Source organism: Notamacropus eugenii, chromosome X (assembly GCF_028372415.1).
Source record: "Notamacropus eugenii isolate mMacEug1 chromosome X, mMacEug1.pri_v2, whole genome shotgun sequence".
NCBI classification, from domain to species: Eukaryota; Metazoa; Chordata; class Mammalia; order Diprotodontia; family Macropodidae; genus Notamacropus; species Notamacropus eugenii.
Genome location: NC_092879.1, coordinates 24,357,324 through 24,501,502, shown reverse-complemented (window position 1 = coordinate 24,501,502; position 144,179 = coordinate 24,357,324). Strand labels below are relative to the sequence as shown.

The 144,179-nt window shown below is 42.7% G+C and overlaps 1 protein-coding gene, 1 long non-coding RNA gene and 1 pseudogene across 8 annotated transcripts; all 3 read left to right on the top strand.

Annotated features, from left to right (window-relative positions):
* Window positions 1-20,380: 20,380 nt before the first annotated feature.
* Window positions 20,381-22,262, top strand: LOC140515369 (fizzy-related protein homolog pseudogene; annotated as a pseudogene).
* Window positions 22,263-41,897: 19,635 nt separating this feature from the next.
* On the top strand, window positions 41,898-112,765 carry MTMR8 (myotubularin related protein 8). 7 transcript variants are annotated; one of them, XM_072626723.1, is made up of 15 exons: window positions 41,902-42,030; window positions 49,829-49,951; window positions 53,381-53,543; window positions 56,651-56,808; window positions 58,085-58,213; window positions 65,576-65,710; window positions 67,751-67,883; window positions 71,277-71,386; window positions 73,880-74,005; window positions 75,659-75,708; window positions 76,679-76,879; window positions 82,808-82,936; window positions 86,986-87,112; window positions 89,904-90,175; window positions 92,461-92,741. In XM_072626723.1, exons 1-14 carry the CDS (start codon window positions 42,007-42,009, stop codon window positions 90,171-90,173), a joined length of 1,878 nt encoding a protein of 625 aa, XP_072482824.1. In that variant the 5' UTR covers window positions 41,902-42,006; the 3' UTR covers window positions 90,174-90,175; window positions 92,461-92,741. The 7 variants fall into 7 exon arrangements, with proteins under 7 accessions (XP_072482830.1, XP_072482824.1, XP_072482829.1 ...); XM_072626729.1 differs by lacking the exon at window positions 92,461-92,741 and having other exon boundaries at window positions 41,898-42,030; window positions 89,904-90,588; XM_072626728.1 differs by lacking the exons at window positions 89,904-90,175; window positions 92,461-92,741 and adding an exon at window positions 112,658-112,765.
* Window positions 112,766-115,835: 3,070 nt separating this feature from the next.
* On the top strand, window positions 115,836-116,605 carry LOC140515902 (uncharacterized). The gene is made up of 2 exons (XR_011971184.1): window positions 115,836-116,070; window positions 116,331-116,605. It is a non-coding gene; the product is annotated as an uncharacterized lncRNA (long non-coding RNA).
* Window positions 116,606-144,179: the final 27,574 nt, after the last annotated feature.

The window sequence follows — 144,179 nt, the reverse complement described above, 5'->3', positions numbered from 1 at the left end:
GGGGGGAGGGGGCAGGAGCAGATAAACCCTTTATGTTAGGGACTGGAATACAGGTTTGAATGGGATCAGTCCATCAGAGGAGTGAAATAGAAAATGCTGAGGCAGCCCAGGGGGGAAGGGTCTCTTCAGGCAGAGGGGCAGCCAGGAGGGCTTCCTGGAGGAGCTGGCCCCTCAGGGACATCTTGAGAGAAGGCAGGCATTCCCCCAGATAAGTACGGGAGAAGCCCCTTCCAGGCAGGGGCTGAGGAGCAGAGGTCAAGACCAAGGTCTTTACTTCTCTTCCTTACTCCCTTTCTTCTTCTCCTCCCCCAGCTATGTCCTCTTGCACTCTCTTCACCTGCTCAGTCCTTAGCCTCACCATGGGGCCTCAGGGGCTTCAGGACTCAGAGAAGGACACAAAAGTTAGACCCCAAAGACCCTTCTAGAGCCCCTGGCTGTCCCCAGGCGGCATTGTCTAGATGAGGCCCAGAGAGGGAAGGGCCTTGTCACATGCCACTCCACTCCCAGGCCAAGTTGGGCTTCCAGCTGCTTCCTCTCTGACTCCACATAAAGCCCACCCCCTTTCCCCAGCCCCAGGGAGCCCCCTGAAGGGCCTGGGGAGCCTCGGAGGGGCTGGAGCCTGGACTGGGGGCCCCAGTTCTCCCTGGCTCTAGGGAGGAATCAGTGTGCAGGGTCCTGCCCTCACAGGCTTTGATCCATCCTGGGCACCTGCTGCTTGTCTCCTAGCAACAGAAACAAGTGCCCGAACAAGAGGGGGTGTAAAAATAGCTGCCTTGCTCTGTGGTCTGGCCTTCCCTCTGCCTCCTCCCCATGTGGCTGCATCTGCTCAGTCTTGGGGCTCAGCCAAGCCTGTGCCCAGCCCTGCCCCCTCCTGCTCCATGACAGGAGACAAGGGGGCCTTTCCAATGCTTGATAGGTTGGTCACTGTTTTGATGTCATTGTTAAGCATTTATTTAAGTCCTCAGTCAATGCTAACTGACCCTCAGTCAGTCAGGAAGCCTTTCTTCAACTCCTACTGTGTGTCAGGCTCTGTGCTAAGCACCCAGGAGACAAGGGAAGGGAAAAGCAGTCCCTGTCCTCAGGGAGGTCACAGTGCAGTGGGGGAGACAACATGGAAAGATCTTGTGCTCTAGCCAAGCTATAAAGGGAAAGGCTGGCCTTGAGGGGGATGGGGAATGGCTCCCCATGAAGGGAGGCCTGAGCTGGAGGTGAGGAAGAGGAGAACCTTGCAGGCCTCAGGGACAGCCTGGAGCTGGGAGCTGTCCTGCTGTCCCTCCTCTTTACCCTCTGACTCTGAATCCCCCTAGGGTACACTAGGGGAGGGTCCATGGTGGCTGTGGGACTCAGAGGCCCCTCCTGCCAAGCTTACAGCCATTTTGTAGCTTCCCAGTGGGCTGGCCAAGCCCCCCCGCCCCCTCCGCCCAGGTCTTTTTCAGAGGAATCTCTCTACCTTACTCTCTGGCCTTTGGGACAGTCATCCATTTGGCCACCCCAAGTCCAGCCAAGCCTTGGGATCCTGACTGTCAGCTGGCATGTTACAGGCCACCTTGGAGAACTGGGGACATCTGGAGCAGCTGACAGTGCTGGTGGTTACCCCTGGGGTGCCTGCCTTGTGCAGGGTTCCATATGTTCATGTTGCATGCATTCATTCCTTTGCGTGTTCTTGTTCACAATGATTTGCTCTTGAGGAGGTTTTCCTCAGCTGGCAGTGAGCGGCCCCTACCAATGAAAGGACCAGTACAGTGCCCATCCCCCTCCTCCCATGCAGCTGCCTGAGTCTCCTCTGTGTTTTGTTGCTGCTTCTTTGCTGTTTCCAGTGCTGGGTTTGCCTCTTTTGTCCTTCTGGAGGTCTGCTCATCTGACGATTGCTTGTCTTCTTGGTCCCTGTCATGTCTGTTTGCTCAAGATGTTTGGAGAGTAGGTCTTGCCATGTCAGGTGGATGTGCCCTGCAAGGATTCAGGTCTGGCATCACAGGTGTAGCTCAAGGAGTGAAGCTGTCCATTCATTGTATGGATCTATTTTATGGAAATGCCTCATTGGTACTTTGCTTCCCTGGGACACTGGATTCATGATCCAGGTGCTGTTAGTACTACTTATTTTGATGTAGTATTAGTGATATTGAACCCTCTAATGTATAACTCCAGATGTCAAGTGTACTGGGCTTGATTTTTCAAAAGACTGTACATTTGCTGACCCTAAGGAGAAATGTAGTGGGTCAATGGAGACACTATCTACTAGCCAACAGAGGATTCACCAGTCTTGGGAAATGTGAGGTTGTGACCATGTTTGCAAAGGCAGTTCAGAGAAAACTGAGATTTCTTAGAGGTGGAAAAGTAGATAAAACAGTGGGCCAGGGACCTAGAAGACCTGAGTTCAGTCTGTCCTCAGACACTTACTAACTTGGTAACTCAGAGCAAATCACTTAACCTCCATTTGTCCTCAGTTTCCTCACCTCTAAAATGGGGGTAATAATAGCGCTCACCTTCCAGAGTTGTTAGGAGGAGCAAATGAGACCACATTTGTAAAAAACAGTTCTTGGCACATAGTAGGCACTATGTATAAATGCTGATTCCCTTCCTTCTCTCATAAGAGGTCAGCAGTTTTCTTAGATTAGTATGTGACTCCACAAAATTGGCCAGGAACCAGATCAGTCAATCAGTATGCATTGAGCACTTACCTCAGCAGGCACCAGAAGGCTAAAGATTTGTGACCACCTCCCAGCACCACCTTAAGCACTGATGTTGCCTTGGTCATTTGTGAAGTGAACTTCCAGGGAGAGAATACCCCAGTGAAATGGAGAGAATCTGTAGCTGCTTTCTCCTTCCAGACAACACCAGTGGAAAAGCTCCCACCACCTCATCTCCCCCTTTCTCATTTGTTTTTTTCTCTATTCCTTATTTCTTTAAAAGCATTTACTTTCTGAGTTGACCAAGTATTCACAAACAGAAACTAGTTTTGTTATAATATTATTCAGGCAAAGAATATTCAGTTAAGTGGTGGTGTTAGGAGGATGGAAAAGAGAAAGAGTACTTCTTTCTGAAGCAGTTGACTACAGCTAACTCTCCTTCCCATTAGCTGACTCTCCCAGGGGCACGTTGACTAGCTGTGTGATGCTGGACAAGTCACTTCACCCTGTTTGCCTCAGTTTCCTCATCTGTAAAATGAACTGGAAAATAAAATGACAAGCCTTTCTTGTATCTTTGTCAAGAAAACCCAAAATGGGGTCTTGAAAAGTCAGACATGACCAAAATGACTGAACAAAAACAAACTATCCTCTCTATTGGTATTCCTTCTTACCCTCTTCCCTTCCCATGCAATAGGTTCAAAGAGCTTCCTCTCTCCCAGAAGCACCAGAATGAAGGCATTAACTAAGGGAAAATCCTAGCTATGGGGGACTGGACAGAAACATGAAGGGAGAAGCTAGAAAGGAATGGGTCTTCCCACACAATGGTGGGGACCATCCAACTGGGCAGAATGAGCTTTTCTGTAGCTAGACCAAAGGACACCAACGCTAAGCCACTCTTCTACTTTTAAAGACTTCAAGTGAAGGAGAGCCCACCACCAACTGAGGGAACCTATCCCACATTTTATTACTCCAATTCTTTGGAAGCTCTCCTTCCCAGATGGTCGACATTTGTCTCTTTGCCACACGTATCTGTTGCTCATGGTGCTGCCTGAGAAAGTGAACCGTTCTTCCCTTTGCCAGACCCTCAAACACTTAAAGACAGCTGACTTCTATTTCCTACCCCAGCCTTCTCTCCTGAAGGATCGAATCCCTTCAGTTGTTCCAAACATGGCATCTCAAAGACCTAACGTGTGCTGCTTCTACTCCACTGGACACTGCAGCTTGTCCAAGCTCTTCCTAAGTCCTGGCACCCAGAACTGAACACAGTATTCCAAAAGGGAACTCAAGATTCTCATCCTTAGTTTGGTGTTATCTGCAGATTTAGATTGTAGGTCATCTTGGCTTTTATCTAAGTTGGTGACAGAAATGTTGAGCTGGCACAGGAACAAATAGAGATTGCTGGGATACTCCACTGGAGACCTGCTTCCAAGTTGAAATCATGAAGTAATGGCTACTTGGGGGGTTAGTCTTCCCATCATCTCTGAATCTAATGCCAAATCCACATCCCTTTCTCTGTTTCTGTCCCTCTCTGTGTGTCTTCTCTCTCTCTCTCTCTCTCTCTCTCTCTCTTTCTCTCTCTCTCTCTCTCTCCCTCTCTCTCTCTCTCTCTCTCTCCTGCTCTATCTCTGTCTGTCTCTGTTTCATCTCTCCCTCCCACAAGAATACCATGAGAGACTTTTATTTTTTTTTATTTTTTTATTTTTATTTTTTAATGTTTAACAATCACCGCCATACAATTGAGATTTTATCCCCACCCACCTACCCCCCATTACCCCCCTCCCTCCCCACGACTGCATACAATTCTGTATAGATTCTACATATACTTTCCTATTGAGTATATTTTCACTATAGTCATGCTATGTAGTCAGACTAAGATAAATGAAAGAAATCGTATAACAAATCAGAACATGATACACAAACACATACACATACACAAACATGATCTGCTACATTATGTGAGTGACTTCCATATTTCTCTCTCTGAGTGTGGAAGGCATTTTGCCTTGAGATCCACCATTGGGATTTTTTTTTTTTGTAAGAAGTTCTTGTGTTATTACAAAAATCTAAGTCTACCAGAAAAAACTCATGAGAGACTTTTATGACAGGATTCTATAAAACTGAGAGAAGAAAAGTATCTCTGACATTGTCTTAATCTACCAGTCTAGTACCCCTGCCAAAAAGGAAATGAAGTTGGCTTACCAGGCTCTCAGGTAATCACCGCTTCCCTTCCTGGATGTTCACCAACCATCTCTTTAATAATACACTCTAGAATTCTGCCAGGAATTGAAATCAGAGCTATTGACTTATAGTTTGCAGACTATATCCTCTTCCATCATGTAAAAATCAGGGCAGAATTTACTCTTCTCCACCTTGAGCACCTTACCTTTTCTCCTTGATCTCTCAAAGAACATGGATGATAGCTCAGTAATTGTATCTGCCAGTGCTGAGTCCAAAGATTTGCACTCCTAAAGACAGCTAGGGTTTGCTTACTAGTTCCTAACTTAACTTGGATGTCAACTCCCTCTTAGCCATTTTTGTTCTGTCCTTTCATGTCCAGGGATCCCCCTCATTGATAGGGGGAAAAAGAAGCCAAATAATAATGGAGTGGCTCACTGTTTTCTCTCTGTTATCAACCATCATTGTACTTTCCACCCTAAGTAAACTGGCCCTGAGAGGGCAGGACCAGGAACGGTAGGTGGAGGCTATAGAGGCCAATAGTGGAACTTCCAGGAGCCAAGATGGTGGAATAAGCAGTAAGTCACTCTCACTCTCCCTTACTGACCTTGAAAAACCCAGAAAATACAGCCCCAGGAAAAATATTGAAAGAGTGGAGCCAGCAGAAAGATGGGGTGAAGCAATTTTTTTTAGCTCATGAGGCTAGGGGGATTAACGGGAAAGGTCCCTCCTGCTATAGCTGATGGGGACCAGTACAGGATGGGAGGTGTTCCAGCAAACTAGCAGCAAGCCCCATCTCAGCAAACCAGCAGGAGATCTTGAGCCCCAGGGTGGTGGAGTGGGCAAGTGCCAACACTAGGATCCCCACATGCCTTTGCACGGACAGGGGAACCTGCAGATACCAGCAGAGAGCCACCACTTGCTCAGTGGATGAGTGTCCACTTGAGGCTACCCATGCTCTAGCACAGCCTATGGCAAGGAGATGACCTACAGTGGCCAGACCACCCCCATCCCCACACCTCACCCCAAGAGCTTCAGTGTAACCCAGGGAAAATGCAGTAAAACTCCACCTGGCCTTGGCACACACCAGCCACTAACTCCAGCTCAGCACTAGGTAAGATACAGCCTTTACAGCCTCCAGCTGCCAGAACCTGAGGCCCCAGAACACAAAGCCAGTAACCAGACCCTAAATGGAAAAGGAGGCACAAAAGCTAATTGAACAAAACAATTCATTAAAAAATAGAATTGGGCAAGTGGAAGCTAATGACTCTACGAGATATCTAGAATCAGTCAAATAAAATTAAAAGAATGAAAAAATAGAAATGTAAAATACCTTATTGGAAAAACAACTGACCTGGAAAATAGATTCAGGAGAGATAATTTAAGAATTATTGGTCTACCTGAAAACCATGATGAGAAAAGGAGCCTGGACAGCATTTTCTAAGAAATCATCAAGAAAAACTGCCCCAAAGTCCTAGAACCAGAGGGTAAAATAGTCATCGAAAGAATTTACTGATCACCTCCTGAAAGAGATTCCAAATTGAATTATATATCATTATAATTATTGAATTATATTATTGTTATTATAGCCAAATTCCAGAATTATTAGGTCAAAGAGAAAATACTGCAAGCAGCCAGAAAGAAACAAATATCATAGAACTACAGTCAGGATCACACAGGGCTTTGCAGCTTCTACATTAAAAGATCAAAGGACTTGGAATGTGATGTTCTGTAAGGCAAAGGAGTTTGGACTACAACCAAGGATCATTTATGCAGCAAAATTGAGCATAATCTTTTAGGAGAAGAGATGGACATTCAATGAAATAGGGAACTTCCAGACCTTCCTAATGAAAAGACCAGAGCTCAATGGAAAATTTGATCTTCAAATACAAGACTCAAGAGAGGCATAAAAAGGTAAACAGGAAAGGAAAATAAAGAGGCCAATGTTGGCTTGCTATCAGAAAAACTTTCTATAAAGGAAAGATGTCTCCAAGAAGACCAGACTGCCTCCAGAGAGGGCATGTTGTCCCAAACAGGAATGGACTGCCTTCAGAGAAGGTGGATTCCCGCTCACTGGAGGTCTGTAAGCAAAGGCTGGATGCCCACTTGCCATGTATGTTGTAGAGGGGATACTTTTTCAGATACAAGTTGAACCATATGGCCCTTAAGGCTCCTTCTGGTTCTGAGGTTCTATGATTTGCCATTGCAAAACCCTTCAGGAGCTCCCTCTTTTTCAGGATAAAATAGAAGCTCTTTGGCCTGGCATTCAAGGCTTTCCAGAGCCTAGATCCCAGCTCAATTTCCAGCCTTAGTTCACATTTTCCCTCCTCACATACTCTTCTTTCAGCCAAATTGACCCATTAGTTCTTCCTTTATCCCACTTTTCCCTCTATGAGACAGAATAAAGACTCTTTGGCCTGGCATTCAGTGCTCTCCACAATCTAAACATGACTTAAACTTTCAACCTAGCTTACATTTTCCCCCCTCATATACCATATGTTCCAGCCCAAGTGGCCTAGTGGCTCTTTCTTGAACTTGTGCTTCCCTCTCTCATCTCTGTAAGCATTAATTGAGGCCTAAAATACTCCCTCTTCATCTCTGTCCCCTCCCTCCAGCCCCACAGCATGTCCCACCTCCTCCCCTGAGCCCACTAGCCAAAAGTGGTAGTACTCTTCTCTGATTTTCTCAGAGCACCCTGTATGACTCTCTCCTTTGTCCTTCTCACACTATACTCGATGCATTTTGTATACATGCTGAATTGCCCCAGTAAATTTTGAGTTCTTTGATTATAACCTCATAGGTCTGGAGCAAGAAGAGATTGCAGAGGCCATTGACTCCAACCCCCTTATTTGATAGAGGAGGAAACTGAGGTTCAGGGGGTGTGAAGTGACTTGTGCAAGGTCACTCATCAGATCATAGATCTAGACCTGAAAGGATCTTCAGAGACCATCTAATCCAACTCTTTCATTTTATAGATGGGGAAACTGAAACCCTATAAGAGTAAGAGACTTGCCCAAAGTTACATATAGGGTCCTAGCTCTAGAGTAGAAAGGAAAATCATAAGTCTAACCCTCTCAATTTATAGGGGAGAATACTCAGGCCCCAGAAATAAAGGGACCTGTCCAAGGTCACACAGGTAGTAAGAATCCAAAATAGGGTTCATACCCTGGATTTAGTGTTCATTTTATTGCTACATTCTGCCTTATGTTGCATTGTGGATCACATGAAATAGTGAATTTCTTGAGACCCATGATTCCCAGCTCCATATGTAGCATCATCAGGGGAATAGTGGTGTTAACATATGATGACTTTGGTGGCAAAGCATATAATCCATCATGATCTCCTCCTTGAAGGCAAGGGCTATCTCATTTTGTCTTAGTATATCCAGTGTTCAGCATAGCACCTGACACATAGTAGGTAACTTATAAATGCTTATTGAATCATGGGCCCACCTCATTATCCATATGTAAAACTTGTCAACACATCCACTTACTCAATAGGCTAATCATTCGGTGGCACAGAATCAGCATTTTCCAACTGTGGTGCTGGAGAGGACTTTAAAGAGTTCCTTGGACAGCAAGGAGGTCAAATCAGTCAATACTTAAAGAAATTAATTCAGACTATTTACTGGAAGGTCAAATACTAAAACTGAAGCTCAAGTACTTTGGCCACATAATGAGAAAATGGGGTTCATCTTATAAGACTGTGATGTTGGGAAAGATTGAAGGCAAAAGCAAAAGGGAATGGCAGAAGATGAGATGGTGGATAGTGTCATGGAAGCAATGGATGTGAGCTTGGATATACTTTGAGAGGTAGTAGAGGACAGAAGGGCCTGGTGTGCTATGGTCCATGGGTCACAAAGAGTTGGACACAACTGAATGACTGAACTACAGCAAGTGAGACTCGATGTTGTAATGTAAATAATAGCCATGGGAATGAGGAGACTGAATAAATGGCATGACCATCACCAGGCTTCCTTTGAAAATGAAAGGGCACCAAGGGGAAAGAACACTCGATGTACTCAATAGTCATGATCCTACCATTTCCCAGATTTTCTGCTATGAATAAACCACCTAACCTCTCTCTGGGCCTCTATGAAATAGATATGAAAGTACTTCAGCCACCCATCTTAAAGGACTCTTGAGAGCCAAGTACTTTATAACATTCAGGCCCTCCAGCAATGTGAGTTGACCTAAATGTTATTTTCCTAAAGCGTTAGCTCCCATCACCTAAACCTCCTCTCCCTCCATCTTTATAGTTTCTAAAATTTCTAAAACATTTTACAATTTCTAAAAAATTTCTACAATTTCTAAAATTATAATTTCTAAAAAAAGATACAGTCCTTTTTGCTAAAGCCAACCTCACTGTTTTTTTCTTGATTCCATTACCTCTCAAATCTAGAATCTTGTCCCCCCCAATCTTTCTCTTTCTTCATTCTCTCTTTTTCTCTTCAGTCTCCCCTTTCTTGCCTCCTACAAATATATCCTATCTGCAATAAACCTTCACTTCACAATTCTATCTCCTCAAGACAGCATCTTCTGTCTTTTCTTCATAACCAAACTGCTATACTCAGTATCTACATTTCCTTAACTCCTTATCACACAGTCCCCATAATTGCTGTCCCAAACCTTCCTCTCTCTCCTCAAGTACAGATATCACCAACTCCCACCCTCAACTGAAGACTTTGCCTCCTACCCTACTGAAGAAATGGAGGCAATTGTCAAAGCTCCCTCATCTCCCCTCCTCCATATCTTAAGATGCTTTGACATATGTTAGCTATGTGACCCTGGATAGGTCATATAACTTCTTAGTGCTCTATGCAGCCGTCAAAGCCTCTAAGTTACAAGGTACTTCCTCACCCAAGAAGTCCTTATATTAATGAAATAATTTGCAACTTTCACAAGAAGGGAGAGCTCATATTGAGAGAGGGGGAGTCACAAACCAAAAGGATCCTGATAGACCAGGCCAGGGGTGGGAAACCAATTAGCCCTTTGACTGGATCCAAACTTCACAGAACAATTTATTCACTGCCCTCTGCACTTATCAGGCCTCATCCAGAGGATGGTATTCATCTGTTCTGGGCACCATGGTTTAAAGACACTGCTCATCTGGAGAATGTTCAGAGGAGAACACGCAGGATGAATGTTGGGTCCATGTCACATGAGGATCAGGTAAAGGAATTAGATGTAGTCTGAAGAAGAGGAGATTTAGGGGCTTACATGAGAGCTATCTTGAAGTTTTTGACGAGCTGTCTAGCATATGTGTGAGGGCCTAGGTTTGTTCCATTGGGTCCTAGAAGACTGAACCATGAGTCATAAGTAGAAGTTGCAAAGAGGCAGACTTAGGTTGGATATCAGGAAAAGCTTGCTAACAACTGCATCCATCCAGAAGTAGAACGTGGTGAGTTCCCCCTTCTTGGAGGTCTAGGAGTTGAGACTGGATGACTATTTTGGGGGATGTCAGGGTAGGAATTGCTTTCATTTATGGGTTGGACTCAATGACTGCTGAGGTCCCTTCCAATTCTCAAGGTAGGGTGTATGGGGTGTTCAGGGAGGACTAGAACCTCCCGTGTGAGGGCTTGCCGAGCACTTTTCTGGGCCACCCATCCACCTTTGATGTCCACCTCTCACTCAACTCTCACCTGTGGCTCCAAGAAGCTCAGTGGTCACACCCCAATAAAACCATCTGGTCACTGGATTCAGATGGCTGTGGAGGAGAAGTGAGGCTGGTGACCTTGCACAGCCCTCAGTCACTCAGAACAAAGTCAAGCACAAGTCATATCATCATTTCTCTGATGGCCGAGTCTTCTTCGGCAATGAAGGACGAACACAACAACCACAATCTAGGCTTCTCTAGGTTCCTTATAAGTACATCCAACTGAGATTATAGCTACCCAAGTGAAGTCTCCTATCTCTCACCAAATACCCTCTACTCAAATTGGAGAAAGCTAGCTCTAGCAGTTGAAGACTTAGAGGCCCACCCGTGACCTCAAGGCTGCAAGTTCCCCACCCCTGTTCCATGAAGGTTCAAATGTCAGGGTGGGAAGGAAGGACCATCTCTCTGGCCCAACCCCTTCACTGTACAGAGGAGGAAACTGAGGCAGCCAAGAAGGGAGAGGCAGCATTGTAGGGTGTGGGGTAAACTAGATTTGGAGTCAGAGAACCTGGGTTCACATCATATCTCTTGTCATCATTTAATGCCTGTATAACCTGGGATCAGACATTTCTTCAGTTTCCTCCTCTGTACAGTGGGGTGGGGGGTAGGGGATGTGGGGGGTGGGGAGGTGGAGTGAGATTCTAGGGCCTCTAAGGGCCCTTTAGACTCCAGTCATAGAACCTTTTGATTGTGAAAGTGATTCGTTTAAAGTGACTCAGGGATAGAGCTGGGACTAGGTCGCCAAACCCAGTGGCCTTTTCTCCATCCAAGTTCTCCATGACCTCTCTGCAGTCTTTGAGACCACCGATCACTCCTTTGCTGGATCTTTATTCAGATCACAGGTGGCCCCCAGGGCCCTGTGCTGTGCCCGCTTCTCTTCTCCCTCTATCCTACTTCACTTGCTGATCTCATTGGCTCCCATGGTTTCACTTACCATCTCTATACTGATGTTTCTAAGATCTACCTAACCTGTCCCAACCTCTCTGTTGACCTACAATGTCCTATATTCAACAGACATCTCTAACTGGATGTAAGTAGACCTCTTAAACTCGGCAAATCTGAGATAGAACTCATTATCTTTCCCCGTAAATCTTTCCTGTTCTCCCCACCCTGTGCTGCCACCTTCCCTATTAATATAAAAGGCCACACCTTCCTCCTTGTCCTTCAGGCTCACAACCTAGTAATCATCCTCAATGCTTTCTCACTTTCCACCCCCAGATCCAATCTGTCACCAAGGACTGTTGATTCTTCTTTGCTATATTTCTTGAATGTTCCCCCTTTTCTCCTGACACTGCCAACCACCTTGGTTCGGGCCCTCATCACCTCCCATCTGGACTATTGCAACAGCTGCTGGTGGGTCTGCCTGCCACAAGACTCTCCCCACTCCAAAGCATCCTCCATTCAGCCCCCAGAGTGTTTGTCCTAAAGCTCATATATGACCACGTCATTCCCCTACTCAGTAAACTCCAGTGACTCCCTGTTGCCCCCAGGATCAAATACAAAATGCCCTATTTGACATTCTAAGTCTTTCCTCACTAGCCCCCTCCTACCCATCCAGTCTTCTGACACCTTTTTCCTGAACAGTTACTCTTTGGACACTGACCTCCTTGCTATTCCACAAACAAGACCCTCCGTCTCTCTGTCCGGGCATTTTCTCTGTTTTTCCTTGCTCCCTTCCCCATGCTCTCCCTTCTTAATTTGATCTACTGATTTCCCTGGCTTCCTTTAAGTTCCAACTAAAATTCCACCTTCTCCAGAAAGCCTTTCCCAATAACCTCTTAATTCTAGTTCCTTCCCTCTGTTAATTATTTCTTACTTATTCTATATATAGCTTGTTTCGTACATACTCGTTTGCATACTCTCTCCTTAGATTGTAAGCTCCTTCAGGGGTGGGGAAACCTGAGGCCACATGAGGCCTTCTAGGTCCTTGGGTGTGGCTTTTTGACTGAGTCCAAGTTTGACAGAACCAGTCTTTTTGTTAAGGGGATTTGTTCTGTGAAGTTTGGATTCCATCCAAAGGCTGCACTTGAGGACCTAGAGGGCCACATATGGCCTCAAGGTCAAAGGCTCCACATCCCTGTAACAGGGAAGGGACTAGTTTTTTGCCTCTTTTTGTATCCCTAGTACATGATACCAATTTAATAAAAGCTTATTGATTGGTTGTCCTGTCTATAACCTGCTGTGTCTATTTTATTATGTGTTTTATCACTTGCAAAGAACGATTTAAAGAGAGAGAATCTATAGCCCCATGTGTAACTGGGGGTACCTCATTTCACCACTGTGTGGAAGCTGTTTCCCTGATAGTACAATAAGAAGATGGGATGGAACCCCAACTCCAGCCCCTGCCCCGCCCGGTCCCTCCCCCTGCTCGGACACTTCCTTGCCTTTCCCCAATCATTCCCAGGGTCCCAGTTCCCCATCTGTAAAAAGTGGGAGGGTAGCCCCGATCTGAACTCCTTCCTCCAACCTGGCCTTCTCTTACCCCTCCCCCACCCTGAACCCCTTCAGTTTCCTCTCTTGCCACACAGGGCCCATTCCTCTCAGCAAAAGGCCATATGATTGGGCTTGTGCTGGGAAAGGAGGTGTAGGAAGGGGAAGAGGGAGGTGGAGAGGGGATGAAAGCCAACCCTGGTCTGCCCAGAGGAGCTGGCCTTGGCCTTTTGTCCTTCTATTGGTCTGGCGCAGCCTACCAACTGCCTGCCTCCCAGCGCCTCTGCAGTGTCTCGTTACCCAGGCAACCACTTGTTACCCAGGCAACCACTGGAAGTGTCTAGGTGCTGGCTGGCATAGAGGCACAGAGGGTGGGGCATCCAAGATGGGAAGCGGGGGTGGTCTGAGGATGGGGGTTGTGGGCCCCTCACTGTTTCTATCCCCAATATTGTCACTCACTCAGTTTTTCCTCCCTCCCTCCATTGTTCCTCCTTGCTCTCTATCCCTCCAAATCCCTCTTTATCCTCCCTCCCACTTTTTTCTTCCATTCTCCCATTGATTCCCTTCCCCCTCCATTCATCCCTTTTCCCCATTGCCCTTCCCCCCCTTCCCATCCTTCCACCCTCTTTTTGTAATCTGTCCCCTCGCTCTGAGCCCCTCCCTTTCCTATGTGTCCCCTTCTCTCCCCTCCCCCTGTCTTTTCTATTCCTTCCTTCATCTCACCATCTTTTTTTTCCATCCCTCTCCCCCCTCCCTTTTCCATCCCTCCTGCTTTCTCCTTCTCATTTTTCTTTTCTCTACTTTTCATGGACTGTCACAGTTGGAAGGAAGCTCAGAAAATAACCAGTTCAAAAACAAACAAAAATCCAGAACAAATATACCAGAAAAATATCAACTTACATTCTATAAGGGTAGACAACAGGTACACACTTGAGTGTATTAGAGTGGTGGACAGCCTGATCGTACACAGGTACTTACAAAGCAAATACAGGGCCCTCTGGGGCCAACCAGAACTAGTCAAATTCTTCCCTCTTCCATGTGCCATTCTGCTAACTTGCCCCCTCCCCAAGTCTTCTCTTCCTTATGCTAAACATCCCCTGCTCTTTCAACTGAGCTCCCTATGGCATGGTCTCTGGTCTCACTATTCTGGTTGCCCTCCTTTGAAGCTCTTCCATCTTTGTCTGTTGTCTATTTACACAGTGCCAGGTGATGCCCCAAACTAAACACAATATTTCAGATGGCATTATATCAGGAAAGACACCATCTTCTCTTCATATAGCCCATGATTGATCAAGTCAGCTTTCCCACATGCCATCTCATGCCATTGATCTACATTAAGTTCACCCAAAACTCCCAAATCTTTCTTCAAAGAACTCTCATATGGTCATGTCTCATACCGCCCCCATCCCAGACCTCAAGAGTTGAGGACCATGCTGATTAGGGCAAAGGTACCCATAGTAACTGTTGCTGTTTTCTTTCCAGCCTGATTTACTTATTTTTCTTTGCCTCATTAAAGGGGCCATCCCTGACTACCTCTTAAATAGACCTATTCACTGAATGGGCATCACCTCACCCTAAGAGAGTACTGAAAAGGCCTTGGCCTAAAGGGGCCAAGGTCTCTCATTACATCCTAGGCCATCTCCAGTCATCCTGATGAACATCTGGCCACTAGATCCAGATGACTCTGGGGGAGAAAGTGAGGCTGGTGACCTTGGCCTTCCGTCACTCAAAACAAAGTCAAATGCAAGTCATGTCATCATTTCTCTGATGGCATGGTCTTCTTCAGCAACGAAGGATGAACACAACTATGTACCAAGATCTGGGATAGGCATTGGAGATACAAGTAAAAAGAAGGAAATAATCCCTATTTGCAAGGCACCCACATTTTAATGGGAGAGACTAGAGTAGTCTTGGAAGGGGGTGCCCCAAATCCCTTGGAGGAAAACTTCGGATGAGGAGAGTTATTTAGAGAAAAATCCCTGGATGAGTCAAAAAGCAGTCTGCCTCCCATCCACTAAAATCTTATTGATGAAAACCTTCCTAAATTGGTTTTTGCAAACTGAGGCCCAGACAGGTACACTAAATCCTGGTGAGTCTGGGGTTCCAGCTGCTGCCCACACAAACAGGCATTGAAAAAACTGTTGAATGACAAAGTAGGCCCGCTGGCTGGTTTCTCCCTTGGAATCGGCCCCACCCCCAGTTTTGTAGAGGATTATTTCTCATTAAAGAGCTCCAAAATCCTGGAGCAAGATGAGCAAAGGGATGAGCCGGGCCCAGATCGATTGTTTGACGTTGATCGATTACTTCATCACCTGTATTTTCATTCAGTTTCATGTGATTAATGACTGTCTCATCAGCCAGACCTCTATCTTGTCGTGCTCAGCTACAGCGATGAGGCGTTGGTGATGGAGTTTGGTGGGGGGTGAGGGCGATGGTCCATGCAAAGGCACACCAGGCTTCCATTAAGACATAAACCCAGAGGGCAGTAATTTACGGTCAAATAGATCCCACTGATGGGGAGGGGGAGAAGAAAATCTCCAGGACCTTCCGCACAGGGACCTGTTTTGTTTTTCAAGGACTAATTTATTTAATAAAGTGAACATGAAAAAGCAAGCTGATGAGAACCATGGAGGCCTTCTGCCTGCTGCCTATTTACCCTGTTTTTCAATGAGACAGAAATTTGATTTACCACAGCCTTCACCAGCACCTTTAATGTGACAGTTTAGGCTGAGGAGATTTACTAGAGTCAACTGAAAATGGCTCCCAAGAGACTCAATTTTTCAGCTCGAGCATTTACACCTTGGAAATCAACATGTCTTACAAACCAGGAGTTGATTTATTGTTTAGTTGATTGTTAAGACTTAAATTAATGGATAGAATGTCAGTAATGCAGCTTAAAGTGAAAAGTATGCAATGTACATATTTTTTGGAGAGAGGTGGTTTTTAAAAATTTGCCAGACACCCTCAGTAGAGAGTATGTATGATGGTTTCACCGAGATCAGCCAGGTTTCGAGAAGCCATACAACTAGTAAGTGACTTCTGTTTGTCTCAATTACACAATGGGGATATGTTATCCAATAAAATATTACGATGCATATATCTTATAACATTTGCATTATTATATTATAATAGTACTTCCCTCACAGGGTTGTTATGAGGATCAAATGAGATAATATTTGCAAAAGTACTTAGCACAATCTGGTGCGTAGTAGGCTCTATATAAATTCTTATTCATTCCCTTCCCTGCCCGTCTCTCCACAGGGTGCCTGGCTACTTCAGCTAGGCTGTCTAGCTGGCTAGCCTTCCAGTTCAAATAAAATTTAGATCTAATTCTCTAGGTTTTTAACTGAAACTCCTCTTCTCACCCTCTTCTGTGACTCTCTCTCCCACCCTGAAACCAGATTTTCCCTCCCAAGCACATATTGTGTTCGTTCTTCATTGCCGAAGAAGACCATGCCATCAGAGAAATGTTGATATGACTTGCACTTGACTTTCCCCTACTCCATGACCCTACCAACCCTCAATTCATCAGTTTCTCAACATAGTCTCCAACTTCCAATAAAACAAATAAATGTAACATGAGCCATAGGTAAAGAAAAGGAAATAAAGCTTCATTTACAATGTGATCCAAGCTTTGCTTTGGAGATTTTTTTCTTAAGGTTGCCTAGGTCCTTGGGGCTGGTCAGCAGTCCTGCTTCAGAGATGCTGTGAGGGATACTGGATTGCTGAAATTTATCACTGATGTTGCTCAGAGATGACTATGGTCTTGGAAGTTTGGAAGTGAATGCAGTTCCTAATGAAAAGATGCACCACGCAGCTATCATAAAAACACACCAGCCTAGGCAGGCTCTTAGCCTTTCTAGGTCAAATGCGCCAGATCAATTATACTAGAACCCCAAGCGGTACCCCTCATGTACAACAAAGATCCCTGTCTATAGCACAGTGCCTCCTAACTTATTCAGTGGGAGCTTTTCCTTTACCTGAGGTCACAGGTGGCCCTCTAGGTCCTCAGTGGTAGCCCTTTGACTGAATCCCAACTTTACAGAGCAAATCTCCTTAATAAAAGGATTTGTTCTGTCAAACTTGGACTCAAGTCAAAAGACCGCACCCACAGACCTAGAAGGCCACATGTGACCTCAAGGTAAGACTGCTTGGGCAACACTGTCCCACCTGAAAAGTTCTTTGTTGGGGCTGGGAGATGGTTCCCTGGAGTAGAACAAGTGTTATAACATCCTTTTCTTTACCCTCACAGCCATGGGTGTGCAGTTCACATCTACAAAGTCCTACTGCAGTGTTCTTCACCTCCAAATCTCATAAGGTTAATCCTCCATCACAGAGCAATGAAAGGACTTGTCACTAGTATGAAGCCGAAAATCCTGGTGGCCTTTGGTCCTCTCCAGCCTTGTTACTGTGGCAGGGAGTCAAAATGTTGTCTCAATTAAAAGGGGAGATGACTTTTTGCTGGCTTTCATTTGTTTCCTTCAATGTGGCAAGTAACACCTTCTGTCACTAGACTTCCCTGTGATGAGGAATGACTGACTACTCCCACAGTAGTGTGGACTCAGCTAGGACAACCAGCACCTTGTCCCCTGGCTGCCTTCTCTGATTTGTGTTCCCTTTCCTAAGTGACTGAGCAATCATTCTCAAAATGGATGTGTCCCTGCTTAGAGGTGACTGTGTCTTTGAGAGGTCTGAGAGTTCTAGAATCAATTGAATGAAGCAGTTAGAGGTGGATCTGGTTAAGACTGGTAACTTATTTGTTCAGGCTTGGTGTTGTGATGAAGTGAGGCACCTTTGATAATTGAAAGAAAAACAGAATTTCTGGGTAAATTTTAATCAATTTTATTAACTATGTCTAGAAAGCAATCAACAAAATAGGCCCATTATTCCCCTGGACAACAAAAAAGAGGCCAAGCCTGTGGAGGTGGGCTTATTCCCATGAGGGTCTTGGGGTAGGTGACACTGAACACCCAGTCTTGGTCAAAGAAAGTTATCAATATCCATGTAACTTGTGTGACAAAAGAGAGAACCCATATTTTTCCAGACCTGTAGGAATAAACACAGTGAGCAAGAGTCCCATTCACCTAAACTTAGAATTTCTTTACTGTCTCTGATTAGATCTTAGCCTTCCTGGCTAGATAAATCTTTGCCCAAGATTTCTGACACTGGTTGATTTCTGGATGAGGAAATGTAAAAGGAGAAAAACCTTGGTCCTAATTCAATAATTAGTTATGAAATATAAGAGAGAAATAATCATTTCTCTTTCACACATAGGTCATTCAATAGCTACCAATTAGTCATAGCATGGAAAAGAGATACAAAGATACATCGGCACTTAGCTCAGTATACCAAGTCCCCCCTATCTCAATATGGAAACGAGTCTGATCAGCAGAAGAAGACTTAGTTTTGGAAGTTCCACCAAATCTGAAGGGCCTACTACAGTAAGTGGATCATTTGATACCCTGGGGTGACCAGGAATTCGTCTGTATGACCAGAGAATTCCAGGAAGCTGCATCGAAGTAGCTTGGGTCTCAACAATACTTCTCCTCTAGTTAATCAAGTCTCCGGGACAGCTTTGTTGCCTTTTAGAAGGAAATGAGTCTTATCCATGCTGTGGACTCTGGTAGATTGGTCCTATTCCAGAAACTAACTGGTGGGAAGGGGAATTTCTTTTTTGGATATGACCATTGATATTCAGCAGTGGAGAAGCCCAACGCTTGCCTTGGCCAGAAGACATGGACTTTGAGGGAGGTAGTTGAAACCTGAGGTAAAATACAAAATGCCTCACTAATTAGCAGTCTCATTAAGTGCTTCCTGTTTAGATCATTTGAAATCTCAACTTCCTGACCAGACAGAATAGTGGTTAGCATCATCACTTCTTTGATTTAAGTCTTACTGGCAATATGTATTTGTGAGAGTCTTTTGAGGCAGGTGATGAATGAAGGCAATGCAGAAAGGACTGGACCTGGAGTCAGGAAATTTATTGTTGTGGTTGCATCCGACTCTTGGTGACCCCATTTGGGATTTTCTTGGCAAAGATACTGGAGTGGTTTGTCATTTCCTTCTCCATTTCATTTTACAGATGAGGAAACTAAGGCAAACAGGGTAAAGTGACTTGCCCAGGGTCACACAGCCAGTAAGTGTCTGAGGCCAGATTTGAACTCAAAAAAATGAGCCTGGCCTGTATCCATTGTACCACCTAGTTGCCCTGGAGTCAGGAAGACCTGAGTTTGCCTCAGTTTTACTGAATTTGCACAGTGCCCCACAAGTAGATGCTTATCCCATTCCTGCTCTAGAAAGTACCTTTCTACTGATCCCTTTTGGGAAAGCCCAAGACATGAGCCAGAACCTAACCTTTAAAGAATTTATTCCTGGGGTCCCAGGGTAGAGGTTTAATAAGTCCAAGAACAGGAGGAAAGGAAGCCTCTGTCTTTTCTTAGAACCCAGGCTCTCCTAGGACTGACTCCAGTATGATCTCATCAGTAGGTCCAGTAGAGGGTCCTCTTAATGAAGAAGGGAGTCTATGTAGTGCTCCAACGCCCTGAATCCACCTTTAACTTTAGACAAGCTTGTGCTTTCTTCTTTAAAAAAAAAGAAACAAAACTTGAGTCTTTTGTTTTTATACCTTCATCTCTTAATGTCCCTCCCTCCTCATCTATCCAGAGAAGTATTCCTTGTAATAAAGAATAAAAAGGAATGAAGAAAAACCAATTTAGCAAAACCAAGGCATTAAATGAAGTCTGGCTAGCCTTCTCAGTGGGGGGAGGGGGGGTGGAGGGAGGGTGGAGGGAGGGAGGGAGGAAAGGAGAGAATTTTGAACTCAAAGTTTTTAAAACGAATGTTAATTTTTTTCATGAATTTGGGGAAAAATAAAACAAAAAATGGAGTCCAGCAGTAAATGTAACGTTTCACGCCCCTAGTCCAGGCATTTGCAAAGAAAGAAGAGCGCTTCATTTTCTCCCATCTTCTTCAGGTCCAAACTGGATTAAGATGATTTATTCCGAATTTAGTATCACTTTTTTTGTTTTCGCTTCCACCGCTGCGGTCCTCGGGTCTAGTGTTCTAACACCAGAGCGTACCTCATTTCTCCGGATTCTTTCCACTCTGGTATCAATCCACCGATCTGTCACCATCAGGATCGCAGTGGTGACAGTGGGGGGCAGTGGGAGAGGGGTGACAGAGGATGAGCAGCCAAGGCCCCTACGTATGGCTGTCTGTGAGGTGTGACTGCCACACTAAGGGGGGGCCTTTCATGACCGAGCCCCACCCTGCCCCACCCTGTCCCCTCTCCTCCCTAGAGAGTGTTCCCCGGGAGGGAGGGAGCCAGAGGGGGCCGGCTGCTCAAGGAGCCGGACTGACCTTGGCCTTCTAGGCCTCGTGGATGCCGGTTCCACTCCGCCTTCAATCCAGTGACGTCAACATTTCGAAGCCCAGGCGGAACAAAGCGTGTGAGTGTCAGTTTGTCCCTGATCCCTTCCCTAAAGGAGGGCCCTCCCCCACAGTGGCCATCGGCCCTTTCTGTTACAGACCCTGGTTTGGATCCTTTTCTCCCCCTTCCCCATCTCCACCCCCAGCCCAAAAGACAACTTTTCTACAGGAGTCAAACTGACCTTGGCCATTGGGCCCCCTTCAATCCAGACCCCTGGCACCCCGCTCTGCCTTCTCCTCATCGAAGTATCCTCCACAGGAGCCAGACCCACCTGTGGCGCTTGATCCTTGTGAGTAGGAGCCGGGAGACTAAGGCTGCCTTCTACCTCCCTCTACTGAGATCCGGCAAGACATCTCCTTTATGGACGTTGACAGCTGAATGTGTTCCCACTCCCCAAATTGGCTCAAGGTGAGACCCCGAGAGAAAACAAAACTTGGAAGAGAGTTGACTGTCATCGTGGAGGCCAAGACCAGCTGGAGGCTGACACCGTCGGGTTCTTCTGATGTCTTCTAGCAAATACGGAGACCGGTTCATTCCCATCCGAGAGGGAGCCAAATGGAGTCTGAGATTCCATAGACCAGACAACTCTGAGAAATGGTGGGGACAGAAAGAGAATACAAAAGGAAAGGCTGGAGGCAGCAGGGGTGAACTAGTGTACTCTGCCTTGCTGGAGAATGAGATGCTGGAAGGTTCAATCCAGAGAATCCAGGCCCAAACATCAGGCCCACAGGAAGAGAATCTCTTTACTTATGGGCATTGCACAAAACACCAGAAACCTGGCGGCACCAGTGAAGTACCTCAATTTCCCTTATCTTCCATCAGCACCAAAAGCCAGATATTACTAACTTCTACAGGAAAATTCTCCCCAAAAATCTCTAGTACTCCCTACAAAGTCCTTGAAGCCCCAGAACTAAGTGATGACTTTTATCTAAATCTCCTAGACTGGTCTTGCCTCAATGTAGTCACTGTGGGCCTAGGTCCTTATGTTTATCTGTGGAATGCCCGTACAGGCCAGGTGACCAGACTCTGTGACTTATCTGCAGAAGAAGATATTGTGACCTCTGTAAGCTGTTCTGAACGGGGGAAATTGGTAGGGGTTGGCACAGATAAAGGCTTCATACAGATCTGGGATGTGACTGTGGGGAAGAGAGTGTCCACAATGGAGGGTCACTTAGGCAGAGTTGGTGTACTGGCCTGGTATGCAGACCAGATTTCTTCTGGGAGCAGAGATGCAAAGATCCTCCAGAGAGATATTCGGGCAACATCACTACAATCTCAAAGGTGGCTGCAAGGTCACAGTCAGGAAGTGTGTGGGTTAAAGTGGTCCATAAATCACCAGCTTCTAGCCTCGGGTGGAAATGACAAGAAGCTTCTGATCTGGAGTCACTCCAGCAAAAGGCCTGTCCAGCAGTACACCACTCATAAGGCAGCTGTGAAAGCCATCGCATGGTCTCCTCACCAGCATGGTCTGTTAGCATCAGGTGGTGGGACAAATGACCGCTGCATCAGATTCTGGAATACGCTGACAGGCCAGTCTCTCCGTTACGTTGATACTGGTTCTCAAGTGTGCAACCTGGCCTGGTCTAAAAATGTTGATCAGCTGGTGAGCACCCATGGATATGCAGAAAACCAGATTGTCATCTGGAAACACCCCTCCCTGACAAAAGTAATCGAACTTCTGGGGCATTCCTGCCGAGCTTTGTACCTGGCAGTGTCTCCTAGTGGAGAAACAATAGTTACAGGGGCTGGAGATAATACTCTAAGATTTTGGAAGGTTTTCCCCAAAACCTGTGCTACAAAGAAATGTACATCTGTCCTTGATCTCTTCACTAGAATCCGGTAACTTCCCAACCCCACACATCAGGACCACCATCATGCATCAGAAAAGAACAAAACATTGACTTTTATCATCATGCATGGAACCTCAATGCAAGTAGGGAAGGAAGGGTGGGGTGGGCAGGCTGACTTGGAGAAATCTGTGAGATTCTTATTAAATTGTTCATTGTGAGCATTGTTGAGTGGTATTTGGGCAGGGGATGTGGTTGGGGGGAAGCAACTGGAACTTAGAAGCCCATTACTCACAAAAGGCAGAACCAAGCTGAGAGGTGCATGGCCATTTTATATACTGTTCAGGTCCAATGCAACTCAAGAACAGTTATCTCTTCTGCTCTATCACTTCTGGAAAGTCATATAAATGTACTTCCTCTTTTGTCATTGTTAGGGGGTGGGGCAAGGAATGGAAATGAAGAGCCTGCATGTAACCTAGAGTCAGAGCAGCTCCCTTCTCCAAATGGGGTACCCTGCCCTTGAGGCTGTAGGCCTTTGGAGCTGGAATTTTCTACACAAAGGAAGATGGGAGCTATAAAACAAGGACCTTTCCAGGGGCTTGTAGGTGGGATCCAGGGATTTCTAGTCCCTAATGGGTGACAAAACTAGGTGTTCCCATCCAGAAGGAGAGGAAAATTCTATTGTATGCTCTCTGGTGCCTGCAACTTAAATCAATCTAAAAGCATTTCTTAAATGATCATCATGTGCCAGGAACAATGCTAAGCACTGGGGATTCAAAGAAAGGCCATCTAGTCAGTCTGCCCTCAGGGAGCCCACAGTTTAAGGAGGGAGATAGCCATACTTCTGTACATAAGAGGTATAAACCTCAAAGATCAAAAACTGGGTGACCTTTCCTGAGGGACATAAATGCTCTCTCTCTGTGTCTCTCCTCTTCTCTGTCTCTCCTCCTCCCTTCTTACCCTTTTCTCTCCCTCTCTCTCTTCTCCCCCCCATCTCTGTCTCTCTCTCCTCCTCTGTCTCTCTCTTTCAGTCTCTCTCTCCTCCCCTCTCCCCCTTTCTCTCCCTCTTTTTCTCCCCCCTCTCTTTGTCTCTCCCTCTCTCTGTCTCTCTCTTTCATTCTCTCTCTGTCTCTTTCTCCTCCTTTGTCTCTCTCTTTCAGTCTCGCTCTGTCTCTCCTCTCCTCTCCCCCTGTTCTCTCCCTCTCTCTCTCCCTCTCTTTGTCTTTCCCTCTCCCTCTCTCTGTCTCTGCCTCTTTCCCCTTCTCTGTCTCTCCTCCCTTCTTCCCCCTTTCTCTCCCTTTCTCTTCCCCCTCTATCTCTCTCTGCCTCTGTTTCTTTCAGTCTCTGTCTCTCCTCCCCTCTCCTTCTCTTCTCTCCCCCCTCTCTGTCTCTGTCTCTATCTGTCTCTGTCTCTCTGTCTCTTCTCCCCCCTTCTCTCCTGTCTCTCTGTCTCTGTCTCTTTCTTCTCCTCTGTCTCTCTCTTTCAGTCTCTCTCTCTCCTCCCCTCTCTCCCTCTTCTCTCCTCCTCTGTCTGTCTCTGTCTTGCTCTCCTCCTCTGTCTCTCCTCCCCTCTCCTCCTTTCTCTCTCCCCTCTCTCCCCTCTCTCTGTCTCTGTCTCTCTCCTCCTTGGTCTTTCAGTCCCTCTCTGTCTCTTCTCCCCTCTCCCCCCCTTTCTCTCACTCTCTCTCCCCCCTCTCTGTCTCTCAGTCTCTGTCTGTCTTTCCTCCCCTCTCCCCCTCTTCTCTCCCCCCTCTCTGGCTGTGTTGCTATGTCTCTGGCTCTCTCTGTCTATGCTTCTCTCTATCTCTGTCGCATTCACACATACACACATACACACACACACACACACACACACACACACGCTGGCTCCCTTTTACTTTTGGGATCAAATAGGAAATCCTGGTTGATTTTTAAAACCCTCACGACCTGATCTCTTCCTGCATTTCCAGTCTTCTTGCACTCTTCTCTCCTCTGGGATCCAGTGACGTTGGCCTCCTGGTTGTTCCTCACACAAGACACTCCATCTCTGGTCTCTGTGCCTGGTATATTGGAAGTGCTTAATAAAGAGTTATTGACTGACTGACTTACTTGTGTGACTTTGAACAAGTCCAATCCACTTGGGCCTCAGTTTCCACCTCTGCAAAATAGAGTTGGATTAGATGACCCCTGAGGGCCCTGTCAGCTCTATGTCAATCCCATGTGTGTACATGTGAGTACAAGAAGTGAGCAGAAAAGAAGGTGGATCACAGGTGGACAATGTGAGTCTTATCTTTGGGAGGCACAAGAAATCAGAAGATGCAGAGACATGGTGGGTAGAGCCTCCAGAAAAAAAGCCTGAACAAGAATCAAAGAGAACAAGGAAATATATGGCATGAGTATCCAGACATCATGAATCCTGTAGGATGTCCCATTTCCCTTTTGGAAGCTAGTTCTAGAGGCAGGCTCTTACATACATCCACCTAGTCTACATGTCTAGCCCCTCTTTAGGGAGGCTGAAGTTCCCAGAATGCACGGCCACAGATGTTTTTGGAAAAACTCCAGAGGCTGTGTGTGTGCACGCACATGTGTATGTATGTGCATGAGTGCGTACATGCATGTGCGTAAGTGTGTGTGTGTGTGTGTGTGTGTGTGTGTGTGTATAGGAAGGTGACTGGTTTGTGGAGATCGCTGGGAGGGAAAAAATATAGAGTTGAGAGAAGTGCAAAATTTGAATGGTAGACAGATATTTGTTGGGAGAAGGGGACATGTGGGTCACTCCAGGAACTCTGACATGTGTCCCCAGTGCCTGCATTCATAGGAAGTATGGGAACTGAGGACCCCAGAGACACAATTAATATGGCATCATGGACTATATCCTATTGGATGGGAGAGTCTTTCACAAAAAGATGCTATCCTGAACCTCCTCTCTCCCCACCTCCACCCCCACCCCTGCTGCCTATGGTCAGAAAACTCTGATTCATGTTTCCATGTATGGGCTAACAGAGTTCTGGACTTGGAGTTAAGAAGCCCTGAATTTGAATCTTGCTTCACTTAATTGTGTGACCCTAGGCAATTCACTAACTTCTCTGAGTCTCAGTTTCCTTGTCTGTGGAAAGGGTACCTATCTCATAGGCTTGTGGTGAGGATCATATGAGAAAATATATATAAAAGGTTTTGCAAACCTCATTTAACTAGTATTAAATTAGTAATGCTTTCCCTCCCTCCCAGTGATTATTCTCACTAATGTAGTTACCAATATAACAAGAGTCTGGTATGTGGTACAGAGGGCCTCCCATAGGGTCTCTCCACATGGACAGTCTGAGGAGCTTGCTTCTGGTGGAGAGTTGTGAAAACATGGAATGGAGAGATGGTGGAGCATGTGTAGCTATCCTGTAATTGGGTTTAGTCTGCTAACTAGGTACTTAGAAGAAACCTTTTGATTGGCTGCTCAGGGTTTTCAAGTGGGCTAAGTCAGCCTTGACCTAGCCAGATGTGGGAAACTTGTGGCCCTCTAGGTCCTCAAGTGTAGCACTTGGACTGAATCCAAACTTCAAAGAACAAATCCCTTTAATAAAAGGATTTGTTCTATAAAACCTGGACTCAGTCAAAGGGCCATACCTGAGGACCTAGAAGGCCACATGTGGCCTTGAGGCTGCACATTCCTCACCCCTGACCTAGACCATATAACTATTTTCTCTTTGGCTGCCTTCTTGGTGGATCTTTTTGACTCCTTCACTCACAGTGTCAGGTGAGAGAAAATGCTCTAAGGTCGCGGTATCCCCTTTGAGGCCTTGTAAAACTGAGCCTTGGTCTCGGAGCTCTAAATTTGTTCTTTATCACTCTACTGGAAGGGGTTAGAACCTCTGGTCTTGTGAATTTCAAAAGGTCATGAGGGTACTCTGTTGTCCCAGCATTCCAGAGTCTTAGTTTTACAGCCAACTCAGGATCTAACTCTGTGATAATAATAATAAAAATGTTTATAATTACAACAAATAGCAACTATACTGTTTATTATAGTATAATAACAATTATGATATTATAATAACAATAATTAACATTTATATGGCACTTTAAGGCTTGCACAACACTTTACATATACTCATTCATTTGAACTTCACATTAAGCACCCTTTGAGGTAGGTGTCATTATTATCTCCAACTTACAGTTGTTGTTCCTCCACACTCAAAGAGGACCAGTGACATACCATGTTGAAGTCAAACTCCAGTATATTCAACTGTGGATGATCAAGAGAGATGGGCTGAACACATTCATAGTGCCGAAGCCATTGACCATATACCTCTGGTGGAAGGCAGTCCCTCTCTAGTTGAACTTCCAACTGAAGAAGGGATATTGAATACCATTCAACTCCTCACATGTGGTAAAGTACCTGATACTGATTCCATCTCAGCAGAGATTTACAAGGTGGGGATGGGGGGGTGGTTCCTCTGCTCATACAGAAGTTGTCTAGGAGATCAAGGATGCCTCCATTGTCCATCTCTATAAAGTAAAGTACATAATCACGGGGGAAAGGGGAGCTGTCTCTCTTGTAGTCACTGCTAGTAAAATACTTACCAGAGTGCTCCTTAATAGGTTGATCTCTCACCTAGAATATGGTCACCTACCTGAGAGCCGGTGTGGCCTCAGAAAGGATCGAGGAATGATCAATGTGGTGCTTGCTGCTGGACAACTCCAGGAGAAATTCCAGGAGCAGAACACAGATCTGTCCATACACAAGGTGCGTCAATATGACCATGGCCTTTGATACTGATAGTCATGAGGGCTTGTGGATGATCATGGAGAAATTTGGTTTCCTGGAGAAGTTCATCAGTATTACATGTCAGTTCCATGACAGCATGTTTGCATGGGTTCTAGAAAAAGGACAATGCTCTCGCATTTTCCCAGTCACCAATGGAGTGAAGCAGGGCTGTGTGCTTGCTTCTGTGTTTTTCGGTAAGATGTTTTCAGTGATATTATCTGATGCCTTCAATGAGGATGAAAATAGCATCAAGGACAGTCACCAAACTGATAGTAAACTATTTAACTTGAAGAGGCTACAAGCCCAGATCCAAGTGGAGGGAGTGTTGGTGCATGACTTTGTGTTCACAGATGATTGTGCACTCTATGCAGCCTCTGAGGCTGAGAGGCAACAGAGTATGGATCAATTCTCTGCTGCTTGTGCTAATTTTGGCCTAACACCACCAAGAAAACAGGTTCTCCACCAACCAGCACCACCACATACATACATGGAATTCTAGTTTTCAAGGAGTTATTTTCTTCCTTAAGATTTTGAACCTCTTTTTCCAGTTGGTTAACTTTATTTTCATAATTATCTTGGATTGCTTTTTCCTATCTTTTCCTCAATCTCCCTTATTTGACTTTTGAATTTCTTTTTTAGTTTTTCCAATAACTCTTTTTGGGCTTCTGACCATTTGATGTTACTCTTTGGGGTAAGACTGGCTTTTTTACTTCACTATCTTTCTCTGAATACGAACCCAAATCTTCTTTTACATCAAAATTGTTCTCTATGGTTGGGTTCTTTTTGCTTTGCTTGTTCATTTTTATTTTGTTTTATTTTATTTTAGCAGCTTATTATTATGATCATGTTTTAATCCTGAGTGATAATGTTGCCCTAAGTCTCAAGTCCTCCTTACTGTTGTTTTCTGAATTCTGGAGGGGAGGGGACTCAATCTCAGGGACTCCTTTTTTCCTCTCCTAAGCCACAGTTAGGGCCCCCAACCACACTGTCCCAAAAATGTTCTTGCTCTCTGTGGTACTTCATTTACTCCACTTATGATCACTCCTCCTCACCCATCGCCACAGTCTGGGATCACTTCTGGTCAGTATCACTAGGCTGGACTTCTAGAAACAGCAGGAGGTCCTTCGATTGTCCACTCAGAGGAAGGATATTGAAACAGTCTTAAAACTGCACAAAGAAATACAAAAGGAAGTTCCAAAGGAAGGACAGAAAAGCAGGAGAGCTTTGAAAATAACAGGCTGGATTAATTATATACTTAAAAAGCCTGGGCTGGATTAAAGAGATTTATGGTGTCATATGTAATTCTCTTTTTTTTTGGTTTTAACTGGTATAGGGAAATTCTCATTTTTTGTTGTTTTGTTAAATTCAGAAGTTAAAGAAATAAAATAAAGGGGACTAGAAAACAATGAGGGTAGAGTCCAAGGCCAGCTCTCAATTGTACCTCTCTAGACAGAATATGAGCCCAGAAGCAAGAACAACAGAAAAGATACAGGAGAGAAATTGGACTTCATGGGTTTTCCATGGTTCCTCTCCCCTATGGCACTTTATCCCATTTGTTACAAATGAGTCCTTAAAGTCTCATTGCATGGACCAATGATCCCTGTGTAAGAATTAGCAGGATGAGTTCTGTTTCCACAAAGGTTATCTGAACAAGGAATGCTGTCAACACAGTTTGTTAGGCTAACAGCTAATGGAGGTGGGACTGTAAGAGTTAGCAGGGTGAGTTCTGCTTCCATATTAGAAGATTGGGGCCATAAAAGGAAGATGTCTCATGGGGAGAGAGTTCTGCGGAACAACTTGGGAGTTCCCAGGGGTCAAAAGTAGGACAAAGCTTAAGGGCCATCTTCACCTCTTCTGCTTCATAAGGTTCATGCATATTAGCTTACACTCCGCTACAGAGGGCTTAGCACCATTTTGTGAACATTCGTCACCTGAGAAGGGAGGGGGAACATATTAAGGTAAACATGTAATAGGTGTTCCAGAAAGTCTGTAAACTATGCTGACTCTCACCAGAGTCAACTAGGAGGGATGGGCGGCTAGACATGGACGAAAGGCTTACTCTTGCTTCTGCAGGGTGTGGAGGATCTCATCCTGGGTCCCACACCTTCCCTGCAGGAAGTATTAAAGTTCCAATTGCTTCATTCATCCTGAGTCTAGTTTACCATGGGTCTATTTGGCATGAGAGGTTATTTCTCACACCTGGAAGACCTGAGGACCAGGTCACCTAGTGGCCACAGAAGCTTCCCTCCCCTCCTTGATTCTGCTGCTTAGAGAGGAAGTGTCATATAATGAAAATGACATTCTAATTCAATAAACATTAAATTAGAATGGACTATGTACAACACCCTAAGTTTGGCACTTGGCATACAGTGATGAAAAATTATGCTGTCTTTCCCTTCAGCTATGGTAAAGGACATTGGATTGGGGATCAGAGGACTTGGGCTAGGATATGAACTTTTGAAAACCTTTTTTTAGCTATTATTAAGCTTGTATGACCTTGGCTAAATCATACAACCACTGGGGCTCCTTTGTATCCGATGAACTACGAAAGTCTTGGAGGACTTTTTCCAGCTAGAGATCTATGATCAAATGAATGACCTTCAGCAGGTCAGGTCAGTCAACTGGGCCTCAGTTTCTTCCTCTGTCAAACAAGAAGGTGTTCAGAATAAATGAACTTTGAAGTCCCTTGTGGCTCCTGGCATGTGAGTGATAGAGAAAAGGACCAATGGGAGAGAGATGGGGTGGAAAAGTTTCAGTACTAGTGTTATCTACAAACAGAAAGCAGCCACAGGTCCTTTCCATTTCCCTGATTCACACAATGGATGGAGATGGACAGAAAGCTTCACTCCTTGGGCTACACCTGTGATGCCAGACCTGAATCCTTGCAGGGCACATCCACCTGACATGGCAAGACCTACTCTCCAAACATCCTGAGCAAACAGACATGACAGGGACCAAGAAGGCAAGCAATTGTCAGATGGGCAGACCTCCAGAAGGACAAAAGAGGCAAACCCAGCACTGGAAACAGCAAAGAAGCAGCAACAAAACACAGAGGAGACTCAGGCAGCTGCATGGGAGGAGGGGGATGGGCACTGTACTGGTCCTTTCATTGGTAGGGGCCGCTCACTGCCAGCTGAGGAAAACCTCCTCAAGAGCAAATCATTGTGAACAAGAACACGCAAAGGAATGAATGCATGCAACATGAACATATGGAACCCTGCACAAGGCAGGCACCCCAGGGGTAACCACCAGCACTGTCAGCTGCTCCAGATGTCCCCAGTTCTCCAAGGTGGCCTGTAACATGCCAGCTGACAGTCAGGATCCCAAGGCTTGGCTGGACTTGGGGTGGCCAAATGGATGACTGTCCCAAAGGCCAGAGAGTAAGGTAGAGAGATTCCTCTGAAAAAGACCTGGGTGGAGGGGGCGGGGGGGCTTGGCCAGCCCACTGGGAAGCTACAAAATGGCTGTAAGCTTGGCAGGAGGGGCCTCTGAGTCCCACAGCCACCATGGACCCCCCCCTAGTGTACCCCAGGGGGATTCAGAGTCAGAGGGTAAAGAGGAGGGACAGCAGGACAGCTCCCAGCTCCAGGCTGTCCCTGAGGCCTGCAAGGTTCTCCTCTTCCTCACCTCCAGCTCAGGCCTCCCTTCATGGGGAGCCATTCCCCATCCCCCTCAAGGCCAGCCTTTCCCTCTATAGCTTGGCTAGAGCACAAGATCTTTCCATGTTGTCTCCCCCACTGCACTGTGACCTCCCTGAGGACAGGGACTGCTTTTCCCTTCCCTTGTCTCCTGGGTGCTTAGCACAGAGCCTGACACACAGTAGGAGCTGAAGAAAGGCTTCCTGACTGACTGAGGGTCAGTTAGCATTGACTGAGGACTTAAATAAATGCTTAACAATGACATCAAAACAGTGACCAACCTATCAAGCATTGGAAAGGCCCCCTTGTCTCCTGTCATGGAGCAGGAAGGGGCAGGGCTGGGCACAGGCTTGGCTGAGCCCCAAGACTGAGCAGATGCAGCCACATGGGGAGGAGGCAGAGGGAAGGCCAGACCACAGAGCAAGGCAGCTATTTTTACACCCCCTCTTGTTCGGGCACTTGTTTCTGTTGCTAGGAGACAAGCAGCAGGTGCCCAGGATGGATCAAAGCCTGTGAGGGCAGGACCCTGCAGACTGATTCATCCCTGGAGCCAGGGAGAACTGGGGCCCCCAGTCCAGGCTCCAGCCCCTCCGAGGCTCCCCAGGCCCTTTAGGGGGCTCCCTGGGGCTGGGGAAAGGGGGTGAGCTTTATGTGGAGTCAGAGAGGAAGCAGCTGGAAGCCCAACTTGGCCTGGGAGTGGAGTGGCATGTGACAAGGCCCTTCCCTCTCTGGGCCTCATCTAGACAATGCCGCCTGGGGACAGCCAGGGGCTCTAGAAGGGTCTTTGGGGTCTAACTTTTGTGTCCTTCTCTGAGTCCTGAAACCCCTGAGGCCCCATGGTGAGGCTAAGGACTGAGCAGGTGAAGAGAGTGCAAGAGGACATAGCTGGGGGAGGAAAAGAAGAAAGGGAGTAAGGAAGAGAAGTAAAGACCTTGGTCTTGACCTCTGCTCCTCAGCCCCTGCCTGGAAGGGGCTTCTCCCCTACTCATCTGGGGGAATGCCTGCCTTCTCTCAAGATGTCCCTGAGGGGCCAGCTCCTCCAGGAAGCCCTCCTGGCTGCCCCTCTGCCTGAAGAGACCCTTCCCCCCTGGGCTGCCTCAGCATTTTCTATTTCACTCCTCTGATGGACTGATCCCATTCAAACCTGTATTCCAGTCCCTAACATAAAGGGTTTATCTGCTCCTGCCCCCTCCCCCCAAGAAGACTGGGAGCTCTGGGTGTTCTGAAAGTCTCTCATTTTCTTCCTCCCTAAATCCCCAGATTTGAATCCCCAGAAGCATTTGAGGAATGTTTGTTGAATTGAATTGACTGGTTGAAAATTGCCCTGAAAGGACTCCGTGAATTGAGGGGGGGTCGGCCAAGTCTCCCTCTCCAATAAACCAGCCTGAACGGGAGGCTCCCTCCAGAAATCTGGCTCCTGGGTTCAGGAATTAGAGCCCCCTCCCCAGCTGCTCCTCTGCTCTTCCTAAGCTGGACCAGCTGGGGCCAGTTCCTTCTTTTTTCATTTCCTCCTCCCTAACCCCTAATTCCTCAGAATCCCTTCCTCAAAAGACCCAGTCATTTTGCTCTGGATCACATGACCCCACATGGAAGCCTTGAAAATGAACTGAGATAGAGAAGTGACCAGGGACTGAACCTGCAATATCATTAAGACTGGAATCTGCCTCAGCTCTACAGGCCTGCCATTTCTCTGAGTTTCTCTTCCAGCCAGTGTGGCCTAGACCACTTAGGGCCAAGGACTTTGCCCAGGGCCAGACCTCCAGGAGCTGTCAGACACTTGAAACCAGGACTTCTGACTCTGAGGCCAGCTCTTTCTCTTTCTCTTTCTCTCTCTCTCTGTCTCTCTCTGTCTCTCTGTCTCTCTGTCTCTCTCTCTCTCTGTCTCTCTCTGTCTCTGTCTCTCTCTCTCTCTCTCTCTCTCTCTCTCTCTCTCTCTCTCTCTCTCTCTCTGTCTCTATTTCTCTGTCTTTGTCTCTGTTTATCTCTCTCTCTGTCTCACTCTGTCTCTGTCTGTTTCACTGTCTCTTTGTCTCTGTTTCTTTCAGTCTCTCTCTTTCTCCTATCTCTGTCTCCCTTTTTCTGCCTCTGTTTCTTTCCAGCTGTGTCTCTCTGTCTCCCTCTCTCTGTCTGTCTCTCTCTCTCTGTGTTTCTGTCTCTCTCTGTTTCTGTCTGTCTCAGTCTCTGTCTGTCTCTCACTCACTCCAGTCTGCCTCTCAAAGGTAGGCAAATGTTTACAAATTAATTTTACAAATGCCTTGACAAATACATAAAGCCCATTCCCTAAAGTTCCATTTGCCAAAGCAATCTCTCCCCTGCCTCCCCTCACCCCCAATACCTCTCCTGCTCCCCAGCAAAGGTCCAGAGAAAGAAATTGGAAAGTCTAGCCTAGTCTAAGCTTTATGGCCTGACTCTACTCTGGACATTGTTCTAGGGATGCCCATTTCCATAAGTGTAAAAATCCCAGAACCATATTGATTAGAGAGATGCAAATTAAAACAACTTTGACTCACATCTATCAGACTGGCTCACATGACAAAACAGGAAAATGATAAATGCTGGAGAAGATGTGGGGAAGTTGGAACACTAATGCATTGTTGGTAGAGTTGTAGACTGATCCAACCATTCTGGAGAGCAATTTGGAACCATGCCCAAAGGGCCATAAAACTCTGCATACCCTTTGTTCCAACAATGCTGGATCTATGTCTAGGTCTACATCCCAAAGAGATCATGCTAAAGGAAAAAGGACCCACATGTACAAAAATATAGCAGTTCTTTTGGTGGTAGTCAAGAACTGGAAATTGAGGGGACATCCATCAATGGAGGAAAGGCTGAACAAGTGGTGGCCTATGAATGGAATGGAATACTGTTATTCTGTAAGACATGATGAGCAGGCAGATTTCAGAAAAACCTGAAAAGACTTGCATGAACTGATGCTGAGTGAACTGGGTAGAACCAGGAGAACATTGTACACAGTAACAGCAACACTGTAAGATGACCTACTTTGAGAGACTGAGCTCCTCTCGGCACTGCAAGGATCTAAGACAATTCCAAAAGACTCTTGATGGAAAATGCTGTCCACATCCAGAGAAAGAATGACCTACTGAGTCTGAATGCAGATGGAAGCAGACTATTTGCTCTTCTTTTTTGGTTTTGGTTCTTTCTTTCTCCTGGTTTTGCTCTTTTGTTCTGATTCTTCTTTCCCAACTTGACAAATGTGGAAATATGTTCAGGACAATTGTACCTTTACAGCCTCTGTCAGATGGCGTGCTGTCTTACAGAGGGTGTGCAGAGGGAGTGGGACAATTTAGAAGTCAAAATCTTAATAAACTGAACGTTGAAAACTAAGATCAAATAAATAAACAAACAGATTATTAAAAAAAAGACGAAATCCTCCTTGAGTCAGTGCCAGGTCCCTATGGCACTCCTCTAGGACAGAGTCTCTGATCCACGCCCCCAGTACACTTTCACAAAAGATACAAGGAGGCACAGGCCAATAATCTCCACTAGCCACTAGATCTGTCAGCTCTCTGTTCTGGCACAGCAGAGACAAAGCAGCCCCACCCCCACATTGGAACTCCAGGAAAAAACAGTCCTGGAGAGTAGAGAATCTTGGTCTTTGTCCAACTGGCACCCGTAGTTGAGCATCCTACTGCACAAGAAACTCAGGTGGACCAAAGTACCCAGTGTGGGCCAAGCCCAGGGGAACATGCTGAGCACAGCAGTCTGGAGGAAGCTGGTCAGGGTGCCTGCAAGGGCTGCTCAATGCCCCCTCCACCTGAATGTCCTCCTCTCTCCTGGGGGAGGGGTCCCACTTGGGCCAGAGTGCAATGGAATGGAATTCTGCCTTCCCAGAAAGCCCTGGCCAATGACCGAGAATCCCTTGTCCTGGACACTATCATGAGTTGCTGGGCTAGCATATTCCCTCAGGGTCCTGTTCTCTGCAGAGCAGAGGGCTGGTCCAATTCCTGCACATTCCTTAGTAAGTGCCAGCAAGGGTCCTGTGTGACCCCTTGGGGAAGATATTTACATTTTCCCAGGGCTCTTCAGGGGGTCATGTCTTTCTGCAGAGGAGAAGCATGGGCTTCCCAAGTGTCAGTCCCTCAAGGAATCATGACTTAGGTGTCTGTCAGGGCTTCTGCATGAATTTCTCTCTGTCTCTGACTCTGTGCCATTCTTTCTCTCTCTCTCTCTCACTCACTCACTCTGTCCCTTTGTCTCTCTGTCTTTATTTCTCTGTCTCTGTCTTTGTCTATGTCTCTGTCTATTTCTGTCTCTCTGTTCTCTCTCACTTTCTCTCTCTGTTTCTCTGTCTGTCTGTTCCACTGCCTGTCTCTCTGTCTCTGTTTCTCTCTGTCTCTATTTCTCTGCTTCTGTCTTTGTCTCTGTTTATCTCTTTGTCTCTCTGTTTCTTTCTCTCTCTCCATCTGTCTCACTTTGTGTCTTTCTGTTTGTCCGTCTCTCTCTGTTTCACTCTGTCTGTCTGTCTCTGTCCATCTCTCTCACTGTCTCTCTGTATCTCTTTGACTGTCTCTGTGTGTGTTTGTCTCTCTCTCTGTCTCTTTTTTCTCTGTCTTTGTTTCACTGTGTCTATCTGTTTCTGTTTCCCTGTCTTTGTTTCAATGTGTCTGCCTCTCTGTCTATCCATATCTCTCTCTCTCTCTCTGTTTCACAGTGTCTGTTTCTCTGCCTGTCTCTGTCTCTTTCTCCCTGTCTTTGTCTCTGTTTATCTCTCTCTGGCTCTCTTTTTCTGTCTTGCTATGTCTTACTTTTTTGCTGTTTCTCTCTCTCTGTTTCACTGTGTCTTTCTCTCCCTCTGTCTATCTCTGTCCACCTCTGTTGTGTGTGTTTTTGTCTCTCTCCGTCTTTGTTTCACTGTGTCTGTCTGTTTCTGTTTCTCTGTGTCACTGTGTCTGTCTCTGTCTCTATTTCCCTGTCTGTATCTTTGTCTCTGTCTCTATTTATCTCTCTCTGTCTTTGTCTCACTTTCGTTCTCTTTCCCTCTCTGTTTCACTGTGTCTGTCTCTCTGATCTTCAGCATCTTTGTATGGCAATTCAAATGGAAGCAATTCAGTTACCTGGTAGCTTTTGAGGGAGGATGAAAAAGAGATGTTTAACGTGGAGGTGAGAGGTAATGCACAGTGGCTTCCTTCTGTCAGCTCCCTGTTCTCCTCACCTAGCTGCCATTTGGCCATGAATACATAGTCTGTCTCTTTTGTGTCTTGACCCTATGTGAGTGAGTATCAGAGATGAATTTGACCAGGAGATGACCTAGTGAGGTTTGAAAAGTTAGAAAAGCACACACAGAGTCAGATACTGGAGTCTATAGTAGAGTCTGGAAACAGATACAGAAATGGAGCTCAGGAAGCAACCAGCTTTGGAGAGCTATCTTTTTGATGCAATTCATCAGTGAATTAACATTGGCAGCTGAGACCCTGTGTCATGGAAGCAAGGTAGCCTCGGTCAGCTAAGACACACCCAGAAGTTAATTTGGTGAAATGAATATTGCCACCTCTTCATTTTGAGTACACTCTGCCCAGGGCCTGATTGGGTATGTACGTAGTGGGAAAAGTATTCCCCAATTCAGAGTCTTCTTTTTATAATCCCTTCCTTGCTATTCTTTTTTTTAAAATACATATTGCTTTGTAAAAGCTAATTGATGTTAATTGATGTTGAGGAAATGTACAGTAGATGATATTACAGAGCTTATTAATTGATGCATTTATACTTGGGGTAGGATGAAAATACACCAGATGGGAGCTCATGATTAATAGCACTAGAGAAACTATCCCCCAACTCCTCTCCTAGAACCCAGAAGGGATAAGTAGGGAGACCAAAGCCACTCATTCTATTATGGGTTGGAAGAGCAAATGCAGAACATATGTGCTACATTAATGTTATATGGGTATGGCAGTGCTTTATGGGTCTTGAATGGGATTGTAAAAATGAATGACATATGAAGAAAATCTTAAGTGGGAGAATTTTTTTATGTGTTCATTGTTTTGTAAAAATACAGTTTTTCTAATTACTATTTGGTGTGTTATTTCCCAATAGTTTCAGGATGCCCTTCTGTGGGGAAAGAAAGATGAACAAAAGAAGGAAAGAAAAAAAGAATGGAAGAAAGGAAAGAAGAAATGGAGGAAAAAAGGAAGAAAGAAAGAGAGGGAGGGAGGATGGAAGAGAAAGAAAGAAAAAGAAAGGAAGAGAAAGAAAGAACAGCTCACACAAATATTTACTCTACTTAAATTCCCCCTCCCCTTTTTTTTGAGACATAGTCTTCCTATCTCACACAGGCTGAAAGTACAGGAGGGCACTCACAGGCCTGATCCCACTACCAACTGGCAGTGGAACTTAAACCTGCTCTGTTTCTGACCTGGCCCTGTTCACCCCTCCTTAGGCAGATTGGTGGTCCCTTAATCCTGGGCACCCACTCAAACTCAGTGGAGACACTGGATGGACTTTAGTCTCAACATAGCTGGGACCTCAAGCCAAATGACTCCTTGTAAAGGCTAGCATACCCAGAATGGCTGCTAGCACAGGTCCTTAGATCTGCTTTGCTAGAAAAGATAGCTGTTTCAGGGGTCAACAATCTTTTTAAATTACATCCACTAGTTCAGGAGAAAAGTCAGCATTCTGAACTTCAGAGAAAGCACAAACAGAGAAACTATAAGCAGAGAAATAAAGACAACAGACAGGGCTCTACTGTGTGAATCAAAGCAGTATTGCTATACACTTTACATACATCACTGGATCAAGAGAGTCTTCACATCTGAGCAGTCAGGGGTCTACAGACTCAGTCTCAACCAGCAAATCACAAAGTCCTTCTCATAAGTGAACCCCCAAAGCAAAAGACCCACTCTGAATGTGTATATATGTATATGCTTTTCAGAACAAAAAGGCAAAACAACCCTCCTAACTCAGTGCCTAATTAGAAATTAGCAAAAGGTGTGAAAGCCTTCCTACAAGCAAGCCTCCTCTAAGCAAGCTTCCCTTAATGGGTTCCAGGTGAGACTGAATTAATAGTTGGGGAAGATCTTCAATCCCATTAACATTACACTCATGAGGCTCAGTCTCCTCAGTAGCAGGGATTACAGGCATGTGACACCACCTTTGACTACTCTATCATTCTCTCCAAAGTTACCACTGATCTCTTAATTGTCAAATTTAGTGACTTTTTCTCAGTCTTCATCAGCTTTTAACACTGTTGACCACCCTCTTCTCTTTGACAGTCTCTCTTCTCTAGGTCTCTAGGCCCTGCTCTCTCCTGGTTCTCCTCCTTCCTATCTGGTGGCTCCTTCTCAGTCTCTTTTACTGGATCCTCCTCCAGGTCAGACCCACTAACTGAGGGTGATCCACAAAGCTCTGTCCCAGGCCCTCTTCTCTTCTCCCTCTATACTACTTTGATGATCAAAGCAGGTCCTATGGATTCCTATGCTCTTTATGCAGATGATCCACAGTTTGATTTGTTCAGTCCTAACCTCTCTCTTGACCTCCAATCTTGCATCTCCTACTGCCTATTGGACACCTATTGCCCATGGATCTCTTCATTTCAGCATGTCCCAAACTGAACCGATCTTTCCCCTCAAATGTTCCCCTCTTTCTAACTTTCCAGTTATTATTGAGAGTACCACCATCCTCCAAGTTGTCCTGATTTGCAATCTATGTGTCATTCTAAACTCCTCACTCTCCCTCACCAGTCACTTGCCAAGTCCTGCTCAGGATACCTTTGTAACATCTCTTGTATATGCCCTCTTCTCTCCTTTGGACACTACCACTACCCTGGTCTAGGCCATCATCACTCATCTGAAAATTATTGAAATAGTCTGTTGCTGGCCCTCTGTGTCTCCAGTTCCTTCCCACCTCATCCCTCCTCCACTCAGATCTCCAATTGGTCTTCCTAAAGTCAGGTCTCACCGTGTCACCTTCCTTTTCAATAAACTCCAGTACTTCCCTGTCACCTCCAGGATCAAACAGAAACTCCTCTGTTTACCTTTTAAAACCCTTAATAAGCTGTCTCCTTTCTTTTCAGTCTTTTTCACACCTTCCTCACCTCTTCTGATATCCTGCCACCCAACCCACCCAAGTACTCTGCAATCCAATGACACTGGATTTCCACTACTGCCTCTCTTACCTGGAAAACTCTGTCTTTCTGTCTCTCTCTCCCACAAGAATAGCATGAGAGACTTTTAAGACAGGATTTTATAAAACTGAAGGAAGAAAAGTATCTATGACAGGGGAGGGGAAACTGTGGCCTCGAGGTAGCCCTCTAGGTTCTTGAGTGTGGCCTTTTGACTGAGTCCACACTTTACAGAAGAAATCCTTTTATGAAGGGGATTTGTTCTGTGAAGTTTGGATTCAGTCAAAGGGCTGCGCTTGAGGACCTAGAGGGCCACATGTGGCCTTGAGGCCCACCCTGTACTTCAATCTTAGTCCCTTTCCTCTGTTCATTATTTCCAATTTATCCTGGATCTACTTTGTTTGCACATGGCTGTGTGCATGTTGTCTCCCTCATTAGATCAGGAGCTCCCTGAGGACAAGGGCCATCTTTTACTTTTCTTTCTATTTCCAGTGCTTAGTCTAGTGCCTGGCATATCATAACAGATGCTTGTTAATTGGCTACTTGATTCTAATTGAAGCATTGCTACTCTAGTTATCTAATGAAACCCAAAGACATTTTATCTCTCATTACCTGTACCAGGATGAGCTAAGTTGTTTTACACACACACACACACACACACACACACACACACACACACACATGCATGTGTGATATATACCTATGTGTGTATGTATATTTGTAAAATCATACAAGGCATACTTCTCCTTATCAGTTCTTTCTCTGGAGGTGACTAGCATCTTCCTTCATGAGTCCTTTGTAGTCGATTTGAGTATTTATAACAGAATAACTTGGTCATTCACAGTTGTTCTTTGAACAATATTGCTGTTACTGTATACAGTGTTCTCTTGGTTTTGCTTGTTTTGTTCTTCATTATTTTGTGCAAGTTTTCCATGTTTTTTCTAAGTTCATTGAGCTCATCATTTCTTATAACACAGTCATATTCCGTCATAATCATATACTACAACTTGTTCAGCCATTCCGCAGTTGATGGGCATCCCCTCAATTTCCAGTTCTTTGCTACTGCAAAGAGAGCTGCTATAAATATTTTTTGCCACATAGATTCTTTTCCTTTCTCCCCCATCATCTGGGGAAACAGACCTGATAGTGGTATTGCTAGGTCTGAGCGTATACACAGTTTTATAACTCTTTGGGTATAATTCCAGCTTGCTCTCAATAAACATGTATTAAGCAGCTACTAAATACAAAACACTGGGCTAGGCACTGAGAACAAAACCAAAACAATCCCTGCTGCCCTCAAGAATTTCATTAACTGCTGGGGAATACCACTTGTAAACAGCTGAGTAAATGGCAAGTCATTTCTGGGGGTGGGTGAGGAGAGCACTAATCCTTTAGGGCACAGGTTAGACCTTGTATGACAGGGGGCACCTCAGCAGAGCCTTGAAGGAAGCTAAAGACTGAAAGAGGCAGAAGTTGGAGTTGGGAGAAAAGTCGGGGCACATAGGAGAACCTGTGTAAAGGTCTGGGGGCAGGAACATTCTGGAAGCCAGTCTAGCTGGAGTTTAGATGCATGAGGAGTAAGGTGAGCCATATCTGGAAAAGTAGGAAAGGCCTTCACCTTGTATTTCATTCTAGAGGGAATGGGGAACCATTCCAGTTTCATAACAGAAGAGTGATTTGGTCACAATAAAAAAGAAAATGAAACAAAAGAAGCTCCATGAAACTAACCTCCCTGTCAACAGTCTGACAGCCAGGGGAGTGGAATCTGCAGCCTCAAGGCAGAACAAATTTGGATTTGAAGTTTGAATTCAGTCAAAGGACCATACTTAAAGACCTAGGGGGGATTTGTTCTGTGAAGTTTGGAGTCAAAGGACTGTGCTTGAGGGCCACATGTGGCCTTCAGGCACAGGTTCCCCACCCCTGGTCTAGACAATGTACCACCCCACCCCCAGATCTTCATCGCTCCAAAAAGGTAGGGAGGTCCAGTTTTCCATATGTAGTATGAGGCAATTGTGGCACAGTGGCTAGAGACCAGACCTCCAAAGTGGAGTAGAGTCCTGAGTTCAGGTCCTGCTTCTGATACATACCAGCTGTGTGACTCTGAGCAAGTCGTTTTCATCCTTTCAGTGTTCTAGGCCACCCTCTTTCACTGAACATGTTGTGGGAAGGAGCTTCCTCACCTGAAAATTCCTAATACTGATGAAATCATGAGTGTAGTCTCTCACCGTGTCCTATGGGACCAATTGGGCATCACAATTATGTATGGTTGTTTCATTTTTTGTTGTTGTTTTTTCCATTTACAGTGTTCTTCTAATCACTGTCAGTCAGGCAATAAACATTTATTAAGCCCCTACTATATGTACTAGCTGTGTGACCCTGGGCAAGTCATTTGACCCTGTTTGCCTCAATTTCTCATCTCTAAAATTGGGATACACTGGAGAAGGAAACGGCAAACCACTCCAGAATCTTTGCCAAGAAACTCCCCTCCCCACTGGGTCATGTAGAGCCTGACACCACCGAACAACTATATGCTGGGCACTGTGCTAAACTCTGAGGACACAAAGAAAAGAGAAAAAAGTTAGTTTCTACTAGAGAGTTCACAATGTAATGATGTAATAAGGGACAGAGACAGGATTTGAAGCCTCTTGGTTTCTCAGGATTCCTTCAAGATTCAGCTCAAAACACATCATCTGTAAGAGTCAGGCTGCTTACAGCCTTCTGCTTATTAGCTCCAACTGATTCAGTCTATTTCTGGTTTTAAAAATGTTGACTTGCTCACTGACCTAATGGAGCTTACATTCTAATTGGGGAGATAATATATGTAAGTATAAACAAAATAATGTTATTTTTGGAGGGGGTGAGAAGGACTAGGAGTTGGGGGGAATCCGGTAGAGCATCTTATGGAGGTGATTATGGAGAAGTTTTGAAGGTGAATGGTGGTTCTAAGAGAAGGAGAGAGGGCATTCCAGGCACTGGGCACAGCAATTGCAAAAGTGTGGAGTTGGGAGATGGAGGAACACTTTGAGAAACAGAGCCCTGTTGTTTTGCTGAACTTTGAGGTCCTTTCCATTTCTCAAATCCAGTGGTTTTCAACCGTCGAGGGTCTGGTGAGCGCCCGATGGGAGCAATATCTTTGGGTCAGGACGGACCAGGGATTGGAGGAGGGTGGCACAAGGTACCAGTGCAGAACCGAGCCCGAGGAAGCTTGCAAAGTGCCGGAGTTCAGAGAGGAAGGGAAGGTGAGACTGAGGGGGCGGAGCCTGAGGCTAAGGGGCGGGGCCACGGGCCGAGGCAGGATGCGCGCCCCTGGAAGCAGCTGCGGAGCGGGGAGGGAGGGGGAGGAAGGGGAGGAGCAGGAGGAGGTTGGGGGGAGGTGGCCGAGGCTGCCAGTCCTGGCCCCCGACGCCCCCGGGCCAAGCCCACCACCTGGGCGGAGGAGTGCGGGAGACTGAGGTCATGGAGCACATCACGCTGCCCAAGGTAAGGTGCTACCCCCCAACTCGGGCCAGGGGAGGCTCGGGGCCACTTCCGGGCTCGGGGGTGCCCCCATCCCGGCCTCCGAGGAGCCTTCCCCCAGGTCCCCTGTTTCCCACTTAGGGCCCCTCCCCCAAACAAGCCTCGGGGCTCCTCTTTGGATCGTGTGTGGGTCTCCCGGCCTCGCCTTGGGACTCCTGTGAACTTCCTCCACTCGGTCACGTCCTGTTCAGTTCTCCTCCCTGAGCTCACCTAGGCAGTGTGGTGGAGTGGCTGGGGTGCCCGCGGGCTTTTGGCCTCTTAAAGGATGAATGGTCGCTGGACTCTGCCCTTCCCATTTCTGGGCCTAAGCTCCCCCCTCTGTAAAATGAGGGCTTTAGATTTGATCCCCCAAAGCCCCTGGTCCGCTGACTCGGGGCTTGTAATTTCTGTGTAGGGAGAAAACTCCATCCAATGAAGAAACTCCCTCTGCCAAAGTAGAAATACAACTAACTCTCCTGCAACTTTTATGTAGTCTTAGAGAGTTTTGTTAAAATGAAAAAAACTGACAAGACCTGTGATTTCATTGGCAGAAGGAACTCCCAGTGAGGGAAATTTGTGTAACAGTGCAGATCTGCACCCGCTTTGCAACAATGAGTCTTAGAGGGCCCACAGTTATGGGAGATGCAGAGCTGAGTGATTTGATGATTATAGGGGTACTATACATTTTGCTACTAACTTCTCACTCTGATACTCTGGGAAAAAATCACCGCTACTGACCCATCCCACCCCCAGTGTAAGGGATACAACTCGTTGAGGACACCTTGCAGTAGCCAACAGCCAGCTATAGTTAATAATGGCTGACAATTTTTATCAAAGGATCATAGACTCAGTTTCCTTTTCTGTAAAGTGAGGAAGTTGGACTACATGACTTCCAAGCCTCTCAGCTTTAAATAGGCAATATTACCTAATAAAAGGAGACACGTATAGGCATCACTGTGACTTGCTTAAATGACTGTAAAAGACTTTGAGAGGGTTTACCTAATTTGACAAAAAAAGGGTAAGTAAAAGGGAATGGTTTTGTGTATGAAAAACACATGCTCATCAGGAAATCCTGGCACTAGAGGAGTAGAAACATGGTGAAACATTGGAATGAACAGTAGCAGACAGAAATATAAAAGCAAAGTCATCACAAAATTACTAAATCCAAAAGAACACATGGGCAGAATGAGAAAGGACTTTGGGAGGAAGATCAAAAACCCAGCATGGAGGCATGAAGGAGTGATGGTTAAAAGCCTGCTGGAACTCTCTGGAAAAGGAAAGCAGCTACTTCATTCTGGGCTTGCTTTATTGATAATTTGATCCTTGAGAAGGTGGAGGAATCATAGAGAGGGGTGTGATTTAATGAAATAGAAATGAGGAGAAACTTAGGGCAAAGGAACCAATCTTAGAATTTGTGAAGGAGAAAGAAAAAAACTGGGCATAGTCTGACATGCACCCTAATCTTGGGAAAAGCACATTTCAGAAGGTTCATAAATAAGCTAAACCACGAGTGGGGAACCTGCAGCCTCAAGACCACATGTGGCCTTCCAGGTCCTCAGGTGCAGAATTTTGACTGAATCTAAGTTTTACAGAACAAATCCTTTTATTAGGGGAATGTGTTTTGTGAAGTTTGGATTTGGTCAAAAAGACCATACTTGAGGACCAAGAGGGAGTTTGTTCTGTGAAGTTTAGATTAAACCAAAGGGTAGCACTTGAGAACAGAGAGGGAATTTGTTCTGTGAAGTTTAAATTCAGTCAAAGGGCCAGACTTAAGGAGCTAAAGGGCCACATGTGGCCTCAAGGCTGCAGATTCCCCACCTCTGGGCTAGGCAACAGTATTGAGGCATTGATGTGACCCATTAGCTAGAACTCTCAGCCTGGAGTGAGGAAGACCTGAGTTCAAATTCAATCTCAAGTATTAACTGCATGTCCGTGGGCAGGTCAGTTAACCTCTGTTTGCCTCAGTTTTCTCATCTGTAAAATGAGGATAATAATAGCACTCACCTTGCAGGAGTTTTGTGAGAATCGAATGAGACAATGATTGTAAAGTGCTTAGCGCTATATGAAGTTAGCTATTATCATTATTATCTGTCAGCATCCTCATAGTCCCTAAGAATCACCAGAGTTAGGTTCTGAAGATAGAAAGAGAAACAATTCAAAAAAAAAAAAAGAAGAAGAGCATGTGAGAGGGGTGAAATTTGAGGTTCCTACAGAAGATGGCTTTTTTGAAGGGTTTAGTTATAGAGGGCAGGAGAGATACAGTACAATAGCTAACAGGGATGGCAGGGTCAGGGTTTCTTTTTCAGGATGGGGGAGACATGGGCATGTTTTGTAGTAGGCTCTTCCTCTGCATCTCTACCTTTGAAATCCTTAATTGTCAATGAAACTCAGTTTAAACACCACATGTAGTTTGTCCCAATCTCTGCCTCTCTCTTCATACTCTCCTTTCTAAAACTACTCATTGCTTCTTGTTTAGATATTCTATATACAATTATATATACACTTACTATCTCTCTGTTCAGATATCAACTCTTTGATAGCAGAAACTGTGCTTCTTTTTTCTTTGTATCTCCAGTATTTACAAGAGTGTCTGACAGAGTAGAGACTTACTGATTGATTTACGAAATATATGCAGGTTTTATCACTTTTCAGACAAGTGGAGTAACCTACAAAATAAAACTGCACTAAGATGGTACCTAGACCTAAGCAGTTGCCTTATTAAAAAAAAAAAGAAAGAAAAACAATTCAAGTGAAGGAGTGAAAGGGAACTGCTATCTAAAAAGACTACCATGAATAGAGGGAATTCATTGACCAAGGTAGTTTTTAAAAAAAATACATTTTATCGCTCTCTTTTGTCTTTACACCACCTACATTTTCCATTGTATCCCTTCCCCTCCCCCTCCCCAAGAGCTATCCCTTTTAATAAAGAATAAAAAAGAGGAAGAAAAAAAATTTAGCGAGACTGCCAACACATCAGAAAAGACTGACATTATACAAAGCATTGTCCACCTAGGGTCCCCCACATTTTCAAAGGATCAGAAGGAGGCATCTTCTCCTCTCTTGTTTCTAAGGCCAAGTAGAAGAAGAAAGCAAAAGCTGTTTAAAAATGAATATGGCCTGGAAGGACACCATCAGGAACACAAAAGCTTTGAGTAAACTGAGGCTAGTGATGACCAACTCAGAATTTTTCTAGCATTTTATGAGGAAGGTGATGAATGCAAGAACTGACATCCTGATTTTCCAGCCTTGCCGAAAAAGGTTCCAAAGGATGACATTAGATAGAGCAGAGCTGACGGATGATGTTCCACAGAGTGCAGGAAGTACTTTTTTAGTGCTTGCTATGTGGTCAGCTCTGGATATACAAATAGAAAAGGAGATTGGTCCCTGCCTTGAAGGGACTCGAATTCTAAAAGGGGCAGGCAAGAGAAGAGGTGGCATTGCAGGCCATTTCCTTTCCAGGTACTTTCTGCAGCTCAAGCATACCAGCACTTTCTCTTTCTGCCTTAGAAGTATAATTCAACAAACATTTATTAAGCTCCTATTGTGTGGAAAGGCATGGTGCTTAACGTTGCTGCTGTAGCCTCTGTAAAGCCAAAAAATGACTACTTTCTCTTAAGCAATTATTATTGTGATTGAGGTAAATGGAGAGATCTTAGGAATGCTCTGGTCCAGCACCCTTATCTTACAGATGAGAAAACCAAGGAAAGTGATGGGACTTATCCAAGGTCATAGTGTTAGTGCCAGAGCAAGGCATGTCTTTGGACACCAGGTCCTGCACCAATCTGTAAAATGGGGATAATAATAGCCCCTCCCTCCAGGGGTTTTGTGAGGATGGAATGAGATGTTGATTGTAAAGTTACCTACCAGCCATTAATGAGGTCCTTGTCCCAGACATCAACTCCTCAAGACAGTCAGCCCAATACTTTAACTGTCTTTTCCTATATTAAAGTGAGGCAGTTAACTCATGAGGCCTTCTGGGCAAGGAGACATTTTTTTGAACAGTTTTTAACAAATTTTTTGAAATCACTGCTCTGTCCCAGTACAGCTTACTCCCACCCAAATATTCCCCTCCTCCGTGGTATTTGAAAGCATCTTCCTGGCTCGACCTGTTCTGTTCCCAACCCCTGGAGTGCTGAAAAGAAAGGGTTAGGGCAGGGGTGGGGAACCTATGGCGTGGAGGCCATATACGGCCCTCCAGGTCCTCAAGTGCAGCCCAACTTCACAGAATAAATCCTTTTATTGAGGAGATTTGTTCTGTGAAATTGGGATTCAGTCAAAGAACTGTACCCGAGGACCCAGAGGGCCACAGGTGACCTTGAGGCTGAAAGCTTCCTATCCCTTTGGAGGATTTTAGATATTATTCAAATATTAGATACTGATATTAGATAATAATATTCTAATATTTTATTATATTATATGATATTCTAATATTCTAACAATATATAATATATAATATATAATTAATATGTATATATAAATCCTATATATATTAATAATATATAATATTGTATTATGTATAATTATATATAATATAGTAATATATTATAATTATAATATAAGTATATAATATTATATATAATATATAATTAATAATAATATAATAATATTGTATAATATTCTAATATTAGATATTTGAAATGACTAAATACATTTAGGAGAAAAGATGGTGTTTCATATATGGTATCTCCAAATGGCAGGAGGAAATAGGGCAGATACCCCCCTCATCCTTCAATTCCTGTTTCTCTGACCTTTTTTTTCCTGACCCCTCCTTCAAGGGGGCTGAGTTACAGGTTTTATCTGGCCCCTATTTCTTGTTCTTGCCCTATTGCTTTCTAGCTCAGGCTGTTTGTACTCACCTGCCTGGAAGGTTTGATGAAATACAGCCATCAGAGCAACATGAACACTGCTAGTTCTAATTTAGAGCTCTGTCCCATTCACCTTCCTACCCATTGGGCATATCACTTCCCCAGTTTGAATTCTGGACCTCTGATCTCCCTTCCTTGAGATAATGTGGTCAAGGAAGCAAGACCAACAACTTTCCCTTAACTAAGTGCTCCATTTCAGATGGAGGTCTGGTATGGGAGATTCGGGGTTAATTCTCAGAGGAACTTTAAGTGATCACGTACAAGAAGTGATTTTACTTTGGGTTGTGTTGCCTGTGTCTGTTTTCTCCTTAGGAAAATTATTTTTAAGTTAAAAAAGACAAAAATGAGGTTAGCCCTTGTGTGGATGGATTTTCAGAAACTTAAGACTGTGAAAAGTCTGGTAAGAGTGCCTTTTCTAGAAAGCAGAAGGTGTACTCCCATTCGATGGGAATTCATAGGAATTCTCCTATTCATAGGAGGTTTATCTTGAAAAGCTTAAAGAGAGGCTCTTCAGTACCAGGAGAACATGCTCATTGGAAAGGCAAGGACTTGTAACAGAGGGTGCTGTTCTTTTTCATTTTTCTGGATTTCAAGTCCCAAAACACTTTGGCTCTGGAGGCAATCTGTTTGACTCTTTCACTTGAGAGAGACTTTGCCTGATTTGGTTAAGTCCTGGGAGGCTTCAGACATGAAGATTTCTTAGATGATAGGACTTGGGGCTGGAAGTGGCCTTAAAGCTCATCTAGTCAGAGCACTTCATTTTACCAGTGAAGAAACTGAGGCCCAGAGGAGAGAAATTGTTTTGCTCTAAGTCACCCAGATAGTAAGTAGCAGTGCTTGGATTTAAACCCAGGTCCAATGACTGTGCTGCATCCACTATGCTTTGTTGCCTGTTCTAATAAATGCATTCAACACCTAATAGTGGCATATACCAGCACTCTATTTCTTGTAGTGTTTTTCGTTAAATCTTTTTCAGAATAATAGAACAACAGATTTTCAGACCTGGAAGAGACCTAAGTGGCAATCCAGTTCAACTCATACTGGAACCCCAACCCCCTACAAGGATTTTTAATCTGGGGTCCACTGTGGCTAGGCTTCAAGGGGCTCATGAACTTGGATGGAAAAAAACCAATTACCCTTTCATTTTTACTATCCTTTGGCTTCCTTTGTAATCCTATTTTATACATTTAAAAATGTGATTCTGAGAATGAGTCCATAGGCTTCCCCACCCTGCCTACCCATGCAGGAGGGAGGGTCTAAGACACACAAAACATTACGAATCTCTGCTCCATGACCTGGCCAACAAGTGGTCATCCAGTCTCTGCTGGACCACCATACATCAAGAGTTCACTGCCTTCATATTGGCTCAGAATATTTCCTCAGTTTTCACTTTCTTGCTCTACTTTCTCCTTTACGTTGTTGATGTTTTACATTTTCTTGTTGATGCTTTTAAAGGAGAGACCTTGATGAGAAAACAGAAAAAGGTCTTTTGAAAATGTGAAAAGAAAAGAGAGGACAGGATTTGGAATGAGAATACTTGGGTCTAAATCCTCATTCTGTTACTATCTGAGTGATTTTAGTCAAGTCATTCCACCACTCTGTGCCTCAGTTTCCCTCAACTACAAATGTAGGAGTTTAAACCCTCTGTTTTTCCAGTAGTATTCATGATGAATGATGATATTGGGCAGCGATAGTATGAGGTATGTCTGATACATGTTCTTAGGCTGGTAAGCCCTTCTGGAGCCACATGTTCCTCATTTTTAAAAAATCGTAGATTTGACCTATTGCCCATACTTGTGGCAAATCAGGGTAGAAAATGGATTAAGAAACCTCGGAAGTGCACCTTATTTCCTTTCTTCCGGGAAGGGAAATAGAAAACACCATGTTTTATGGGCCACAGCGTCTCTAAGAGCAGAATTCTTGTGTCTCAACATCCGGTGTGGTCATGGCCAAGGGTGAAATGTGGAAGAAGGGCATTGACCAAGCAACTTTGAGAAGGACAGGATGATCACTTCAGAAGCAGGCTGATCCATTTTTCCTGTAGGCAGAGAATATGGTTTTGTGCTCTGATTCTCGGCTCATTCTTAGATTGGGAGAGCAGACACCATGCCATGCTGTCCTGTATTTCTGCCAGCGTACAGCACAGTTCTCTGCACACTCTGGGGCTGAGAAATGATTGTTGAAGTTTGGGGTTTGCATGCTCCTTCCTTCCTTCCCTGCTGTGTGGCTCAGCTCTTGCCCCAGCTTCCTCCATCCCTTCAGCCAGTATTATTGAATCATACCCCACCGCAGGCCCTTCCCTCTACTGCCTATGTCCTTCATTGCTCCTTGACTCTTTCTGGCAGGCAGTCCCAGACACCACTCACCCCTGACCCATCCATACACACACTGATTAAAAGTGTAGATTCAAAGAGTCGTTTTGGAATGCCTCAGTGATCTGTGCTATTTAGCATTTTTACAAAAGACATAGATGAAGGCATCCTTGTCAATAAATCGACACATTAGGATGTTGAGCCACATATTATAAGGTGAAATGTAATAGAAATAAATGTAAAATTTAAAACATCAGCTTCATAAGCACAAGATGTAGAGATATGCCTCAACTGCAGTTCATCTGAAAAAGATAAAGGGGTCTTAGTAGGCCACATGTCATATTACATTCAAGAACACCAATGTGATCTTAGGCTGCTGTCTAGTCCTAGGGAGGTGTTAGCCCTGCTGTCCTCTGCCTTGATCACATCTGCTTGTAACTAAGATACGGTATTTACTTCTGGGTACCTCATTTTAGAAAAGATTTTGGTACAATGGGAGAAAGTCAAGAGGAAAGCCACCAGGATAATGAAACAAAATTTTAATTCTCATATTTCAGTCACAGGTAGCAAGTCAGAGTTTAATCTTTTTTCTTTCTTTTTAAATAGGTTGAAAATGTCCTGTTAATGAATCGTTACATAAACAAGAAACCAGCGAATGGGACTCTTTACCTTACTGCAACCCATCTGATATATGTAGATGCTTCTGCTGAGATCCGGAAGGAAATCTGGGTCTGTGTTCCTGATAAGAAATAAATAAGTAGAACCAGAACTTGTACATAAAGACTTCTCATTTGGCATGTAGGAGTTTCCCTAGAGTACCAGTATTTAGTAATGAATTCATTTCCTAAATTATATAGACCAGGGGTAGGGAACCTGATGCTTTGAGGCCACATGTGGTCTTTTAGGTCCTTGGGTGAAGCCTTTTGACTGAGTCCCAAGTTTTATAGAACAAATCCTTTTATTAAGGGGATTTATTCTGTGAAGTTTAGATTCATTCAAAGGACCCATCCACCTGAGGACCTAGAGGGCCACATGTGACCTTGAGGCTGCAGGGGTTTTATTCCGTGAAGTTTAGATTCAGTCAAAGGGCCCCACTTGAGGACCTCGAGGGCCACATGTGGCCTCAAGGTCACAGGTTCCCCACCTCTGATATAAACCCTTTCCTCTGAAGAACACTGTTCAAGTGAAGCATTTATAGTGAGAGACATAGGCTGCTGCAGTGACCAGTTGTAATTGTTCTAATTCAACAAATGTTTCTTAAGCACCTACTGTGTGCGAGGCCCTTCTCACTTCAAAAATTACAAAAAATTTGTAATAAGCAAGGCTTGCTTATTTTACAAATACTATGTTTATCACACTGTTTATATATACTAGGTAAATAAAATTTATAGCAAATGCTATTATTTGCAAATTTTCTCTTTTCTGCAGTGGCATAACCTCCAAAATCTCCTGTTGTGCTGGTGTCCTGCCATATACCCTTCGCAAACCATTGGACTAATTTATCTCTGAGGTTTATTCTAACTGTAGTGTTCTCTTCCCTAGTAGTTCTTCAATGGTTTTTTTTCCCTGCCTCTCTAAAAAATTCATAGAAACATAGGATTTAGCTCTGGAAGGGAGATGAGATGTCATATAATATAACGCTCATATTTGCTATATAAAACCCAGAGGAGAAAAGTGACTTGCTATTAAGAGACAGAGCTGGGTTTCCTCTGACTTGAAATTTCTTGCCTGTTGCACCATGTTGTCCCCTACTGTTTCCAAGGATTTCCTCTTCTGTTACATTTTCAACCCAGAGTTTTATTGTTCCTTCTGGCCGTTTTGCTCAGAAGGTGGGAGAAGAAGACAATTCAAAGTCTCTTTATTCCTAGGCAAGGAAGCTTTTTGGCCTTCTGAGTAGAATTGTTGTTCAGTCGTATCTGACTTTTCATGACTGCATGGACTGTACTGTCCATTTGCCATTTCTTGTCAGATACTGGAATGTTTGGCCATTTCCTTCTCCAGTGGATTAAGGCAAACAGAGGTTAAGTGACTTGCCCAAAGTCATGCACTAGTAGAATTATCTAGGGCCTTTCCCACCATCTCCTGCAGGATAGAATGAGTTGCTGCTCCTCTATTTATCAGGGCAACCTGGACTTAAGAAATTCAGTACTTTTTTTGGTAGATGGTTTTGTTTTCTACCTGACCTTGGCTCCCCAGTTCTAACCCACCCCCTGGCACAGTTGTTTTTGGTCAGGACCTATACATGTTGGGAGCTCCCCATGAGGAGACTAATAGAGATGAAAATCCCTAAAAAGGAAGTCTGTAAGGATTTACAGGGAACTTCTGGTGAGCAAAGTCCCTTTCTCAATGCAGAATAGCATGTGTTCTGCCACTTAGAAAGAGCTGTCCAGGCTACTGAGGCCTGTAGCAGGCCTGGGACCCCCTGGGACATCTCAGGTCCACCACTTCAAGCAGCCTCACTTGAATTGCCAGTATCTTTTTGTGTGTGGCTCACTGAAGCTCTTTAGTATTCCAAATAGTGAGAGAAAGGGAGCAAGTTAGACAAGACCAGGTGAGTGGTTACACTTTAGCAATGAAAGATTTCCATGTTTCTTTTCTTTCCCCATCCACCCTACCCCCCCAAGTCTTCACATACCCTCGAGACTTCTAACTGAAAGATTTCATGAGAGACAACTCTTTGGGGAAGAATTTGAAAAAAGGAATGAGATCAATGGAAGTTGGCAACACTATTCCAGACTCTAGGAAGGAAGCACCACAGAGCTATGAGGGGACAGATTGGACCGAATGAAAGGAAGATGATGGAGCCTATGGTAACACAAAATGAGGGACAGAATAGTAAGAATGTCAAAGAGAAAACTCCTCCCCCAATTTCCTCTGTACTTTGCTAGCTTCAAAGGGAAGCTGAAATAACAGTGCCATTTGGACAGTTTCTTCTCTCCCCCTTCTGTTTTGTTTTCTTTTTCCTCAGTTTCTTTGATAAGACCCACTTCTTCCTCGTTCTTGTTTTTGCTTTAGGTCTGCCACTAGAAGAACTTATTTACTTTTTTAGAATGATTCTGGGCAAAAGTTAACTAACCAATGGAAGCAATCCTGGAATCAAATTGAATGTTGGAACGCTTAGTCGAGCTGGTGGGGTTTGTACTCTGTCCAGTACCATCCATTCTGGTGTGGGCCATTCTATCCAGTTTCCAACAGAAAATGCTTAGCAGTAAATAACAATTCCATTCCCACAGTGTTTCCAATAGAGTCTCCCCATGCAATGCTCTAGGATCCTTTCTTTTGTCCTTTTAATGTGGAATGGCTCAGCACTACGTAATGATTCTATTCACATTGTGTTTTCCTATTTTAGAATGCTCCCTCCAATAGTCCTGTGAAATAGGAAGAGCAAATATTATATATTGTATCATATCATATGTTATGTTAATATCCTCACTTATAGATGAGGAAACTGAAACTTGAAGAGATGAAGTAATTTAGGATCCTGAAGTTAGAAGGAATCTTGAAAGGTAGGCCAACCACCCTTCATTTTACAAGTGAAAAAATTTGAGTCCTAGGGAAATAAAATGTGTGCCCATGGTCACACGTAAGTAGTAGAGGTAGAATTGGAACCTGGATTGTCTCCAAATCCAGTACTCTTTCTACTATGTCTTGCTGCCATGGTTATATAACTAGTAAGTTTCCTCATCTGGAAATTGAAGGAGTTAGAGGAAATGAACTCTAAAGGAACCTTTCAGATCTAAAGCCAAAGATCCTAAGTTGGTGGAGCCAGGACTTGATCCCAGGTTGTCTTATTCCAAGTCTTTTGCTCTTTCCACCTCTTGACCCTCAGTAGCTTTTTGGGGGGCAGATTGTGGATTCATTGTGGCACACAATGACCTACCAGAGGTCCTTTTTATTTTCTCTTGCTTAATATACTAAGGTGGTCCCTCTCATTCATTACAACTTATCCTAAGATGGAGAGCTATTGTCAGAACGACATCTTTCTTTGCTCATCTGCCTATGTGGAAGTACAATACTTTCCTTTTTTTAAGGGTGCTTCTGATCACTTAGGCCACTGCTAATATCCAAGAATCACTGTTCTGAGAGTCAGGCTTCACTGACTTCACTGTTGGAGAAAATTGCTACTTAAAGACTGATTCATATCTCATCTTTTTGCAGATTCTGCACCACCACATTGCTGTTGTGGAGAAGTTAGCCTTTACCTCCATAGGGCATCCTCTGGTCTTGCATTGCAAAAACTTTCGGACGGCACACTTTGTCTTTGGATCTGAATGGGAATGTCTCGAAGTACATGCCTCACTGCTCAAGCTCTCCCAGCCAGGTAGTTAGGCTTTGTGATGTTTTATGAATAATAGAAAAGTTTGGGGATGAGGAGTTGGGCATAGAAATTATGACCAACTGGTAGTTGCCTTTCTATGAACCTCCTCAAAATATTAGACTTTTTATACACTAAAAAAGTTTCCTTTAAATTTATGAAACCTGTATCAGAAGATGAAGATGCTCTCTTATAGAGAATTACAGACTGATGGCTTCTTCCAGATTTGGGTGTCACGAGTAAGATTTTTGGGGTCCAGACTTATGATTTTAAAAGTATACAGGCACTCCTGAAATGGAGACCCCCCCTCCACTGATTTCATTCAGCAACTAGCTATAACCTCAAAGTATGTTTATCTTCCTGGTTTATCTGGGTGACTTTGGTTCTCTGAAAATTTGGTATTTGTTTTTATTGATACCACGCCTGTGATTTCAGTTCCTGATAAGGAAATGCCTTCTACCATGGTATTTCAGCAATTTCTAGTCTGGGAGGGTTGCCAAAGACATTGAAAGATTAAGTGCCTTCCCCATGGTCATACCACCAGAGGCAAAAGTTGGGCCCAAGTCTTTCTGACTCCAAGACCATTGTTCGTCTTTTCATTAGGGGCAGCTAGGTGGTGCAGTAGATAGAGCATGAGTGCAGGAGTCAAGAGGACCTGAGTTCAAATCTCACTTCAGACACTTGACACTCACTAGCTGTGTGACCTTGGGCAAGTCACTTAACCCCAACTGCCTCATCCTGGGTCATCTCTAGTCATCCTGATGAATATCTCATCATTGGATTCAGATGGCTCTGGAGGAGAAGTGAGGCTGGTGGCCTGCACAGCCCTCCCTCACTCAAAATAAAGTCAAGTACAAGCCATGTCATCATTTCTCTGATGACATGGTCTTCTTCAGCAATGAAGGACGAACACATATCTTCTTTCCATTATGACCATGCTGCCTTTCCCCGAGAGATGTAACAGATTTAAAAATGAAAGTCCACTGTAACATTCAAACATTGTCTTTGTACACAAAGACAAACTGGATGTAGAATATTTGTTTTTCTCTGGGGCTGTCTGAATGTTCCAAAAATGACTTTGGGAAGTGGCAACTTGGTGTAGCGGTCAGGCCAAATTAACCTCATTTCCTTTTTTGCTGAGTTTATTAGATTAAATGGAGAAGGCTGTAGATGTGGATACCAGGTTTTAGCAAAGCATTTGACAAAGTTGCCTTCTATCCTCACTGAAGATAAGGAGAGTATATAGGTTGTGGATTAGATGATAGTACAGCTGGGAACGTTTGGAATTGGTTTAATGACCTGACCCATAAAGTAGCCATCAATGTCAGCTTGGAGGGAGGTAACTAGTGGAATACCCCAAAGATTTCCTCCTGGCCCTTTGCTGTTCAATGTTTTCATCAGTGACTTGGATGGGAAAAGATCTGAATATATTACAATGAGAGGACAGAAGCTCCAAAAGTGGGATCTTACGTTACCATAAGAGGAGCATAGGGTCTAGAGTAGATGTGGGGGAACGTGCGGCCTTGAGGCCACATGTGACCCTCTACATCCTCAAGTGTGACCCTTTGACTGAATCCAAACTTTACTATGGAATTTGGATTTAGTCAGAGAGCCGTACTTGAGGACCTAGAGGGCCACATGTGACCTCGAAGCCACAGGTTCCCCACCCCTGGTCTAGAGGAAAGGAGGTGATTGTTCCATTGTAGTTTGTCCTCATCAGTCTGTCAGGTGTTATGTCAGTTCTACTTTCCCACATTGTAGAAAGGACTTTGACAAACTGGAAGGTACCTAGATAGTGATAGAAGTAGACATCATTTCATATGATAACTAGCTGAAGGACCTGAGGGTTCTGAGCCTGGAGAAAAGAAGATGTAGAGGGAATATGGTAGTTATTTTCCAAGTATTTTGAACAGAAGAAAGGAAATAGTTTTGTTGTGCTTGGATCCAAAATGTAGAAATAGAACCAGTTTATAAAAGTTACACAGAGACAAACTTTGACTTAATGACAAACTTTATAACAAGCTGAATGAGCTGCCCTGTAATAGTTTCCCTTTCCTTCAAGTAGTGAGGGATACTGAAGAGGGGGTATCTGAGCATGCACCATTTGGATTAAATGGGTTGTGTGAACCCTCTGAACTCCAAGATTTTGGGATTAGTGGAAGACCAGAATTTGAACTCAGATGCTTTGGAATCCCAGTTTTTTTTAAAGTGTTCTTCAGTCAGTCTTCAGACACCATCAGTTCTTTCTCTGCGGATAGAGAACATTTTTCATCCTTCAGAGTTGTCTTGGATGGTTGTATTGCTGAGAGCAGCTAAGTCATTCACAGCTGGTCATCTTACAATATGGCTGTTACTTTGTACATCACTTTGCTTCAGCCCAGTTTTTCCAGTTTTTCTGAGAGCATCCTGCTCATAATCTCTTATACTACAATAGTACTCCAATCATAATCACATACCAACACTTGTTCAGCCATTCCCCAATTTGTGGGCATCCCCTCAATTTCTAATTTTTTGCCTGTAGAAAGGAGCTACTATAAATATTTTTGTACATATAGGTGCTTTTTCTTTTTGTATTTTATCTCTTCTGGGATACAGATATAGTAGTGGTATTGCTGGATCAAAGGGTATGCATGATTTTACAGCCCTTTGGCCATAGTTCCAAATTGCTCTACGGAATGTTAAATCAGTTCACAACTCCATCAACAGTGCATTAAGGTCTCATCTTTGCCACATCCCCTCCAACATTTGTCATTTACCTTTTCTGTCCAATTAGACAATGTGAATCCCAGTTCTGTCTCTTACAATCTGTGTGACCACTTCTCTCTGGGCCTCATTTTTCTCATCCATAAAATGGTAAAAATAGCCTCTGAGGTCCCTTCTAGTCCTGAGTTCATGATTCTGTGATCCCTACCTGTGTGACATTGGGAAAGTCACTTAACCTTTATGGGCCACAGTTTCTTCTTTTGTAAAATCAGGAGGTCAGATTAGGTGGTCTCTAAAGCCCACTTTCAACACTAAATTCTAAAGAACTAATCCTTTACTTGGTTTGGGGATGACTTTCCGTAAGTCTTCCTAATAGCTGCATCATTTTCATTACTGTTTCTCCTTCCCAGTGAAACCAGAAGACCTTTATGCATTTTCTTATAATCCCAAATCTTCAAAAGATGACAGAGAAATTGGATGGAAAATGATCGACTTAAAATCAGACTACAAGCGCATGGGAGTCCCAAATGACTATTGGCAAATAACAGATGCAAACCAAAACTATGAGGTAATCGTGAAAGACCTGCTTGAAATATTTGTGTATACATGAGTCCTTTTTCTCTTTCTTTGGATGTAGTCCTAGTAATGGTTGTTGGGTTTGTCCTTCATTCTGAAAGAGAACCATGACATCAGATGATGACATGACTTGCAGTTGATTGTGATTTGAGTGAGGGAGAGCTGTGCAAGGGCACCATCCTCACTTTCTTCTCCTGAGCCATCTGGGTGCAGAGGCCTGATATTCATCAGGACGACTGGAGATAGCCCAGAATGCAATGTGAGACTCTGGCCCTTTCAGGCTAAGTCTTATCACATTCTCAATTTGAGTGAGATACACCCATTCAATGAATAGGCTTCTTTATGTTACTCAAGGGATGGCTTCTTTAATCAAAAAAAAAAAAAGAAAGAAAAGAAAAAAATCAAACAGGGAAGACCCTCAGAGTTTCTGGGTAAAAGAGAAATAATTACTTTTTAGTTATTACATTCACTCTGTGCTAGGTAGGTGGGAAATTGTTGTCCAATCCATGAGCTCCAGAGTGAATTGGGTTTAAGGCTTGATCTTTGAGCAAGAAATGTAGCCAATAAACCCAAAGAAAAAGAAAGTAGCTTTTTGCCATGGAGTTCACCTTGCTCTGGGCAGAACACCAGAGAAGAGGAGAGGGGAGGGGAGAGGAAGGGAGGGGAGGAGAGGAGAGGAGAAGAGCTGCTACTCACTCACAGAGTATGTTTGTCCTTCATTCTTGAAAAGGACCATAACATCAAGATGATGACATAACTTGCAGTTGACTTTGATTTGAGTGAGGGAGGGCTGTGCAAGGTCACCAACCTCACTTTCTTCTCTGTAGAGCTTGTTCAAAAGAGCTGCACATTTGAGCATAAATCTGCTTGTTTTGACTCATTTCTAGTGGACTTGGTTTACTTTAGTACACTTTGTTGTGTGTGGATTTCAGTGATTTGTATGTGTGAATGTACATGTATGTTCCTCTGCCTCAAATTCTGGTCATTCTGAGGGCATATTTTATTGCTGTATAATCTCACTGTGTCTCCTTTCTGGAAATTAATAACACTATTGGAATAAAAACACTTTATAACCTGTGTGACCTTGGACAACTTCTTTCCCCTCTGTGGTCCTCAGTTTCCCCATGTATAAACTTAAGGGAATTAGACCATGTGGTCTCTAGAGTTCTTAACATTTCTAAATCCACTGATCTTATGGATAATTGCTGCTAGGCCTACCAAATAAATCTTACAAGAATTTAGTTGACTTTTGCAATTATTACTTTTAGGTCTGTAGCACATATCCTCCTGAAATAGTCATTCCAAAAGTGGCTAGCAAGGCAATAGTCATGGGATGTGCCAAGTTCCGAAGTCGAGGACGTATTCCTGTGCTTTCCTACTTCTACAAAGAGAACAATGTAAGTTGAACATACTTCCCTCATGTACTCTGACTTTTAAATTATTTTTTTTTTCTTTACTGACTTTAGCTTGGGCGTGGGGAGGGGAGAGTAGGATACATGAATTAAGAGATGAAATGAGCATCCTTGGTCACCTCATTCACTTCCATAGCTCCAACTGTCACAGATAAGCCGTTAATTCCAAAATTTATGTCTCCAGCTCTATTGCTCCCCTGACCTCCAGTCCTACATTTCCAAATGTGGCATTAAATCAAAAGTCAGAGATCCTAGGTTCAAATCCTGCCTCTGCTACTTGCTGTTTGTGTGACTGTAGGAAAATTTAGGCAAAAATCTCTGGGACTCAGTTTTGCCATCTATAAAATGAGGGGCTTGGATGAGGTAATCTCTAAGGTCTCTTTCAGCTCTGAGTCCTTTGATCCTATGAACTTTACATAATATTTAGCATTGAAAATGACCTTAGAGATCATCTTATCTAAGATTTTCTCATTTTACAGGTGAGGAAACTGAGACCTGGAGGGGGTTATGTTAATTTGTCTGCTGAATAGTCCTTTTAGTCCTTAAATTCAGCTTGTATAAAACTCAAGTTCATTGTCTTTTTTCTCAAAACCTGCTTCTCCTTCCAAACTTCTTGCTGCCTCCATCACCTTCAGGCTTGACATCTCTTTATTACTTTTGACTCTTCCGTATCCATCCATAGTCATTCAGTTAGTCAAGTCATGTCGATTCCACCTCCAGGTGAATAGCATTTTTCATCCAGGTCCTTTGGAGTTGTCTTGGATCATTGTGTTGGTCAGAGTAACTAAGGATTTCAAGTTTGATCATCCTTACAGTATTGCTGTTGCTGTGTACAACGTTCTCCTAGTTTTATGTACGGGGGCTTCCAGCTATAACATGGACATCATAGATTTCTGTTTGGGGGGTCAGGTTGGTATAATTTGTAGGGTTGTTAGTGGGAATGCTCTCAAATTATCTTTGCTGTAAGTCTGCTCTCCTGGAAAGTGGTATTTTATTGGGAAGCCTTCTAGTTTTCCCCTATTACAGATAATGCTTGCTCTTGGTCTTAGATAAATACTCTTTATCATTTTAAGAAAGGCTTTATTTATTTCTATGATTTCTAATGTTTTAAATAGGAATTAATGTTGTATTTTGTCAAAAAAAACCCCTCTTTCTGCATCTATTGAGATAATCATATGATTTTTTGTTGGTTTGGTTACTGATATGGTTAATTATACTTATGACTTTTTAAATATTGAACCAGCTCTGAACTTCTGGTTTAAATCCCCCCGTGTCACATTCTGTGTTTGTGATATATTGTTGTAGACTTCTTACAAGTATTTTATTTACAATTTTTACATCAAAATTCACTAGAGTAGTTGGTCAATAATTTTCTGTCTCTGTTTTTTTTTCTCTCCCTGCTTTAGGCATCAAAATTTCTAACTGTGTTATAGAAGGAATTTGATAGGACTCCTTCGGCCATTTTCCCTAATAGTTTATTTAGTATTGGAATTGCTTTGTAAATGTTTGGTAGAATTCACTCTTAAATCATCTGGTCTTGAGGATTTTTCTTTTAGGGAACTCATTTATGGCTTGTTAAATTTCTTTTTCTAAGGTAGAGTTATTTAAGTATTCTACTTTCTTTTCTTTTAATCTGGGCAATTTATCTTTATGAATATCCATCCATTTCACCTAGATTGCAGGTTTTATTGGCATATAATTTGGTAAAATATCTTTTTTTTTTAAAAAAAATGCTTATTCTCTTTATTTATTTCTTTTTTGTTTTCAACAGATAATTCCACAAGATTTTGAGTTCCATATTTTCTTCCCATCTCTCCCTAACCCCCACACCAAGACAATGTGCATTCTGATTATCACTTTCCCCAATAAGCCCTCCCTTCTATCATACCCCTCCTTTCTCTTATCCCCATCCCCTCTATTTTCTTATGGGGCAAAATAGATTTCTGTACTCCATTACCTGTATATCTTATTTTCCAGTTGCATATGAAAGCAATTTTTAACATTCATTTTTAAGACTCTGACTTCCAACTTCTCTCCCTTCCTCCCTCCTCAGCCAGCCCCACTGAGAAGGCAAGCAATTCAGTATAAGCTATATATATGTAGTTATGCAAAACATTTCATAACAGTCATATTGTGAAAGACTTAACTACATTTTCCTCCATCCTATCCTTCCCCCTCCCATTTATTCTATTCTCTCTTTTGATCCCATCCCTCCTCAAAAGTGTTTACTTCTAATTACCCCCTCCTCCCATCTTCCCTCCCTTCTATCATTTCCCCCAACCTCTGCTTACCCCCTTCACCCATACTTTCCTGTAGAGTAAGATAAATTTTCATATCAAATTGAGTGTGCATGTTATTTCCTCCTTAAGCCAAATCTGATGAGAATAAGCTTCACTCTTTCCCTCTTGCCTCCCCCTTTTCCCCTCTATTAAAAAAGCTTCTTCTTGCCTCTTTTAAATGAGATAATTTGCCCCATTCTGTTTCTGCCTTTCTCCTCCCAATATATTCCTCTCTCACCCCTTAATTTTATGATTTTAGATATCATCCCTTCCTATTCAACTCACCCTGTGCCTTCTGTCAATATGTATATAATCCCTCCAACTACCCAAATACTGAGAAAAGTCTCAAGAGTTACCAATATGATCTTTCCATGTAGGAATTTAAACAGTTCAACTTTAACAAGTCCCTTATGCTTTCTATTTCCTGTTTACCTTTTCAAACTTCTCTTGATTCTTGTGTTTGAAAGTCAGATTTTCTATTCAGCTCTGGTCTTTTCATCAAGAATGCTTGAAAGTCCTCTATTTCATTGAATGACCATTTTTTCCCTGAAGTATTATACTCAGTTTTGCTGGATAGGTGATTCTTGGTTTTAATTCTAGTTACTTTGACTTCTGGAATATCCTATTCCAAGCCCTTTGATCCCTTAACGTAGGAGCTGCTAGATCTCATGTTATCCTGATAGTATTTCCACAATACTCAAATTGTTTCTTTCTGGTGGCTTGCAATATTTTCTCCTTGACTTGGGAACTCTGGAATTTGACTACAATATTCCTAGGAGTTTTTCTTTTTGGCTCTCTTTCAGGAAGTGATCAGTGAATTCTTTCAATATTTGTTTTACCCTCTGCGGTTTTCCTTGATAATTTCATGAAAGATGATGTCCAGGCTCTTTTTTCATCATGGCTTTCAGGTAGTCCCATAATTTTTAAATTGTCTCTCCTGGATCTATTTTCCAAGTCAGTTGTTTTTCCAGTGAGATATTTCACAATGTCTGCTATTTTTTCATTCTTTTGGTTTTGTTTTGTGATTTCTTGGTTTCTCATAAAGTCATTAGCTTCCATCTGCTCCATTTTAATCTTTAAGGAATTATTTTCTTCCGTGAGCTTTTGGATCGCCTTTTCCATCGGCCAGTTCTGCTTTTTAGGGCATTCTTCTCCTCATTGGCTTTTTGGATCTCTTTTGCCATTTGGGTTAGTCTATTTTTTAAAGTGTTATTTTCTTCAGTACTTTTTGGGTCTCTTAGCTAGCAGTTGACTCATGTTCATGGGTTTCTTGCATCACTCTCATTTCTCTTCCCAATGTTTGCTGTGCTTCTCTTACTTGATTTTCAAAATCCTTTTCAACGTTTTCCATGGCCTGAGACCAATTCATATTTTTCTTGGAGGCTTCTGTTTGTATACTTTGGTCTTCCTTGTCACCAAATTAAGATTGTATAGTCTGAGTCTTTTTCTGGTTTTTGCTCATTTCCTCAGCCATTTACTTGTCTTTTGAGCTCTTTGTCACTGCTTCCAGTGGGGGTGGAGGGTGTGCTGTCAGCTGCTTGATCCCTCCCACAATCTGTGGGCCTAGAACTCCAGAAACAGTTGCTGCCACTGCCACTATACCTGCTGCTGCTACCTCTGGCTCCTCCTCCAAGGGCTCCTCCAACTTCTCTTCCACTGTGGGACCCAGGCTGATCACTCTACTCTCTCACACTGGTCCCACAGGTTTTTCTTTCCACTGAGCTTCCAATTTATCCTCAGCAATTTGGGATCATGAAGGCTGGAGACCACCATAGGTGCCAGAGATTTAGTCCCCCCCCAGGCCTGCTCAGGTCTAGTCTGTGCTGATGTGGCCCATGCTAGACTGTGCTTTGCTCGATACTTCCAGGTGACCTTTCAGGCTGTCTTGGGCTGGAGATTTGTTTCACTCTGTCATCTTTGGGTTCTGCTGCTCCAGAATTTGTTTAGAGTCATTTTTTACAAGTATTTGGCTGAGTTTGTGGGGAGAGTGCTAGTAAGTCTGTGCTGCTACTCTGCTATCTTGGCTACGCCCCCCACCCCAATTCACTTTTAATCTATGCTTTCAAAGCCACTCAACAAGTGTAATTTTAATTGTCCTATGGTCCAAAAAGGGTACTTTTAGTATTTCTACCTTTCTTCATTTCTTTGTGAGGTCATGATCAATTTTTGTGAAGGTGACGTATATCTGAGAAAAAGGTATACTCTTTTCTGTTCCCATTCAGTTTTCTCCAGAGGTCTATCATACCTAACTTTTCTAAAATTCTGTTCTTCCAGTGCAGCTCTCTTTCTCACTCCTCCATCTTTTTAGATCATTCCAACGTAATTGCCTCATTCCTGTGCCCTCTGTCTATGTAGTCTCCTTCTAACTGCACTAATGATAAAATTCTTAAGTTACAAGTATCATCTTACATAGTAATATAAACAGTTTAACCTTATTGAGTTCCTTATGATTTCTTCATGTTTACCTTTTTGTGCTTACCTTTTTATGCTTCTGTTGAGTCTTACGTTTGAATGTCAGAAGTTCTATTCAGCTCTGGTCTTTTCATCAGGAGTGCCTGAATGTCCTTTATTTCATTAAATGACCATTATTCCCCCTGACTGATCATAATATTTTGCTGGGCAGGTTATTCTTGGTTGCAATCCAGGCTCCTTTGCCTTCCAGTATATCGTATCCCAAACCCTTCATTCTTTGAATATGGTAGCTACTAAATCTTGTGTGTGGCTGACTTTGACTTTACAATATTTTAGTGGTTTCTTTCTGGCATATTGTCATATTTTCTCCTTGACCTGGAAGCTCTGGAATTAGGTTATAATATTTTGGGGAGTTTTCATTTTGGAATTTCTTTCCAGGAAGTGATCAGTAGATTCTTTCCATTTCTATGTTTCCTTCTGCTTCTAAGATATTGGGGCAGTTTTCCTTGATAATTTCTTGAAATACGATGTTTTTTTGATCATGGCTTTCAGGTAGTGCAGTAATTCTTAAATTCTCTCTCCTTGATCTGTTTTCCAGGTCAGCTGTTTTTCCAATGAGATATTTAACATTTTCTTCTATTTTTTCATTCTTTTGACTTTATTTTATTGTTTCTTGATGTCTCATGGAGCCATTAGCTACTACTTGACAAATTCTAATTTTTAAGTAATTATTTTCTTCAGTGAGATTTTGACCTCCTTTTTCAACTTAGCCAATTTAGTTTTTTAAGGTATTATTTTCTTAAGTATTCTTTGTGCCTCTTTTATTAAACAGTTAATTCTCTTTTTATAAATTCTTGCATCACTCTAATTTTTGTGAGAAACGTGCTCACTCTAGAAAGAACAATACTTGTTATGAAGCCAGGCGAGCTGTTATTTTATTTTGCATTTATTTTGCATTCCTTGTTAATGTTTAACTCACTAAAAGAGCACATTTGTTCAGACAAATTAAAGGCTATTTATTTCCTGTTCCTGATTCAAATTTCTCCATTGTCTGGATGCAACTTTGTGGACTACCTCTTTCATGTTCTTTTGTTTCTCACATTTCTTTTCTCAGTTTTTCCTCTACCACTCTTATTTGATTTTTAAAATCACTTTTGCTTTTTTTTAAGCTCTTTCAGGAGTTTTTAATTGGGCTAGTGTCTAATCTACATTTTCTTTGAGGCTTTGCTTATATCTGTTTTCACATTATTGGCTTGAGTTTTTGTTTTGATCTTCCCTGTCACCATTGTAGATTTTTATGGTTGGATTCTTTTTGTTGTTGTATGCTCATATTTCCAGTCTTTTTTCCCTTTGAACTTTATGTTTAAGTTGGACTCTGTTCTCAGGGTGAGAGGGTAGGACACTGTCCCAAGATTCAGCCTTTTTGGCACTGTGTTTCCGCAGCTAGTTCTTGGGGTCCTTAAGTTTTTTGGTGTTTCCAAAGTGGTACGTGATACTGGGAAAGGCATGGTCACTGCTCTTCTGGTCTGCAGTCTGGTCCTTACTCAGAAAGAGCCCTTGATCCCTTGAAGTTGTAAGACCTCTTCTCTGCCCTGGAGCTGCATCTCAGAACTCACTGTGCAGTGAAGTTGCTGGCCTAGGGCTAGCACAAACGGCCCTTGTAATCTCTTTCTGACCAGCTATTCAAGTCCCTTACAGTCTCTGGGCTAAGAGAAACCTGTTGCTGCTGCTGTGACAGCCTTAGCCATCTCCAAGGCCAACCATTGGTGTTGTTGCCCTGTGTACTCTGGGCCAATCCCAACCTCAGTGTCACAGAAATCTCCTCATCTCCTAAGTCCTCTTGGGCTAGAAAATTGTCTCACTCCAACCTTTTGTTAGCTTTGTGGCTCCAAAATGTGATTTGATATGTTATTTTAAAGTTATTTGAAAGGGGGGCATGGGGAGAGATTGGATGTAGTGCTTCCTCCACTCTGCCATCTTGGCTTTGCCCTGTCTCCCCTAACTTGTTGAAATAGTTCTCTTCCTTTAAAGCCCTACTCAGGCACGATTTATTCATGAAGTTTTTCCCTGCTTCTCCCATCTTCACATTTTCCTAGAGCACTGCTTTTGGTTCTCTAGAACCAAATGTAGATTTGCCCCCATCCAATCCAACAGGCATTTATGAAGTGCCTACTATGTGCAAGGCACTGGGGGAAGAACAAAGATAAAATGAAAAAAGAAGTATTCTGCCTTACATCATGTAACTGTTTACCCAGTTTATTGTCAATTGTAAATAAATGTTGATTGATTGACTGATCTTATGGTCTTACCCTCCTTAATAGTAGATACTGTCATTTTTTTACTTTCCTGAAGTTCTGAGCACAGGCCCTTGTCTCTAGTACCCAACTAATAAATGTTTGTTGAATTGAATTGTGAAGAAAGTGCTGGTACTGTGGGCCTCTAAAATGAAGACCTTTGCTCTAAAAATGGAGACCATAAAATGTAACGTACATTAGGCAAACTTTTGCAAACTACATAGAAATGTCAGGTCATCTTCCTAGAGTTGGCATATCCTTTCAGGGATGATGTCACTTGAACCATATAGTCTTTTCCCTGAAGAACTGTCACTTGCTGAGGAGGGAGAGCCTTTCTGACTTGTGACTTTTACTTGTTGCAGGCTGCCATATGCCGCTGTAGCCAGCCCCTCTCTGGACTCGGGTCCCGCTGCCTGGAGGATGAACAGATGTTACAGGCTATTAGCCAAGCCAATCCAGCAAGCCCATTCATCTATGTGGTAGACACGAGACCAAAGGTACCTTTAGAGGTTCATTGAAATCCTCAACTCAGGGCCAGGTGTACCTCTTCACTGGATGGATGTTCCAGCTGTCTTATTCGTCCATTCATGTAGCAGATATTCATTAAGCACCTACTGTATACAAAGCACTGGCCTACAGTGGATACCAAGTTTGGCTAAATTCCTGCCGTCAAGGAGTTAACATTCTAATAGGGAGGAAGTCTCCCAAACATAGAGTGATAAAACACAGTGTCATATAACAAGAGCAGTAGAGGCATCTGAGTGGCACAGTGCCAAGAATGCCAGGCCTGGAGTCAGAAAGACCTGTGTTCAAATCCAACCCCAGTCACTTACTAGCTCTATGACCCTGGGCAAGTCACTTTACCTCTGTCTGCTTCAATTTCCTCATCTGTAAAATGGAGATAATAGTAGCATCTACCTCCCAGGACTATTGTAAAAATCATATGAGGTGATAATTTTAAAGCGCTTAGCCCAGTGACTGGCACAGAGTAATCACTATATAAATATTAGCTATTATTATTATTATTACCAAAAAAGAAAATAAGGAGTAGTGAATTCCAATTAGATGGTCTTTAAGGCCCCATATGTTATATTACATTATATTTAATATATTATAGTACCATGTACTATAATAATGATAACTGACATATTGGGCTCTAAAGTTTACAAAGACCTTTTCAGCTGTTAACTTGTTTGATCTTCATAGCAGCTGTGAATACTATAGGCAGTATTATCCCCATTTTACAGATGAACAAACTGAAACTAAGAAAGATCAAATGATTTGTCTCCTGATCCCAGCTATGTCTGATGTGGAAAACAATCCCAGGTTGTTCTGACTTTAGAATCTAGTACTCTGTCCACTACTTAGACATAGTCAGAAACTGGAGCCACATGTCTTCAGTAGTTGTTTCTCTGCTGCAAGTATTCATAACTTTTTTTTTGCACCCTGGCCCCCTTTGGATGTCTGATGAAGTCCATGACCCCTTTTTCAGAATAATGTTTTCAAATGCATAAAAGAAAATCCTTAGGATTACAAAGGAAACCAGTTATATTGAAATACAGTTATCACAGTATTTTGAAAGACCCATGTTAATGGACCTGAGGTTAGGAACTCCTGCTCCAGTATTACCTGGGACCTTGAGGTAGAGGATATCTCTTGTAATTATTGTTTTATCTGTAGAAAGAATTCTTAACCTGAAGTGCACAGACCCACCCACCTACCTAAGGCATCTGTGGATAGATTTCAGGAGATCCATGAACTTGGATGAGAACAAAATGACCTCTTTGTTTTCCCTCACTTCTAAATGAATTTAGCTTTTCCTGCAATTATTTAAAAATATTTGTCTGTAATGAGGCCCATAGGTTTCACTAGGCTGCCAAAGAGATCCATGACATAAATAAGGTGAAGAACCTCTGATTTGTAGTAATAAATATATATTATATAATATAATTTAATAAATATAATAGAAATGTAGTAATATCCGTCCTAACAAGTTCACTGGCTACCCAATGGCCATTGATTTTCCTTCTTCATTGTTGTATTCTGTTTATTTAATGGCTCCTTAATTACCTGTGTCTCTATGATAAGAGAACATAATTAGCCACCGTCTCTCTTTGAGCAGATGTATTTCCTTCTAAGACTACATTTGTTTTCCCTCTTCCCAGGTTAATGTACATAAGTTATGCCTTAGGTGTTTTGCATATTTTTTATTAATGTGAACCCTCCCTGTCTATGTATTTGCCAGTCTGATAAGGCAGGAAGGACTTAGCATCTACAATGCAGCTATGATACACGATTAGACACCATAATATATTGGTGAAAGTAGATTGCCATTTTCCCAGGTAGCAGGTTGGAAAACCTGTGAAATTCTTCCCTAACCTCTGGGTTAGGCCCTAGTTGATTTTTCTTTTTATGGGCTGGGTTTCAAATGATCTAGAAACTAAAGGATAATATCCCTGAGGCCCTGAGATGTACAAGCCTTGTCCTTCCCTCACCTAACTTATTGATATCTGCCCTACCATGTCCTTGATTTGCAGCTGAATGCCATCGTCAACCGGGCAGCTGGCAAGGGATATGAAAATGAGGATAATTATGCCAATATTCGATTCAGGTTCATTAGTATTGAAAACATCCATGTGATGCGTGGCAGCCTGCAGAAACTCTTGGAAGGTATGAAGGCTTGGTCTTAATTGAGGGGAGGGAGTAGGAAGGGATGGGAAGTGGGGAAATTTGCCACAGTATACTTCCTGATGTGTACACAAAGATCAGGTGCTTTGAAGGTGGAGTCAGAAATGTAACGAGGGGAAGAGAATCCATTGCCATTGTGGCATTTGATTGTAATGTGCTGTTATTGGCCAATAGCGTCCTGAAATATGGCTAGATTAGTCTAAGATGTAGGTGCCTGGTAGGAGCAGATTTCAGCTGGTATATTCATGAGTAAAATCAATAGTAATAATAGAACTATCTAGAAATTAGATGAGGTGCTTGAGTAGGTTTCTCCATCTCTGGACGTGGTTAGGGGGAATCTGGATGACAGCCCACGTGATGGAGTAGAGAGAAGTTGGCTTTTGATGCCCAGCTGTGTGGCCTTGAGTTAGCTGCTTAAGCTCTCTGAAATAAAGTGGTTATTCCCTCCACATCAAGAGGGTTAAGATCATGTGCCCTTGTGATCTGGAAAATCTGCATAAAATTTTTTGGCCCTCCCTTCGTACCAGAGAAGAAGTCTGAATTATTATGGTATTAAAAGATAAAATATGTTGATACAATGATACAAAACTATACGTACTTTTTCTGCATGTCTGAGTTTCTAAACTTTTTCTGTGTTGTCTGCTGGCCTTCATGTGTCATCTGCAACTTCCATAAAACTTCCCAAAATTCCCATTTAATTTCTTATGCCAACCCATGATATATCAAAACCACAATGGGGAAAACCACAATGTGGAAGGGATAACTAGAGTTGGACTAGTTGATTGCAAAGGGTTCTTCTGCAATAAGGGAATTTGTTTTTCTTGACCATGAATATTCATTGCAAGGATTTTCTTTTTCTTTCTTTTTCAGTGGAGAGGGGGGAAGTGGGAGGTAGAGAAAATAAATGCTTGTTGATTGAAAAAAATAACATTTTAAAAAAAATCAAAGAGTTCTTCTAGCTCTAAGTCTTACCATGCCAAGTTGCTAAAAAAGATTCATGCTTCATGCAGCACATAAGGGTTGGAATAGACTGCTTTTGGAGGTCTCTTCCAACTCCGTTATTCAACAGTTTCGTTGATTTCACACCACAGTTGAGAACAACTGAGCATCTGTGTTGTGGAAATCAATAGAGTATTTAACTGCAGGAGTGGTAGCATAGTCCTGTGCCAAAAGAAATATGGCTGACTTTTCAGCTTAGCATCCTTGTTAGGGGAGAATGCTCCAAAGTTTCCTCTGCACTTTTTGCTTTTACTGCTCTGCTGGGTAGGAACAAAGCCTTGAGCAGAATCTTGGTCACCTGCCATCACCACAGAATCTTTTGGGAAACATGGGCAAAGGGGGTCAGGATCCTTTAGAATTCTAGTCTTAGAGAATTTCTTCCAGACTATGCACAGGAAAAGAGTTCATGACTAAGCAAGTCATAGAAAAGACCACACAAGATAAAATGGAAAATTTTGTTTATATGAGATTTTAAAAGTTTTTGCACAAACACATCCAGCATAGTAGAAATTAGAAGAGAAACAAATGGAGGAAAACCTTTGCTGCTAGTTTCTCTGATGAAGGTCTCATTTGAGATGTATAAGGAACTGATTCAAAATTATAAGACTTAGCCATCCCTCAATATAGATATGAGTCGGCTATTTTTTAATTTTTTAATTTATTTATTTTTAGTTTTCAACATTCATTTCCACAAGATTTTGAATTCCAAGTTTTCTCCCTATCTCCCTCTCCCACCCTGAAACACCATGCATTCTGATTACCCCTTTCCCCAATTGAGTGGGCTATTTTCAAAGGATGAAGGCAAGCTATCAGTAAGCATATGAAAAATCACTAGCAGCTCAAAGGTTCTGCTTCATATTTAGCAGATGAGGAAAATTGCCAAAGAAGGAAAACGACAAATGTTGGAGGAGCTGTGGGAGAACAGGTGCACCATTGATAGAACTATGAATAGGTCTGGCCATTGTGGAATGCAGTTTGGAACTATGCCCAGAAAGTTGCCAAACTGTTCATGCCCTTTCACCCAGCTATACCGCTACTAAACCTATACCTCAACATAATCAAATAAAGTGGGAAAGAATATATATGTATAAAAATATTTATAGCAGCTAAATATTTTTAGCATCACTAAAAGGGTGTCCTATTGGGGAATAGCAAAATAAATTGTGGTACATGAATGTAATGGAATATTATTGAGCTATAAGACATGAAGCAAATAGTTTTGGAGAAACCTGGGAAGATACCCCTGAACTGATGCACATTGAAGTGAGCAGAGTTAGGAGAGTAGTCTCTACAGTGAGAAAAACAACTTTTAAAGGCTTTAGAACTCTGAATGCTACAATGCCACTCACCTCATGTCAGGTGATGAACTTAAAACACAGCAAGAGACATTCATTTCAAAACTTGGCTATCATGGGAACTGGTCTTGCTGGACAGTATGTACTGAAAGCATTTTATTTTGCTCATTGCTGAGATAGGGATGGGAATGGAGAGTGGCAGGGACACATGAAAAATTTAAAGAAAACAAAAGGAACTTGGGGTCCTCTAGAACCCTTGTCTTAGGGAATTTCCTCCATACTCCCAAGGATTCTCAGATGTATCTTTCCTCTGAAAATTTTTTATACTGTTACAGACTTTACAGAGGCAGAGTGGAAGAAAGAACACTGTTTCTATGACTTGGGGAAGTCAATTCTCTTCAGCAGGCTTGTTTGCTTCTCTGTTAGATGAGTGGGTTAGATTAAGTGATCTCAAAGTCATCTTCTGATTCCATGAAGCAAGCAGGATTTAAGGCACTCTTGCATCTCCTGCTGGACAGTGAAAAGGCATCAAAAATAACTTATTTTCAGAGCTGTTGATACTGCCCTCTCCCCCCTACCCCTGTTTCTGAAGCTCTCTCGTATGTGAGGGGAGAGATGTTTTTAAAGGACATCTTGGTTTATACCACACCACTTTTTGGTATCCCCCAGTACTTTATTTGGAGTCAAGTATGTTTTTCTCTAACTCAGCATGATTGATTTGAGTGTGTTTACCTTTGGTTAGCTGAGAAACTGGAGATCCAGATTCTTGCTTAGCAAGCACTGTTATGGATCTGCTTGTGCGGGTTGTCTTTATTGTGTCAGGCATTTAAAGACACGCTATGATCCCCATTTATAACGTGGTTTATCTAATGTGTTAGAGCTTGAAGGGAAGATACAAATTCCTCATTTCACAAAGAACTGAGTTCCAGAGACAGGAAGTCAAACGACTAGTAAGTGGCAAAGGCAGACCTTGAACTCAGACCTTATGACTCTATATCTGGTATTCTTTCTCATTCTTTTGGGGGAGGGGGGGTGGAGGTGCAGGAAATACTTCATTTCAGTCTTTTTTTTCTTTCTTAAGTCTGTGAAATGAAAGTTCCATCAATGAGTGACTTTCTTGCTGGCCTGGAGAACTCAGGGTGGTTGAGACATATTAAAACTATTATGGATGCTGGAATCTTCCTTGCAAAGGTAATTCTAAGTACATTTGTATACTCATTTCTTCTGTTGCTGACTGATTAGGGAAGCCTGACTTTTGCAAGTCAATTCATCTCTCTGTGGTTCCATACCGTTGGAATACTGCTTGCCTCAGTCAAACTGAGACATGTTAAAGACCTTAGCTGAAAAGGCCAAGGTTTTCCACTGCATCCAGGGCCATCTCTAGTTGTCCTGACCCAGACGACTCTGGAAGAGAAAGTGAGGTTGGTTACTTTCCATAGTCCTGCCTCGCTTAAATCCATTTCACTTGCATGTCATGGTATCACTTCCCTGATGTCATGGTCCTCTTCAAGAACAAAAGGCAAACAGCAAGAAGTACTACAGGATATAATCATGGTAAATTGTAAAGGGTTATAGACAGGTGAGTTTTTAGTATTTCTTCCTCTCTCCTTACCATTCTTCCTTTAGTGGAAATAAAGGAGAGGGATTTGGGACAAAGTTCTTCTGTCACTTTCATGAAAGCAGAATTTCTTTTTATGCTGAAGTAAGGTTTCAGATTTTTCATCAAGAACAAGTTATTCTCAGTGGGGTGTCTTTCTTTTTTGCTGCTTTGAATAACCAGGAGCAGTGGTTGCCACTCTCCTGATTCTGGTGTCTGAACTCAGCTTTATAACGTGGTCCTAGCGTTGCAAAGACAAAATGCAGCAGTGACACTTTTAAATAGCCTCGGGGACCACCCATGATTCCAGAGGACTCATGATGAAACCTACTGACCACTTCCTCATTGAGAGGTGAGAGATTCAGGGGCGTTTCTTTTTGAACATGGCCAATGAAGGAATCTGTTAGTGTGACTACGTGTATTTATAACAGAGCTTTTGTTTTTCTTGCTTTCTCAATGGGGGTGGGCAGTGGGGAGGAGACAGGAGGGAGAGAAGGTCGATCTTTGAAAAAAATTGTAATTTAAAGAATAAAGAGATAACATGAATGCATTGATCTATGTAACCTCAAAGCCCTCTTCCATCTCTAGAGCTAGGACATTCTTTTAATAATATGTCCAGAGAATCCAGTGTAGCCTTTTGGATGTCCAGGTTTCATCTCTCAACTACGTGACCAACCAACCCTCCCTTCTATGATGTCTGGAACAGAATTCAGTACCACCCCCCTTTTCCTCCTGGCCACCTCTCCCTTTTGGCCATATCTCTCCATTAGAATATAGGCTTGAGGGTTAGGACAGTTTTTGTTTTAAATTTGTATCTTTAGTGCTTAGCTCTGTCCTTGCCACATAATATGTGCTTAATAAATCCCTTTTCATCCATTAAAAACCATCCCGCTTCCTAATTTCTGGATTTCTTTTAATGATACCACCCAGATTCAGATTCATAGCTTTGAGTATCATCTGAGGTTCCTCTTACACACTTCAACCCATATATTTTATTCCTCTCTCTGCACCATCTCTCATGTACATCCCTTTTACTCACACAGCCAGCACTTTAATTTAAACCCTCATCGCTTGTCATGGAGGCCCTCTTTACTGGTCTCTGCTTCAAGTCTCTTCTCACTCCAGTTCATCCTCCATACAGTTGCAAAAGTGATTTTCCTGAGGTTCAGGTTAGGCCATTACTCCCTTACTTCAATGGTTCCCTGTTACCTATAGGATCCAAAATCAACTCTGGTTCAGCTTTTAAAGCTCTTCTCCACCTCTCACTTGTCTCACCTTTCCAGCCTAATTGCACGTTACTCTCCCATTCACTTTATGGTCCAGCAAAATTGGTTTCCTTGATGTTCTTCACATGTGACAGACATTCCGTCCATATTTCCCTACCTTTACATTGGCTTTCCTCTTTTTCTAGAAGGTATTCCTTACTCTAGGACAGCTAGCTGGTGTAGCGGAGAGAGCATTGGACCTGAAGTCAGGATGACTTGAATTCAAATCAGGCCTCAGATACTTACTATCTGTGTGACCCTGAGCAAGTCACTTCACCTTGTTTGCCTCAGTTTCCTCATCTGTAAAAATGAGCTGCAGAAGGAAATGACAAACCACTCCAGTATACTGGCCAAGAAAACCCAAGATGGGATCAGTTGGACATGACTGAATAGCAGCAATGATGAACTCCTTCCTCACCTTGACCTTTGGGAATTGATCCCTCCATTCACTTTAAGAATTAGCTGAAGTACCACCTTCACCATGAGTCTTTTCTTGGTTTCCTCCATTACTAGTACCTCCCCCCAGTGCTATCTTGTATCGGCTCCTATATGTGTTTTGTGTCTACTATCATCAGCTCATCTCCCCTGTTACAATGTAAAGTACTTGAAAGTAGGGACTGTTTCACTTTGTATCCCCCCCTCCCCACAAATACACACATCTAACATATTGCTAAGGCCATAGTGTTATTGATTGATTGACTTTGCACAAGTCAGCTCCCTTGAAATTCTTATAAGCACCATTCCTTTCCCTATTGCTGAAATCAGTATGCTGTGCAGAAGTTATCTGTGCTTCCTTTCCCCCACCCTCTTTGTTCCCTGCAGGTGGTGAAAGTGGAAAAAGCTAGCGTCTTGGTCCATTGCTCAGATGGCTGGGACCGCACAGCCCAAGTATGCTCTCTGGCTGGCATCCTTCTTGATCCATTTTATCGGACCTTGGAAGGGCTAATGGTAAGAAATCCCACATCTGTTTGTCAGGAAATCTAAGTTGACTCTTACCAAAGCAATCTACCCCTGGGGAGGTACTTCGGCTATGTTGTTATTTTTGATTCAGATCTCTGACTTCATCTGTTAGAAAGAATTCCCTCAAGTACGGATTGGCATCTTACCTGTAACATAAAGGTTTAGTGTGTGTCAGGGGAAAACTTGAACACAGATCCTCCTGACTCCAAGGATATTTGCTGTACAGTTATCCCTTCCACATCCCAAGGAGAAGGGGGATTTAGGGATGTGGCACTCCCCATGACCTGGAAAATCTGCATAAAACTTTGTGGCTCTCCCTTTGTACCAGAGAAGAAGTCTGACTTTTTTCTTTTCCTTTCACGGGCTATTTGCAGAACCTTATTGTATAATTTGGGTTAAGTATTTGATTATAGGCTCTGGGTTGTCTGCTGGTCTGTGGCTTCTGCAACCCCCCTCCCCCAAAATTCCCATGTAATTTCTTATGCTGACCTGCGATACAGCAAAGTTGAGATGGGGAAAGGAGAACTGTGTTACCTGGCCTCTCTTCAAAGTACTTAATGGTATGCTTCACCTTGACAAGTTACTTTCCTTTGTGAGACCTCAGTTTCCTTCTTTGTCTTCAGACCTGGAATACTCTGCTCATTTTGGATTTTTGGTTATCCTTGCTTTTTCTACATCAGGCACACCCAGCTAATGTGGTCTCTTTTTTACATTCTGAATCCCTTACCCATTACACAGCAGTTTTGTGCAGACACCCTCATGTAGAATGATATTTGGAGGGGTGTGGGAGCTATAGAAGATTTAGGGAAAGAGAGGTGGAGGCAGGTAATATGGCTTCCTGAGATGGAATATCAGTTCTTTCAATTTCAGGCAAATACAACTAGAGAACTTACATTTAACATACACAAGCATTTCATTGATTTCCAAAAACATGAAATCAAAACAGAAAAGCTTTGCTTATCCTTCAGTGGCTAGAGTGCTGGGCTGAGAATCAGGAAGATATGACTTCAGACACATATTAGCTATGTGACTATGGGGAAGTCACTTCACCTCTGTCTGCCTCAGTTTCCTCATTTGAAAAAAGGTGATAACAATAGCACCAGTCACCCAGGATTGTTGTGAAGATTAAATGAGACATTTTCAAAGTGCTTAGTACAGTGTCCAGAACACAGCAGGCGCTTAGTAAATGTGTATTCCCTTCATCTTTATTTTAAAAGGCATTTAAATATAATACTTTATAAAAATTATTTAATTTTTGGCATAAGCTCTCAACAGAAATATTGCTTTGGATTTTTGTTTTTTAAAGGTTCACTTTAATGTATTTATTGGAATAGCATTTAGTAATAACTTAAATGGCCTAGCCTACTATACTACAGGAGCCAAAAAAAACCCACACTGTACTTAATGCAGAATATTTTCTTTTGGAGGAATTTGAAATTTACAGGGAATATATTGAGCCCTTTAAATGAATTCCAAATAACTTAGTTATTGCTTGGAAAATTCATTTTATTCCCTCAGTAAGGTGGCTTCAGGTTATGAGAACTTCCTTGCAAAAAAGTCATGAATATTTAAGTCATGGTCAAGGCATCTTTTTACTCTCCTTGATGTTAACTCTTTTTTTCTTTTGGTATGAAATGTTAGGTCCTCATAGAAAGGGAATGGATCTCTATGGGCCACAAGTTCTCACAAAGGTAAAAAACATATGCATATTGTTGGAGGGGGGAGTTCAGTTAGTGTTGGTAATAAAATAAGAGCAGCCAGATCCTACATGAAGTTACCCCAACCAACCTAGTTTCTCAAGAATATAACTATTGCCAATTCTCGCAACCACCCATTGTTCCTTTGGAACTATTGGTTTCTTGTAGCCGTATTTCCCTTAATGTCAGATTTTCTTGCTGCCAGTTAAGGATTTTGGGCAAAGTAATGCTTGTATTATCAAAAACCTTCTAAGTTCTGGAGCAGCCGTAGCTTCAATTTGAATGTGGTATCTTTCCTTTTTAAGGATAAGTTGACCTTTGACTCCTTTTGAAGGAAGAAAATTGAGTGCAAATTTCTGTTGTCACTATTTGTTTCTCAAAGAAATTAATCAACAAATATTTATTTGCTTCCTACTGTGTACCTCATAGTACCTGTAGTTATCCCTTCCACATCATGGGGATTAAGGCATGGTACCCCCATAATTTGGAAAAATCTGAGTTAAATATTTTGGCCCTCCCTTCATATCAGAGAAGTATGAATTTTTTTATTTTTTTTTCATGGGGTGTTTACAATACCTTACTGTAAAGTTTGGGTTAAGTATGTGGTGAGAGTTTCCATGTCATCTGCTGGCCTTATCTGTGGCTTGCACAAAACTCCCCCCAAATTCTCATTTAATTTCTTATGCCAACCCGTGATATAGCAAAACAGTGATGGGGAAAGGTCATGATATGGAACATACTATGTACCATGTATGCTATGTTACAGGGAATTCAAAAGAATTGTGAGACATGACCCATGTCTCTTTGGCTGGCTTGATGTGATTCTTATTTATTTCAGCTGGATTTCTACTCTGTCACCATCTAGGTGGGTTAGTAACCATAGGTAGTGAAGTCCAGTCTTCTCTCCTGTGCCAAGGTATGATGTTGAACCTTATGACTCTCTTGCTTTTGTTTAAATTGCTAGATGTGGTCACCTCGATGGGGATCCCAAAGAAGTATCCCCTGTTTTCACTCAATTTTTGGATTGTATCTGGCAACTGATGGAGCAATTTCCCTGTGCTTTTGAATTTAACGAACTTTTCTTATTGGAGATCCATGATCATGTTTTCTCCTGTCAATTTGGAAACTTCATAGGAAACTGCCACAAGGAGCGTGAGGAGCTGAAGTGAGTTGGGGAAGGGGCTGATGTGTTGTCATCTGAGGCCCTTTTTTAAAAATTTATTTATTTTTAGTTTCCACAAGATTTCAAGTTCCAAATTTTCTCCCAGTCTCTTCCCTCTCCCCATCCCAAGACACTGTGCATTCTGATTACCACTTACCCCAGTCTGCCCTCCCTTCTATCACACCCCTCCCTTACCTTATCCCCATCTCCTCTATTTTCTTGTAGGGCAAGATAGATTTCTATACCCCATTGCTTGTATTTATTTCCTAGTTGCATGTAAAAACAATTTTTAACATTCATTTTTAAAACTGAGTTCCAGTTTCTCGCCCTCCCTCCCTCCCCACCATCCCCACTGAGAAGGCAGGCAATTCAATATAGGTTATACATGTGTAGTTATGTGAAAGAAGACTTACATAAAAGTCATGTTGTGAAAGACTAACTATATTTCCCTCCATCCTATCCTTCCCCCTCATTTATTCTATTCTCTCTTTAGACCTTGTCCCTCCCCAAAAGTATTTACTTCTAATTACCCCCTCCTCTAATTTGCCCTCCCTTCTGTCATCCCCCTCACACCCCACTGATTCCCTTCTCCCCTACTTTCCTGTAGTGTAAGATAGATTTTCATACCAAATTGAGTGTGCATCTTATTCCCTCCTTAAGCCAAATCTGATGAGAGTAAGCTTCACTTTTTCCCTCTTACTTCCCCCTTTTCCCCTCCATTGAAAAAGCTTCTTCTTGCCTCTTTTATGAGAGATAATTTGCCCCATTCTATTTCTCCCTTTCTCCTCCCAATATGTTCCTCTCTCACCCCTTAATTTTATGATTTTAGATATCATCCCTTCCTATTCAACTTACCCTGTGCCCTCTGTCAATATGTATATAATCCCTCCAACTACCCAAATACTGAGAAAAGTCTCAAGAGTTACAAATATGATCTTTCCATGTAGGAATTTAAACAGTTCAACTTTAACAAGTCCCTTATGCTTTCTATTTCCTGTCTACCTTTTCAAACTTCCCTTGATTCTTGTGTTTGAAAGTCAGATTTTCTATTCAGCTCTGGTCTTTTCATCAAGAATGCTTGAAAGTCCTCTATTTCATTGAATGACCATTTTTTTCCCTGAAGTATTATACTCAGTTTTGCTGGATAGGTGATTCTTGGTTTTAATTCTAGTTACTTTGACTTCTGGAATATCCTGTTCCAAGCCCTTTGATCCCTTAACGTAGGAGCTGCTAGGTCTTGTGTTATCCTGATAGTATTTCCACAATACTCAAATTGTTTCTTTCTGGTGGCTTGCAATATTTTCTCCTTGACTTGGGAACTCTGGAATTTGACTACAATATTCCTAGGAGTTTTTCTTTTTGGCTCTCTTTCAGGAAGTGATCAGTGAATTCTTTCAATATTTGTTTTACCCTCTGCGGTTTTCCTTGATAATTTCATGAAAGATGATGTCCAGGCTCTTTTTTCATCATGGCTTTCAGGTAGTCCCATAATTTTAAAATTTTCTCTCCTGGATCTGTTTTCCAGGTCAGTTGTTTTTCCAATGAGATATTTCACGTTGTCTTCTATTTTTTCATTCCTTTGCTTTTGTTTTATAATTTTTTGATTTTTCATAGTCATTAGCTTCCACCTGCTCCATTCTAATCTTTAAGGAATTATTCTCTTCAGTGAGCTTTTGAATCTCCTTTTCCATCTGGTGAGATCTGCTTTTTAGGCATTCTTCTCCTCAAAGGCTTTTTGGATTTCTTTTGCCATTTGGGTTAGTCTGTTTTTAAAGTGTTATTTTCTTCAGCATTTTTTTGGTTCTCCTTTAGTAAGCTATTGACTCGCTTACCACAATTTTCTTGCATCACTCTCATTTCTCTTCCCAATTTTTGCTGTGCTTCTCTTCCTTGATTTTCAAAATCCTTTTGAGCTCTTCCATGGCCTGAGAACAATTCATATTTTTCTTGGAGGCTTTTGATGGAGGAGCTTTAATTTTGTTTTCTTCTGTTTGCATGCTTTGGTCCTCCTTGTCATCAAAGTAAGATTCTATAATCTGATTCTTTTTCTGGTTTTTGCTCATTTCCCCAGCCATTCACTTGACTTTAAAGCTCTTTGTTGAGGTAGATCTCTGCTTCCACTGAGGGTTGGAGTGTACTGTCAACTGCTCGATTCTCCCACATTCTGTGGGCCTAGAGCTCCAGAAACAGTTGCTGTCTCTGCCCCTGCTGCTGCTGCTGTTGTGGCTGCTGTGGCTTCCTTAGTCTCCTCCCCCCTCTGCCACCCTGGGATTGGGGCTAGACCACTCCACTCTCCAGCACTGATCCCACAGGCTTTTTTCTAGTGACTTTTCAATTTGTCCTTGGTGTTTTGGGGTCCTGAAGTCTGGAAACTGCCACAGGTGTGGGATTCAGTCTCCCCAAGGCCTGCTTAGGTCTTGTCTGTGCCAGCACAGCCCACACTGGACTGGGAGTCCCTTTTTTTTAAATCAAATGGTGGCTGACTTTAGAGAAGGAGAGCCTGGGAGGTGCAGGGCAGAGGAAGGGTTTGGTAGCTGAGGACTGGTCTGCAGCCTGTTTACAAATCAAGCTGCTTCATCCCCACAGTGCACAGGGAGATATTGAGTAAATACTCTGAAGATGAAGAGTGATCAGAATGAGGAAGCTCAACAGCTAGACTATGGTATAGACTCTCCTCTCTCACTGGCTTTGTGGGTGATAATAGTAACAGCAAACCTGGGAAATAGGTCAGATGAGTAGCGTTCTCCCCATTTTACAGATGGAGAAGCAGAGGTTCAATAGCAAACTCACAAGCAACCCGCCTACTGCTTGTAAGGACTTGAGATTTTGTGTACATGTATAGCCCAATGGCAGAAGCACTGGTAGATTCCTCATCCCTATAGTGAATTTGATAGGACTCCACTAAGGCCTATTTTCATGTCCCATTGTGGTATGGAAGTCCAGGAAGTTGCAAACTTCCTCTCAGCAGCAGTCTGCCTTCCAAGGACCAGCCTTGTCATCATGGGACCAGCCACTTGGTGATGAATTCTTTTGCTATGGCAACCCATGAAACAAAGACAATTTTAAAATATCCCTTAGTCTGGATGTAAGGGCAATCTGACTGCAACATCTGTCACCCCATTGATCTCCAGGGTTGATTTGGTTGATCTGGCTGGCTAGGCAGGTGTCCCCTTGCTCCCTCACCCTTCCTTGTGTGTCCCTCCTAAAGCTGTTCCCTTGGTCAAAGAGAATGACCTTCCCCCATAGAGGCCTACCATTCTTCAGTCAAGGGTATATGAGCAGCTGTGCTCCCCTGCTGAAACAAACTCCCAAGGTCCATTTGTAGGAGAACATAGGGTAATCAAGCTTCCAAGACTCTGGACACATCCAAATGCTGTATATGGCAGTCTGCCTTCCTTTTAAAAAATATCCTTCTTTCCTATGCAACCAACAGTGATGGGGTGGTAGGAAAGGAAGTAGAGGATGCTAAAACTCACACAGGGTTAAATCATCTAGACACTTCAACTTAGCTGTTGATACCCTAAATGTGAGATCATTGCCTAATGACCAGCCAGTGGCCATCTAGTTGGAGTGAATTATGTTGATCTTGGCATTCTCTGTTAGCACTTAGGGTCTTTGGATCTTATGAATAACCCACACAGTTGACTCAGGGAACATCAGCAGCTGGCCTATATCCCTCCTTTTGTATCCACATAAAATCATTTATGAGAATAAGCTACTTGTGTATTGAGAGTATCTTTAATGAGACAGAACTGTCACAAATAATATTGCACGGTAGACACATATTAACCAGCATACAACTGACTGGTAGATTTAGAGACAGAATCTTGTTGTCTTTATTGTTCATTAGCTCTTCAAAGAGAAAGTTGAAAGGTGGTGCAGTGGATAGAACACTGCACTAGAGTCAGGAGGATCTGAGTTCAAATCTGATCTCAGATGCTTGCCACTTACTAGCTGTGTAACCTTAGGAAAGTCACTTAGCCCCAAATGCCTTGCCTTCCCCCCTCCTAAAGAGAGAGAGAGAGAGAGGGAGGGAGGGAGGAAGAGAAGGGAGAGAGAGAGAGAGAGAGAGAGAGAGAGAGAGAGAGAGAGAGAGAGAGAGAGAGAGAGAGAGAGATAGATGATTCACTAGAGTGAAATGCACCCTTATAGCTCTCCTCCAACAAGGTGGCTCCCTTCTGTATGTCAAAATTAGTGAGGACTCCTTGAGAGGCATAACAACAAAAAGACCTTGTTTGACTTTTTAGACATTAATATCAGATGAGGTATAAAAGAAAAGAATTTAAACAGGTTTCCCACCCCTGAAACTAACCAAAGGTGTTTGCCACAGTCTTGGAGGAGATCTGACCCAGAGCTCAAGTTGAAAAGGGATTGCCTATCCATGATAAGTTCCTCCAAATGCTCCTCTTCCTGGATGACACCCTGGAATACTGCCACGGCTCTTTACTGAGATTTATAACCTCTCAGCTAAGTGTCTATGCAAAAAGACCCCAGTGGGTGAAGCTGCTCATCTAGGCTCTGGATTATGGATCACATTCAAGAGACTCTGCAATGGTCCATGGATTGGTACCACCAACACAATGTCATCTGGAAACAATATGTATTGTGGGCAAGTACTACAGAAATACAGAGGAGGAGAGCAGCAGGCTGAATTGGCTTTGGAAACTTGCAGAGTTCATTTAATGACCTCATGTGTCTCTTTGAAATGACATTCTTTCTTTGTTCTACTGGTGGCAGTATTTGGCCGCAAGTCACTGTAGGCGCCTTCAAATTGTAAAACTCCTCTTTGGCCTTGAAAACCCATGACGATGTGGATCTAATCTTTCTTTCCAGGCACATTTACTCTTCCTGCCAAGTTGACCTGCTGCTGTTTACTATACATCAGAAGTATCAAATTTCTGGCCCTTGTGGCTGAATCAGATTAAAATGTAGTAGGGAAATATTTAACAAAATAAATACAAGTACAATAAGACATAGATAATTATGTTTTTTCTTATTCACTCTGCAGTCCGTGGGAATTAGCTTCTCTTTGACACCATTATTTTTATACGTGATATCCCATCACCCATCTTTGTGCCTTGGCCTACAATGTCCCCCATGCCTGGAACACTCTTAAAACCCTTCATTCTTCTCAAGGTTCAGATCCGATACCATCTGTGACAAAAAGTCTTTACCGATCATCCTTGTTGTTGGCATCTCTGCCAAAGAAATTACTTTGTATGCATCTTATATTTACTTATCTTTGTACACGTTGTATCTTCCAAGATAAAGATAAGCTCCTTGAGGACAAAGAAGGCCATTTTTTTTTTCTTGCACAGTATCTGGCTATATACTAGGTGCTTGTTGAATTAAATTGACATTAAAATTAGTATCCCCCAGGGGGTACAAAGTGGGTGTGCAGAGGCGCCAGGAGAGATGGGGCAGTGGATACCATTAAAGAAATGTAAGGTCAAAAAATAAGATAGGCTGGTCATTTGGCAGGAACAAGGATACTGATATCTCTTCAACACCAAGAGGGATCAAGGAAGGGGCCCCCAAGGCATTGTGGGAAACCCCAGAGTGAACCTATGGGAGGACTCGGAGACATTGAGAGGCACAGATGGGTTGGTAGTGGGCTTCACTGGAGGCAATATCCACATCAATTACAAGACCTCCCTTGGAATATTTGGGAGGGAATATTTTCGACAGAGAATCTCAAGCTTAGAGTGTTTTAATGACTTGTCCCAAGCTGCATGGCCAGTAAGTCCCAGAGCTGGGCACTTTGACAATATCTGTCATAAATAAGCCTTTCCATCCACAACATCTCTCACCTCTTTTCCATGTCTGCCCTCACCCATCCCTCTACTTGAGTTGTATCACTTCTTACAAAAACTTGGTTGGTTCACAGGTTCACAGGTTCAATTGGACTTTGTTGCTTTTGTTTTTAAACAGAGTCTTTGAGAGGACCCATTCTTTGTGGCCTTTCCTGTTACAGAAGAAAACTGAGTTTAGGAATCCACTGTACAAGGGCATTGGTGCTTATGGGGTACTGCATCCCAACACTTTACCATTCAGCTTCCAGTAAGTTCCTAAGCTGCGTTTCTTCTGTTCTCCTTTCAGAGTAGGAGGAGTAAAGATGAGGTTTTGCTAGTTTCCAGCTTTCCCCTAGTTCCACCTTGCCAGAGAGTTGGAAAAGATAAACAAGGAGCTAAAAAACATGGAGGATAGCTCCACGTGGCACTGGAGGATAGCCCCATGTGGTGATGGAGGATGGCCTTACATGGTGGTGAGGATAGTTCCATATAGGTAGAGGATAGCCCCATGTGGTGGTAAATATCTGGAACCCCTGCCTGGGGAGAAGTTGAAGCTGGTGGAGACCTGAGCTATAGGCAGCTAAGCTGCCCCAAGACATAAACAGGGTAGATCAAAGCTTCTGTGCCAAGAAGCAGTGGAATTGGTCCCTGAATGGGCAGCCTGGACAAAATAGGGAGGTCCATTTCCAAAGAAATTTCAAAAAAAGGAAAATATATGGAAATTGACTCTTTTGGTCCATAAGTCAACCATATCAAGAAACAGAACTCAGAGACCATATTGAGAATCTTACTGCTGGCAGATTGGTCTAAATGCTCATACTTTCCACTAAAGAACCATAAGAATCTACAGATACTTCTAACTTATCTGTGCCACATTAGCCATGGCTAATGGAAATCAATTAAGGGAAGCTAGGTGGTGCAGTGGATAGAGCACTGGGCTTGAAGCTGGAAAGGCCTGAGTTCAGATCAGGACTAAGACTTGCTATGACCCCGGGCAAGTCATTCAACCCCTATTTACCTCAGGTCCTCATCCATAAAATGGGGAAATGCTGGAGAAAGAAATGACAAACCATTCTAGTACCTTTGCCAAGAAAACCCCGTGGACAAAAGTCCATGAGGTCACGTAGAATCGGACACAGCTATACAACTGAACAAATGTAAATCCACATATATACTTTTAGCCTTGAAAGTAATTTTAATTACACAGACATTTATTTAAGAACTACTGTGTTTGCAGGGTGTTATGAATGGATATGACCAAGGATAGTCTTCAAGGAGATAACTGTTAGATACAGGCAGAAGTACAGAAGGTGAAGGAGAGATCTATGCAGAGTGTTTTGAAACATTTGAGGTAGAAAGATAGAGATAGGAAAGTATGAGAACAAATGAGCTCTTGCTCTTAGAGAATGTAGCCCTTGAGAGTTGAACCTTAAAGAGGGAGGGAAGGACATCAGCAGACAGAAATGGAGGACCAGGAGCCCAATCTAGGAATGGAGGCAACATGAGCAAAGATAGGAATGTGGGAGGGAGTGGGATAAGACAGAAGGATGATGAGGGATACAGTTGGCCAGAACATAGAGTACGTAAAGGAGGAGATATGTGGCTGGAGAGATAGGACAGGGCTAGATTGTAGAGGACCTTGAATTCCAGAGCAATGAAACACTTACTTTGTTCAGTAGGCTATGGAGAACCACTGAGGTTTTATGAGTAGAGGATTAACACAGTCATATTGGCACATATGGAAAATTGCTTAGACTTTGATGTAGACAATGGATTAGATGCAGGAATGGGGAATCTGCAGCCTGGAGGCCTCTTGTGGCCTTCTAGGTCCTTGGGTAGGGCCTTTTGACAGAGTCCAAGTTTGATTATTAAGGGGATTTGTTCTGTGAAGTTTGGATTTGGTCAGAGGGTCACATTTGAGGACCCAGAGGGCCATATGTGACCCTGAGGCCACAGGTTCCCTATCCCAGAGGTAGGAAGCCTTATCTTTCTGCCTCTAGTAATTTCAACCTCTCCACTTAGCCCAGCCTCTTAGCAGAGTAGCCAAATGGCCTGATCGGAGGTCTTCTCATTGTACCTGCTCCCCCTGGGGTATGATTAGCTGCTTAATGCACTTCATGGAAATGCCCAGACTTTGAAACAGCCTAGATAGCAGATAAAAGAAGAGAAGCAAAGGACCTGGATTCTCTACTACCTATTTCTCTACTTTAACTCAGAATTAGTTATGTTTAAAAGTAATGCATACTTCACTGTTGTGTATTCATGATAGCAGTATTGGTTCTTGAGCAAACCTTGTCACAAACACTTTAATTATATAGTACCCTCTTTGTTTTGCACCTCTCGAACATAATCATCACATACTATTGGATATTAGAGTTGTGTTAATCCTATTCTTCTGCTAAGCCATAAGTACTAGGAAGTTTGAGACTGTCTGATCTAAATTTTATATTTTCCCCAGTGCCTAGGATAGTCTTCTGCAAATGGTCAGTACTTAATTAATGTTTACTGAGACACAATCATCCTGGAAAGCCATTGGGAATTATGCTTTTTAAAAAAGTCACCAAAAGGTATATAGCCTTCGACCCAGAGATTCTGTTGCTGGGCATATAAAATCTGGTTCATATTTGGGGTCTCCCCAAACTCTGAGTGCAGTTTGAAGCTTTTAAAACTTTACAAACCTTAATCTTTGGGTGCACATAGCAACACTTTGTGGAAGCAAAGAATTGGAAGCAAAATAGAACCCTGTTGGTCAGGGAAATGGATGAATGAATTGTGATGAGAGAGAGAGGAAATAAGCATTCATGAAGTGCCTGCCGTGTGCCGGGTACTACACTCAGTCTCATGTGATCCTTATAACAACCCTGTGAGGTAGGTATTATTATAATCTTCATTTACAGTTAAGGAAACTGAGGCAGACAAGTAACTTGGCCAGGGTCTCACACAACTAGTAAGTATTTGAGTCTGGATTTGAAGTTGAGGCTTTTTGACTCCATACCCAGTGTTTTATCCGATATACCACCTAGCTGCTTTATGGTACCTATATGTAATAGAATATTATCGTGCCATTAGAAATGAAGAATTTGGAGAAACTTGTAAAAATTTCTAGGCATTAATACAAATTAGGGTTTAAATTAATTAGGGTTTAAAAAAGCAAATTCAAGAAAATATGCACTCTGATGTTTAAAAAGTTCAAGAGACATAATTTATGGGTAATTTAATCACTTTGTTACTAATGCCAACATATTTATTAATAAAAGGATGGCCATTTGACTGTTTCTCTTACACCAAAGACCCCTCATGACAATGGGCTCACAGTTTATACATTCTGTTGGTGTTCTTGACGGTGGCAATCAACTCTGATTGGCTAGCAATTAATGAGAAAATGAATATTACAATGAGAGGCTGGGCTGTGTTACAATGAGGATCTTGGGAACTGGATCACCAAAATCTTTGTCAAAGACACAACAATTTCCATATCCCCTGTTTGACATAAGGGAGAATCAACATTTTCCCAGACCTGTCTGAGTAAATGCAGTGAGCAAGAATGCCCTCATTAGCCTAAATTTAGAAGATCTTTTATTGTCTTTGATTAGATCTCAGCCATCCTGGCCGGGTAAGTCTTCGAGAAAGATTTCCCACACTGGTTAATTTCTGGATGAAGTAGAAAAGGGGAAAACATTCGTCCTAATTCAGTAATTAGTTTTTAATACAAGAGATAAATCATCATTTCTCTCAGCACCATGACTGTAACAATATTGGTTGGTTGGTTGGCATCCTTTGTCTCGAAGAGGACTAGAATGGCATCATTATGTTGGAGTCAAGGTGCAAATTGCAACAACGTAAAGAGAAAAGCAAAGCAAACCCTAAATGTTGTGACAGCCCTGGAGAAGAGGTGAGAAAATGCACCTCCCTCCATTACAGAGATGAGGGACCATGGGTGTGGAGTGCTGCACTCACTCTCATAAACAGTCTGTGCATTTGTTTCATTTTTTTCCCCTTTTTATAAGGAATGGCTTGCAGGGTAGGAGAAAGGGAAGGAAGAATCTATTCAGAGTGAATATGATATAAAAACAAAAGGCATCAGTAAAAATATTTTCAAACAGAAGTGTTCATTGAATGAAATATTTTTTTCTCCTGGAAATATCTTGTGTCCTAACTATGGTGAAGACTTTGTTGAAAAACCTTCCTTTTCACTTTTGTTTGGGACCTTCCTCAGTGATGTTTTGGGTGGGTGGAAGTTGATATTTGAGAGAAGGTGAGTGACCTTCTATCCCAGTATGACTGGCTGCTCTAATTCCTTTTCTTGTGTTTTTGAAGGTTCTGGTGTGGAATGTACCATCGTTTTGACAAAGGGATGCACCCCAAGCAAAACATGCTGGACTATCTCCTCCATCTTCTGAATCGGCAAGTGAAGATGGAGGAGGACATGACACACTTAGAGACTGTGAGTTTCTGGGGGCCCTCCAAAGATAAGGGCTCTTTTCCTTTCTCAGTTAGCATGGCCAGCCCAGCTCCAAAGTTGCTCCCTCAATTTAAGTTGGTCCGTGTGGGAAATTCAACCTGCCTGCTGGGTTCACCTTTTTGTGCAAAATTTTAAGTGGCTTTAGGTATTGCATCCAAGTTCATATCAGTTACGGCCTCTTAGAATGCTATAGGGAGAAATGTAAAGTCCCACACTTGGGTTCCGAAAATTAACTGAACAAGTGGAGGAGGAGGGAGCCATGGCTCAGTGCCAGTCCATGTGACAAAGGCTAGAGGGTTTTAATGGACACTAAGCTCAGTATGAGTTACGTAGGCAACTTGGCAGCCCCAAAAGCTGATTTTGTCCTAGCCTATTCTAATAATAGCAGTATGGTGTCCAGAATAAAGAAGCTGCCTCCTCCTGCCCCAGAGTCAGATGTAGAAATACAGTTGTCCATTCCACATTATGGAGGTTAAGGGCATAGTACCCCCATTATCTGCATAAAACTTTTTAGCGCTCCTTTCATACCAGAGAAGAAATCTGAATTTTTTTCTTTTTCTTTTATGGGGTATTTACAATACCTTATTGTAAAGTTTGGATTAAGGATGTGGTCATAGGCTCTGGGTCATCTGCTGGCCTTTCCATGTCATCTGCGGCTTCCACAAAACTCCCCCCAAATTCCTATTTGATTTCTTATGCCAACCTGTGATATATCAAGTCATGATGTGGAAGGGTTAGCTGTACAAGGATAATACCTGAGAGGGAGTAATCACAAGCTTAAAGGAGAGGCTATTCCTTCTGCTTTCTCCCTTTCTGAGCAAGTCACATCTAGAATATTGCATCCAGGTCTGAACACTATTTTTAGAAAGGTTGACAAGCTAGAGAATGTCCTAAAGTAGGCAATGTCTAAGGATGGTTGAAAGATCTTAACACTTGATATGAAGATAATTGAAATAGGACTATTGTATGAAAATTATAGGAAGGTTTCAGCTCAGCATAAGGAAAACCTTTTAGTTATTAGATGATTCCCTAAGGAAAATGGGGTTCCTTAGGAATTAGGGAGTTCACCATGACTGCAGATGGTCAAGTACGACCTCAAGGTCACATGTGACCTTGGGTATGGTCTTTTGACTGCATCCAAGTTTTACAGAACAAATCTTTTTGGGTTCAGTCAAAGGGCCACATTTGAGGACCTAGAGAGCCACATATGGACTCGAGGCTGCAGGTTCCCCACCCCTGGCTAGCCTAAAGTCATGAGTGATATTAATAAGGTAGCAATGTACCCACCCTACAGATAGGGAGTGAGTCCAGTCTTAAAACTTTGCTGGTTTAAGGCATTCCCTGATGGGGAAATTCTCTGTACTTTCTCTTCAACTTAGAGTCTTAGAGATTTACCTAGAGCACTAAGAAATTAAGTGACTTGTCCAGGTTCATTCAAAGCCAGATCTGTCTCCATAACTCTGTATTACCTCTCTGTCCTACTTCACTGATTAAAGTTGTAAAATTGTTATCATTTACTATGAGGAAAATCTCAAAAGATGTGCCTTTTCCAGTCCTTCCCATGTTAATCATTAACTGATATTTGAAAGCTTTTACTAACAATAACAGATTTTAAAAGTTGGAAATCTGTACTAAATGATCAATTTTAAAAGATCTCTTTAGAAAATGTAGCATTTGATGAGCTACCAAGAGGGAGAATAGGCTCAAATGGAGGGTGTGTGTGAAAGGGAGAAGGGGGGGTGGTGAGAAAGACCCTTGTGAAAGAGAATTCTTCATCAGGGTCTGCTCTTTGTCCTCTATGAGGGAATCAGCTCTATTCAAGTAAGGCACTGCATTTCTGCTCATTATGACTGGTCAAGTAGCTGTTTTTGTTCTAAAAATTAAATGTATCCTGAACACATCAGATCCTAGTTCCTCTCAGCTTTTGGATATATTGCTGGGAGTGGAAAGAAACAAAACAAAACACCAATAACTTGTTCTCCAGAGCTTGGGGGAAAGATGACTTGAAACTCGAAGATATTGACTCCCCCCTACACACACACACACACACACACACACACACACACACACACACACACATACACACACACACACACACACACACATACACACACACACACACACATACACACACACACACACATACACACACACACACACCCTCTACTGTCCTGAGATTCAGGACATTAGAACTAGTTCAAGGCAGAATTTGGAAAGAGGGAGATTTTTCCCTCCTTCTCCCTCCCCCTTTTCCCCAGCATCCCTTGTGCCATTTCAATGGCTCCCTGCTAAGTCTTATTAAAGCTTCTTTGTCCTGTCCTGTTCCCATGGAGCCTTGAGGCGTGACTGGCTTGCTAATACCATCGTAATTCACTTCAACTTGTGGCAGTGCATTAATGTATTTCCCCACCTTGGCGCCAGGCTGCTTTATGTATTTATTTATTTTTCATTTCATTCATTTAGCAACTTTTTTTTATTTTAACATTCTTCTTTTTTTATAATTTGAGTTCTGAATTCGCTCCCTTCCCAGGCTGTGTTTTAAAAGAGTATTCTAGGGTAAAGTGTCTTATCCCAAAGGACTGGATCTCTATGGATGGGAATTTGAAGACCTTTGGCAGCAGAGATGTTTGGGGGGAGGGGACATGGATTCAAAGCAAGTACCAGTGAGGAAAATTGTTCGTGCACCTGCCTGTGCTGTTTGGTTTCTTCTCATGTTTCACAGTTCCTTCTCTCTCTTTCTCCCCTCCCCCACCATTCTCTGTTGCTAATATAGAAGCTGCCAGGCCTCAGTGTTCTCTCCCTGGAAGATACTTGTATTCAGCCTCAGACTGAAAGTGCCTTGAGTCAGCCTCTGAAAAATCTACCGCCTGATATTCCACAGAGCTGTGAACAGCTGCCACCTACCCTGCTCTCCTATGGCAGCCTAAGAGGGGAAGGAGATGCACTCCCTGATCTGGCCCCACAGAAAAATCAGTCTGTGTTCACCTCAAGCCAGCCGCCCAGCTCTGCAAATAGAGACCAGTATCAAGAAGAAAAGCATTAGGGGTACGGTGAAGTAGATAGAACAATATAGTAAAACCTCCCCAACTAATCTTTGCCCCTCCACCTGAAGTCATCCACCTAACTAGGCAGGATATTCCTTTTAAGGACCTGTATGGAGTCCAGAGAAGGAATCTCCACCCATTACTCCCTGCAGATGAAGTGATCCATGTGTACATGCTAAGCTATGGGAGATAGAGATGATGAAGAAAATGTGTCATTGTGTTAGAATGGGAGTTTTGCTCAGAAATTCCATCTTTGCCCCCAAACCCTACAGAAAAAAAAACCTAGCTCTTTCTACCACTCTCTATTTGATCCCCTTCCTTCTCCATCCTCATCGACTTATCCTAGAATAGATGGAGTCATTGGAGATTAATGCAACAGATCAATACAATAAAATCGTTCTAATTGTTTAAAAATGGAGAATGAGAGATTTGAATTCTAGGATATTTGATCGGAAAATATCACTTTGAATGACACATAAAAATAATGCACAGCAAGAACTCATACTTCTCCCAGCACTTGCTTAATGAATGGAGGGGACTCATAGGTATTAATTCCTAGTTACCTTTTTAGCCTGAATGGGAATAGATGGGCTTTAGAGGCATCAGAAAATACCTAGAAAAAGATCTCATATTCCCCCTCCCCCAATCCTATATAGCATTCATTTGCTTAACAGCTTCCTTTCTCCAGAATAATACAAAGAAGTTTCACTTCAGTGACAAAAAAAATCTCAAAATGCAAAGAGATCTCAGAAGTCATTCAGTCCATCCTCACCAGGAATCCCCTCTTCCCCATTACTAGTAAGGAGTCAATGTAGCCTCTGCTTGAGGACCTCCAGTCTTTAAAGGATGAGAGTCTATTAAGGAGCAGGGAAACTTATCTCTGTATGGTCCTCATTATTGCTAGGAGGGTCTGCTTTACATTAAAGCCCAAATCTGCTTCCTTATTACTGAGCTCTGTTACTTATCACAGTTCAGTCTTCTGGGTCCAAGAAGAGCAAGTCCAATCTCCCCTTTTCATGGCAGTTCTACTGCAACGTGAGGCCTGTCATCATAACTCCTCCTCCTCCAGCTCCCCAGTCTTCTCCATGATGAAGATCCCTTATCCCTTCTCTAGCCAGGACACCCTATTCGAGAGACATTCCAGGAGCTTGTCAATATGCAAGCCAAACTAAGTAATCCTTAATTCCAAATGAGTGAAATCAGAATTATTGAAGTTTTCCTTCAACCTCTTTGGTTGGGGGTAGGGAGACTGAAAATGTCATTGCTTTGAAAATGTCAATGGCTTGCCCACTCATCTAAGGTTCCTCAATATATAATCGCATCAGAGGAAAGGTCACGTCCTATGCCCCTTTTTCCTTTTGGATCCAATCCCTTATTTTCTATGTTCCAGAAAGTTTTATTATGACAAAAGTCCTTGGTTTTTTCCCTCTTGTCCTCTCATCCTTGTTTTCTTCTTGAATGGAACTGAAAAATCAAAATTGGCATATGTAAATTTTTGGATACACGTGGAGAAGAAACTCCTTTTTGAAAGTCTGAAAACTTTAGAAATGTCTCCAGTCCCAGAGCATGCCTAAGACTTCTGGAAAGGATCTGTGCTAGAACTCCTTTTGAGGAGCAATGGGGAAAGAGAGAGACAGAGAGAGCCCAGAACATACTCTTCTGGAATCACATTTGAGCCCAAGGAGGCTATGGCCTGAGGAAGAGTTGTCTCTGAAAACTAAACGAAGCAGATACAAATAAAATTGTTTCATCTGATTGAGCCATCTAATTTCCCCTATCTCCCTGCCCCTTTCATTCTTTTCAGTGTTTGTTTAGCTAGAGGATGCCATTGGCTTGTAGGTCTCAATAGGAGAGACTGACCAGGATGGGCCCTGGATGTTTTTTTCCTTAACTCTAGTCTGTTAGTGTTGACAACTTCCTTTTAGGAAAGGGATTCTAATTTCTTGATTTTTATTTTTGAATTTGACAAGCATTTATAAAGCATCAGTTGTGTACCACGCACAAAGACAAAAAATAGTCCTAGCTGTAAAGGTACTTAAATCCCATATATGCCATTAGCCTTCTGACTTGCTTCCTGAGCTAGTTTCATTCAGAAGCTGCAATTTTCCCTTTTACTCCCTATTGCAGTCCCACCTTCTGGAAAGGGAACCCCTCATTTGGGAGTTCAAAGTCACAGGAGTGCCCTAGCAGCAAAGAATCAATTCATCTTTACCAAGAAATAAAACAAGTCCCTTGAGGCTGAGGGGTGGGGAAAGGGAAAGTGTGACCCTGTAACTCTCTTTGCAGAAGCTGTGACTGTGAATCCAGGCACTGTTCCACCAAACCTCCTAATCTGTGAGAAGACCCAAGGATACACTCAACAGGAATTACCCATGACCACTCCCTGGAAATTTGATTTTATTTATTTTTTAAGGTTATCTTGTTTTTATTGATATTTTTCTTCTCTATCACATTTATTTTTGAATTTGTTCCTCCCACTTCCCCTACCCAAGAAGTCATCCTTTGTAACAAGGATTTTTAAAAAGAAAGGAAAAAAAGCTGTTAAGTAAAATTAATCTGTGCCTCAACTGTGTTTGACAATGCAGGTGATATTTGTTCTGCATCCATAGTCCTCCACTTCTTCAATTTAGGGAGGCATCTGTCTTCAGGACAAAGCTTGGTCATTATAATCATACAAGGCTCAATTTCCATTTTTTCCTTCTTTCCATATATTTTATTTACTTACAGTGAAATCAGAGACTTGGACAGCGGTCTCTTAATTCATCTCTTCCTCCTTCCTTTCTCCTGATTCCTTCAATTTCCCCTTAAATCTTTCACCTTTTGGGGCCTTTTTTCCCCTTGATGAGTCCTCTTTCTTTAACCCCACAATTCAGTCTTTTTTTCTCTTGACAATAGGTTAAAAACATCCGAAAACTATTTCTTAGTGTTTTCTTGATAATTGTACTATTTTCCTTATGTTCCTATTGCTTGCACTTTTTGTAAGTCAAATAATCAGCTCTCCTTTATGGTTTCTGTTTTGTTTAATTTTTTCAAGAATGCCCCAAATGGCTTTTGTTGTTGTTGGCTCTATCTTTTTTCGCTGATAATTGTTTAGATTTTCAGGATGTGTTATATTGATTGCACCTTGTGCTCTTTTTACTTTTTGCAATGTATTGCTCCATTTTTCTGTGCTTTCTCATAAATGTGGAGTAATCATGTTACTTGAATTGTCATTCCTTCATATTTGCAACTCTCCTCTCCTCCTCCTCCTTCTCTCTCTCTCTTTCTCTCTCTCCCCGTCTCTCTCCCCTCTATCTCTCTGTCTCTCTCTCCCTCTCTCCCTCCACCTCCCCCCTCCTCTCTTCTGTCTTCTCTTTCTCTCTGCGTCTCTCTGTGTGTCTCTCTTATTAAGCAAAGCAAATTCCAACATTGGTTTTGTACAATTCTACACCTTGACTTTATCACCTCTCTGTCAGGAGGTGGGGTAGCATGCTTCATCATATATGGGTCCTCTGGATGATTAGTGTTTGTATTGATTGTCTATTTCCTGACTCCTCACAAGATGTATTTGTTATTGAAATGGTGAAATTTTGCCACTGTATGTTTATTCTGAAGCATGTCCTCCCCATCCCTCTTTCCAGAATCTGTGGGTGTGCTTTGTTGTCTCTATTCGAAAGTTATAGATAGCTTTCTTGGGTTATTTCCTGCAATACTGTAGTCAAGTTTTTTGTTAATTTGTTATGTTTAAGTTATCTCTGCAAACCCTGTCTTCAGGGCCAGTTGCTTTGGCTTGCATAGAATTCAGTGTTCTCATAATGTTGACTTTGGCTTATCTTCCACTAAAATTTCTCCTGTTTCTTTATTTTTGTACTATGAACATTTAATCTTTCACTCAGAACCTCTGCTACTTTGAAAAAGTTCTCAATCACATGTTCCTTTTTCCTACTCTGTTTCAAGTCTGCTTCTTATCTCGGCCTTCTGACCTAGTTTCATTCCAAATTTTTTCTTGTAAACGTTTTGTTTCTCTTTTGAACTACTCTGTATTTTCTTACTGCTGTTCAGTGATTTCCCATAAGATTATCTTTATCCATTGGGTAATTTTGGTCCTTTTTGTTTCATAGTATACTAATAGTTCATGATGTTCTGGACTCTGAGGTTTTACTCCTTCGTCCTTTTATCCCTGGTTTATCTGCTCATGAATTGTTTCTATTCAGTCTTTCTCCCTTGAATTTTTTTGCCTTTCAAACCTATTTTGTATTTTTAGTTGCAAATTTGATTTGTAACTTTGATTTATCTGTCTTTGGAACCTTTCCCTTCTATTACAGCACAGACTCCCAGGATTTGACTTGCTGGGCATCTTTGTCTTGGAGTGTGCAAGGTTTATTGGCCTAGCTCCAATTCAGAGACAGAGACAGAGACAGACAGAGAGAAGGAGCCCTCAGTGGATTTCTAGTCCTCTTTCTCCTATATGGAAGCTCTGTCTGCTCTCACCTTCAGCTTTGCACTGTGCTCTTTGCTCCCCATTCCACCCATCCCCCTCCTTTCCTTTAAGTGGTTGGGCAGAATCAGTGCTTTCTACCTCTTGTTGCACAGGAGAGAGTTAAGGCTTATTCCACTTGGGGCCAGCACTGGATTAATATAATGTACACCCCCCTGACCGTGAATCACAAGTCTGAGAGGTTGCTTACACCTACTGTGCCTAGTACAATGGAGGACATTGGGGTGGGGGGTGGTGAGGATGCTGAGTGGGATCTAAGTATTGCAGTTCTTTGGTATAAGAACCAAAAAATGAGGTTTTTTAAAAAAAATTTTTAAATTTTTTTTAAAAAAACCTTGTGCAGTATTAATATATTAATTAATTTCTTTTCATGAGGTTTTTGAGTTATGAAGACTACCATCTTGCAAATCACATTGGAATGTTTTGAATACACAAATAAGAATTCTTTCCCACTTGCTTCCTCTTGGTCCAATGTACATGTGAAGCACCTAGGTCATTCCTTGTCGTGTTTTCTCGTGTTCTTCTTTTTTGCACTTGCACTGTGGGCTGATGTGACCACTCACTTGGTAATGATCAGCCATCATCTGAACCCTTGCATATAGAGCTGTTGTATGCTCTGAGGATCATTATCCCAAATCCCATTCCCACTAAGTCAGGTCTCTAAAGCTTGGTTACATCTCCCCCTGAGTCTCAGGAGTAGCCCTGAAAGGACAAGATTGATCTTGTAATGCCTTTGACTTGAGCCCCTAACAATGAGTTTTCCCCCAAGATTATCACATAGTAATCATTTAGTGAGCCAGCCTTAAGTAGCTTTTAGAAAAGTGGTACAGTAACAAGGGTTGGTACAAGACATACCTCCTTCTCAGACTCTTTGCCACCCTCCCACAGGTATGCACAAAGTTTAGGGAAAGTGGGAACACAAAAGGGAAATTCACAGCTCTTGGTTGGATGGAAGTAATTTTCTCCTGATTGTGAATTCAGAAAGTTGCCCTTAAGCTTGATGAATCTACATCCATCTGGACTTGGCTCCCAACGTAGAAATTCTCAATTGTTGGAGGGATGCTTCTGGAACACTGAAGGGGAGTCCAAAGTCTTTGAGGCCCTTTGAATCTCCATTGGGCCTCCTGGCCAGGGAGTCCTGGCAAAGGCTTAACCTGAGGCTTCCTCTGGATTGTTCCTTCTCAGCAGATTCATGGCTACTTTCTGGACTTCAACTCCTTCTCAACCTACAATAATTCATAAATGATGCCTAGGCTAGGTTTCCTTGTGCAATGCCATTCTAGTGCAGTGGCCTTTTAGCACTTAGTCTAAGACTTGAATAAGAGTGATATATTCTCATTTAAGGTCATCAAGACTAAAATAGGGTGGAATGGTTCTGACTCCATCCACACACTTCCATAACAAGCCTAATCACTGAATGAGTGTTGTATCACTCAGAGTGAGAACTCAGAACAACCTTAGCTTAAACAGGCCAAAATCTCCCATTGCATCCAGGGTTATCTCCAGTTGTCCTGATCTATATCTGGCCACTAGACCCAGATGGCTCTGGAGGAGAAAGTGAGGCTGGTGACTTTGCCTCCCTCACTCAGATCGAAGTCAACTGCAAGTCATGGCATCACCTCCCTGATGTCATAGTCCTCTTTAAGAATGAAGGACAAACCATGCAACACAATCACATAATCCCCCAATGAGACTGAACTTAAATAATGGCTTGGCAATTCTATGACACTAATATTCACAGAGCACTTTACAAATATGATCTCATTTGTTCTTCACAACAACTCTGTGAGCTAGGTGCTATTATTCCCATTTTACAGATGAGGAAACAGAGCTGCTAAGTGGTCACACAGTAAGGTGAGAGATTAGAGCTCCTGTCTTCCTGACTCCAAATCCAACACTTCCCATTTGGCCACCTACCAACTTAAGTGGAGGTTTCTATGAAATGTCTGGACCTGGAGGTTCCATCTAGTTATGGATTTCTGAGGGAGTTTTAAAAAAAGTTATGCCCAACATCTGCTGCAAGTAATTATTCTTGATCTCTTTCTAAACCTGAGTTCTTCCCTCTTCTATTTTGAAAAATAACAGCATTCATTTAGCTCTTTAAGGTTTGGAAAGCACTTTACAAATATGATCAGTTTTGATCCTCATAACAATCCTAGTAGGTAGGAACTGGTATTATCCACATTTTATAGCTGAGGAAACCGAGGCACAGAATTCACACAGCTAATAAGGATTTAAATGGGTCTTTCTGACTTCAGGCTCAGCATTCTATGTACTGTGCTGCCACTTTAGCTCTGATTTCAATGGCCTGCCAATTAACGCTATAGTACACACTTAATGTTTAGGATTTTACTGATGGGGAAATGAGAATGATAAGGGAATGGTATATTACAGAATTAGATTATTTTCACAGTTAATTTAAAAATCTCGAATGTATTTCTTTCATTCCTCAGATACTCTGGAATCATGTAAATCCAACACAATGTCCAGATTCATTTCCCAAGAAATGGACTTTTAAAATTGCCATTCTACAAATGGGATTTCTCCTCCACCATTTAAAAAAAATAGTTCATATTGCTGTTGTTCAGATGTTTTCCAGTTGTGTCTGACTCTTTGTGACCCCATTTAGGGTTTCCTTGGCAAAGATACTGGAGTGTTTGCCTTTTCTTTCTCCAGCTCATTTTACTGATGAGGAAATGGAGGCAAACAGGGTGAAGTGACTTGCCAGGGTCACGCAGCTAGGAAGTGTCTGAGGCCAGATTTGAACTCAGGAAGACAAGTTCCTGACTCTAGGCCCAGTGCTCTTTCCAATGCAGCCCCACCTAGCTACCATCACATTGATTATAGGGCTTCAATAACACTTTCACACGTTTATACAGTTTTAAGGTTTACAAAGTGCTTCCCCTACAATTCCTCTATGCTGGTATTTACAGAATCTCAGAATCTCAGAATTTGAGAACGGTAAGGGGCCTCGAAGGACATCTAGTTCAACCCATACCCAAAGAGGAATCCCCACTCCACTATACTCAACAAATGATCATCTAGCCTCTGGTTGAAGAGGGATAATGAAGGGGAGCCCAGTTTCTCTGAGATGGCCTATTCTACTTGAGGACAGCTCTTATTTGTTGAGATGCTTCTCCTGACCTCAAGGTGGAATTGACTTCTCTGTGATCTCTGCCTATTCCTCCTGCATTTATCCTCTAGGGCCCAATAGAATAAATCTAATCTCTCTACTACAAAATCCTAGAAAACAGAAAGCATGCATCCTCCCCACCCCTCTTCCCCAAGTCAAAACTTCCCCACTTTCTTCGATTGATTCTCATCAGAGGCCCTTCATCATCCTGTTTGCTCCTCCTCTGGACACTCCAGTTTATCAATGCCCACCTGAATTGTGCTGCCTAGAACTGAACTGGGCTCTAACCACAGACTACAAAGGAATGATCAGATCTTTAATTCCTGGAATGCAAAATCTGGGATGCTGCTTTATTATACTGTTGGCTCCTAATGAGCTTGCAGTCCACTAAAACTCCAAGATCTTTTTCAGACACACTCCTGTCTAACCATGCTTCCCCCATCCTAGACTTGTGAAGATGATTTTTAGAACCCCACTGAAAGATTTACATTGATCCCTATTGAATTTCATCTGATTAAACTCAGCCCAGGACTCTGGTTTGACAAAATCTCTTTTGAATCCTGACTTCGTCATCTGGTTTGATAACTCTCTTCTAATTTGGTGTCCTCTAAACAATGTATTGAGTGTTCTGTCTCTGCAGTCATAGATTTTGGAATTGGATGAGACTTTGAATATTGTCTCATTTATCCCCTTCATTTAAAAAAAAATGTTTTTCTGAAATGAAACCAATCAGAAAACAAAAGCAACAGCAACAAAAACTAAACCAGAGCTGGGGAACTTGAAGCCTCAAGACCCCATGTGGACTTCCTGCCAAATTCTTGAGGACTTAGAGGCCACATATGACCTTCCAGGTCCTCGAGTGCGGCCTTTTTGACTGAGTCAAAATTTTACAGAACAAATCCTCTTATTAAGGGGATTTGTTCTGTGAAGTTTGAGTTCAGTCAAAGGGCCACACTTGAGAACCTAGAGGGCCACATGTGGCCTTGAGGCAACAGGTTCCCCACCACTGAGTCCCAAACCCTATCAACAATTCAGCAAAAACAACATTTTAAAAATGATTTCAAATGGTTGTATCTTTCCATCATTTACCAATTGATTTTTAAAATTTTCAACATGGACGTTAACTTTGAACAAGTAGCACCAATGGGGACCACTGGTTTATTTACTAGGAGCTATGCTTGCTAGCTGTTTCATATATCTCCTTTACATAATCAAAGTCAGCGTTTGTATTCTCTGCTTCTGTCATTCTGTGTCACTTGAATGACTTCCCATATTTCTTTTCATTTTCATATTTATCACCTATTATTGAACAGCCCTTTTTGTGTGTCATGCACTATCTATATAGCCATTCCCCAACTGTTGGATAACAACACAGGTTGTGCCCAGTTTTTGCTTTTTTGAATAGTGCTTCTGTGAATATTTTTGTTTGGATGGATCTTTTTTTTCCTTTTACTAATCTTCTTTTAGTGTATGAACCTGAAAGTGGGATTACCGGGGCAAAGGGTATGACATTTTTGTATCTACAGAGACTTCCAAACTCTTGTGGTTCCATACACATTTGTAGTTCTGATCACTAACCGTGTATTTCCCTCCACCCTTTTCTAATATATTTTTTCCTCCTTGACAAAGAAGAGGGTCATGGACCAGAAGTTACTTCTGTAACAATGCCCTATGCTTGATTCAGTCAACTTCCCCTCCCTTTTCTCTTCCCTTTAGCCAGACCCCAATCATGGATTCCTGTCTTTCCTTACTTTTTAAAAATCCATCTTTGTTACAACCCTGGCTCTGAGCTTAGAGTTTGTTTTGTTTATGACTAATCCTTCCCTGAATTATGATCACCTTTTTTGTATTCCTGCCTCTACTCTCTCTGTTCTGTTTCCCTGTTGATGTAAATGCATTGCTATACTAACCTCTGTGTGTGTGTGTTCTATCCATCTTTGACCAGTTCAAATAAAATTGACGTTCAAGTGACCCCTTGTTTCTATAGACTTCCAATTGTACCACCCACCATTATGTGAGATAAGTTTCCCACTTCCTTGCCTTTTCCTCCTCAGTGTACAGTTATCCCTTCCACACTGAGACTTTCCCCATTGTGCTTTCTATGTATCATGGGTCGGCATAAGAAATTAAAAAGGAATTTGGGGGGAGTTTTGTAGAAGTCACAGATCACAGGTGAAGGCCAGCAGAAGACACGGAAAAAAATTTAGAAACTCAGAAATGCATAAAACATATGTATAGTACTATAAACACCCCATAAAAGGAAAAAGAAAAAAAATAGACTTCTTCTCTGGTATGAAGGAAGGGCCAAAAAATTTTAAGCAGATTTTCCAGATCAAGGGGGCTCCATGCCCTTCACCTCCGTGATGTGGAAGGGATAACTCTATAGACTTTTCCCTACCTTCCTTTTCTTCTTTTAAAATCATCAAAATATAAGAAAATCAGTCTCAAGCCCTCTGTTTTATTTTACTCCTATGACTCCTGATGACAGGGTTCTGGAGAATCACATATCATCTCCTCTATATCGGGGAGGGAGAGGAAGTAAGCAATTATTAAGCACCTATTACATGCCTGGTACTGCATTAAGCATTTCAAATATATATAATTTCATTTAACCCTCACAATAACCCTGTGAGGTATGATCCTCATTTTACTGTTGAGGAAACTGAGGCAGACAGAAGCTAAGTGATTTTCCCAGCATTTCATACAGATAATAAGTAAGGTCATATTTGGACTCAAATCTTCCTGACTTCAGGTCCAGCATCCTATCGACTACACCATCTATCTGCCTTCCATTCTATTTGAATGGAAATACTTCATTTTTATAAAGTCCCTTTCAATTGCCCATTTATATTTACCTTTTTATATTTCTTTTGATTCTTGAGTTTGTTTCTATTCAGCTCTGGTCTTTAAACCAAGAATGCTTCAATACAACTGGAAGAGGATTACAGAATGGGTTAGAAAGCAGAGTCTAGCAGGTTTACAAGAAACACTTGAAACATAAAGATGCTCACAGAGCTAAAATAAGGAGCTGGAACAAAATCCAATCATGTTTCAACTGGACTCAGAAAAGTAGGGATAGAAAAGATGATCTCAGACAAGGCAACAGCAAAAATAGATGATATAGAGAAATGGGGAATGCTATTTTGCTAGAAGATGCCATCAACAGTGAATTAATTTCAACACAATACACACGGCCAAATGGTGTAACATATAAATACTTAAAGGAAAAGCTAAGTGAGTTATAGGGAGAAATAGTAAAACTAATCATGAAGGACCTCAATATATTCCTTTCAAAGCTACATGAATCTAACAAAAACAAGAAAGGGACCTGAATGAAATTTTAGAAAAAAAAATAGATATTATAGATCCCTGATGATTACTGAATTTTAATAGAAAAGAGTATACATGTTTCTCAGCTTACGTGGCACTTTTACAAAAAAAATACCACAGATTAGGTCATAAAACCTTGCAGATAAATGCAGAAAAGCAAAAAGATTAGACATATCCTTTACAGACCACAATTCAATAAAAACTATATTTCATAAATCGCCATTGAGATAATGGTTCAGACTTATAAGTGGAGACCAAATAACAATTCTAAAGAACTTAAAGGACAAATCATAGAAGCAATGGGCATTTCATTAAAGAGCTAAAGAAAGAGCAAAAAAGTTATTTTAAAAATCAAATAAGAATGGTAGAAGAAAAATTGGGAAAAGAAATGAGAGTGGTACAAGAAATTTATGAAAAGAGAATTAAGAGCTTGGTAAAAGAGGTGCAAAAAATATTAAAGTCAATAACACCTTAAAATATAATTGGCCAAATGGTAAAAAGGGGTACAAAAATTCACTGAAGAAAAGAACTTCTTAAAAAGGAGAATTGGTCAAGTGGACTAGACAGCAAAATCTAATAATAAGTTGTTTACAAGAAACATGTGAAATGGAGGAATACAGACTGAATTAAAACAAGGTCCTAGACAGTATTATGCTTCCGTTGAAATAAAAGGGTAGGAATAATCATCATAATCTTGGACAAAGCAGCATCACTTTGGGAGCATTAAAAGCTTGTAGGTCCTCAGGGGGCAGTAGGCATCCTTTGGGGTAGTGCTGCCAGAATGATGCGATCTGGGATAATGCAAGTTCCTAACCCAATTTGGGGTCTATTGGCTTGTCTCTGATTGGAAGTTTCAGTAAACTCTGGGGCTCAGTTGCTATTAGCTAACCTAGAAAACTACAGGTTCACAGAAACTACACTACAGGCTCCACTTTGGTCTGGGACTCCTGCTCTGCTTATCCCACTGCAGGCTTCCACCCTGGGCTGGAGGCTAGAACCGTTTTCTTGCTCTGCTCTTAAGATCAGAGCCACAGGGTTACTGTTTGCTGCTGAACTTGTTCCATGCTTGGTACACAGCTAAGGCCCACTAGGAATGGTTCTTCTCTACCATCCCAGGATGTACATCTCCTCTCTCAGGCTGACCCAGAACAAAGTAGTGGACACCTAGACGGCAGATAGTTCCAGTTCCTACACTCTGCACTAATTCAGGGATTCTTTGGCATCTCCTTCTGCTCCCAGTAGGATGCACAGTACAAGTTCATAACCAATTTGCCATTATATATGCTAATCAGTGGGACAGAAACACTAATTAGGCTTATAATTCTCTCAGTGCTAGCAATCAAAATTTACTCATCAAGAGAATGCAAATAGTAGTTTATAACAAGTATTAGACAATACAAATATTAACCTCATTAAAAACCATCAGTTTGATTTCTTAGTGATTACCAGTGTGTCTCCTACAAGTACTCAACAACAAAGTTCCCTCTGTGCCCAGCCGGAGTCTCCCTCAGAGGTGGTTGGTTGGCAAGTTGGTAAATTTCCATCAGTCAGTAAGCACTGTCATCAAGCAAATGAAGGTGAGGGTGGCTCAAGTTCCTAGTGACCCAAGAGCTGTCTAGGGCAAGCCTGTACAACCTGCGGCCCATGGGTGGCCCATGAAAAATGTAGAAAGCATCCTTTAGCATGCCTGCTGGCTGCTTATGACCCATGTGCCACAGGTTGTGCAGGCCTGCTCTAGGGCCTCCAGTGGGTTTCTTATAGTTCTGGCTTGGACATTAGGTATTTGTACACAAGTTCTGATTGGTGATTGGTGATCTAAATTGTTTACCAAATAATTTCATTGATATCTGATGACATAAATCAGGAATGGTGAGGATTTATTTACCAAATTTCCCCACTGGCTGTCTGTCCTATATGGGAGTTATTAATCAGTTGTTTATGAACATAAACATGTTATTTACTGCCCTGCAAAACAATATGCTAATCTTAAAATTTAAAGAGAAGCTGTGAAAAACAAACAAAAGAACACTTCATCACAAAATAGTGTCCTAATAAGTAATGGACTCAGTTATGTCAAGGCAATACATTCTCACTACATTCCACCTTCTTACTTCTGGGGATCCTTGCAGGTATCTTGAAAGGTCTATAAATAATACTGAAAATGATCACTAATGCAAACCAAATAACAATTCCAAACTTAGAATGTTTACATTGCTTAGGTTTAGAACATATGATACACACAAGCAGCAACATTACACAGCATTAATACATTTGAAAATAGGATCTTGATACAATAGGACACTACATCTTTTCAATTGTCCCTTGTTCTCTCATGGTACCAAGTCAGGAGCTGAAGTAAGAGAACATCTTACATGACTTCTTAATCTCTTCCCACTGATACTGGGACCCTGTGATTGTCTAGTGATCAGTATCATATCCTTCATGATTCAAATCCACCTATCCAGCCCAACCTCTCTGCTGATTTCCAATCTTGCATCTCCAACTGCCTTTCAGTTAATCTCGAACTGGAGGTCAATAAGCATCTTAAACTTAATATTCCCCAAAAAGAACTCAATTTCTTTTCCTTGAACCTTCGCTATTAGTGTCAAGGGCAACACCGTCCTCCTAGTCTCACAGGTTTAAAACCTAGGTGCAATCTTGGATTCCTCAGTATCTCTCACCCCCCCATTCCCATCCCCATATCCAATTCATTGTCAGGCCCTGCCCCCTTCTCAAGATGGCAAAGTAAGAGCTAGAGATTTTGTCTTAGCTTCCTCACAACCTCTTCCATGATGACCTGCTTCACCGTTGCGTGAGATAGATTTCTCTACTCAATGGAAAGTGTGCATGTAAGTGTGTGTGTGTGTATGTATGTAAGTGCTTGCACATTATGTATGTGTGTGCATGTGTGTGTGCATGTATGTATTGTGTGTATGTGCATGTGTGTATTGTGTATGCATGTGTATATGCATGTGTGCATGTGTGCATATATTGTGTATGTATTGTGCATGAATGTATGGTGTGAATGTCTGTGTGCGTGTATGTCTGTGTACATGCACGAATGTATTTGTGTATGACTATGTGTGTAGTATATGTGTATGCTTATGTGTGAATATGCATGTGTGAATGTGTGTGGTATGTGTGTGTCCATGTATGTGTTTATGTGTATGCATGTGTACCTTTATGAATGTATGGGTGCATGCATCTGTTATGTAGTATGACTGCATGTATATATATTGTGTGTATTTGTGTGTACATGTCTATATGAATGTGTGCATGTGTGTATACATGTGTGTGGCATATGAAGGTGTACACACATGAGTATATGTGTGTATGCATATATTGCATATGCATGTATATAGTATGTATCTGTGTATGCATATGTGCATTCTGAGTACTATATGTGTGCATGTATGAATGTATGTGTGGGTGCATATGTATGTGCATTATGTGTATGTATGTAGTATGTATTGTGTATTTGTGCATGTAGGCGTGTATATTGTGTATGCATGCATATATGTATGTGCATATTTGTAAGCATGTATGTGTATGCATATATGTGCATGTATGTGTATCTACTCATGCATGTGTGTATTATGTAGTATATGTGTATCCATGTATGTGTGTTTTGCATGTGTATATATGTGTCTGTACAGTGCATGCATGTACGATGTGTGTGCATGTTCTGTATGTGTGTGTAAGAATGCACATATAGTCATATGTATGCATGCAATGTGCATGTGTGTGCATGTCTGTATGTAATATGCATGTGTGTATGTGCTTGTATGACTATATATGTATGCATGCCTGTGTATGTATATGTCCTTAGGTGTGTATACAGTATGCATGTTATTGTGTGTATGTGTGTATGGATATGTACTTACAACTATGTATGAATGTATGTTTGCATGTATGTGTGTATATATGTGTGTAGTGTATGTGTATGCATGAATATATGTCTATGTATGTATGTGTGTATTATGTAGTGTATGTGTGTGCGTGTTTCTATGTGTGCACATATGTGTATCTCTGTATGTATATGCACATATACATGTAGTATATATGTGTGTATTCATTTGTGTATGTATGTATTTGCCTGTATGTGTACATGTACAAATGTGTGTGCGCATGGATGTGCATGTGTGTTCACATGCATGTATATGGTGTATTGTGTGTATGTATATATTTGTGTATTATGTGTATGTGTGCATGTATGTATGTGTGTGTACTGTTTGTGTATGTATGTGTGCATCTGTATGTCTATACGTGTATGTGTATAGTGTATTTGTATGTGCATGCATGTTTGTATATATGTGTGTGCATATGTGTATCTGTGTATGAATAATGTACACATGTAGAATTTATTGTGTATGCATGTGTGTATGTGTGTGCATGTATGAACACGTTCATGTATGTGTATGTGTATGGATGTACACATGTGTGTAGTGTAGGTATGTGTTTGTGCATTGTGTATGTATGTATTCTGTACTTGTGTGTATGTATTGTGTGTATGTGTGTGAAAGTGTGTGTGTATTCTGTATGCATTTGTGTGTGCATGTGTGTACGTGTATCCATGTATGCCCATGTTTATGCATGTACATGTGTGTGCCCATGTGCATGTGTATGTGTATATGTGTGTAGTGCATTGTGTATGCATGTTTGTGTGTGCATTAAGTATGTGTGTATGTGTATGCATGTATGTATTGTATGTGTGTGAATATGTGTATATTGTGTATACATGTGTATATGTGTGCGTTAAGTATGTGTGTATGTGTATGCATGCATGTATTGTATGTGTGTGAATATGTGTATATCGTGTATACATGTGCATATGCATGTGCGTGCATGTATGTATTGTGCATGTGTATGTTGTATGTCTGTGTGCATTATGCATGTGTGTTTGTATGACTGTATGTCTGAATGTATCCATGTATGCATGTATGTGTGTGCATGCATGTGTGAATATGCATTTGTGAATGTAGTGTGTGTGTGCATGTATCCATGTGTGTATTTATGTGATATGTGTATGTATGTCTTTATGCATGTATTATATGTATGCCTGTATGAATGTATGTTTGTATGTACGTGGGCATGTATGTGTGTCTGTGTATGCATACGTGTGCCTGTGTGTATATAGTATGCATGTGTGTGCATGTATATGTGCATGCATGCGTGAGTAGTATACATTGCATATGCATGTATGGGTATGTATGTGTCTCTGTATTTGTATATTGTGCATGTTTATGTGTGTATGTGTGCATTGCATATGCATGTATGTGTGTGCATGTGTCTGTGTGCATATATGCACATATACATTTAGTATATATGTGCATATTCATTTGTGTATATATCTGTGTATGTATTTGTATGTGTGCGTGTATGAATGTGTTGTGTGCATGTATGTGTATGCATGTTTATATACAGTGTATTGTGTATGTATATATTGGTGTAGTATGTGTATGTGTGCATGTGTATTACTTGTGTATGCATGTATGCATGTGTATATGTGTGTATGTGTGTAGTATATCTGTGTGTATGCATGTGTGCATGTATATATTTGCATGTGTATGCATATATGTGCATACATCATATGTTGCATGTGCGTGTATGAATATGTGTGTGCGTGCATGTTTATATGTATCTGTATGCTTCTGTGTATTTATGTAGTGTGTATTGTGTGTGTTTGTGTGTATATGTGTGTGTGCGTGTATATGCGTATGTATTGTTTGTATATATGTAGTATTATGTGAAAATTTCAAGCTCTCAAGATTTTCCTCCAGAAAATAGATAAAATAGCACTTCGGGGCAAATAGAGTGGATAAAATTAAATAAGAGTGGGGACAGAACAGGGGTCCTTCTGGGACAATCGGAGATCTGAAGAAAACAAAATGGGGTCATCATCGGATTTCCATGGTTTAAAGAAGGTTGGAATAGGAATGAAGACATATGGAACATCCTGATTCTGCCACAAGCTCACTGTGATATCAGAGAGGAAAGGAAATAGGTCAGGAGGGATGAGGAGAGACATGATGTGGTAGGAACAGTGTTGAACACCTCCAGGCTAGGGTTGGCTTAAACAACAATCTGCATGCCCTGGGGTTATCTGGGTTGTGGGGCTGCCTTGGCCTCAGACACGGGAACTGTTACCCTGAATAGTGAGGGGGGTCAGGAGTCTGAGCTGGGGCAGATCCAGGGAACCTCTGCTTACAAGGAAGGCCAGACCCAGCTGTGCTACAGGGAGTAGTGGGTCAAAAAGGAACCACCACACTCCTGGTGAGTGCAGAAACAGTGGGGTAGGGACACTTACATGAAGTTGGAGGTCCTGGTTTGAGTTCAAGGTCAGAGGAGAGAACTGAAGAGGATTTGAGGCCAACGGCCCCATCCCCCATACCCGAGGACTAGAGGTAATTATAAAAACTAAACTATTACCAAAAATGCACAGGCAAAAGAGAAAGAATCCAACCATAGAGAGCTATTATGGGAATAGAGAAGACCAAGGTTATTATTATTTGCTTCAGTATCCTCCTTTGAGGACAAATCTTAAAACCAAGAATCACCTACCCAGAAAAAATGAATATAATACTTCAGGGAAAAAATGGTCATTCAATGAAATAGAGGACTTCCAACCATTCTTGATGAAAAGACCAGAGCTGAATAGAAAATGTGACTTTCAAACACAAGAATCAAGGGAAGTTTGAAAAGGTAAACAGGAAAGAGTAATGTCAAATGGTCAACCACCTGCCCAAAAAGAAATCATAGCATTTTAAAAAAAACTGTAAAAATCAAATGAGAGAGATTGAGAAAAAACTTTAAAAAATAAGAACAATCAAAGAAAAACAAGATTATGAAAAGAAACTCAACCAATTAGAAAATTAGATCCAGAATCTTAAGAAAACAACTCTTTGAAAATCAGAATTGGGCAAAGGCAAGCCAGTGAAGTTATAAGAGATCAAGAAATAAAAAAATATATATAAAGAATGAAAAAATAGAAGAGAATGTGAAATATCTCATAAGAAAAACAACTGATCTGGAGAACACATCAAGATAAAAAAATTATAAGAATAATAATACTACCTGAAAGCTATGATCAAAAAAAGAATCTTGATACAATAAAATAATTAAAGGAAATTGTCCTGAAGCATTTGGAACAAGAGGGAAAAGTAGAAGTAGGAAAAATCCACTTATCGCCACCTGAAAGAGATCCTCAGAGGAAAAGTCACGGGAATATTATAGTTAAATTCTGAAAGCCCCAGCTTAAGAACAAATATTATAAGCAACAAGAAAAAAAACAATTTACATATCGCAGTACCACAATTAGAATCACACAAGACCTAGCACTGATGACGCTAAAAGATCACAGGTCTTGGAACACTATATATCAAAGAGCAAAAGAACTGAACTTCCAGCCAAAAATATCACACACAGCAGAGTTAAGTATAATTCTGAATGGAAAAAGGACATTTAATAGATTATTAGACTTTGAGGACTTTGTTAAAAAAAAAATCCTGAACTTAATAGAAGATTTGATGTACAAGAGCCGAGAGAAATATATGGTACATACCAGTGATCAATTACAAGGGACTCACTAAGGACAGATTGGTTAACTTCTATTGTTTATGTAAAACCTATGTCTAAGATTGTTATTAGTAATTAGGTAGGCTATAAGAAATATTGGGGCAGATCTGAGTATGATATGGCTTCAAAGAGTAAAACCTTTCAAGAACAGCTGAAAGAGTAATTATTTTATACAAATGAGGTGCAAGAGGAAGAACCAATATAAAGGAGGGAGGAGGGCTGTTAGTTCTGAAAACGTATTTTCATTGAGAATGGGTTCAAGAGGGAAAAATACATATACATCTAGAAGAGTATAAAAGTCTTCAATATTTAGAAAGAAATAAAACTCTAAGGGAATAGGGAGGGAGACAGGATAAAGGGGGGATCTTTAGAGGGGAGGGTTAGGGAATAGGTCAAAGGGGTGTACAAAAGTGTTTAGATTTATGGGAAGGGGAGGATAAGGAAGGAATTGTTGGGGAGTAGGTTAAGTAATAGGAGGGCAAGGTAGCAGGTACAAGGAAAGTAGATGAGTCAGGAGAGATAGGAAAAAGGAGATAGGCACAAACAAAAACAAAGATTAGGAGTAGAATCACTTAAGGAAAGTATATGTATATATGTATGTATTATATGTGTATGTATATATATAATATATATAATGTGTGTATTATATATGTATGTATATACATGTATTTATGTGGATAATTTGTAGCCTGAGAGGGGAGGAAAGGGGGGAAAAAGAAAAAAAGTAAAAAGTGTACAGCAGAGAACAAAATGAAATGTACAAGGAAACAAAGAAAAGATAGACAGCTTTCAACATAATGTGTAGTATTTAATTTATAGGCTTTCTTGAAATGGAAAGCTATTGCTATATATTCTAAATTCTCTCCTATATTCTGTTGTGCATATAACGTTTTTTCTTTCATATTTAAGTTTAACACTTAAGTTTATAATATTTCTTTTTCTTTTCTTATTATGTATTTGTTTGAATGTTTAAAATTTTAAAAAAATTTAAAAGTTGTTTGGAGGGGAATGCTCAGAGTGTTCAGCTGTGTTGCATCTAATCCACCATCTTAAGAATAGTTTTTGCCAAAGAAGCTATTGCTTATTATTGAATTTGCTTCCGTGTGAAGGTTTTCTGTTTTTCTGGATTTTTTGGCTGGTCAAAAAATAGTACTTTTATCATACCCTTTTGCTGTGTGGTTCAGGATGTGAGAATTTTTTTTTATTAAGTCTCACCACTGTGGGACATTAATTGAAATAAATGATTGCTCTCATACAAAAAAAAAAAAAAACCAAAAACCAAAAACCAACCTACCTTCTTATTTTTCATTTACCTAGAAGTGGCCAATATTTTGACACACTATGAATATGTAGGAAAAATAAATCCTTCACATTGCTGAGATTTTCTCAGGATTTATGTTCTGAGAACACTCTCAGTTATCCCTCAAGGTGATTTTTAGCATGTTCCAAGAGTTGCCATTTTGTGTTCCAAAGGTTTTCCTTCATGCTGATACCCTTCCTTGAAATGCTCCCCTACCCCTCTCATTCTCTTCTCCATGGCAACCACAAAGCCTGTGCTACTTACTGCTTCTGGCAATTTCCATTCTCAACCTCTGAATATCTCCCACTCTCTCTGTGTTAACCCTTCCCAACACCAACAATGCGGCTTTTACAGGTTCAGCCAGCTCACGATTCTGGATTCAACATTTTCTTAAAGCTCAGACATTGTAGGTTTTAAGTCCCTTCCCTGATCTGATACTCTGGCTTCATTTCCCCCTCCAAATTGGGGCATTTAGAGGAGGGACTTACCTTCTAGCTGGGAAATTCTGTATCCCAAGCTCTCAGCCACTCCCCAAATTCCCCCTTGAATGGCACCTGGAAGCCAGGACATTAAGTAATATAAGGACCTTCCAATCCATGACATTTTTAGCTCTAAAGTCACATATGGTTTATTTGTATTTTCATTTATTGGATTATTATTTCAATGCACATGTTTCTTGCTGCTATACAGATTTTGAGATATAAGTTGTGTCTAAGTTCTTGGTAGATAAAGCATTGTTTCCCCACCCCCACCCCAATACTCTATGTTCATTATCAATAATATAATATAATTATAATTTATATAATAAATATAAATATAATATTATTAGTTATATATTAATTAATATAATTAAATGTATAATATTATTGATAACGTTACTATTATCAATATTATCTATAGCAGTCTTCACCAAAGAAAGGAACTCCATGGAATTTCATTTGTTTCAGCATGCAAGTTTTTTGGGGGGAGCTGGAGTTTTGGGGGTAGCCAAAAATATACAATACTCTTATCATAGCCTTCTGGCAGTGTGGTTTAGGATGTGAGAGTTTCCAAAATATTAGCCAGTTTGAATTAAATTTAAAAAATAAAAATAAAGTACATTTTCCTACCCAACTAACTATTTTTTCCATTTTAATTTATGCTAGGCCAGTGGTTATATTTTCGAAAAAAATCTCCTATCCTCAACTACACCACTAAAATGATAGGGTGCAAGTACAGTCTATTTAATGGCTAACCAAAAAAACCCCAGAAAATAAAAAACCTGCACACTAAAACAAAAGTAACACCCTGCAATTCCTTCTTTGGTAAAGACTACTTTTGTTATTACTCTTAATGAAAATTAATAAAGAGTCCTGGAAAATAAATAACATAATACATAAAGAGGATTCCAAAGGGTTACAACTTATAATTCAAATCATTATACTGGCGAGACACATGTGCATTGTCTTTACCTCTCATGGCACCTCATCCCATCTCTGTACAACTCTCATTATTCCTAGAAAGCTCCTCTGTCCATGAAGCCAAAATCTGCTTCCCTATTATTTATCCCTGTTATTTATCCTAGGTCAACTCTTTAAAGCCAAGAAGAGAAAGTCTACTCTTTCTTCCCATGGCAACCCCACCTATGGTGACAGTACCTGTCAACATTCATTGCAACATATTCTTTTTTTCTCTAGAAAACAACTGAATAATCCAAACTGATGTGTGTGAATGTTTAGAATGATGTTAAAAGGAAATAATCCTTTTCAAAAACTTACCGTCCTCTAGTAATATCTCATCAGGTTTTAGGAAGTAAATGCAGTTTACATTCAATTAGGAAGTAAGCAAGACAGAGACAGACACAGAGACAGAGACACCCCAGAATATACTATTTTTGCATCTGGTTGGAGCCCATAGAGGATATGGCTTGATGAAAAGAGTTGTCTCTGAAAAGCATATCTTGATGTAAATGAGTGTCTTACATGATTGACCTCTCATCCCTTCTTCTCTCTCTCCCCTTTACATTTCACTTTTTCTAGGAGTTGTTTAACAGAGAGGATGCTATTAAACTGTAGGTTTAATACAAGAGGATGACCAGGATGGGCCCTTGATTTTTTGCCTTAGTTCTACACTATTATTCCTGACACAACTTTCTTTTAGGAAAGGGATTAGAATCCTTTTACGAATTTTATTTTTCAATTCAGTAAAGGTATGTTTTTTCGGTTGTTTTGGGGCATGTTCCTGGAAAACATTAAGCACTTACTATATGCCAGACATGTAGATGAGTATTGGGACACAAAGACCGAGAAACAATTGCCATCCTCCCAGAATTCAAATTCCTCGCATGACCTTGGTCCCCAGACTTGCTCCCTTGAGCTAATCTCGTTCAGGAGTTTCAATTCTCTTACTCTCCATTGCAGGCCCTCTTTCTGGAAGGCTCTCCTCTGGTTTGGGAGTTCAAATTCAGAAGGCCTATCAGCTTAAGGAGCCCCTATCTGTAACCTCCAGGAGTTTGTAGAAATGAATTCATCTTTCCCAAGAAATGAAACAAGTCTCATTTGACAGGGAGGGAAGAAGAGGAGGAGGGATAAGCATTTATATGGTGACTACTCTGTGCCAAGCTCTATGCTAAGTGATTTACAAATATCTCATTTGATCATTTGATCTGAATCTTATTTCATTTGGCCAGGGAAGGAGACCTGTGACCCAGTGACTCTCTTTGCAGAAGTTGTGACAGTGGATAGAGGCAGAGCTCTACCAGGCCTGTAGACTGTGAGAAGAGGAGATATGTAACCCAGGGATGCACTCAGCAAGATCTACAAGTGACTATTCCCTGGAAATTGTGTTTTCTTTCTTTCTTTTTTAAAGAATTTACCTCACTTTTTGAATACCTTATGTTTTTCCATCACATTCTGAACATATTTCTCTCACTTCCATCACCTGAAAAAAGAAAAAACAATGCAGTTCAGCTCAGTTCACACAGTATTTGCTTTCATGCCTCTCTAATGTAATATTGGGTATTTTAATTGTGTCTGGCTTATCATCCTACTGGACCAGGGGTTGGGAACCTATGGCCTTGAGGCCACATAGGTTCTCAAGTGAGGTCCTTTGACCGAATCCAAACTTCACAAAAGAAACTGGATTTGGTCAAAGGGTTGCACTGGAGGATCTAGAGGCCCACATGTGGCCTTGAGGCTGCTGATTCCCCAAACCTGGCCTAGATCATGAGTGTTAGGAGGTCTAGAACTATCTGATCTAAATTTTGTGTTTCTCCTTGTGCCTCTGATGATGCTTCTGCAAATGATAGGTAGTTAATAATGTTTCCTGAGGCCAAACCATTCTGCAAAGAGGAGCAATCTTTCCCTTGACTTCAGGCCTCCAATTTCATTCTGCATCTGTCTGTTGAGGGAAAAAGAAGAGGAAAGTTGGTGAGAAGCGAGATTTCTTTCTCCCACTGGGCAATTTACTACTTCATCTCCATTCTTCAGAGAGAAGAGTAGTCAAACAAGGTCTCCCAATCTGATCGCCTTCCATCTCAATGATGAACATTCTCATAGTCAGTCATATTCTATGTATCCCAGTGATTCTAAACCCCTGAAGGTCATTATCCAAACCCCATTCTCCATCCCCCACTACCTGATGCCTTATTCCTATCCCCTTCAACCCTCTCACCACAAAGTTCCAAGCAAACACCACCCACTCTTTCCATTGTGCCCTCTGGAATGCTAATTCCATAGGCAACAAATTTCCCTTCATTCTAAGTCTTTTCCTCTTCCACTCCTTCCATCTAGCAATTTCTGTAACCTGGCTCTCCCCAATGACATGACTTCCATGGCCAGTTGGTACTGGCTGCCCCTTCACAAATTCCCCTTGACTCACTGACCCAGGCAGGGGAATGTTCTTTGCTATCCACTGCCACTTCCAGGTTCTCTCCCTACCTCCATCACTCAGTAACCTTTCCCTTGAGGTTCATGCCATTCATCTCTACCACTCCATACAAATCCTGATCTCTATTGTCTACAGACTTCCAGGTCGGTCCTCTTCCTTCACCAGTGACTTTGACACCTGGCTCCCATTTTTTCTCTCCACTCCAACTTCTGCCCTCATACTAGGGAACTTCAGCTTATATATTGACTCTTCATCAAACACCCTGACCACTCAGTTCTTCAACCTACCCATTTCCCATGACCTCCACCGCACCTCATTCACACACAAAGATGGTCATACCCTTAATGCTGACCTCTTGACTGTTCCACAAACAAGACACTCCATCTTTAAGCTCTGAGCACTTTATCTGGTTGGCCCTCATACCTGGAACTCTTTCCCCCTCCTCTACTCTGGCTTTCTTTAAGTCCCAAGTAAAATCCCATTTATTACAAGAAACTTTTCTCAATCCCTCTTCATTCTAATGCCTTCTCTGGGCTAATCCTGCTTATAATTTGCTCTCTCTGTTGTCTTCTGCATTGGGGTGTATGTGTGTCCATGTGTGTAATCACACATGCACATATGTGATAAGTTCATATATGTGCACATGGAAAATAGAGAGGATATGTAAAAAGAGAATAAAGCATAGCATATATACATATGAATATATAGAAAAATACAAGTTTATGAATTGTAGAGAAATTTGTGAAATAAATGGATAAAATACTGAGTATTCAGATATGTATATTTTTCATATACATACACATACACACACACACACATATATATATGAATTCTATGAGTACTGGTACATATGAATAGAGAGAATACATAAGTACTACTATATGTAAATATAGAGAAAATGTATGAATATTCATGGATATGAATTTACAAAGTCAATCAGGTTTTATTAAGTGAACTGAGGGATGGTTGTATGGACCATGATATCTGGGAGATGATAACATGACTTGCAATTGACTTTGATTTGAATGAGGGAGATGAAGTCACCAGCCTCATTTTCTCCTCCAGAGCCATCTGGATCCAGTGGCCAGATATTGATCACGACTACTGGAGATGACTCAGGTTGAAGTGGGAGATCTTGGCCCTTTTAATCTATGGTCTTTCCAGGTTCTCATTTTGAGTGAAGCAACGCCATTCAGTGAATAGGTCTCTTGAAGAAGTGAGTCAAGGGGATAGCCCCTTTAATTCCCTCCCCAAAAATTAAAAAAAATCATACAGAAGGGAAGACCCTCAGGGATGCTGGTCAGAAGAGAAACAGTTACTATTTACATTCTGAGCCAGAAGGACCCAAAAATACTCATTAAGTGATGCTTGGGCAGGAACCTATTGTTGTCCAATCTACGAGATTCAGAGTGAATTGGATTTAAGGCTTGGTCTTTGAAAAAGAAATCTACCCAGTAAACTCTAACTTAACTAGGCAGCTTTTGGCCATCAAAAATTACCTTCCTTGGGGAGGGGAGGAGAGGACGAGCTGAGTTGGCCAACCGGAACTGGACAGCTGGGTCCCTATTCAGGCAACCTGGACTACTCACAGTTTGTGGTTTGTCCTTCAAGCTCGAAGAGGTCCATGACATCAGGGAGATGATGACAGAGTGGGATGACCGGACTGATGGATCTGTCCTGGTCCTGGTCCTGGTCCTCCTTCCTCACGCCTTGCCCAGCTTCTGGAAAACAATCGCCTTTAGCAGATAAACTGACCTGGGACCACTTGAGGGGGATTGGTTTTGGGGGGTGGCGGTGGCGGTTGCAGCGAAAATGGGCTTAGGAGGGGTGAGTGTGGGGGTGTAGTGGTGGAGAAACCTACCGACAGCCCAGCACTTAGTGGTGCGCCCGAGACCAAGCCCTGGCGTAGGGGGATGGGGAGAGGAGGAGAGGGACTAGATTGGCTGGAGGGAGACTACTGCCGCACAAAGGTAGACTATGACGTCACCAGCCATTGGCTACTAGAGGGAGGCGGGGTTCATCTAGTCCAGACTCAGCTCAGCTTGGCTTGTAGCTGGCCTTCTGAGTACCACCTGGATCTAAGAGTAGATATCTGGGGGACAAGAGATGTCAGGCAACCAAACCAACACATCGAGGAGGCTTGAGTCACTCAACAGAAGACCCAATGGGCCATCAGACAACCGTTTTGTTGAAGCCCCTGAACTCTTGCTTAAGGTAAGGAAATGATTCTCAGCTGGTCCCTTGGGTTCCAAGGTGGCCTCTGTGACATGGGGAGCAAAAGAAGCATCCTGGAGGTGAGCAGCATATGAGTTAGACTTGCAAGGGTGGGAAAAAAGGAGAAAGTTGTCCACAGAGCAGAGCTGGGAATTGTAGGTAGAGCAAAGGACCAGGCTGGGCCACAGAAGGGGTTTGTGTGAGTCAGGGTCAGGAAGGGGCCAAAGCTCACGTACTATTTCCTTTTCAACCCTGGGCAGGTCTGGCAATCTATACCCAGAAGGAGGAGGAGGGTTGTTGCTCCCCGACCAATCGAGATTCATCTCAAAGATATCGCTCACATCATCACCGTACTGCAAACAGTCTAAGTAGAAGATGCCAGAAAAAAATGATGCCATGAATATGGGAAAACACTTTCACCAGGAGTGCTACAATTTCTTCAACAGTCTCAGTGGATAAGCATTGACTTTTTAGAGAATTGACATTGGTATAAAGATGAAAGAATGTACCTTACATAAAGTGCACTCCAACCTGACCTGTCTCAAAGTGGTGTTAATGATTGAAAAGGGGATAGGCATTGAAGAAAGGAAATGCACACACACACACACACACACACACACACACACACACACACACCCCTAATACAACCATGTCATAGAGAATTTTAGCAGATATAAATCATTTGTGTCTCATAGTGAGGGGAAGACAGGGGACACCAAAGTGCCTTAGCCAACATTTAATTGAGAGAATACATGAGTTCTTATACGCAACAATGCAGAGTAGAATCAATGAGAACTCGTGAATAGAGAGAGAATCTCTGGCAAACCATTTATGAAGGTTTTTATGAGGGCATCTATCATGGCTCCTTGTGGTCCCCTCACACTCCCCCCCTTAGCTAGGCAACTTGGGCCACATGCAGGGACTTGGAGAAAGCTAACATGAACTCTAGAGGGTGTGGGGGAGGAGAGGAAGAGGAGGGTGGTGAGTGGGATGCCTGGTTGAGGCCAGTGGAGGATGGACCAGGGTTGGTGGGAGGGGGACTTCTGTCTCATAAAGGTGAGCATGGCGCTCAGTGGGGGATCCACCTTGCCCAGTCTCAGCTCTGAGGACCCTTGCGGGCTGGGTCATGATGCAAGGGAACCAGCCCAAAGCCCATATGAAGCTTGAACTCTTAAGCAATGGTCACCAGCAGTCATGAAATACGTGCCTAGAGACCTTCAACCTCTTATGGAAGGTAGGGAAGTGGTTCCCAACTGGTCCTTACCAGACCTCCATCTTTCAGTCCCCTATGCTCCAAGGGTGGCTGGTTCACTGTGGGGTTGAGGGACACGTCTGGCTGGGGAGGGAAGGCAGGTCCAGAAAGACACAGGGGTTTTATTCCATATTTTAGTGTCAGATCACCAGCGAAACTTCCTGGAAGGGTGCTGCTCGAGGGAAAGCCTTAGACTAGCAAGGTTCCCTCAGTGGAAGGAAGTGATGGCTTGGGAGAGGGATGTGGGTGAAGTCTAAAAGGACTTGTGGGTTTGTTCAAAATGTAGGGCTAGGAGTGCAGTTCAACCTCCTCATTTGAAAGAAAGGGAAACAGGTCAAGAGGACAGCAGGAACATAGCCATGGTCACACAGTCAGTAAATGGTAAAACTAGGAACTGATCCAGAATTTCTCGCATCTCCCTCATCTGATAGCCAAGCTTCGTGGGCTAAAGATCCCTCTCAGAAGGCATACCCCAGAAGATGGTTACCACTTTCACTGAGATTAGGAAGACTATCCATAGAACTGGGAGTTCTGGGAGTCTTCAGTTATGACCATAGGGTTAAATGAAGAGGGGGAAAAAAACCCTTGTCTTTGAGTAGGCCAGGAATAGAGTTAACAGGGTAAGCCTGAGCAAATCCCATGACTTCCCAGAATGGGTTTCTTCCCCCACCTGCTTCACTCACAGCCCTACTTGAACATTTTCTCGGGGCTTGGAGGAATTAGCCTACGCAAGATTCCTGTTTCCAACCCTCAGACAATTCCCAGTATAGTGAGGAAAAAGCTGTGTCATGGACATGCCCAATGTGGTAGTGGTGGCAAAGCCTTGGCCAAAGAGCCAAGCCCTGGCTTGGCAGGAGTCAAGAACAGCTTGAGTGAAGGGAGCTGGGTGGCACTTGAGATTTCAGGGATGGAAAGGAAGGTGCAGATTAACAACAGAACAGAGAAGGGGATTCTCAGCTGTGCAAAAGGACCTGCTTGGACTGCAGAAGGAAGCTTTGGGAATCCGGGTGGGAAAGTAAGACCTAATAACCTCTTGGCCAGAGTTCATGTGCTCTTTCCTTTCCTTCTCTGGGCAGGTCAGTGGGGTTCTGCCACCCAGGAGGAAAGGGGGCTTTTCCCCTAGCCTACAAAGAAAAGAATCATAAACATCTATCACTAAGATTGTCCCCTTCTGTAAACAGCCTGAATAGGTCAGAAGCAGGAGCCCAGTTCGTTTGTCAAAATGGGACCAGACCCATAACAGAACAAGTTCATCAGGAGTGCTGCAAACACTTCCTCAACAGGCCCAAAGTGATTGGAACAAATACCATAGTTAACAGAAATCTAAAGGAAAGCACAATACAGAAAAAATGTAACCCTACATTAAATACACTCCAGTATTACCCAATCCAAGGTGTTAGCAAATGATTGAACCTGAGGTGGAATGGAAGTTGGAACAAACACACACACACACACAAACACACACACACACACACACACTCCTACTTTTATACACATTCATACTCATGCACCTCTAGTATAATCATTTCATAAAAAAAGTTTAATAGATATCGAGTAGTAATCTTGGTGAGGAGACAAAAGGGCCTTCACAAACATCTGACTGAGTTGGGAATTGGAGAGGTCGGGCAGGCAAAGGCAAAACAGGCTGAGAACCTTAACTCCTGAGGAACATCTCATGGAAAAGGGTGTTAGAAGATAGGGAGGACAGGATATCTCATCACAGATGAACATTCCTGTCTTCCATATGTATTTTAATATGCATGAGTACTCACCTCTTCTCTCTATTCATATATCTTAGTATTGATGTGTTTTCTTTCTGTATGAATATGAAGAATCCTCTTCAACACTCCCTTGATGTACATATTTTAGTACTCATATGTGCTTTCTTTATTAATCAGTATATGTGGTTTCCCCCATACTTTCTCTATGGTCACACACATATGAGCAGTCATGTATTCAATGCATATACATGGAGTATCTGTTCTTTTTGACTCATCTGTGTGATTATTCATGTATTTTCTCTATATATTTGCATACCTAAGCACTTATACAGGCTTTCTCTATTCCTATGTGAGTACTTCATTCATGACTAACCATTCAGTTCATATTTTTATTCAAACCAATCCCCTTATTCTCTGCCTATAATCCTATATATGAGCACTTATATACTCTTTGTGCACAGGGACAGGAGACTTCCTTTGTTCTCCTCACAGGGAAAGAAGCTGGAGAATATTTCCAGATATGTGGAGGGAATACAGGAGAATGTGAGGGCATACACACACACGTATTGGGGACTCATATGGATGAATACAGAATGAAAGTGTGAGTACTCAGATAATAGGAAGAGAGTGATTGCTAAGGTTTATGAGGAGACAGAATGTATAAATCACATATATGAATTTATAGAAGGTATCAGTGAGGGCAGATACATAAGAATGAAGAGAAAGAACCTGAGTGTGTGTGTGTGTGTGTGTGTGTGTGTCTATATGTATATATATATATATATATATATATATATATGAAATGTATGTATATGTATATATACACACATATATATACATATATGCACATATCCTGTCTTCATATGTATGAGTTATCATGCATTCTCTAAGTATTCATTTACATAAATACAAATAATTTATACTTTACAAGAGAGAGACTCTGTAGTCATATATAGGTACTCATAGATGAATATCTAGAATATTTATAAATGAGATATATAGGTTCTTTCCTCTACGGAGGATTACTTAATTTTATATATGTATATATATTTATATTTATAAAGAGACTCATTCACTTCTCATAAAGAGGAAAAGAGAGAGAATGGAAAGTTATTCCATCACATGAGGATACGGAGGAAATATTTGACCCTCCTGGATAAGAATACCCAAAGCCCAGTGGTTTTGAATAGGGGGCACAGGGCCGTCTGCACACAGCAGGGGGTCTCTGGGCATCAGTTCTGGTCTTCAGGGTCTTCTCCTTCCTTTCTCCTACTCCCTCAATGGTCACAGTCACGAAACTGCTGGCAGCTCGAGACACTTGCAACGGTGGTTGGGGAGAGGAAATGAGCTGGAGAAGGTGTTGGAGAGGAGGGGAAAGAAGTAGGAAAGGGGGGAGGGGAAAATGAGCTGGAGAAGGCGAGTGGGGGTGGGATGCTGTCTCCATGGAGACGGGGCAGTGGGATGGCTGATGGGGAGGGAGCAGAGGGAGGGGCGGCATTGGAGGTAGGGCTGTTCTGCCTCCCCAAGGTGAACACTGACTTCACTGGCCACTTGCAGTCAGCAGGGGTGCACCCTGCCCAAACCAGGGTCCTCTTAGCTGAGGGTTCCCTGGGGACCCCAAGGGCTGTGAGGGAATATATGAGAGGGGAGAGATAACAGGGGACCCGCCCGAAGCTCCCCCAAGGATCAGCCTCCTGAGCGTGGGAGACAAAGGGCTGGGAAACATAAGCCCCAGACCCCAGGACTCCTGCCTGTCTTAGGGGAATGGTCCCCAGCTGGTCTCCGAGATCTTGCCTGTCCACCTCCACCCCCATCTGAGATGGGACAATCCCTCTAAGATGGGGGGAGGGAGGAGGAGGGAAAACCTCGGGTTCAGGAGGCAGGTCCAGGAAGAACCAGGGGTTTTATTCTAAGCTTTAGAGTTAGAATAAGGGGAGAACTCGCTGCCTGGGGGCTGCCCCGTAGAAAAGCACTGGTCAAGCAGGGTTTTCTCACAGCGAGTGAGGGTGGCAAGCTTTCTGACATTAAGTGGGGGCAGCGGATTTGGGGATAGAGTAAGACTGGTTTGCAGGTTCAGATAGGATGGAGGGTTAACAGACCTGGGAGCTCACCTGCTTGAACCTCCTCATCTGAGAAAAATTAGACAGTTTCACCTGCCTGAAACCTCTCCCCTTTCTCTTCTTAGATGTGAGGATTTGACATTTGACACTGAAGGCAATAGGGATCCAATGGTGTTTATGGAGTGAGGTGGAGGGGGGGGGGGCGGGACATGGTTAGAGCTGCCCCTTAGGAAGATCACTGTGATGGCTGAATGGAGGTGAGGAGAAAGGGGAGGCAGGAGATCAGCTAGCCTAGCTAGTGCCATAGTTCAGGCCTGAGGTGTGAGGGGTGATCCTGCACCAAGGTGGGGGCCCTATCAGAGGAGAGGAGGGTTAGAGAGAGATGGGAGGAAGGGAGACAGGACAGATCTTGTCTGAGATTAGATATGGCGGGGGAGGGGGATGAGAGAGGGGGGCGAGGCTCACACCTGGGGGGAATCCTGGGTGACAGACAGGATGGTGGCACCATCCACAGTCATAGGGAATGTTAGAAGAGGAGAGAGTTGGGGGGAGCAGAGGAAGATGATGAGTTCAGTCTTTGGGACATGTTGGGTTTCAGATGTCTAAAGGACATCCTCTTGGAGATGTCCAACCTAGAGATTCAAGACTGGAGGTCATGGGACAGGTTAGGGTTGGAAAAATAGGACTGAAATAGAGATGAATCTGCATAGAGATGATCATGAAAATCACAGGAGTTGCTATTTCCTTGAAGAAATCCTTATTCTTGTCTGAGGTTGAGCCGATTCATGGGGCCAAGGGTTTTCTTGGTAAGAAGTTTCTTTTCTCCCCAACTTTAGTAACTATGGCTGATAGGAGGAGAGGTTGGGGGCTGGTAGTCTAGGGGTACTTTTATTCCTGGGACTCTTGGGCATCCCAACCCATGTTTGGAAGTCAGTGTTGTGCAGGCAGAGGTTTCCTTTATCTAGAATTAATTTCAGATTTTCTTGGAATGGTTCCTATGTTCACATCTCTAGGTCATAGAATACTTCCAGAATGGAAGGAATCATCAGGTCACGTCCCCAGAGTCAGTCCTAAGCATAGGAGGCAGTAGGGTTGTGATTCTGATGCAAATCGCTGGGTGTCCCCCTGTCCCCACTGCCAGTCTGATAAGTGTAGGTAAGTAGGGACAGACTGAGAAAGGTTGTTTGTGGGGGTCATGTGATAAACAGGAGCCAGTGAGCATCTTCCTGAGTTCAAATCTGGTCTCAGAAACTTACTAGCTGTGGGACCCTGGGCAAACTACTTTACCCTGTTTTCCTCCGTTTCCTCATCTGTAAAATGATCAGGAGAAGGAGTGGCAGACCTGTTGTTGCCATGAAAACCTCAAATGTGGTCCAGAAGAGTAGGACACAACTGAACAGCAACTACAATTAATGATTCAAAAGAGGATGTGGATTGAAGAAAGAACATACACACATACACCCTTACCTAATATAGTAAATTTCCTATTGAATTTTACCTGATGTAAATCACTTATCCTAGTGAGGGGAAGAAAGGGACATTAAAAGTGCCTTAAGAAACATTTTCCTAATTTACTACAAGGACAGATGTGGCAGCCAAGGACAAAATAGGTTGAGAAGATTACCTCTTCTACAAAATCTCATGGAAAATGATGGTGGAAGATTGGGACGTATCTCTTCAGAGATGAATATTCTTATACTTTGTCTGTATATTGATATCTATGAATACTCATATGCTCTCTCCTTATTCATGTAAACAAGTTACTGATAGGCTCTTTTTACAGATTCATATACATGAAGACTACAGTATTCTCCCTGCTCATCCATCCTCTTTGTATTTCTCTATCTATCTATCTATCTATCTATCTATCTATCTATCAATCATCTGTCTATCATCTATTCATCTGTCCATTATGTCTGTCCCACTATAACACCATCCTATATAGTAGTGATCATTTATACGCTATAGCTTGTAAGACAAGAACAAGAGTGTGACCACATGACCTGGAGTATCATGGTTAATATAAACACCAAAAACCAACACTGTCCCATGAGGGAACTTGTATGTGACCATAGATTGTGCATTCTTTGCTCTGTTTCTGCATAATATTTGGCCTGGTCTAAGAGAAGGGCACAGTTTGACCACTATCCCCAGCCCCAAATTAAGCCTATTTACTCCCAAGCTGGTATGGACCCCTCTTTCTTTGAATCACAGTAACCCCTCCTGACAGTGGGATCATCCCTTTGAATAGACTGCATTGATACATAAATGTTAACATATATGCATTTATATCCTCTTACTGAGCATATTACTCAGACATCCTCTCAACGTAGCCACATAACTGAATTTTCATATACATTAGTCCTCATATATTCTCTTGATATAGTTCTATGAATTAGTATGCACATAATCTTTCTTCAGATAAGAGTATTCATTCTCCTTTTATATTGCGATCTATATGAATAACAAGATTTTCTCTATATATTCATACGTATGAGAACTCAGAGATTCTCTCCCTCTCTCCATATGCATGAGCTCTCATATTCTTACAGGTAGTAAAACAGTGGAAGACCCATATAGGGATATAGAGAGAATATAAGAGGACTCATATATATAAACACAGATTAAACACACATATATAAGAATATAAGGAGACTATAGGATTGCGTGTGTCTATATATGAATAGAAAATATGAGCATTACTGTGTGTAGGATATTCTTATAGAAAAATATATAAAAAGAATGAATCATATAAGTGAATAGAGAGAGAATATGTGTGCTCATATATAGGTATATAGAAAGACAATAGGAGTACTTCTATAGTGAGAATATGAATACTTTTATATTCTGTCTTCATATTGTGAACTGTCTTATAATTTCTCTATATGTTTATACCCAAGTGTGACTTTATATCTACAGGAGAGAGACTCTGTAGTCATGTATATGAGTATTCACATATGCATAGGGAGACTGTATTAAGGAAATATATGAGTTCTTTCTATGTCTACAATTATAAAGCATCATTCAGTCCTCATAAAGAGGAACAGAGAGAATGGAACATTCCTCGCTTACATGAATATACAGAGGAAATATTTGAGCCCTCCTGGAATAGAAAACACAAAGTCCAGTGGTTTTGAAGAGAGGGACAGAGGGCCGTCTGGTCACACAGCAGGGGGTCGCTGGGCATCAGTTCTGTCTTTGGGGTCCTTTTTCTCCATTCTCATGCTCCCCCAATGGCCACAGTCAGGAAAGCACTGGCGGCTCAAGACATTTGTAGGGGCGATGAGGGAGGGGAAATGAACTGGAGAAAGTGTTTGAGAGAAGGGAAAACCAGCAGGAGGCGGGGAGGGGAAAATAAGCCTGAGAAGCTGTGAGGGGAGAGATGCTGTCTCCATGGATATGGGTGAGTGGGCTGCCAGATGTGGTCCAGTGGAGCAAGGGGCCGAATTGGGGATAGGGCGTCCCCAAGATGGGAGCTGACTTCACCAGGCACTGGAGCTCAGCAGGGGTCCATCTCGCCCCAGGCACAGTTCCCCTTTAGCTGGTGGTTCCCTAAGTCACGGAGAGTTCAGAGTGAATATGTGAGAGGGGAGAGATGACAAGGAACCTACCCGAAGCCCACCTGAACCTAGGAGACAAGGGGTCAGGAAACATAAGCCCCAGAGCCCAGGATTGCTGTCCATCTTAGTGGAATGGTTTCAAACTGGTCTCTCCAAGATCTTGCCCTTCCACCTCTCCCCAACACCCCACCCTGGGATACGAGATGAGACATTCCCTCTGAGATGGGAGGGGACAGCTCTGCTTCAGGAGGCAGGTCCAGTAAAACCATGGATATTATTCCAACCTTTAGGGATAGAATAAAGACAGAACTCGCTGGCTGGGCGCTGACCCAAGGGAAAGCCCTGGACTAGAAGGGTTTTCTCAGCAGGGGGTTGGGGACTAGTTTACTAACACTAAGCTGGGGCAGTGGATTTGGGGTAGAGTAAGAATGGGCTCGTAGGTTTGGATGGGATGGAGAGTTAACGGAGACCTCGGAGCTCATCTGCTTGAACCTCCTCATCCGAGAAAAATAGGCAATTTCCCCTGCCTGGAACCCCTTCTGTCTTCTTAGATGTGAAGATTTTATGTATACACAGATAGACAGACAGACAGACAGACAGATAGATAGATGTAGATATAGATAGACATAGATATATAGATGTAGATATAGATATATTGATATAGATATTAACATAGATAGATACATAGATACATTGGTAGATACATAGAGATAGACAGACAGACAGATAGATAGATAGATAGAGAGAGAGAGAGATAGATAGATAGATAGATGAAATAATTGAGCTCTTCTGGGTTAGAATACACAAAGCCCAGTGGTTTGAATAGGGGGCACAGGGCCGTCTGCACACAGCAGGGGGTCTCTGGGCATCAGTTCTGGTCTTCAGGGTCTTCTCCTTCCTTTCTCCTACTCCCTCAATGGTCACAGTCACGAAACTGCTGGCAGCTCGAGACACTTGCAACGGTGGTTGGGGAGAGGAAATGAGCTGGAGAAGGTGTTGGAGAGGAGGGGAAAGAAGTAGGAAAGGGGGGAGGGGAAAATGAGCTGGAGAAGGCGAGTGGGGGTGGGATGCTGTCTCCATGGAGACGGGGCAGTGGGATGGCTGATGGGGGAGGGAGCAGAGGGAGGGGCGGCATTGGAGGTAGGGCTGTTCTGCCTCCCCAAGGTGAACACTGACTTCACTGGCCACTTGCAGTCAGCAGGGGTGCACCCTGCCCAAACCAGGGTCCTCTTAGCTGAGGGTTCCCTGGGGACCCCAAGGGGCTGTGAGGGAATATATGAGAGGGGAGAGATAACAGGGGACCCGCCCGAAGCTCCCCCAAGGATCAGCCTCCTGAGCGTGGGAGACAAAGGGCTGGGAAACATAAGCCCCAGACCCCAGGACTCCTGCCTGTCTTAGGGGAATGGTCCCCAGCTGGTCTCCGAGATCTTGCCTGTCCACCTCCACCCCCATCTGAGATGGGACAATCCCTCTAAGATGGGGGGAGGGAGGAGGAGGGAAAACCTCGGGTTCAGGAGGCAGGTCCAGGAAGAACCAGGGGTTTTATTCTAAGCTTTAGAGTTAGAATAAGGGGAGAACTCGCTGCCTGGGGCTGCCCCGTAGAAAAGCACTGGTCAAGCAGGGGTTTTCTCACAGCGAGTGAGGGTGGCAAGCTTTCTGACATTAAGTGGGGGCAGCGGATTTGGGGATAGAGTAAGACTGGTTTGCAGGTTCAGATAGGATGGAGGGTTAACAGACCTGGGAGCTCACCTGCTTGAACCTCCTCATCTGAGAAAAATTAGACAGTTTCACTGCCTGAAACCTCTCCCCTTTCTCTTCTTAGATGTGAGGATTTGACATTTGACACTGAAGGCAATAGGGATCCAATGGTGTTTATGGAGTGAGGTGGAGGGGGGGGGGGCGGGACATGGTTAGAGCTGCCCCTTAGGAAGATCACTGTGATGGCTGAATGGAGGTGAGGAGAAAGGGGAGGCAGGAGATCAGCTAGCCTAGCTAGTGCCATAGTTCAGGCCTGAGGTGTGAGGGGTGATCCTGCACCAAGGTGGGGGCCCTATCAGAGGAGAGGAGGGTTAGAGAGAGATGGGAGGAAGGGAGACAGGACAGATCTTGTCTGAGATTAGATATGGCGGGGGAGGGGGATGAGAGAGGGGGGCGAGGCTCACACCTGGGGGGAATCCTGGGTGACCAGACAGGATGGTGGCACCATCCACAGTCATAGGGAATGTTAGAAGAGGAGAGAGTTGGGGGGAGCAGAGGAAGATGATGAGTTCAGTCTTTGGGACATGTTGGGTTTCAGATGTCTAAAGGACATCCTCTTGGAGATGTCCAACCTAGAGATTCAAGACTGGAGGTCATGGGACAGGTTAGGGTTGGAAAAATAGGACTGAAATAGAGATGAATCTGCATAGAGATGATCATGAAAATCACAGGAGTTGCTATTTCCTTGAAGAAATCCTTATTCTTGTCTGAGGTTGAGCCGATTCATGGGGCCAAGGGTTTTCTTGGTAAGAAGTTTCTTTTCTCCCCAACTTTAGTAACTATGGCTGATAGGAGGAGAGGTTGGGGGCTGGTAGTCTAGGGGTACTTTTATTCCTGGGACTCTTGGGCATCCCAACCCATGTTTGGAAGTCAGTGTTGTGCAGGCAGAGGTTTCCTTTATCTAGAATTAATTTCAGATTTTCTTGGAATGGTTCCTATGTTCACATCTCTAGGTCATAGAATACTTCCAGAATGGAAGGAATCATCAGGTCACGTCCCCAGAGTCAGTCCTAAGCATAGGAGGCAGTAGGTTGTGATTCTGATGCAAATCGCTGGGTGTCCCCCTGTCCCCACTGCCAGTCTGATAAGTGTAGGTAAGTAGGGACAGACTGAGAAAGGTTGTTGTGGGGGTCATGTGATAAACAGGAGCCAGTGAGCATCTTCCTGAGTTCAAATCTGGTCTCAGAAACTTACTAGCTGTGGGACCCTGGGCAAACTACTTTACCCTGTTTTCCTCCGTTTCCTCATCTGTAAAATGATCAGGAGAAGGAGTGGCAGACCTGTTGTTGCCATGAAACCTCAAATGTGGTCCAGAAGAGTAGGACACAACTGAACAGCAACTACAATTAATGATTCAAAAGAGGATGTGGATTGAAGAAAGAACATACACACATACACCCTTACCTAATATAGTAATTTCCTATTGAATTTTACCTGATGTAAATCACTTATCCTAGTGAGGGGAAGAAAGGGACATTAAAAGTGCCTTAAGAAACATTTTCCTAATTTACTACAAGGACAGATGTGGCAGCCAAGGACAAAATAGGTTGAGAAGATTACCTCTTCTACAAAATCTCATGGAAAATGATGGTGGAAGATTGGGACGTATCTCTTCAGAGATGAATATTCTTATACTTTGTCTGTATATTGATATCTATGAATACTCATATGCTCTCTCCTTATTCATGTAAACAAGTTACTGATAGGCTCTTTTTACAGATTCATATACATGAAGACTACAGTATTCTCCCTGCTCATCCATCCTCTTTGTATTTCTCTATCTATCTATCTATCTATCTATCTATCTATCTATCAATCATCTGTCTATCATCTATTCATCTGTCCATTATGTCTGTCCCACTATAACACCATCCTATATAGTAGTGATCATTTATACGCTATAGCTTGTAAGACAAGAACAAGAGTGTGACCACATGACCTGGAGTATCATGGTTAATATAAACACCAAAAACCAACACTGTCCCATGAGGGAACTTGTATGTGACCATAGATTGTGCATTCTTTGCTCTGTTTCTGCATAATATTTGGCCTGGTCTAAGAGAAGGGCACAGTTTGACCACTATCCCCAGCCCCAAATTAAGCCTATTTACTCCCAAGCTGGTATGGACCCCTCTTTCTTTGAATCACAGTAACCCCTCCTGACAGTGGGATCATCCCTTTGAATAGACTGCATTGATACATAAATGTTAACATATATGCATTTATATCCTCTTACTGAGCATATTACTCAGACATCCTCTCAACGTAGCCACATAACTGAATTTTCATATACATTAGTCCTCATATATTCTCTTGATATAGTTCTATGAATTAGTATGCACATAATCTTTCTTCAGATAAGAGTATTCATTCTCCTTTTATATTGCGATCTATATGAATAACAAGATTTTCTCTATATATTCATACGTATGAGAACTCAGAGATTCTCTCCCTCTCTCCATATGCATGAGCTCTCATATTCTTACAGGTAGTAAAACAGTGGAAGACCCATATAGGGATATAGAGAGAATATAAGAGGACTCATATATATAAACACAGATTAAACACACATATATAAGAATATAAGGAGACTATAGGATTGCGTGTGTCTATATATGAATAGAAAATATGAGCATTACTGTGTGTAGGATATTCTTATAGAAAAATATATAAAAAGAATGAATCATATAAGTGAATAGAGAGAGAATATGTGTGCTCATATATAGGTATATAGAAAGACAATAGGAGTACTTCTATAGTGAGAATATGAATACTTTTATATTCTGTCTTCATATTGTGAACTGTCTTATAATTTCTCTATATGTTTATACCCAAGTGTGACTTTATATCTACAGGAGAGAGACTCTGTAGTCATGTATATGAGTATTCACATATGCATAGGGAGACTGTATTAAGGAAATATATGAGTTCTTTCTATGTCTACAATTATAAAGCATCATTCAGTCCTCATAAAGAGGAACAGAGAGAATGGAACATTCCTCGCTTACATGAATATACAGAGGAAATATTTGAGCCCTCCTGGAATAGAAAACACAAAGTCCAGTGGTTTTGAAGAGAGGGACAGAGGGCCGTCTGGTCACACAGCAGGGGGTCGCTGGGCATCAGTTCTGTCTTTGGGGTCCTTTTTCTCCATTCTCATGCTCCCCCAATGGCCACAGTCAGGAAAGCACTGGCGGCTCAAGACATTTGTAGGGGCGATGAGGGAGGGGAAATGAACTGGAGAAAGTGTTTGAGAGAAGGGAAAACCAGCAGGAGGCGGGGAGGGGAAAATAAGCCTGAGAAGCTGTGAGGGGAGAGATGCTGTCTCCATGGATATGGGTGAGTGGGCTGCCAGATGTGGTCCAGTGGAGCAAGGGGCCGAATTGGGGATAGGGCGTCCCCAAGATGGGAGCTGACTTCACCAGGCACTGGAGCTCAGCAGGGGTCCATCTCGCCCAGGCACAGTTCCCCTTTAGCTGGTGGTTCCCTAAGGTCACGGAGAGTTCAGAGTGAATATGTGAGAGGGGAGAGATGACAAGGAACCTACCCGAAGCCCACCTGAACCTAGGAGACAAGGGGTCAGGAAACATAAGCCCCAGAGCCCAGGATTGCTGTCCATCTTAGTGGAATGGTTTCAAACTGGTCTCTCCAAGATCTTGCCCTTCCACCTCTCCCCAACACCCCACCCCTGGGATACGAGATGAGACATTCCCTCTGAGATGGGAGGGGACAGCTCTGCTTCAGGAGGCAGGTCCAGTAAAAACCATGGATATTATTCCAACCTTTAGGGATAGAATAAAGACAGAACTCGCTGGCTGGGCGCTGACCCAAGGGAAAGCCCTGGACTAGAAGGGTTTTCTCAGCAGGGGGTTGGGGACTAGTTTACTAACACTAAGCTGGGGCAGTGGATTTGGGGTAGAGTAAGAATGGGCTCGTAGGTTTGGATGGGATGGAGAGTTAACGGAGACCTCGGAGCTCATCTGCTTGAACCTCCTCATCCGAGAAAAATTAGGCAATTTCCCCTGCCTGGAACCCCTTCTGTCTTCTTAGATGTGAAGATTTTATGTATACACAGATAGACAGACAGACAGACAGACAGATAGATAGATGTAGATATAGATAGACATAGATATATAGATGTAGATATAGATATATTGATATAGATATTAACATAGATAGATACATAGATACATTGGTAGATACATAGAGATAGACAGACAGACAGATAGATAGATAGATAGAGAGAGAGAGAGATAGATAGATAGATAGATGAAATATTTGAGCTCTTCTGGGTTAGAATACACAAAGCCCAGTGGTTTTGAATAGGGGGCACAGGGCCGTCTGCACACAGCAGGGGGTCTCTGGGCATCAGTTCTGGTCTTCAGGGTCTTCTCCTTCCTTTCTCCTACTCCCTCAATGGTCACAGTCACGAAACTGCTGGCAGCTCGAGACACTTGCAACGGTGGTTGGGGAGAGGAAATGAGCTGGAGAAGGTGTTGGAGAGGAGGGGAAAGAAGTAGGAAAGGGGGGAGGGGAAAATGAGCTGGAGAAGGCGAGTGGGGGTGGGATGCTGTCTCCATGGAGACGGGGCAGTGGGATGGCTGATGGGGAGGGAGCAGAGGGAGGGGCGGCATTGGAGGTAGGGCTGTTCTGCCTCCCCAAGGTGAACACTGACTTCACTGGCCACTTGCAGTCAGCAGGGGTGCACCCTGCCCAAACCAGGGTCCTCTTAGCTGAGGGTTCCCTGGGGACCCCAAGGGCTGTGAGGGAATATATGAGAGGGGAGAGATAACAGGGGACCCGCCCGAAGCTCCCCCAAGGATCAGCCTCCTGAGCGTGGGAGACAAAGGGCTGGGAAACATAAGCCCCAGACCCCAGGACTCCTGCCTGTCTTAGGGGAATGGTCCCCAGCTGGTCTCCGAGATCTTGCCTGTCCACCTCCACCCCCATCTGAGATGGGACAATCCCTCTAAGATGGGGGGAGGGAGGAGGAGGGAAAACCTCGGGTTCAGGAGGCAGGTCCAGGAAGAACCAGGGGTTTTATTCTAAGCTTTAGAGTTAGAATAAGGGGAGAACTCGCTGCCTGGGGGCTGCCCCGTAGAAAAGCACTGGTCAAGCAGGGTTTTCTCACAGCGAGTGAGGGTGGCAAGCTTTCTGACATTAAGTGGGGGCAGCGGATTTGGGGATAGAGTAAGACTGGTTTGCAGGTTCAGATAGGATGGAGGGTTAACAGACCTGGGAGCTCACCTGCTTGAACCTCCTCATCTGAGAAAAATTAGACAGTTTCACCTGCCTGAAACCTCTCCCCTTTCTCTTCTTAGATGTGAGGATTTGACATTTGACACTGAAGGCAATAGGGATCCAATGGTGTTTATGGAGTGAGGTGGAGGGGGGGGGGGCGGGACATGGTTAGAGCTGCCCCTTAGGAAGATCACTGTGATGGCTGAATGGAGGTGAGGAGAAAGGGGAGGCAGGAGATCAGCTAGCCTAGCTAGTGCCATAGTTCAGGCCTGAGGTGTGAGGGGTGATCCTGCACCAAGGTGGGGGCCCTATCAGAGGAGAGGAGGGTTAGAGAGAGATGGGAGGAAGGGAGACAGGACAGATCTTGTCTGAGATTAGATATGGCGGGGGAGGGGGATGAGAGAGGGGGGCGAGGCTCACACCTGGGGGGAATCCTGGGTGACAGACAGGATGGTGGCACCATCCACAGTCATAGGGAATGTTAGAAGAGGAGAGAGTTGGGGGGAGCAGAGGAAGATGATGAGTTCAGTCTTTGGGACATGTTGGGTTTCAGATGTCTAAAGGACATCCTCTTGGAGATGTCCAACCTAGAGATTCAAGACTGGAGGTCATGGGACAGGTTAGGGTTGGAAAAATAGGACTGAAATAGAGATGAATCTGCATAGAGATGATCATGAAAATCACAGGAGTTGCTATTTCCTTGAAGAAATCCTTATTCTTGTCTGAGGTTGAGCCGATTCATGGGGCCAAGGGTTTTCTTGGTAAGAAGTTTCTTTTCTCCCCAACTTTAGTAACTATGGCTGATAGGAGGAGAGGTTGGGGGCTGGTAGTCTAGGGGTACTTTTATTCCTGGGACTCTTGGGCATCCCAACCCATGTTTGGAAGTCAGTGTTGTGCAGGCAGAGGTTTCCTTTATCTAGAATTAATTTCAGATTTTCTTGGAATGGTTCCTATGTTCACATCTCTAGGTCATAGAATACTTCCAGAATGGAAGGAATCATCAGGTCACGTCCCCAGAGTCAGTCCTAAGCATAGGAGGCAGTAGGGTTGTGATTCTGATGCAAATCGCTGGGTGTCCCCCTGTCCCCACTGCCAGTCTGATAAGTGTAGGTAAGTAGGGACAGACTGAGAAAGGTTGTTTGTGGGGGTCATGTGATAAACAGGAGCCAGTGAGCATCTTCCTGAGTTCAAATCTGGTCTCAGAAACTTACTAGCTGTGGGACCCTGGGCAAACTACTTTACCCTGTTTTCCTCCGTTTCCTCATCTGTAAAATGATCAGGAGAAGGAGTGGCAGACCTGTTGTTGCCATGAAAACCTCAAATGTGGTCCAGAAGAGTAGGACACAACTGAACAGCAACTACAATTAATGATTCAAAAGAGGATGTGGATTGAAGAAAGAACATACACACATACACCCTTACCTAATATAGTAAATTTCCTATTGAATTTTACCTGATGTAAATCACTTATCCTAGTGAGGGGAAGAAAGGGACATTAAAAGTGCCTTAAGAAACATTTTCCTAATTTACTACAAGGACAGATGTGGCAGCCAAGGACAAAATAGGTTGAGAAGATTACCTCTTCTACAAAATCTCATGGAAAATGATGGTGGAAGATTGGGACGTATCTCTTCAGAGATGAATATTCTTATACTTTGTCTGTATATTGATATCTATGAATACTCATATGCTCTCTCCTTATTCATGTAAACAAGTTACTGATAGGCTCTTTTTACAGATTCATATACATGAAGACTACAGTATTCTCCCTGCTCATCCATCCTCTTTGTATTTCTCTATCTATCTATCTATCTATCTATCTATCTATCTATCTATCTATCTATCAATCATCTGTCTATCATCTATTCATCTGTCCATTATGTCTGTCCCACTATAACACCATCCTATATAGTAGTGATCATTTATACGCTATAGCTTGTAAGACAAGAACAAGAGTGTGACCACATGACCTGGAGTATCATGGTTAATATAAACACCAAAAACCAACACTGTCCCATGAGGGAACTTGTATGTGACCATAGATTGTGCATTCTTTGCTCTGTTTCTGCATAATATTTGGCCTGGTCTAAGAGAAGGGCACAGTTTGACCACTATCCCCAGCCCCAAATTAAGCCTATTTACTCCCAAGCTGGTATGGACCCCTCTTTCTTTGAATCACAGTAACCCCTCCTGACAGTGGGATCATCCCTTTGAATAGACTGCATTGATACATAAATGTTAACATATATGCATTTATATCCTCTTACTGAGCATATTACTCAGACATCCTCTCAACGTAGCCACATAACTGAATTTTCATATACATTAGTCCTCATATATTCTCTTGATATAGTTCTATGAATTAGTATGCACATAATCTTTCTTCAGATAAGAGTATTCATTCTCCTTTTATATTGCGATCTATATGAATAACAAGATTTTCTCTATATATTCATACGTATGAGAACTCAGAGATTCTCTCCCTCTCTCCATATGCATGAGCTCTCATATTCTTACAGGTAGTAAAACAGTGGAAGACCCATATAGGGATATAGAGAGAATATAAGAGGACTCATATATATAAACACAGATTAAACACACATATATAAGAATATAAGGAGACTATAGGATTGCGTGTGTCTATATATGAATAGAAAATATGAGCATTACTGTGTGTAGGATATTCTTATAGAAAAATATATAAAAAGAATGAATCATATAAGTGAATAGAGAGAGAATATGTGTGCTCATATATAGGTATATAGAAAGACAATAGGAGTACTTCTATAGTGAGAATATGAATACTTTTATATTCTGTCTTCATATTGTGAACTGTCTTATAATTTCTCTATATGTTTATACCCAAGTGTGACTTTATATCTACAGGAGAGAGACTCTGTAGTCATGTATATGAGTATTCACATATGCATAGGGAGACTGTATTAAGGAAATATATGAGTTCTTTCTATGTCTACAATTATAAAGCATCATTCAGTCCTCATAAAGAGGAACAGAGAGAATGGAACATTCCTCGCTTACATGAATATACAGAGGAAATATTTGAGCCCTCCTGGAATAGAAAACACAAAGTCCAGTGGTTTTGAAGAGAGGGACAGAGGGCCGTCTGGTCACACAGCAGGGGGTCGCTGGGCATCAGTTCTGTCTTTGGGGTCCTTTTTCTCCATTCTCATGCTCCCCCAATGGCCACAGTCAGGAAAGCACTGGCGGCTCAAGACATTTGTAGGGGCGATGAGGGAGGGGAAATGAACTGGAGAAAGTGTTTGAGAGAAGGGAAAACCAGCAGGAGGCGGGGAGGGGAAAATAAGCCTGAGAAGCTGTGAGGGGAGAGATGCTGTCTCCATGGATATGGGTGAGTGGGCTGCCAGATGTGGTCCAGTGGAGCAAGGGGCCGAATTGGGGATAGGGCGTCCCCAAGATGGGAGCTGACTTCACCAGGCACTGGAGCTCAGCAGGGGTCCATCTCGCCCAGGCACAGTTCCCCTTTAGCTGGTGGTTCCCTAAGGTCACGGAGAGTTCAGAGTGAATATGTGAGAGGGGAGAGATGACAAGGAACCTACCCGAAGCCCACCTGAACCTAGGAGACAAGGGGTCAGGAAACATAAGCCCCAGAGCCCAGGATTGCTGTCCATCTTAGTGGAATGGTTTCAAACTGGTCTCTCCAAGATCTTGCCCTTCCACCTCTCCCCAACACCCCACCCCTGGGATACGAGATGAGACATTCCCTCTGAGATGGGAGGGGACAGCTCTGCTTCAGGAGGCAGGTCCAGTAAAAACCATGGATATTATTCCAACCTTTAGGGATAGAATAAAGACAGAACTCGCTGGCTGGGCGCTGACCCAAGGGAAAGCCCTGGACTAGAAGGGTTTTCTCAGCAGGGGGTTGGGGACTAGTTTACTAACACTAAGCTGGGGCAGTGGATTTGGGGTAGAGTAAGAATGGGCTCGTAGGTTTGGATGGGATGGAGAGTTAACGGAGACCTCGGAGCTCATCTGCTTGAACCTCCTCATCCGAGAAAAATTAGGCAATTTCCCCTGCCTGGAACCCCTTCTGTCTTCTTAGATGTGAAGATTTTATGTATACACAGATAGACAGACAGACAGACAGACAGATAGATAGATGTAGATATAGATAGACATAGATATATAGATGTAGATATAGATATATTGATATAGATATTAACATAGATAGATACATAGATACATTGGTAGATACATAGAGATAGACAGACAGACAGATAGATAGATAGATAGAGAGAGAGAGAGATAGATAGATAGATAGATGAAATATTTGAGCTCTTCTGGGTTAGAATAGACAAAGCCCAGTGGTTTTGAATAGGGGGCACAGGGCCGTCTGCACACAGCAGGGGGTCTCTGGGCATCAGTTCTGGTCTTCAGGGTCTTCTCCTTCCTTTCTCCTACTCCCTCAATGGTCACAGTCACGAAACTGCTGGCAGCTCGAGACACTTGCAACGGTGGTTGGGGAGAGGAAATGAGCTGGAGAAGGTGTTGGAGAGGAGGGGAAAGAAGTAGGAAAGGGGGGAGGGGAAAATGAGCTGGAGAAGGCGAGTGGGGGTGGGATGCTGTCTCCATGGAGACGGGGCAGTGGGATGGCTGATGGGGAGGGAGCAGAGGGAGGGGCGGCATTGGAGGTAGGGCTGTTCTGCCTCCCCAAGGTGAACACTGACTTCACTGGCCACTTGCAGTCAGCAGGGGTGCACCCTGCCCAAACCAGGGTCCTCTTAGCTGAGGGTTCCCTGGGGACCCCAAGGGCTGTGAGGGAATATATGAGAGGGGAGAGATAACAGGGGACCCGCCCGAAGCTCCCCCAAGGATCAGCCTCCTGAGCGTGGGAGACAAAGGGCTGGGAAACATAAGCCCCAGACCCCAGGACTCCTGCCTGTCTTAGGGGAATGGTCCCCAGCTGGTCTCCGAGATCTTGCCTGTCCACCTCCACCCCCATCTGAGATGGGACAATCCCTCTAAGATGGGGGGAGGGAGGAGGAGGGAAAACCTCGGGTTCAGGAGGCAGGTCCAGGAAGAACCAGGGGTTTTATTCTAAGCTTTAGAGTTAGAATAAGGGGAGAACTCGCTGCCTGGGGGCTGCCCCGTAGAAAAGCACTGGTCAAGCAGGGTTTTCTCACAGCGAGTGAGGGTGGCAAGCTTTCTGACATTAAGTGGGGGCAGCGGATTTGGGGATAGAGTAAGACTGGTTTGCAGGTTCAGATAGGATGGAGGGTTAACAGACCTGGGAGCTCACCTGCTTGAACCTCCTCATCTGAGAAAAATTAGACAGTTTCACCTGCCTGAAACCTCTCCCCTTTCTCTTCTTAGATGTGAGGATTTGACATTTGACACTGAAGGCAATAGGGATCCAATGGTGTTTATGGAGTGAGGTGGAGGGGGGGGGGGCGGGACATGGTTAGAGCTGCCCCTTAGGAAGATCACTGTGATGGCTGAATGGAGGTGAGGAGAAAGGGGAGGCAGGAGATCAGCTAGCCTAGCTAGTGCCATAGTTCAGGCCTGAGGTGTGAGGGGTGATCCTGCACCAAGGTGGGGGCCCTATCAGAGGAGAGGAGGGTTAGAGAGAGATGGGAGGAAGGGAGACAGGACAGATCTTGTCTGAGATTAGATATGGCGGGGGAGGGGGATGAGAGAGGGGGGCGAGGCTCACACCTGGGGGGAATCCTGGGTGACAGACAGGATGGTGGCACCATCCACAGTCATAGGGAATGTTAGAAGAGGAGAGAGTTGGGGGGAGCAGAGGAAGATGATGAGTTCAGTCTTTGGGACATGTTGGGTTTCAGATGTCTAAAGGACATCCTCTTGGAGATGTCCAACCTAGAGATTCAAGACTGGAGGTCATGGGACAGGTTAGGGTTGGAAAAATAGGACTGAAATAGAGATGAATCTGCATAGAGATGATCATGAAAATCACAGGAGTTGCTATTTCCTTGAAGAAATCCTTATTCTTGTCTGAGGTTGAGCCGATTCATGGGGCCAAGGGTTTTCTTGGTAAGAAGTTTCTTTTCTCCCCAACTTTAGTAACTATGGCTGATAGGAGGAGAGGTTGGGGGCTGGTAGTCTAGGGGTACTTTTATTCCTGGGACTCTTGGGCATCCCAACCCATGTTTGGAAGTCAGTGTTGTGCAGGCAGAGGTTTCCTTTATCTAGAATTAATTTCAGATTTTCTTGGAATGGTTCCTATGTTCACATCTCTAGGTCATAGAATACTTCCAGAATGGAAGGAATCATCAGGTCACGTCCCCAGAGTCAGTCCTAAGCATAGGAGGCAGTAGGGTTGTGATTCTGATGCAAATCCCTGGGTGTCCCCCTGTCCCCACTGCCAGTCTGATAAGTGTAGGTAAGTAGGGACAGACTGAGAAAGGTTGTTTGTGGGGGTCATGTGATAAACAGGAGCCAGTGAGCATCTTCCTGAGTTCAAATCTGGTCTCAGAAACTTACTAGCTGTGGGACCCTGGGCAAACTACTTTACCCTGTTTTCCTCCGTTTCCTCATCTGTAAAATGATCAGGAGAAGGAGTGGCAGACCTGTTGTTGCCATGAAAACCTCAAATGTGGTCCAGAAGAGTAGGACACAACTGAACAGCAACTACAATTAATGATTCAAAAGAGGATGTGGATTGAAGAAAGAACATACACACATACACCCTTACCTAATATAGTAAATTTCCTATTGAATTTTACCTGATGTAAATCACTTATCCTAGTGAGGGGAAGAAAGGGACATTAAAAGTGCCTTAAGAAACATTTTCCTAATTTACTACAAGGACAGATGTGGCAGCCAAGGACAAAATAGGTTGAGAAGATTACCTCTTCTACAAAATCTCATGGAAAATGATGGTGGAAGATTGGGACGTATCTCTTCAGAGATGAATATTCTTATACTTTGTCTGTATATTGATATCTATGAATACTCATATGCTCTCTCCTTATTCATGTAAACAAGTTACTGATAGGCTCTTTTTACAGATTCATATACATGAAGACTACAGTATTCTCCCTGCTCATCCATCCTCTTTGTATTTCTCTATCTATCTATCTATCTATCTATCTATCTATCTATCAATCATCTGTCTATCATCTATTCATCTGTCCATTATGTCTGTCCCACTATAACACCATCCTATATAGTAGTGATCATTTATACGCTATAGCTTGTAAGACAAGAACAAGAGTGTGACCACATGACCTGGAGTATCATGGTTAATATAAACACCAAAAACCAACACTGTCCCATGAGGGAACTTGTATGTGACCATAGATTGTGCATTCTTTGCTCTGTTTCTGCATAATATTTGGCCTGGTCTAAGAGAAGGGCACAGTTTGACCACTATCCCCAGCCCCAAATTAAGCCTATTTACTCCCAAGCTGGTATGGACCCCTCTTTCTTTGAATCACAGTAACCCCTCCTGACAGTGGGATCATCCCTTTGAATAGACTGCATTGATACATAAATGTTAACATATATGCATTTATATCCTCTTACTGAGCATATTACTCAGACATCCTCTCAACGTAGCCACATAACTGAATTTTCATATACATTAGTCCTCATATATTCTCTTGATATAGTTCTATGAATTAGTATGCACATAATCTTTCTTCAGATAAGAGTATTCATTCTCCTTTTATATTGCGATCTATATGAATAACAAGATTTTCTCTATATATTCATACGTATGAGAACTCAGAGATTCTCTCCCTCTCTCCATATGCATGAGCTCTCATATTCTTACAGGTAGTAAAACAGTGGAAGACCCATATAGGGATATAGAGAGAATATAAGAGGACTCATATATATAAACACAGATTAAACACACATATATAAGAATATAAGGAGACTATAGGATTGCGTGTGTCTATATATGAATAGAAAATATGAGCATTACTGTGTGTAGGATATTCTTATAGAAAAATATATAAAAAGAATGAATCATATAAGTGAATAGAGAGAGAATATGTGTGCTCATATATAGGTATATAGAAAGACAATAGGAGTACTTCTATAGTGAGAATATGAATACTTTTATATTCTGTCTTCATATTGTGAACTGTCTTATAATTTCTCTATATGTTTATACCCAAGTGTGACTTTATATCTACAGGAGAGAGACTCTGTAGTCATGTATATGAGTATTCACATATGCATAGGGAGACTGTATTAAGGAAATATATGAGTTCTTTCTATGTCTACAATTATAAAGCATCATTCAGTCCTCATAAAGAGGAACAGAGAGAATGGAACATTCCTCGCTTACATGAATATACAGAGGAAATATTTGAGCCCTCCTGGAATAGAAAACACAAAGTCCAGTGGTTTTGAAGAGAGGGACAGAGGGCCGTCTGGTCACACAGCAGGGGGTCGCTGGGCATCAGTTCTGTCTTTGGGGTCCTTTTTCTCCATTCTCATGCTCCCCCAATGGCCACAGTCAGGAAAGCACTGGCGGCTCAAGACATTTGTAGGGGCGATGAGGGAGGGGAAATGAACTGGAGAAAGTGTTTGAGAGAAGGGAAAACCAGCAGGAGGCGGGGAGGGGAAAATAAGCCTGAGAAGCTGTGAGGGGAGAGATGCTGTCTCCATGGATATGGGTGAGTGGGCTGCCAGATGTGGTCCAGTGGAGCAAGGGGCCGAATTGGGGATAGGGCGTCCCCAAGATGGGAGCTGACTTCACCAGGCACTGGAGCTCAGCAGGGGTCCATCTCGCCCAGGCACAGTTCCCCTTTAGCTGGTGGTTCCCTAAGGTCACGGAGAGTTCAGAGTGAATACGTGAGAGGGGAGAGATGACAAGGAACCTACCCGAAGCCCACCTGAACCTAGGAGACAAGGGGTCAGGAAACATAAGCCCCAGAGCCCAGGATTGCTGTCTATCTTAGTGGAATGGTTTCAAACTGGTCTCTCCAAGATCTTGCCCTTCCACCTCTCCCCAACACCCCACCCCCGGGATACGAGATGAGACATTCCCTCTGAGATGGGAGGGGACAGCTCTGCTTCAGGAGGCAGGTCCAGTAAAAACCATGGATATTATTCCAACCTTTAGGGATAGAATAAAGACAGAACTCGCTGGCTGGGCGCTGACCCAAGGGAAAGCCCTGGACTAGAAGGGTTTTCTCAGCAGGGGGTTGGGGACTAGTTTACTAACACTAAGCTGGGGCAGTGGATTTGGGGTAGAGTAAGAATGGGCTCGTAGGTTTGGATGGGATGGAGAGTTAACGGAGACCTCGGAGCTCATCTGCTTGAACCTCCTCAAGCGAGAAAAATTAGGCAATTTCACCTGCCTGGAACCCCTTCTGTCTTCTTAGATGTGAGGATTTTATGTATACACAGATAGACAGACAGACAGACAGACAGATAGATAGATGTAGATATAGATAGACATAGATATATAGATGTAGATATAGATATATTGATATAGATATTAACATAGATAGATACATAGATACATTGGTAGATACATAGAGATAGACAGACAGACAGATAGATAGATAGATAGATAGAGAGAGAGAGAGATAGATAGATAGATGAAATATTTGAGCTCTTCTGGGTTAGAATAGACAAAGCCCAGTGGTTTTGAATAGGGGGCACAGGGCCGTCTGCACACAGCAGGGGGTCTCTGGGCATCAGTTCTGGTCTTCAGGGTCTTCTCCTTCCTTTCTCCTACTCCCTCAATGGTCACAGTCACGAAACTGCTGGCAGCTCGAGACACTTGCAACGGTGGTTGGGGAGAGGAAATGAGCTGGAGAAGGTGTTGGAGAGGAGGGGAAAGAAGTAGGAAAGGGGGGAGGGGAAAATGAGCTGGAGAAGGCGAGTGGGGGTGGGATGCTGTCTCCATGGAGACGGGGCAGTGGGATGGCTGATGGGGAGGGAGCAGAGGGAGGGGCGGCATTGGAGGTAGGGCTGTTCTGCCTCCCCAAGGTGAACACTGACTTCACTGGCCACTTGCAGTCAGCAGGGGTGCACCCTGCCCAAACCAGGGTCCTCTTAGCTGAGGGTTCCCTGGGGACCCCAAGGGCTGTGAGGGAATATATGAGAGGGGAGAGATAACAGGGGACCCGCCCGAAGCTCCCCCAAGGATCAGCCTCCTGAGCGTGGGAGACAAAGGGCTGGGAAACATAAGCCCCAGACCCCAGGACTCCTGCCTGTCTTAGGGGAATGGTCCCCAGCTGGTCTCCGAGATCTTGCCTGTCCACCTCCACCCCCATCTGAGATGGGACAATCCCTCTAAGATGGGGGGAGGGAGGAGGAGGGAAAACCTCGGGTTCAGGAGGCAGGTCCAGGAAGAACCAGGGGTTTTATTCTAAGCTTTAGAGTTAGAATAAGGGGAGAACTCGCTGCCTGGGGGCTGCCCCGTAGAAAAGCACTGGTCAAGCAGGGTTTTCTCACAGCGAGTGAGGGTGGCAAGCTTTCTGACATTAAGTGGGGGCAGCGGATTTGGGGATAGAGTAAGACTGGTTTGCAGGTTCAGATAGGATGGAGGGTTAACAGACCTGGGAGCTCACCTGCTTGAACCTCCTCATCTGAGAAAAATTAGACAGTTTCACCTGCCTGAAACCTCTCCCCTTTCTCTTCTTAGATGTGAGGATTTGACATTTGACACTGAAGGCAATAGGGATCCAATGGTGTTTATGGAGTGAGGTGGAGGGGGGGGGGGCGGGACATGGTTAGAGCTGCCCCTTAGGAAGATCACTGTGATGGCTGAATGGAGGTGAGGAGAAAGGGGAGGCAGGAGATCAGCTAGCCTAGCTAGTGCCATAGTTCAGGCCTGAGGTGTGAGGGGTGATCCTGCACCAAGGTGGGGGCCCTATCAGAGGAGAGGAGGGTTAGAGAGAGATGGGAGGAAGGGAGACAGGACAGATCTTGTCTGAGATTAGATATGGCGGGGGAGGGGGATGAGAGAGGGGGGCGAGGCTCACACCTGGGGGGAATCCTGGGTGACAGACAGGATGGTGGCACCATCCACAGTCATAGGGAATGTTAGAAGAGGAGAGAGTTGGGGGGAGCAGAGGAAGATGATGAGTTCAGTCTTTGGGACATGTTGGGTTTCAGATGTCTAAAGGACATCCTCTTGGAGATGTCCAACCTAGAGATTCAAGACTGGAGGTCATGGGACAGGTTAGGGTTGGAAAAATAGGACTGAAATAGAGATGAATCTGCATAGAGATGATCATGAAAATCACAGGAGTTGCTATTTCCTTGAAGAAATCCTTATTCTTGTCTGAGGTTGAGCCGATTCATGGGGCCAAGGGTTTTCTTGGTAAGAAGTTTCTTTTCTCCCCAACTTTAGTAACTATGGCTGATAGGAGGAGAGGTTGGGGGCTGGTAGTCTAGGGGTACTTTTATTCCTGGGACTCTTGGGCATCCCAACCCATGTTTGGAAGTCAGTGTTGTGCAGGCAGAGGTTTCCTTTATCTAGAATTAATTTCAGATTTTCTTGGAATGGTTCCTATGTTCACATCTCTAGGTCATAGAATACTTCCAGAATGGAAGGAATCATCAGGTCACGTCCCCAGAGTCAGTCCTAAGCATAGGAGGCAGTAGGGTTGTGATTCTGATGCAAATCGCTGGGTGTCCCCCTGTCCCCACTGCCAGTCTGATAAGTGTAGGTAAGTAGGGACAGACTGAGAAAGGTTGTTTGTGGGGGTCATGTGATAAACAGGAGCCAGTGAGCATCTTCCTGAGTTCAAATCTGGTCTCAGAAACTTACTAGCTGTGGGACCCTGGGCAAACTACTTTACCCTGTTTTCCTCCGTTTCCTCATCTGTAAAATGATCAGGAGAAGGAGTGGCAGACCTGTTGTTGCCATGAAAACCTCAAATGTGGTCCAGAAGAGTAGGACACAACTGAACAGCAACTACAATTAATGATTCAAAAGAGGATGTGGATTGAAGAAAGAACATACACACATACACCCTTACCTAATATAGTAAATTTCCTATTGAATTTTACCTGATGTAAATCACTTATCCTAGTGAGGGGAAGAAAGGGACATTAAAAGTGCCTTAAGAAACATTTTCCTAATTTACTACAAGGACAGATGTGGCAGCCAAGGACAAAATAGGTTGAGAAGATTACCTCTTCTACAAAATCTCATGGAAAATGATGGTGGAAGATTGGGACGTATCTCTTCAGAGATGAATATTCTTATACTTTGTCTGTATATTGATATCTATGAATACTCATATGCTCTCTCCTTATTCATGTAAACAAGTTACTGATAGGCTCTTTTTACAGATTCATATACATGAAGACTACAGTATTCTCCCTGCTCATCCATCCTCTTTGTATTTCTCTATCTATCTATCTATCTATCTATCTATCTATCTATCTATCTATCTATCAATCATCTGTCTATCATCTATTCATCTATCCATTATGTCTGTCCCACTATAACACCATCCTATATAGTAGTGATCATTTATACGCTATAGCTTGTAAGACAAGAACAAGAGTGTGACCACATGACCTGGAGTATCATGGT

What these genes read in the sequence shown, in the direction of transcription:
- MTMR8 (XM_072626723.1), top strand. Translation starts at nt 42,007, where the DNA reads ATGGAGCACATCACGCTGCCCAAG. An exon ending in TGGTAGACACGAGACCAAAG is followed by an intron (nt 65,711 to 67,750) that starts GTACCTTTAGAG and finishes CTTGATTTGCAG; the next exon opens with CTGAATGCCATCGTCAACCG. An exon ending in CCTGCAGAAACTCTTGGAAG is followed by an intron (nt 67,884 to 71,276) that starts GTATGAAGGCTT and finishes TTCTTTCTTAAG; the next exon opens with TCTGTGAAATGAAAGTTCCA.